The sequence below is a fragment of the Cryptomeria japonica genome, chromosome 10 (genome assembly GCF_030272615.1).
Source record: "Cryptomeria japonica chromosome 10, Sugi_1.0, whole genome shotgun sequence".
NCBI lineage: Eukaryota > Viridiplantae > Streptophyta > Pinopsida > Cupressales > Cupressaceae > Cryptomeria > Cryptomeria japonica.
The window spans coordinates 717,849,992-717,994,170 of record NC_081414.1 but is presented as its reverse complement, the minus strand read 5'-3'; the positions used below and the strand labels follow the sequence as shown (position 1 = coordinate 717,994,170).

The window sequence follows — 144,179 nt, the reverse complement described above, 5'->3', positions numbered from 1 at the left end:
TGAGGTAGATAGGATCAATCTCCATGCAAGATCCTCAAGGAAATCCTTCATGTGCACAAGGCTGATGTGGCAACACGATCTGATCTTCATTACAATGCTAACTTCATCATAAGATGTCATCGATTGAATCACACGGGCTTGGAATGCATCAACTGGAAACCCTGAAGCTGAGACTACCAACCGATAGTCATGCCAAATGAAACCCCGATATAAAACTTCCCATATACCAGTTCTCATTCCAACATATCGCTTCACTTTTTCACATATACCGATTCACAATATCATATCAGTTCTCTTGCCAGTTTGCTTACTTTAATCTATCAGTTCATACTTCAGCATATTGACATCAATGACAACATACAATATCATCATGTCATCAAGCTCTGCACATATGCCAACAACTTTGAACCTAAAAGTTGATTTTAAAAAGCTTACCCTTCAACATTGTATAGCTCGACCTAATTTTGACAGCAAAGGTTACACTCAAGTGCATCTAGCTCTTAAAGAGGGCTTCTCTCATATTTCACAACTTAAAGATTTCTGGGAAGATTGTGGAGATGAATTTGAAGTGAGGAGGAGAACATTTTCTAGGTTTGCAATGGATTAGATTATTACCTTCCAGCTCCGAATGAATGTAACAGGGGTTGTGGATAATGGTGAATATTTGATTGATCCACAGTATGCAGAAAAAGTACAGGGTTCCCTGATCCTTGAGATAGAATGGGACAAGAAGGAGGAAGATCAAATCCAAATGAGAACATTCCCTATTATCCACAGAACTGAGCAGTGGTTATGAAAGTAGAGACTGGGAAAACTAGTAATCAAAGATTCTCCTATTCAAAAAGTTTTGTCTAATAAATGTATTAAAACTTGTGTTGCAGGTGGTACCAAGGTTAAACTAGAGGCAGATACTGTCAAATATTCAAATAAGTCCCTTGTTATCTAGCTTCCAACCCGTGTCACGAGATCAAGAACCAAGAACAAGGGCAAAAAGTTGCCAAAAAACACAGTAGTGGTTGATTTGGAAGGATCTCTAGAGGCAGAGAATATAATGGTAGAACAAAATATCGAGATGTCTTCCATGGAAGTTGGTGACACTGAAAAACCTGAAGAAGAAGAAGAAGAAGAAGTGGGCATTGGAGGTTCATTGATTTTGGCAAATGTTAGTGTTGAACCATCCCATGCAAAGAAGGATGTTGATTCCAGTGCTCCCCATTGGTTAGACATGGCCCTTAGTAGCAAAAAGTGAAATGTGGTTCCTACTTCTATTCCTATTGAAGATATGGTCGGTAAATGTTTGGGAAGAACACCAAATTCCAAAAGGCTAAAGACAGTTTCAAAAATAGATTTTGATTAGGATACAAGCAATTGGATTGCTGAAATAGCTCATCTTGTTTCAAATAAATAAATAGAAAATCATTCAGCAAAGGATTTCATTATTGAAAAATTTATTTTGGGAGCTAGATCAGAGATAGCGGATGTTCACCATTTGGAGGCCTCCACCAAAATAATAATAAGAAAGACATGGAAGGGTGCAATGGATAAATAGGATCTCAAGGAAAAACTGAGGTATATGGCAGAGTGCATTGATGCTATTCATAATCCCAATGCCCAGCCGATTTCATAGTTGCCCATTTCATTTGATCCTAAGTCACCTATTAATCAAAAAATTTTAGGTCAAATTCAAAAAAGCAAGATGGTGACAGATATTTTCCTAGAATGGTTGGAGGGGATCACTCAATACGACACATAATACTTCAAGAATCTAAGCAAGGTGTACAAAAATGCCATAACCGTAATGAGAGAGCTATAGATAGAAATTGCCAATTGGAAGGAAGAAACCAAGTGGAGAGTTGTGGTAGCTCAAATGGTTGATGTACAAAAGTATGGCATCATGAAGTTTCAGTAAAAAAACCCAGTGCAGGGCTTGGATGATAATATCCTCTATGTATGCAAGAAAAACATTGAGTGGCAATATTTTGTAGTAGAACAAGGATCTGAAGAATCTATCAAATTGTGGGAGAAGTTAGCTCAACTCGTTCTATCCATGCAAAATGATTTGAAATGCATATGAATCGAGTGTTTGAAGGAGGACGAGAAAACGATAAAAAGTCTGGAAGTTATTACTTATTCTTTTGAAGGGAAAATTAATTATATTAGAAAAGCAAAAACTCTAACAACAAATGACTTCTCAACTATGGAGAAGATCGAGTCCCTCCTTTTCATGTGCGTAGAACACTTGGGAAGTCATATGGATATTGTGGCCCAGATCCAACGAGACAAGGAAATATGGCGTCAGAGGATTTCTCACATCTTACTTCCAAACATTGTTGTTATATAGAATTTTTTAGCTGCTCATTTAGATTGGAAACGTGTCACCAGCACAATGCAGAACCAGCCCGAGGATCTCATTCCATAGCTGCAATCTCGGTCGTGCAGGCCCTTGGAAATTATTTAGTGATAAATTATAGGAAAGTTTCAAAAATTAGTTTTCAAGTTATGTTTTAAAAACTAAATCTTGACTCAGGAACAGAGTTATGTAACTTTGTGTTTCCCTAAATTGCAGTTAGCCGATCTATGGCTATTTATATGTTTTAAAAAGGCTAAGTGAAGGTCCAAGAATTTTTGGCTTTTAGACTTGATACATTTTATTTTGCAGTTGCATAATGTTTCAAAAATAAATACTCATTTATCTGTGAATGAATGAAAGTGATTATTTTGGAGTTTCAAATCTGTGTGAAAATGAATTTCTGTTGAAGTTCATTTATGTCAAAATAGACTTTTGTTTCTTTAAGGAATGCTATGCATTTAAGAGGGAATTTGGTCTGAAATTTTCTTTTAATGAGAAGTGTGAAACATGAAAAAGTCTGTGAGCTTTGTCATTTAAGAAATATATTGCAAAAAGTTGCATTTACAGCATAGTGATGTGTAGATGTGAAAATGCCTTTTGTACTTTCTGGTTAAAAGTACATGCATAATTTATTTTTTTATTTCCATTCATTGAAAATCTAAGAGGGAGATGTACCTTGGAAATTTGAGAGGGAAACTTTCATAAGTTTACCCAACTGTTTGGTTAATGTTTTTTTTTCTTTTAAGGGGCAATAGAGTGCTATTATTTTAGTTTTATCAAAGGACAAATCTGTTAACCAACAGGTTGGTACTAAGACACCTACTACCCTAGCTTTTGCAAGCACATCCTTAGGGAATGATTAGTTCAAAAACGTTGATCCTTCATATATTGTTGTTTCTATAGTCAAGGACACTTTATCTCCTCTAGTTGAAGACATGTCATTTATGTTTTGCTACTTTCAAGTTGAATGATGCTTTTTGATAACTTCTAGTGGTTCGGTGTAATATGATTTTCCTCATCTTGTAGAGATAACTCATTGAGACATAATTCTATTACACATTACATCTTTGTCTACGAAGTCCTACATTGTAGACTTGGGGAATACCATTGACAACATTCGTCTCCTCTTTCATGATAGCTCTTATGGAGTTGCCTCGTATTTTGATTTTATGGGCACATCATTAAATCCTCCTATTCTTTCTTTGCTTATATTTGCTTTTGTAGACACTTAAAATTATCCTGTTTAATTAAATAAATATTTTATTTATTTAATTACTTTATCCTAAGTCTTCTATTAATTAACTAATTTAGCCTCTTCTAGCTCTTTCCTCATTTAAACAAATATTTTTATTTATTTAAATTATCTTTCTCCTGAATTAAATAAATATTTTATTTGTTTAATTGGTCCCACTTCCTCTATCAATTAAATAAATCTTTATTTATTTAATTAATTCATTAGCTTTTTCCTTTATGACACATGTCATTTATCTCTTAATTTTCCTCTACCTACCCCCTTCATTATTTTATTATTTCATCTACCTACCCTTTAATTCTAGCCGAACATTTATTTCTTTCACCTCTTAATCTTATCCCTCCATTTTCTAAACTATCTTCTATATAAGAGGATTCTCTCATTATTTCACAACCCTAATCAGTACTTTATGCAATCAAGTCTTCTTACAATCAAGCGACTTCACAACCATAATCCATTCTTTGTTGAACTCTTGTGCACATACGAAATTTGAGAGCAAATATATCAAACAAGATCAATGGAGATTGAAACCCTATGTGACATGTGAATGGTATTATTGTTCAATTTGATGATTTGCATGTTCCTAGGTATCTTCATTGCTGTATGGTGAATGTTTTATTATAGGAATAGGGTTTATTGTGGTTGGATCTATTGGAAATTTGGAGGAATTGATTATGTGTTGCAATGATGTTTTTCATTGATATCAAAACTAGCTTGTTTGGTTGTCTACCGGGTTCTGGTAGAGTGGTTGGATTGTGATGACGATCAGGAGATTATTCTCCAGTACGTTCATTTTGGTCTGGTCATTCATATGTGTGTCACGCTTAGTTTGTTCAGGATTTGGTGATCCAGAAGCTATCATATGTTCTAGTAAGCCTTTTGGTTACTGATAAGGGTTTTACCGATAGAGCTTTGTTGAAGATCTTTTGATGGATTCAATAAGTAGTGTTGGTGCGACTTCTAGAAGGTTCTCAGGATATTGATGGCTATCATGTTCGTGTTCCAGTTGATCGATGGTGTTGCATTTGGCTTATGGCGACCTATGGTCTGGTGCTATTCTGTGTTATTCTCCTAGGTTATGGACCGGTTTATGTAACATGCTAGTGGATGCTCTTGATTCGTTACTGGTTGGATTTATTGTTTGGTTAATGTTGTTTCGGTCTTAGGCCGACTTGGGTTATCATTGGTTTGTAGGTTTAAGTAATGGATTTATTGTGTTAAGATTAATGACAGTCCCAAAGACAGTAAGAGGGGGGTGAATCGGTGTTTAACCGGTTAGCAGAATATTTAAACTTATTAAGAACTTTGCATCCCAAAATAGTGTACCGGTAAATAAGAATTAATGCAGCAAATAAGAATAACAGAGACAACATAGAGAACACACCATAACATAAGATATTTAACGAGGAAACCCAGTGTGGGAAAAACCTCGATGGGATTTGTGACCCACAATATTCACTCACTAGCCAATGAATAAATATTACTTACAATGAGGGGCCTGCACATACAGGAAGGCCAACTGCCTAGAGCTCACTGCTTAATAAAGTCACACTGACTACAAAAGTGGATTATGAAATCTAATACAATGTACTGCTTCAAATCAGCATCAACTATGCCAGGTTCAGTACCAGTTTAAGCTTATCTATAACCAAAACCTTATACAAAATTTGCCTTATGCATTCGCATATATCATCCTTCATTTTTCTTATTTTCTACATTCTCTCATACCATACTACATAAAATGACCTATAAGATCTCATACATATATATGAGTCTTTTATAATATATCGTGTCGGCTTTACAAAAGATAATTACATTAAAATACAATAAACAAAAGTTTATTCCATGTCGGTTGGGGTGTCGGTATGCATTGTTGCCGTTGTCGGTGAAGTGCATGCTAGTGTATGTAGAAGTCTATTTCCAGTGCCCGTAACTGTCGGTGGCTTACTAGATGGTTGCCATCAATGACAACATCAACTATTCTCATGAGAGTGTAGAATGCCAACATATTGTACTATCTTTTAGGTGGCCGACCTAATTGTTTAGGTCCTGGGTTTGTATAAATATAATGTAAGATCTCTTTGTAGATCATGGGTTACAGGTTATGGGATTATCTGTGTGCTAATAAAGTTGTAATCATATGCAGAGGTTTTGGTCGATCATAGGTGATCGAATTGGGTTTGAGTAAGAGGTTTAAGACCTCGGGTATTGAGCTTAACTGGAACTGTACTCAGGCATAAGAGATGTTATTCTTGCAGTTCAGTATTCTTTTTGGATTGTGATCTGAAGATTTCTGTAGTCAGTGAGGCACTTTTGTAATGAGTAGTGTGCTCTAGGCAATGTGCCTTCCAACATATGCAAGCCCCTTTATTGTAATCACATACTTACTGTAGAAGTATCAACTGACTGTGGGTAGGGTTTCCCATCGTGGTTTTTCCCTTTACCAGGTTTTCCACATACAAATATTGGTGTTATATGTTGTGGATGCATGGTCTATGTTTTATTATTAATGTTTGTGCTTAATTCATATATCTGCTATTCCGATAAAAGGTTTTGTGTGCTTAAAGTTTCCTAATTTGTTGACAACTGATTCAAACCCCCCCCCTCTCAATTGTCCACCTGACATCCTAACAATTGGTATTAGAGCTTGGTCCTCTCTGTAGAAGCTTAACCTCTTAAGGAAGATCCTATGGTGAGTAATAATTCAACTTTAAATTTCTTATCGAAAGGACAGCCCTAGGCTTGAAGGAACAAATTACAAAGTATGGAAGCTTTGGATGGAGACTCATATGAGATGTCTTAGCAAAGAGATTTGGGAGATCACTGAGAAAGGCTATACTCCTTATGATCCAGCATTTGGCAATCCTCCTCCGACAGACTTGGATAAGAACGTTCAAAATGATTGCAGAGCTAGAGAAGCCCTTTTTAGCGACCTTTTAGATCAACACGTAATGGGATTAACAGACAAATCATCTGCAAAATCTATATGGGATAAGTTAGAGACTCTGAATGAAGGTGACCCTACTATTAAAATTGTTAAACTTGATTGTTACCAGGTGAGATATGAGATCCTGAGAATGGAGGAAGATGAAAGAAATGATGCTTTTATGGAAAGAGTCAATGAAATTGTCTTGGGAATTCAATGTTGTGTTGGATCTCTGAGCGAAGATGAGATTGTTTCTAAAGTATTGAGAGCTTTGCCACCGACTTACAAAATGAAGGCTACTACAATCAATGAGCTGAGAACAATGTCTAACTCTTCTGTCAATAGGGATATTTTGGTTGGAAAGTTATCTTCTTTTGAGCTTGAAGAATTTGGTCCTCAAGGAGCTGCAAAGACTGAATCTACTTTCAATGCATCTACATCATCATCCGGCAAGAAGGATTGGAAAGCACTATATGCAAAGGAACTAGAGGATATGAAGAAAGAAGATGAAGAGCTTGAGTAACTTGAAGCACTATTTGCTAGAAGGGTACCTAAAGGTCCGACAAGAAGTAAGTATGAAGGAAAATCTCCTTTCAAATGTTTCGCATGTAATAAGATAGGTCATTTTGCATCTAGATGTCTTGAGAGGAATTCAAGATTTGAAGAGAAAGCTAGAAGATCTTTTTGTTAGTTGAGATGAGAGAGGGGGGGGGTGAATCATAAAAACTTACAATTCAATATATTCAACAAATTCAACCTCGGTAGCCTTTAATGATATGCAACTAAGACTGTAAATCATTCAATACTTACAAATAGATACACTTAAACATCATAACACATATAACACCAGATTTAACGTGGAAACCCAAATAGGGAAAAATCATTGTGGGATTTCAGACCCACTAAGAAATATACACTTCTAGAGTATGCTCAGTTAAAAGCAAATCCTTGTTAAAGATTACAAACACATTGCTAGATGTGACCCGGTTAAGGGATTTCCCTTAGGCTTGTTAGAGTCTTGCACTTTGTTAGAAGTGACCTTGTCAAAGGATTTCAAACACTCATTTAGAATGTTACCTTGCTAGAGGGTTTACAAATAAGACTGTTAAGTCCACTCGGTTAAGAGATTTCCTGTCACTTACAGAATAAACAATAGTAATAAAATATATCTGCAACTTCACATCTAAAATGCTAAAGCAAATTCTATTTGCTCAAAACAATCTTGTCATACGACTTATCTTGTCCCTTGTTGGGCTTGTTGGGCTTCTCAATCTATTCTTCAATCAGATCTTCAAGCTTCTATGCTCGGTAAACATTACTATAGCATCATTGTGCATACATTTGCTTGCATACATTGTTCATCAACAATTCCTTATTTATAGACAGTTCCCAACCGCTTAATCTCCTTGATCACATTTCCCATGATCAATCTTAGCCATTAGATCTTTAAACTTGACTAGGTTCATTGTATCCTTCAATCTGAAAAACATTTTACCTTGCTTTGGAACTTGCATTCCTTCCTTGGAACTTGTGCTAGGTTATTGCGGTTCAATCTGTGTTGTAGATCTTCCTCTTTGATTTTCCATGTAGTCAATCCTCAACATACTTCATGCACGGCATACCAATCATTTATTCATCTCCAGCTCATCAGCATCCTTTATTAAATAATGATTTTATCCATCCAATGCAATCTATTATAACTCAGTTGTTACTCGGTAAATACTGAACTTCACTCAGTAGATATTCTGCCTTCTTTAACCGATATCGATAACCTTAGGGTTTACCAACTGGGTTCTTTGCTTGGTAACATAGTACAGTATTAAACAACATATGTAGGATATCAAAAACAATCAAAACAACATGATCTCATCATTGTCTAACTCAGTAATAGTTGCCCATTGAATAACTTATTATTCCCCTTCATTATCACATTCTTTTTGAGTCACTTACCGACCTCTTAATTTTCATCAAAACATACTTCTTAAGATATGGCAACATCATTCTGAGTCAAAAAATCAATTGCTTGACATCAATGACAAAATAATATTATTAAGATAGTAATCATCCTTCTTCAGTTATATCAATGATCTACAACAACCTTCTCAATATCCTTATTGAAATGCCAACAATCTCTTTTTTTGTTGTAATGCCAACAATCTCCCCCTTTGGCATTGATGGCAAAACCAACTTGATTTGATTCAATTGATTCGGATTCTGATTGTTGTGTCAACTTCTCCAGTTGTGTAGATTTCTTCTGAAGTCTTCTCCTCATGTCATTAGTCTTCACCATTTAGTCTTCTCCCCCTTTGACAACAATGCCAAAAAGAAAACTAATTCATGATTTCTGCCTTTGTGAGGTAATATCCTTGCAGTCTCATTCACGGTCAGAGCATCTTTGTCTTCAATCACTTTTTATTGTACAACTTTAGGCGACCTCCTAAAGTGTAAAGTAGCATCAACTTCATAGATAGTTATTCTTTAGATTCAGAGAATTGATGCTTTCACCGAACTCTGTCAGTGAGTACTAGATAGGGGTAGGACCCCTAACTGACTTCTGAGATACTCAAAAGTGTCCCTTGGTAGTGGCTTTGTGAAAATATCTACTATTTGTTCCTTTGAACTGATATATTCCAGCATAACTTTCTTCTCTTGACCTTCTTCTCTGAGATAATGATACTTTATAGAGATATGCTTTGTCTTAGAGTGCATTACCGGATTCTTTGAAATGTTAATGGCACTAGTATTATCACATAATATAGTTACCGGTTTGGTAACTTTCTCATTCATACCTTTCAACAGTTGTTTGATCCATGCTATATTGATACAATTCAATGCTGCAACGACATATTCAGCTTCAGCTGTTGACTGTGAAATGCATCCTTGTTTCTTGCTAAGCCAACTTACTAGTCTATCTCCCAAGAAGAAAGCTCCACCACTTGTGCTTTTACTATCATCAATGTTTCCTACCCAGTCAGCATCAGTATAGACTTTTAGGTCAAAAATATTCCCTTTTTGATATGCTAAGCCATAATCTTCAGTGCCTTTCAAGTATCTGAAAATTCTCTTGATTGTTGTCATATGTGTTTCGTTGGGATCTGCAGAAAATCTTGCAACTATACCTACTGCATGTGCTATATTAGGTCTGCTGTGAACCACATATTGCAACTTTCCAATCATAGATCAGTAAAGTGTCTCATCAACAGATGCAGATTCATCATTCTTTGATAGTTTACAGTTGGTAGTCATAGGAGTACTTATAGGTTTAGAATCCTCCATTCCAAATTTCTTCAGGATTTCCTTTATATACTTGGATTGAGTAATGAAAATCTCATATTTCATTTGTAGTATCTGTAAACCTATAAAATACTTTATTTCACTGATTAATGACATCTCAAATTCTTTGCACATTTTATTTCCAAAGTTCTTGCACAGGGAGTCATTTCCACAAAAAATAATATCATCAACAAATATGGCTGAAAGCAGTATACCATTGTTCTCATCATTCTTCATATACATGTTGTTGTTTTCACTTGTCCTTATAAATCCAATCTTGATTAAATAAGAGTGCAGTCTTTCATACCATGCTTTGGGTGCTTGCTTTAGACCATATAATGCTTTGTTCAGCTTACATACCTGATCTTTATTCTTGTCTTCAATAAATCCTTCAGGCTATTCAATGTAAACTTCTTCTTCTAGTATACCATTCAGAAATGAAGATTTGACATCCATTTGATATACCTTAAAATTTTTGTAAGCAGCATATGCCAACAATGTTCTTACTCCTTCAAGTCTTGCCACAGGTGAAAAAGTTTCACCATAATCAATTCCTTCTTCTTGAGCATAACCTTTGCAAACTAGTCTTGCTTTATTCCGAATGACCTCACCTTTTTCATTCAGCTTGTTTCTAAAAATCCACTTTGTACCGATTACATTTTTCTCCTTTAGTCTTGAGACCAATGTCCATGTTTCATTCTTCTTGATTTGATCAATCTCTTCTGTCATAGCATTTATCCAATCTTCATTAATAAATGCCTCTTTTACTATCCTCGGTTCAAATTTAGATATCAGACATGTGTTTTGTCTCAGTTTGTTCCTTGTCATTACTGGATCATCCTTATCTCCTATAATTTGACTTGATGCATGATTTGTTTTGACATATTTGGCTAATATAGGCTCGGTAGGCTCTATATGACCTTCTTCTTCACTCGGTAACTAAGTATTCTCTTCATTTTCTTCATCAACTTTCTCGGTAGAATTTCTCAGTTGAACATAAACAAATTCTTCATAATTTTCTGGTTCTTTGGAATTTCCTTCATCATTTCTTTCTGTAAATCCATCAATTTTCACATTTGCACTTTCTACTATTTTGTTAGATGATTTTATCAGACATTTAAATGCTTTGTTTCTAGAAGAATAACCAAGAAATGTTCCTTCATCGCTTTTCTGATCAAACTTTCCATTTTTGTCATCTTTGTGAACATAACATCTACTACCAAATATCTTAAAATAACTTACATTGGGTTTCTTATCATACCAGATTTCATATGGTGTCTTCAAAGTTCCTTTCTTCAGTTGTACCTGGTTCAGGGTGTAAACAGCAGTGCTGATTGCTTCTCTCCAAAATGTTTGAGGTGCCCTCTTTTCTATCATCAGGGTTCTAGCACAATCTACAATTGATCTATTTCTTCTTTCGGCTATCCCATTTTGCTGAGGTGTTCTCGGTGCAAACACTTGTCTCTTTATACCATGATCATTGCAAAATAGGTTAAATTCATTAAAAATGAATTCTCCTCCTCTATCAGATCTTAGACATTTCAACTGTCTTCCTGTTTCTTTTTCAACTCTAGCCTTATACCATTTGAACATTTGAAAGGCTTCTGATTTCTCTTTTAAAAATATAATTGACATCATTCTCAAGTAATCATCCACAAATAATATGAAGTATCTATCTCCATAATAACTTTGAACTTTCATAGGACCACAAAGATAAGTGTGCACAAGATCTAAAATTCCTTTAGAAGTGTAGGACTTACTTGTAAAACTTGACCTTGACATCTTACCCATCTGGCATCCATGACATATTGCATTCTCTGGTTTTTCCAAGCTAGGTAGACCTCTTACTCGGTGCTTCTTTCTTATTTTGATCAGGTTATCAAAATTTACATGAAAAAACCTTTTACGCCATAACCAGGTATCATCTATGTTAGCATACAGACAATTGTTCTTATTTGAGTCAAGATGAAATGTATTACCTTTTGTTTGTGTCTCGGTAGCAGCTAGCTTTCCATTTTTGTCATGAATTTTGACACATCCCTTCTGAAATTCTATTCGGTATCCTGTATTGTTTAGTTGTAATACACTCCACAAATTGTATTTCAAACCTTTAACCCAGTATACATCATCACATTTAGCATTGTCAATAAGTGTTATGGATCCTTTACCTTTCATCGAACATGGTGCATCATTTCCAAATCTTACATAACCTCCATCATAGTCTTCTAATTTAACAAACTTGTGTTTATCACCTGTCATGTGATGTGAGCATCCACTATCTATGATCCAAGAATCATTTTTATTTATGTGAGATATTAGGGCTTTTTCTTCATACCTTTCTTCATTTTATCCATCTTTGATGGCCACATAAACAACTTCCTTTGTATCAGTTCCATCAGATTTATCATCATTGGATTTCTCATCAGCTACTAGGCATGTCTTTCTATCTTTCCTTTTGAACTCTCAGTGTCCTCTGTATTGGTTGTCTTTCTGTCTGTCATCTTGGTAGTCTCTCTTTTCACTAGATTCTTTGTCAGGACAGTTAGAAGCCATATGTTCTATTTTATCACAGTTAAAACATTTTAAAGGTATCTTTCCTTTATACTTACCTTTTCCTCTCGGTAACCTTCTGGCTAATAATGCTTCAAACTCTTCTTGCTTTTTGATTTCTTCATATAGTTTGTGTACCTCTTCCATGTTTTTGCAAAATCTTTCACTTGCTCCACTATGATTTCCTTCAGTATACTTATACATTCTATCATTGTAATCATCAGATTCACCAATATGAAAAGAACTGAATGCAGATTCAACTTTATTTACCGAAGACCCACTGTTATCAAAATTACTTAACTCAAATGCATGTAGCTTACCAATAGTAGCATCCAAAGAAACTGACATTTTTGGTATAGATCTTAGTTCATTGATTGCAGAGACTCGAATTGCATAAGCAGGTAGAAGTGTTCTAAGCAACTTACTTGTTATATCCTTTTCTTCAATAGTTCCTCCTGCTCCTTTGATTTGATTGACAGTCTCCTTTAATCTTGTACTGTATTGAGTTATGTTCTCACCTTCATTCATTCTCATGGATTCAAGTTGACCTCTGAGGCTATCTACTTTTGCTCTCTAAACATGTTCATCACCACCATACACAGATATGAGCTTGTTCCACATTGCTTTGGCATCATTGCAGCCTTCTAGGTCATTAAACTCAGAGTCGGTTAATGCAGACGTTATTTCAATCATAGCTTGAACATGTTCTTGCTTTGCCTTTATCTCTTCCATTATCATCGGGTTGGTGTTGGGTGCTATGTAATCATTCTCCAGATAATATGTTGCATATTCTCCAATTCCTGATTGTTGGCATATGCACACTCCAATGAGACATTGTATGTGATTGAAGGTTTTGTCATTGATGGCAACCTTACAATCCTATGGCACTGGCAAGACATTATACCGGCAAAGCATTACACAGGCAACCTTGCAATCCTATGGCAGCAGCAAGACATTATACCGACAAAGCATTACACCGACAAGATAGTGCACCAGCATCAGCAGATCACACTCTACACCGGCACTCAGGACACCGGCACCAGCATAGAAGAAAACATGTATACCGGCACAGAGGCGGACAGGATTTTTGTTATGTAATATTTTGTTTATTATTGTAAGCCGACTTGGCAAATTGTAAAATGACTCTTATATATAAAGGAGATCATTGTAGACATTAGTAGAAGTGATGTAGAAGTAGAAAGGAAAATATTAGGCAGACCTAATGTGTGAAATATAGGTCAAGGGCATATGTAAAGAACAGAGCAGGAACCGATACTGAATCTGGCATTGAAGATGCTATTGTAAAATAGTACAAGTCATTGGATTAGTATAATCCTTATTGTAAGTCAGTTTGACTTCCTATTGAGCAGTGAGCTCTAGGCAGTTGGCCTTCCTGCATGTGCAGGCCCCTATTGTAAGTAATATTCTCTTATTGGCCAGTGAGTGCATATTGTGGGTCACAAATTCCACTGAGGTTTTTCCCACATCGAGTTTCCTCATTAAACATCTTGTGTTATGGTTTACTTTTCATGTGGATGTTCTTGATTCTATTTATTGCATTATTTCTTGCATACTGGTACACTGTTATATTATGTTCTGCATGTTTTAACTCAAGAAATTCTTATCATCAGTTAGATACTGATTCACCCCCCACCCCCCTCTCAGTATCTGTGGGACCCCTAACAATTGGTATCAGAGTTTGGTCCTCTATTTTCAAAAGCCTAACAACTTGAGGAAGATCTTGACACTGGTAAAGATGGAAAATCTGATGAAGCAACTTGAAGGAGCTCTTATAGACTATGATGCAAAGAAATTGAAAAATATCAAATTAGAAGATGATTTAAGGGTTGCTCAGGATATCATTCAAACACTTCAAGAAAAATTTACTGTTGCAAGAAATAAGAGAAGAGAACTTTGTGAAAAATTGCAAAATGAGAATGATGAAAAGGAATCACTTAATGATATGATAAGCAAGTTGAAACAAGAAATCATGACAACAAAAAATGAAATGCAGGATATGACTATGAGATTTTGCAAAGAGATTGAGGATAGGAAGAAGAATGAAGAAGAATTGACCAGAAGACTAAGTGATGCAGCAAATGAGAACACAAGACTTAGCTATGAAAATGACATGTTGAAGACAGATTTGATGCACACTCAGAATGACTCAAATGAACTGATGAGACAAAAAAAATCTTGGAAAGAGAACTGGAAACTGAAAATCAAAACAAAGAAAAATTCAAGAAAAGCTCAGAGGAACTTGGTACCCCTTGCTGAAGAATCAAAAACCTAAGGGTGACACTTCTGGAATTGGCTTTGAAGTTGGTGAAAGCTCTGGTACTGCAAATACTCAGGATCACAACAAACCGGTAAGACAACCTAATGCTTATAAATTCAATGGAAAGTGCTTTAACTGTAATAAGTATGTTCATAGAGCAAATGAATGTAGATCTAGGAATTATCAGAATATCAATACACCCACCGGTCAATGTTCAAAATGCAACAAAGTTGGTCACAACTCTGAAAACTACAAAATGAATGTGAAATGTTATGTTTGTGGAAGATTTGGACATTTATCAAATCAACGCAGAACACAAACCGGCATAGGTTATGGGAAAGCTATTCAAAAGAATAATGTAACTTGTTATGCATGTAACAAGATTAAGCATATTGCTAAATTTTGTAGAAGTAAAGGAACACCGGCAGACAACAAAAGTGCTAGCTTGAAAGGTAAAGAAAAAGTTGAAGAAGTTAAGTAAGAATTCTTAAAACAATGGATTAGAAAAGTTGATCTAAATATTGGGAATACTTCTGAACCGGTAGAACCAACCAATGCTTCACCGATAGGACAGAGTGATGCTTCACCGGCAGGATAGAGCAGTGCTCCACCAACAGGAAGTTCTTCATCTGATTAAAGAAAATTTCCTTGAGGGTTTGGCAATCTAATGACACATGTGCTAATTATTCCCTCGGTTAGAGATAAGAAGTTGAAAATTACTTATTACCAGCAGACAATGTTAAGTGAATACTTAACCGACATGCAATTAATGTGGTAGATGGCAAAAAGACATTATAAAAGTAAGGTTTTGGCTCCATTTCATTTCACCGTGATTTCAAATTTTCAGAGAGCGTGAAGATTCCAAGCTAAGACATTTCGAGCAAGAAGCAAGCATACTCCAAGCAATCATCCATCCAAGGCAGAAAAAGGTATTTAATCACGGCATCCACCTTTGCAATTGAATACATAGAAAACCCTATTGTTGTTAAAGTAATTAAAAGACCTAGGCCCGTATTTCAGTTAGTTCCTGAGATAGCAAAGAAGGATGATACCTTAGGTGCTTTTTCTCAAATCCCTAAAGGAGTTGTATATGTTGAAGACCCTAGAATGTACATCCACTGCAACATTGAAGAGTTAGGAGATGAGGAAATCAAAACCATGTATAAAACCGTGATATGTGATGATACCGGCAATGTTAAAGATGAACACAAGGTTATTGAAACCCTAGGATTTATAGAAATCCTTAACATTCCTGAATTTTCTAAGGATGTGATTAGGATAGTTTTAAGCAGAGTTCATGGAGAATTTTTCTGGTTAGATGCAATCCATAAGATCACCAAGGAAGCTATGAAAGCTGTCACAGGGTTACCGACCACCGGTAAGAGACCAGATAAAACCAAGAAGGTTCAAAATGACCTAGTTACAAAACTAACTGGTGCAACATTCAACAAGAGATCTCTAAGGGTTAATGATGTAAAAGATATCAATGTGAGATTCATAAGTATGATATTAGGTTACAAAGCCACTCATACTAATAGACATAACTCAGTTTCAAGTTTATGCATTAAGAGTGCTTATGATATGGTAACAGACAATGCAAAAATTGACATCTGTGAATGGTTAAAGGATGAACTAATTGACAACCTTGGAAAAATCAAGAAGGACAAGAAAGGAACTTTCAAATTTGGAAATTTGTTAGTATGCCTAATGCTACACATAACAAAACAGGTTCCCGATATAGGTTATAAAGAACTTGGATATGACATACCAGTAGGAAAACAATTGACTGAACTGTTTAATAACATGGGTGAGAACAAGGAGAACAATATTCATGACTTTTTCCAAGCATTGAAGACCAAAATGAAGCAAAGAATAAGGTTATCTCAGAAAATAGTAGACAAATACAAAGATGATATATGCTTTGTTATTAAGAAAGATGAAATCTGGATGGAAGCGGTCATCCCAAGAACAATTTGGGTAACTGAGATGGGCTATGAAACAGATGACCACATAGTTGAAACATATGCTAAAGTTCTTCTGGAAGCCCCCAATGAACCTAAGGAAGAAGTATTTGGTAGTGTTGAGACCATAGAAAGCCAAATACAATCAAAGAAAAGAGTAAAGAAGGTTGAGGCATTTGTAAGGAAAGGATTCAGGCAAGCAAAAGCCATTAAGGAAGATGTATTGAAGAAAACTGGCATAACAGAGGATGAGTTGGCAGCTCCACAACCTGAAACTCACCTATCACTGGTAGGTACTTCTTCGGAAGGTGACATGCCAGCAACTTTTAAAAGAGTTGTTAGAAAAAGAGATCCTTCACCGGCAACCACTCCTTCACCTAGAAGAACAAGGAAAAAGCAACAAGCAGTGAGATCTCCAGTTAGAAAGGCCACACCAAGAAGAAACTAACACCAAAGAAAAAAAAAAGTACAAACAGAGACTTGGCACCTCTTGATATACTGCTAAATGAAATCACAGAGGAAGGAAACTGAAAAACATAAGAGAAAATTTATGACACTCTAACTGCTGATGAGAAAGAGCAAGTTGAGAACAGTGTGATATTGCATATGGACATGTACAAGAAATTTTTGATGTTAGTAGAAAATGAAATTCCTGATGATTTATTCAAAAGACTTGAGGCTAGAAGGCAAGCAGTGATAGAATTAGATAAGAAAATAAAAATAGAAAAGCTACTTGTTGTATATCTGGGAAACTCTCCAAAGGAAATTGATGATTTGATTGCTCCAGCAAACCAGTCAGTATTCTCTACTGCACACCGACATATTTCACTAATGGCAGGAAGAGTTAATGAAGTAATAGAGGAAACAAAAGATGGATGGGATATATTCCTGGTTGACAAAGAAAAACAAGAAGAGTACGGGAACCCTAAACCTATAAAGGTATATCAAAAAGATAGAGACAAGGGGAAAGGCAAAGTTGGTAGACCACCAAGCATCAAAGTTAAAGATGACCTACCTCCACCAGTGAAAATAACAACTACTGAAGATCAACCGGCAGCAGAAAGTATGGATGTAGAGGATAACAATCCTAATTTTGAAGTTCTATATACTGTAAATGTTGATACTCAGAAGATCAACATAATAGTAGATAAAGATACAACTAATAAGTCAGATATGGCAAATGAACCTCCAGTAGCAGGGGAAATAGAGAAACCGACAGAAGATACAGAGAAAAAGGTAGAGACTGAGTCACAGACAAGGACAACACAACATACAGAGAAACCAACAGAGCTAAAGGCTCCGGAACAGGTACACAAGGAAGCAGTGCCACCGGTAACTAGTGAAGTAGGAAAACCAGTGCTAAAAGAAATGCAGACACAAACTGACCTACCAGAGGTCAATACAAATATGGTTACTTCCATGGATTCTCAGATTGTTGGATCATCATCAACATTCAAGTCAACAAATGTGACTGAGGTATTACTTGATTCTATCAAGAAAATAACTGACTGCAACTCACAGGCTTATAAGGCAATTGATGATTCTATACCAATTTTGAAGGTAATAGCTCCCAACTGTAATATAGATAATAAAGATTCTTTAGGACAATTGGATACATTGTGTAAATATATTTCTAAAAACATTGAGAAAATAAAGGAAGAATCAGTAAAGGATAAGGTAGAAATTGAGAAACAAAAATTCTTTGATGAAGAAATAAAGAAGTGTAACAGAGATTTTGACACACTTCTACCGAAATTATGTAGTTTGTTGAAAGAATACAAAAATTTGTATAAAGATACATGTAAAACAAATTTTTTGACTATAGATATTGACAAGAAAATAAGCAAGGCATAGAATGAGATAAATAAGCTTGCAGACAATTTTGTCAACTCACCTGATTCATTATCAGTTTTTGAAGAGAAGATAACAAATTTTGAGGAAGAACTACTCAAATTAGAAAAGGAAAAAGAAAGAATAATAAACAAGGCAAAACATTTGAGATCTAAACTAAGTCCAAGATTGGACTATTTAGCATCTTTGCGGAAGGAAATTTCTGAGGCACTAACACAGGGAAGCAAAACACCAGCAGAGCATTTGCAGCATCTCACCGGTACAGTGAAGAGAACTGAGACAGCAATTAAGGATAGTAAGAAGTTTATGGATAGTCTAAACTTAATTTTGGGTGATCTTTTTCAGATAATAACTACCCAACTACAAAGTTGAGTTTATGGATAGCTGAAACTACAAACTCTACTGACATCTTAACAACCTTTGTCATTGATGCCAAAGAGGGAGTAGTAGGATGAGAAAATATTCAAAACACAGGAATCATATGCTCAGTGGGAGCTCTCACATTTTTGGTAAACATTTTTGGTAAACATTTTTGGACTACACATTTTTGGATACTTTTTAAAATTTCTCATGGGTGTTGCCATCAATGCCAAAGGGGGAGATTGTTGGCATATGCACACTCCAATGAGACATTGTATGTGATTGAAGGTTTTGTCATTGATGGCAACCTTTCAATCCTATGGCACCGGCAAGACATTATACCGGCAAAGCATTACACCGACAAGATAGTGCACCTGCTACACCGGCACTGGCACAGAAGAAAACATGTATACCGGCACAGAGGCCGACAAGATTTTTGTTATGTAATATTTTGTTTATTATTGTAAGTTGACTTGGCAAATTGTAAAATGACTCTTATATATAAAGGAGATCATTGTAGACATTTGTAGAAGTGATGTAGAAGCAGAAAGGAAAATATTAGGCAGACCTTATGTGCGAAATATAGGTCAAGGGTATATGTAAAGAACAAAGCAGGAACTGGTACTAAATCTAGCATTGAAGATGCTATTGTAAAACAGTACAAGTCATTGGATTAGTATAATCCTTATTGTAAGTCAGTGTGACTTCCCATTGGGTAGTGAGCTCTAGGCAGTTGGCCTTCCTGCATGTGCAGGCCCCTATTGTAAGTAATATTCTCTTATTGGCTAGTGAGTGAATATTGTGGATCACAAATCCCATGAGGTTTTTCCCACACCAGGTTTCCTCGTTAAACATCTTGTGTTATGGTGTACTTTTCATGTGGATGTTCTTGATTCTGTTTATTGCATTATTTCTTGCATACCGGTACACTGTTATATTATGTTCTGCATGTTTTAACTCAATAAATTCTTATCACCGGTTAGATATTGATTCACCCCCCCCCCCCTCTTAGTATCTTTGGGACCCCTAACACTGATAAGTGCAGCTTCATACTTTTCTACCATGTGGAGAAACTAGACTTGTTCAGCTTTGGTGCATCCCTTTCGTACATCTTCGGATCTTTGCCTCAAGTACCTTTAAACTTTTCTTCCGGAGTCCAAAGCTCTGATACCAAGTGTTAGTTGAGATGAGAGAGGGGGGGTGGTGAATCATAAAAACTTACAATTCAATATATTCAACAGATTCGACCTCAGTAGCCTTTAATGATATGCAACTAAGACTGTAAATCATTCAATACTTATAAACAAATACACTTAAACATCATAACACATATAACACCAAATTTAACGTGGAAACCCAAATAGGGAAAAGCCACTGTGGGATTTCGGACCCACTGAGAAATATACACTTCTAGAGTACGCTCGGTTAAAAACAAATCTTGTTAAAGATTACAAACACATTGCTAGATGTGACCCGGTTAAGGGATTGCCCTTGGACTTGTTAGAGTCTTGCACTTTGTTAGAAGTGACCTTGTCAAAGGATTTCAAACACTCATTTAGAATGTTACCATGCTAGAGGGTTTACAAATAAGATTGTTAAGTCCACTCGGTTAAGAAATTTCCTGTCACTTACAGAATAAACAATAGTAATAAAATATATCTACAACTTCACATCTAAAATGCTAAAGCAGATTCTATTTGCTCAAAACAATCTTGTCATATGACTTATCTTGTCCCTTGTTGGGCTTGTTGGGCTTCTCAATCTGTTCTTCAATTAGATCTTCAAGCTTTTGTGCTCGGTAAACATTATTGTAGCATCATTGTGCATAAATTTGCCCACATACATTGTTCATCAACAATTCCTTATTTATAGACAGTTCCCAACCGCTTAATCTCTTTGATTACATTTCTCATGATCAATCTTAGCCATTAGATCTTTAAACTTGACTAGGTTCATTGTATCCTTCGATCTGAAAACATTTTACCTTGCCTTGAAACTTGCATTCCTTCCTGTTAGAGTAAAGGTTTTAATTTAATCATGTTGATTAAATTACCTTTATTCCTCTCTTAAGATTTCACCTTAGTTTACATTTGTGACATTTAATAATTATATTAATTATTAAATGTCTACCTATTAGGGTTTCTTTTAGGGTTGCACAATATCCTTTTATAAGGATTCATCATTGTAATTTATCTCTCTCGGATGAATACATTTTTTCAGCTTTCAGAGCACCCTTACTTGTTTGTCTCCATCTCTTCTTTCTGTGACAGGTTATTTGCATGCAGGTGATCTTTGGGGTCTGTGAAGTTGGCTTTCTCAACTTCTACATGGTATCAGGAACAAAGGAGATGATGTTGATACATGTATAATCTCAGTCTGAAGAGTAGGAACTGTGAGACAATCCTCTTGATTCATTTTTCTCTGATAATAAATCTTTCTCTTTGTTAGAGCCAAAACCCTTGTATTCGTTCTCTCTCTTTCTCTGTGACAGGTTTCTTGCATGCAGGTTTCTTTGGGTTCTGTGGATTTGTATTTCTCAAATCCTACATGGTATCAGAGCTCCAGACCTGCTGCTTCCTGTTCATCTTCTAAAGAATTTGGAGCTACGAGGGTTAGATCTGACTTTCAGGTTTTGGTTGCATCAGATCTGTGTTTGTCTTCTGTTTTTTATTTTGGAATAGGGGGGTATTTTTTTCGATGCACTTTGAGCCCAAATGGACCTCACTGTTGAGCTCATAGTGCCCAAAAACCCCTATTTCTATATAAAATTCGTCCGATTTGGACACAGTTGCTCCAGAAGGCAAATTTTTTTCTGCCCCAAGGTCGTACAACCTCAGGGCACAAAGTTCAAGGCATAAATTTCAAAAAAAAATTTAAAAATGTAGTTTTTTAATTTTTCACGGGTCCAGCCATTGGTAGAGGCACGCGCTGCCGTGCGTCACCCAGCGGCCACTGCCCGGCCGCCTCCGCCGGCGGTAACCACCGGCCACGGCCCGGCAGCCACCGCCGTGCCACCGGCGTAGACCGCAGCCCGCGTGCCACCCGAGCGCCGCCAGCGCCCCGCCCGCACACCGCCATTCCGCCGCCGCCACCCCTACTCTACCATAGCCGCCAGCGTGCCAGTTCCCTGGTTGGTCATGTGACTAGCGGCCGAAAGTCTTAGCCCCTGAGGGCTGTGAATTTTTTTTTACCTTTCAACCTACCTTCACGAAATCGGGCATAACTCAGGCATTTTAGCTCAGATTTTTGAATGGAAATAGGCATTGGAAAGCTAGTTCCGAGCCTGATCTAATTGATGCAAGTCCTTTTCTCTAATTTTTTCATTTTGCAGTGTTTTTTGCCAGTCAAAGTTAGAACAATTTTTTTGCACTCCACGAGTCATATCTTTTGTATACGGACTCCGTTTTTCGCAAACAAATAGGCGTTGGAAAGGGGTTTCTGTGCTCTTTCCAAATCTATCATTTATTTTTCTAGAATCTACACCAAGTACATTTTATTCAGTACTTTGTGTTTTCACACATCTATCAATTACTTGGACGTTTCAGACTTGGAAATGATTTGTTTGCGTGGGATGGCTTTATTTGATTTGCTTTATCAGTATTAAAGTCATTTAGTCTCAGATTTGTTAATTTGAAGAGTTATCATGGGTTTTTCTACTCACCCTTCAGTTGTATTTCTTGAACAGGGTAATTATGAGTCATGGGCAAAGGGCATACTTACACACTGTAGGTGGCTTAATATTTTGCCTTATTTGTATGATCTCATACCTGAACCAGCAACTTTAGAGGGAAAACTAGCTTGGGATATCATTAGAAATCACATAGTAGGAGTTATTTTGTCTAGTGTTGATTCTGACACTGTGTGGGCTATATCGGGCATTGATTGTCCTCACTCACTTTGGACACGTCTTTGGGAGATCTATGTAGACCCTAGTCTTTCTCCATTCCCAAAGGATCCTTCTTCAGATTGTCTTATACCCATTGGTTGGAGAGATAACACACCTTTTGATCATGATACTTTAAAGGAACTTCAATATTTAGACACCCTTACATATTCCGATGAATCAGAGGATTGTCTCACAGTTCCTACTCTTCAGACTGAGATTATACATGTATCAACATCATCTCCTTTTGTTCCTGATCAGTTTGATATTGCCTCTTCTTTGGCTCCTATTGATTCAGCTAAGTAGGACATCATACATCTTTCAGACATGGCTACTTGGGATTCTTATCTTGCAGGCATTTCGTCTTTGTTTGTAGAGTCCTATATTGCAGACTTGGAGGATTACTTTGAGGATTTTCAGCTCCTCTTTGTTGACAGCCATATTCCAGCTGTTAGCCCACCATCATCTGTGCATTCCGAGGTTGTAGTTTTTGAGTCTTCAGTTCAGTTTGGATTTGACATCTTTTGTTTCAATCCAGACAGAGGGATTCTTCAGCATCCTATTATGGCACACATCTTGAGACAGATTGATTCTTCTCTCTTCACAGGGTTTCTTCATCTTCGTCCTTTGGATCCATTTCTTCCCAAGGGGAGGAATATTATATGCCACTTCAGGATCTCTTTCTAGATTCTACCTCAGGCATCCATATGTGCGATAGGAGTTTCTTCATTGTGGGGGGGGCTTCTAGTCTCTTTCTTTTTCTCCTATGGAGACCATTGTATATGTACTTATATGATAGAAGTTGTCTATGGGGGGTATCATATTATCCACCTCCTATCCTTCTGTTATTAGTGCATTTATTTCTTTCATCTCTTTTTGGAGTAGAGTTTTTCCCATGAGGTTTTCTCTATTTCTCCACTTTACAGAGATTTGGTTGTAATTGGGTACCTGATCAGGCCTTGTTGCCGGGACCCAAGTTTACTTTCTTGCATTGTAGTTACCTTTGCTTTCTTGCACATGTTTGTAACTGCACTTTTGCTCATCTTAAGGGGGGGTGTTAGAGTAAAGGTTTTAATTTAATCATGTTGATTAAATTACCTTTATTCCTCTCTTAAGATTTCACTTTAGTTTGCATTTGTGACATTTAATAATTATATTAATTATTAAATGTCTACCTATTAGGGTTTCTTTTAGGGTTGCACAATATCCTTTTATAAGGATTCATCATTGTAATTTATCTCTCTCGGATGAATACATTTTTTCAGCTTTCAGAGCACCCTTGCTTGTTTGTCTTCATCTCTTCTTTCTGTGACAGGTTATTTGCATGCAGGTGATCTTCGGGGTCTGTGAAGTTGGCTTTCTCAACTTCTACACTTCCTTGGAACTTGTGCTAGGTTATTGCGGTTCAATCTGTGTTGTAGATCTTCCTCTTTGATTTTCCTTCTCGTCAATCCTCAACACACTTCATGCGCAGCATACCAATCATTTATTCATCTCGAGCTCATCAGCATCCTTTATTAAATAATGCTTTTATCCATCCAATGCAATCTATTATAACTCGGTTGTTACTCGATAAATACTAAACTTCACTCGGTAGATATTCTACCTTCTTTAACCGATTTTGATAACCTTAGGGTTTACCGACTGGATTCTTTGCTCGATGACATAGTACAGTATTAAACAACATATGTAGGATATCAAAAACAATCAAAACAACATGATCTCATCATTGTCTAACTCAGTAATAGTTGCCCATTGAATAACTTATTATTCCCCTTCATTATCACATTCTTTTTGAGTCACTTACCGACCTCTTAATTTTCATCAAAACATACTTCTTAAGATATGGCAACATCATTCTGAGTCAGAAAATCTGTCATGCCCAAAATTTAGGGCAAAAAACGGAATGATTTTTTTTTTTTTAAATACTAATTAATTAACAAGTTCGCTCACACGACAAGCATTAAAGAATTTGCCATAATTATATTCGAGCTAATTCTGAAACGAACCAAGCATCGATTATTGTTTAATTATATTTGCGGAAATCTAACTGATCTAATCTTATCTTCATGAGATACCTAGCCATTAAATTTTATTAATTCAATCACGTTAAAGAAATAGGAGAGGGAGTTTAATTCAATCTCCAATAAGACATATAGTCTAAACATCCATTTTAAAATTTTAATACTCTAATTAAATTAAACGGGACAAAATTAAGTATTTATTACATTAAATACATTTAAAATTATAAAGGCTAGGCTTTCTTCTTAAAATTTATAAATTTCACTTTCCTTTTTACTTCCTATGAGTAATCATACGGAGGTATTTAAATATTTAAAACTCTATTGAATACTTTTAAATATTTAAAACTCTATTAAATACTTACTCCAATTTATAACCAGAATATATATTTATATATATATATAAAAAAAAAAAAAAAAAATATATATATATATATATATATATATATATATTTATACATTATATATTAATCCATTTAAAATTATCTTCCCAAGATAATAGTCAATTTGCCTTCCAACCCTAATTAGGGATTTATATATATATATATATATATATATATATATATATATATATATATATATATATATATATATATATATATATTAATAACTCTGAACTATCATATTATTTTATTTCATTTACCCTAGCCCTACCCGGGCTAGGGTTTAATCCCCTTTTTTTTGTTTACCTCTGAATTTTTTTACAGGGCCGAAACCCCAAGGCGGCAGCCATTTTTTTTTGTTGCAGATTCAAAGAAGGGCGACGGGGAAGGGCCGAGGGCGCCACTGTGTGAACGCACAATGGCGGCGCGGCACCACTGTGTGTCCACACAGTGGGAGCCGCTGGCGGCTCTCACCACTGTGTGTCCACACAGTGGCGGCTGCGGCCGACACTGTGTGTCCACACAGTGGGAGCCGAAGCGGCCCACACTGTGTGTTCGCACAATGCAAGCCGCGCGGCCCACACTGTGTGCACACACAGTGGGTCCACGAGCAAACCCAAAATTCCCCTTTTTTTTAATATTATTTTTTTTTAAATATATTTTATATAAATATATATATATATGTGTATATATATATATATTTATAAATATAAAGTTATAAGTGTGAAAATATATAAGTTTTTTTTTTTTTAATAAGTTTTACATGCAATTTTTTTTAAACAATAACAAAGGAAAAAAAACATTATGTTAAATCAAAATTACATGTGCACAAATAAATATATATATAATTGGTGTATAAACTTAGGCTCTTCTATTTATTTATTTTAATTGCTGATAAAAGAATGAAGCAAATCTATTGTTAAGCTTTTTACCAACACTAATTAGAAATACACTTTAGAAATACAATTTAGGAAATACAATATACTTTTCTATAATAAATAGATTCATTGATTTTTCAACTAATAAAATAATTACTTAAAACACCTTTATTTTTATTTTTTATACTTAGGATCTTTCAGCAAAAATAACTCATATTTTTCAACAAGTAGAATATAGATAAAATTTATTTGAAAACTAATTTTTCCATAATACAAAAGAAGCTTTTGCATGCAACTCAAAGTGGCTTTTCTTTTTCTAAAAATCAGAAGTAGAAATAAAACAAGTTTTTTCTTTTTACAACTCTAGATATTCTGCAAATTTTACAGTATGTTTCTTTGTTTAGCTACAACAATAAACCTCAAGTCTATTTTCAAGAATTACAACTTGCCTCTCATTTCTAAGAATGAGGGCATACTTCTAAATCAAATTTAAACAAATATTTGCAAATGGATTTAAGTATCTTCCACAATAACCTTCTGTATCTTTTCATGGTTCCTATTCTCTTCTCCTGACTTTCCTGCATAATAGAAACACAAAAATGACCACGGAGTGCTCACCTCCCAGCCTAGGCTAACTGGTAGCCACCCCCGAGCTCGGAGAACCAATTCCTAGACGGGTAACAAACAGGCAAACACATAGAAGGCAATTACATACAGATTTTCAGACACACTCCCAACTTGGCTTCACAGCACCACACTTTGGTGATGAACTTTTCAAGGGTGGTAGTGGACCAATACCCCGAGGAGAACTGCAAGTATGAAATAAATAAGAAGCCACCTCATGGCACAATAATTATATCAAGAATCTCAACCCCTTATTCTTTATGCCCCCCAAAGGCATTCTAGCCTTATATCCCTCCTTATGACCCCCATTGCACAAACAAGCCATGCAGCAAGGGTCACACAAAGATCCCTTGTCATCGCTCTCAAACGAGAGTCTCTCACTCGAGGGTTGTCACTGCTACCACCCACAAGATTCTCTTCTCTCCCAAGAGTAAGAGGTCTTGAGAAAACTCCCAAAACACAACAAGCATAATGAAGGATTTTCAAATGAAATTCTAAAACAAGACATACACAAAAAGACAGATTTCTTTCACCATTCATACACTCAAACGCATGCAAAAAAATAACCATTTTAAGAAATGATCAAACCAACCTTAATCTGCCCAATGGTAGTTTTGAAATTTAAGGAAGAGCTGCCCAATCCACGAATCTCTTTCCTTCTACCCTTAGTCAATTTTTTTCTATTCCAAACTATTATTTTCTTTTCAAAATTTCTCTCGTCTCCAAAAATGGAGAGTGGGTGATTACCCTCAAAATCTCAAGATCTTGCTTAAGAAGCTCATTCTCTGAGTTCTCCCAAGTTTCTAAAAAAACAAAAAAGGAAAGAAAGCAAAATGCAAAAAGACTCTCATTCCCAAAAGGAAAAAATCTTAATTAGATTTAAACTTCTAATTTTCAATTTTCGTTCAACTCAAAAAAGCCAATTTTTAAAGCGTCAAAAAGATCATTTAAAAGCAGAATCTTGCCTAAAATTACCCCTAACCCCTAGGTATACCTTATGGGCTTTAGGAAACCCTATTAAACTACCCCTAGGTGTTCATTTAACCTATTTTAAACCCCTCTGAAGTTTATTTTCGGGTCAAACATATGTTGACCACCCCAAATATTATATTCCCAGAGTATTTATGACAACACATTATTTTATTTAAGAAAAACTATAATTAAACACTTTCCCACCAAGAGACAAAATTAAGCATTTAAATTTAAATCCACACATGTGTCAAGTGACACAAATAAAACACTTTTACAAAATAAAACATGAAATTGTCTCTTGTGGTTTTTATACAATAAATTTAAATAACACTTAACACTCATGCAGCATATACTGTTACGAATAAAATACAACACAAACGGGGTGTTGTCTCTCCAAATAGACAACCCCTGGCTTACGAACATACATAAGTCTAGGTTTGGTTCTCCGTAATTTTCTATGGTCACATGGTAAATGTCCTGCGCATCTCGATTTACACATTAGTACTTTCAAATATCCACATATAATATAATTCAAAGGAATAACAATACGCATCATCACTTGCATACAATTTTCATCTGCACAGATTAAATACAACTTTTTTTCAAGCAATTTCACATAAGCAATTTCATCCCAATTCACACAAACTAACCATACATCATAGTTCTATATTCATAGTAAAGTCCTACAAATTCAATAACGACATCTATCATTGCAATATCATCCTATCTAACAATCATATAGTGTTCTATCTCATAAAGCATGTAAGTAAATCATCAAATCATAGCAATGTTATCCAACTCCTGAAATCATATAAGTTCTAAGTCTCAAAATGCATCAAAATAAAGTATCCATAATAGTCTAAAAATAAAATCCACTGAATGTCAGACTGAGTCGAGGTGAGGTCTCACATCCTCCCCCTCTAGGCATGAACTTCCTCCTGGAGTTCATCAAAGAGGTGGGGGTACTCTGATCTCATACGTGCTGCGTCCTCCCATGAAGCCGTAACCTCGTCATAACAATCCCACTGGACCCTGACCTGGTCCAGCTCTCGACCTCGAAGGGCCAATGTCTGGCGTGGCAAAATGTGAATGGGCTCCAAAGCTAGCTGCCCGTCCGACTCCACCTGCCAGGCATCCCAATCTAAAATGTGAGACTCATCATAGATATATTTTCTCAAAACTAAAACATGAAACACATCGTGGATGCGTGACAGGCTAGGTGGCCAAGCTAAACGGTAGGCAACTGGGCCTATCCTCTCAAGAATCTCAAAAGGTCCTACAAAGCGAGGTGCGAGCTTAGAACCCTTTCCGTAACGGATTGGACTCTTATGCGCTCGCACTCTCAAGAAAACTCTGTCTCCAACCAAGTAGCTACGATCTATCTGCTTTGCATCAACATATTTCTTCTGTCTATCCTGAGCCTCTCTGAGACGCTGCCTAATCAAATCCACCTATTGTTTCATATCCCGAACTATCTCAGGACCAATAGCAACTCTATCCTCTATGCGATCCCAACTCAAGGGCGTCCTGCAAGGCCTGCCATATAATGCCTGATAGGGTGGCATCCCCAAAGAAGTGTGATGCCCATTGTTATAGGCAAACTCCACTAAGGGAAGATACTCCTCCCATCGGGTCTGATGATCCATGACGTACATGCGAAGCATATCCTCTAACACCTGATTGACCCTCTCTGTTTGACCATCTGTCTCTGGGTGATAGGCTGTACTAAAATTGAGCTTAGTGCCCATAGCTGCCTGTAATGACTTCCAAAAGGAAGAATTGAAAAGAGAATCCTTGTCAGATATAATCTTGCGGGGTACGCCATGTAGTCTAACAATGTCTCGCAAGAACACCTGTGCTACTGCTGGAGCTATGAATGTGGTACGAACTGGTGAAAAGTGAGCTACTTTGGTCAACTTGTCAACTGTCACCAAGATAGCATCATGGCGACGAGAAGACATAGGAAGACCAATGATGAAATCCATGGATATAGTATCCCACTTCCACTCTGGTATAGCATGAGACTGAAGCAACGCACCTAGATAGCGGTGTTCCGCCTTTACTCTCTGACACTCGAGGCATTGAGCTACTCTCTCAACAATGAGTTGCCCCATTCACAGCCAATGATACAACTGCCTCAAGTCAGCATGCAACTTCTTAACCCCGGGATGCGCTGCATAAGGAGCTCTATGAGCCTCCGTGACAATGAACTCTCGCAACCCTCCAAAGGAAGGTACATAAATGCACCCTCTGTGGCGTAACAGTCCATCGGACTCCAAAGAATAATCCACATATTTCCCTTCTAGAGTAACCTGAGAACGTAATACCTAACAAACCTCTACATACCATTCATCCTCTGACAAGTGCCGAAGTATACGGTCTCTCAAGTCCGTGCCTATGGATATGGTGTAAACCTCGTGACGTCTCCTACTCAAGGCATCTGCAACTACATTTTCCTTTCCTTTGATGTAGTGAACGTCAAAATCATACTCACATAAGAACTCCATCCATCTCCTCTGACGTGCATTAAGGTTCGGCTGAGTGAAGATGTACTAAAGACTCTGATGATCCGAATGCAACTCGAAGTGATGACCTAAAAGAAAGTGTCTCCACCTCACAAGTGCATGCACTACTGCTGTGAGCTCAAGGTCATGAGTGGGATAATTAAATTCATGAGTCTTAAGTTTCCTAGACTCGAAAGCTATGGCCCTACCATCCTGCATAAGAACTGCCCCTAAACCCTCTAGGGAAGCATCTGTACAAACCATGAAGTCAGCTGAAGGATCTTGTACAACAAGGATAGGAGTGCTAGTAAGTGCCTTCTTGAGTTCTTGAAAGGCCTTCTCACACTTCTCTGTCCACTCAAATTTCTTCCCTTTACGCTGAAGAGAAGTAATAGGGTGTGCGACTCTGGAAAATCCCTCGACAAAACGTCGGTAATACCCCGCTAAACCCATGAAACTCCTGACCTCTGTCACACTGGTAGGCGCTGGCCAATCCATAATAGCCCTAATCTTTGATGGGTCAACTGAGATTCCATCACCGAAAATAACGTGCCCAAGGTACTTAACCTCAGACCGAAAGAAAGCACATTTTGACAAACTGCCAAACAACTGATTATCCTGCAAACACTGCAATACCTATTTCAGGTGCTCCTCATGCTCCTTCTCATTCCGAGAATATATCAGTATATCATCGAAGAACACAATAACAAAACGGTCCAGAAAGGTACGGAAAACCCCATTCATGAGGCTCATAAAAACTGCTAGGGCATTTGTAAGTCCGAAGGGGACTACGGTAAACTCATAGTGACCATATCTAGTGCGAAATGCGGTCTTGTGGATATCACTTTCCACTATTCTCAACTGATGGTATCCTGACTTCAGATCTATTTTGGAAAAGACTTTGGCACCCTAAAGCTGGTCAAATAAATCATCAATTCTGGGCAAAGGATATCGATTCTTGATGGTTACTTTATTTAGCTATCGATAATCCATACACAATCGGAGAGATCCATCCTTCTTCTTAATGAAGATGACTGGTGCACCCCAAGGGGATACGCTAGGACGAATATGACCCTTCTCAAGAAGTTCCTCAAGCTGAATTTTAAGTTCATTTAGCTCATTTGTGGTCATCCTATAAGGTGCTCTGGAAACTGGCTCGGCTCCTGGTACTAGGTCTATATGAAAGTCAATCTCTCTACGGGGAGGCATTCCCAGTAATTCTGAAGGAAACACATCTGAATATCCCTTAAGGATAGGATGGTCATCGAACGATGTTTCTTTTTCTTCCTCTTCTCCTTTGTCACTGATAGTGATAGCAAAAAACTGACATCCCTTCCGCATGCTTCGCTTAAGCTGCATTGCGAAAATTATGCGAAGAGACATGGGCCTCTGAATCCCAGCGATAACTATGGGCGAACCATGATCATCCTCACACTCGATCTTTTTCAGGTGGCAATCCATCTTGGCTCTATGGGCATAAAGCCAATCCATGCCAAGTACGATTCCATAAGATCCAAGTGGAGTCACTCTAAGGTCTACTAAAGTGGTGGTCTTGCTAATCAGCAGCTGACATGCCTTAACCTCTGATTCCACTGACACTCTAGCTCTTGAAGCTAATTCCACTTCCCAACTGACACCCTGTCTAGTTGCCACTAGCCCGTAATGCTCCACAACCAATGGAGATATAAAGGAGTCGGTAGCTCCTAAATCAAACAAAATAGATACATTGTTACCTTTGATTATATCTGAAGATTCGATGACCGTGGCCTGATGCTCGACCTGGCGGTTGTCAACCGCTGCGAGTACTCTATGGGACCTGCCCATATCACCAACTGTCAGCTCTGAAGTGGCCATCCGCTGACTCCTTGCTACCTGTCCCTGAGGGCAATCCCTCACCATATGTCCCATGGCTCCACATGTAAAGCAAGCACCCCGTGCCTGAAACTGGGCACCCTGAGGCCTAGAGAATGCCTGACCTCTTGTCCTACTGGATCCGTTGTACCCACCCCTAGAGGACTGCTGAGTCCCCGCCGGCTGTGTGTACTGCCCCTGTGCTCTATGATCACGTTTTTGTCCCTGAGTCTACCACTGTTTGGGCTTGGAGCCCTGCTGATACTGTGGAGGCTTCTGCCTCTGGTTCTGTGGTGTCTGTTGTGGAGGAGGGGGTTTGGAGAACCCCTGAGAATTTCTGTTGTTCCCTTTCCAATGTGGTTTCTGGAATCCATAAGTCTGAGGTGCAGGATTTCGATTCTGAAACCGATCCCTATTGTCCTGTGGTCTGACCTGAATTTCTTCGATAATCAGTGTCTTCTCCACAGCAACCCAAAGGCTCTTTGGAGCGGACATCCTAACAGGCCCGGCTATATCGGCATTTAATCCCCTGATGAAGCGGTTTACAAGAAGTTTCTCATCCTTTAGATAATCTACATAAGGCAACAACTCAAAGAATTTACTCTCATACTAGGTTACTGACAAGCCTTTTTGTTGGAGATCATGAAATTCGTCTATACGACGCTGCCTGAAGTGTTCTGAGAGGTACCTCTCACGAAACCTCTTTGTGAATATCTCTCAAGTGAGAGTATCAGGAACTAATCCGCATTTGTACTCTTCCTGTCTCCACCAAGTGGAGGCTGTTCCTCTCAGAAGATGAACTGCAACACGTGCTTTCAAGTTGCTCTCATAAGAACACAACGCAAAGCACCTCTCAAGACTCAGAAGCCATGCCTCGGCCTCTACTCCATCTGTAGAACCTCTGAAGGATGGTGGTTGGAGGTGCATGACCTCCCTGATGGGATCCCCTAGATCTTGACGAGCTCTCTCAAAATAAACTGGTTCCATCGTTGGAGGTGGTCCTGGCATATGCACTGACTCTGGCTCATTACCACCCTGACTCTCTACAGGAATCAGAGCTGGGCTCCTGCTTCGCTCTCTATCAACAAATCTATGACTCCCAGAGTCATGACTCCTAACCTGAGGGTTCTCTATTGGGATCCTTTCCTGAACAATGCCAATAAGATTCTGAATGGCTGCTAAGAGGTCTCGGTTACGTTCATTTCGCTGTTCGGGAGGTGCTCCTGGGTTCTCCTCTGGAACCGATGCCTCCCTCTCTACCTCTTCGCGTGCTATGCGCACACGTCTAGGACCCCGTCCGCGCTTGCGAGCTTGTCGCATCGCCGGAGGCATCCTAAGAGGAAAATAAGGCAAAACAATTAATTTATTTCTTTTAGAATAAATTCAATTAAATTCAAAAATCACTTTAACAAAATAATTTTTTTTTTAATATTCTAAGGCGAAACGTAAGTAAGGTTCCTAGTGTGGAAACCTTGCTCTGATACCAAAATGTCATGCCCAAAATTTAGGGCAAAAACGGAACGATTTTTTTTTTTTTTTAAATACTAATTAATTAACAAGTTCGCTCACACGACAAGCGTTAAAGAATTTGTCATAATTATATTCGAGCTAATTCTGAAACGAACCAAGCATCGATTATTGTTTAATTATATTTGCGGAAATCTAACTGGTCTAATCTTATCTTCATGAGATACCTAGCCATTAAATTTTATTAATTCAATCACGTTAAAGAAATAGCAGAGGGAGTTTAATTCAATCTCCAATAAGACATATAGTCTAAACATCCATTTTAAAATTTTAATACTCTAATTAAATTAACCAGGACAAAATTAAGTATTTATTACATTAAATACATTTAAAATTATAAAGGCTAGGCTTTCTTCTTAAAATTTATAAATTTCACTTTCCTTTTTAATTCCTATGAGTAATCATACGGAGGTATTTAAATATTTAAAAGTCTATTGAATACTTTTAAATATTTAAAACTCTATTAAATACTTACTCCAATTTATAACCAGAATATATATATATATATCCATTTAAAATTACCTTCCCAAGATAATAGTCAATTTGCCTTCCAACCCTAATTAGGGATTTATATATTTTTTTTATATATATATTAATAACTCTGAACTATTATATTATTTTATTTCATTTACCCTAGCCCTACCCGGGCTAGGGTTTAATCCCCTTTTTTTTGTTTACCTCTGAATTTTTTTACAGGGCCGAAACCCCAAGGTGGCGGCCATTTTTTTTTGTTGCAGATTCGAAGAAGGGCGACGAGGAAGGGCCAAGGGCGCCACTATGTGAACGCACAGTGGCGGCGCGACACCACTATGTGTCCACACAGTGGGAGCCGCTGGCGGCTCTCACCACTGTGTGTCCACACAGTGGCGGCCACGGCCGACACTGTGCGTCCACACAGTGGGAGCCGAAGCGACCCACACTGTGTGTTCGCACAGTGCAAGCCGCGCGGCCCACACTGTGTGCACACACAGTGGGTCCGCGAGCAAACCCAAAATTTCCCTTTTTTTTTAATATTATTATTTTTTAAATATATATATATATATATATATATATATATATATATATATATATATATATATATATATATATATATATATATATATAAAGTTATAAGTGTGAAAATATATAAGTTTATTTTTTTTTAATAAGTTTTACATGCAATTTTTTTTCAACAATAACAAAGGAAAAAAAAACATTATGTTAAATCAAAATTACATGTGCACAAATAAATATATATATAATTGGTGTATAAACTTAGGCTCTTCTATTTATTTATTTTAATTGTTGATAAAAGAATGAAGCAAATCTATTGTTAAGCTTTTTACCAACACTAATTAGAAATACACTTTAGAAATACAATTTAGGAAATACAATATACTTTTCTATAATAAATAGATTCATTGATTTTTCAACTAATAAAATAATTACTTAAAACACCCTTATTTTTTTTTTATATACTTAGGATCTTTCAGCAAAAATAACTCATATTTTTCAACAAGTAGAATATAGATAAAATTTATTTGAAAACTAATTTTTCCATAATACAAAAGAAGCTTTTGCATGCAACTCAAAGTGGCTTTTCTTTTTCTAAAAATCAGAAGTAGAAATAAAACAAGCTTTTTCTTTTTACAACTCTAGATATTCTGCAAATTTTACAGGATGTTTCTTTGTTTAGCTACAACAATAAACCTCAAGTCTATTTTCAAGAATTACAACTTGCCTCTCATTTCTAAGAATGAGGGCATACTTCTAAATCAAATTTAAACAAATATTTGCAAATGGATTTAAGTATCTTCAACAATAACCTTCAGTATCTTTTCATGGTTCCTATTCTCTTCTCCTGACTTTCCTGCATAATAGAAACACAAAAATGACCACGGAGTGCTCACCTCCCAGCCTAGGCTAACTGGTAGCCACCCCCGAGCTCGGAGAACCAATTCCTAGACGGGTAACAAACAGGCAAACACATAGAAGACAATTACATACAAATTTTCAGACACACTCCCAACTTGGCTTCACAACACCACACTTTGGTGATGAACTTTTCAAGGGTGGTAGTGGACCAATACCCTGAGGAGAACTGCAAGTATGAAATAAATAAGAAGCTACCTCATGGCACAATAATTATATCAAGAATCTCAACCCCTTATTCCTTATGCCCCCCAAAGGCATTCTAGCCTTATATCCCTCCTTATGACCCCCATTGCACAAACAGGCCATGCAACAAGGGTCACACAAAGATCCCTTGTGATCGCTCTCAAACGAGAGTCTCTCACTCGAAGGTTGTCACTACTACCACCCACAAGATCCTCTTCTCTCCCAAGAGTAAGAGGTCTTGAGAAAACTCCCAAAACACAACAAGCATAATGAAGGATTTTCAAATGAAATTCTAAAACAAGACATACACAAAAAGACAGATTTCTTTCACCATTCATACACTCAAACGCATGCAAGAAAATAACTATTTTAAGAAATGATCAAACCAACCTTAATCTGTCCAATGGTAGTTTTGAAATTTGAGGAAGAGCTGCCCAATCCACGAATCTCTTTCCTTCTAGCCTTAGTCAATTTTTTGCTATTCCAAACTATTATTTTCTTTTCAAAATTTCTCTTGTCTCCAAAAATCGAGAGTGGGTGATTACCCTCAAAATCTCAAGATCTTGCTTAAGAAGCTCATTCTCTGAGTTCTCCCAAGTTTCTAAAAAAACCAAAAAGGAAAGAAAGCAAAATGCAAAAAGACTCTCATTCCCAAAAGGAAAAAATCTTAATTAGATTTAAACTTCTAATTTTCAATTTTCGTTCAACTCAAAAAAGCCAATTTTTAAAGCGTCAAAAAGATCATTTAAAAGCAGAATCTTGCCTAAAATTACCCCTAACCCCTAGGAATACCTTATGGGCTTTAGGAAACCCTATTAAACTACCCCTAGGTGTTCATTTAACCCATTTTAAACCCCTCTGAAGTTTATTTTCGGGTCAAACATATGTTGACCACCCCAAATATTATATTCCCAAAGTATTTATGACAACACATTATTTTATTTAAGAAAAACTATAATTAAACACTTTCCCACCAAGAAACAAAATTAAGCATTTAAATTTAAATCCACACATGTGTCAAGTGACACAAATAAAACACTTTTACAAAATAAAACATGAAATTGTCTCTTGTGGTTTTTACACAATAAATTTAAATAACACTTAACACTCATGTAGCATATACTGTTACGAATAAAATACAACACAAACGGGGTGTTGTCTCTCCAAATAGACAACCCCTGGCTTACGAACATACATAAGTCTAGGTTTGGTTCTCCGTAATTTTCCATGGTCACATGGTAAATGTCCTGCGCATCTCAATTTACACATTAGTACTTTCAAATATCCACATATAATATAATTCAAAGGAATAACAATACATATCATCACTTGCATACAATTTTCATCTGCACAGATTAAATACAACTTTTTTTCAAGCAATTTCACATAAGCAATTTCATCCCAATTCACACAAACTAACCATACATCATAGTTCTATATTCATAGTAAAGTCTTGCAAATTCAATAACGACATCTATCATTGCAATATCATCCTATCTAACAATCATGTAGTGTTCTATCTCATAAAGCATGTAAGTAAATCATCAAATCATAGCAATGTTATCCAACTCCTGAAATCATATAAGTTCTAAGTCTCAAAATGCATCAAAATAAAGTATCCATAATAGTCTAAAAATAAAATCCACTGAATGTTAGACTGAGTCGAGGTGAGGTCTCACAAAATCAATTGCTTGACATCAATGACAAAATAATATTATTAAGATAGTAATCATCCTTCTTCGGTTATATCAATGATCTACAACAACCTTCTCAATATCCTTATTGAAATGCCAACAATCTATTTTTCTGTTGTAATGCCAACACTTTTAAGCCTAACCATGAATATCAGAACAAGCATAATTACAGGAGGAACAAAGACAAATCATGCTACTATGTTGATGAATCATGCTATCAAGGAAGATGCTCTAGTACCTATTATTCAAAATGAAGAGAAGGCCCTTGCTGCTAAAGTTGAAGACAAGGATGAATGGGTAATAGACAGTGGTTGTTAACATCATATGACTAGAGATAGAAGGAGGTTTCTATCTTTGTAAGAATTTGATGGTGGTCTGGTCAGATTTGGAGATGACAAAGCATGCATGATTAGAGGAAGAGGAACTATATCATTGGATGGTAAGCATAAAACTGATAATATTTATTATGTAGAACGCTTAAGGCATAATATTTTGAGTGTAGGACAGTTGGTGGATAAGGGATTTCAATTACAGTTCAAGGATGGAAAATGCAAAATTGTCAACAAATCTGGATTGGAGATTGCAACCGGTACTCAAACTAGATGTAACATATTTTATTTGAACTCCAGTGAGAAGACATGTTTGATTCACATATTGATGTGAGTTAGCTGTGGCATAAGAGGTTGTGTCACGTGAATTTTGATTGCATTGTAAATATCAGTTCAACTAAGGCAGTTAGAGCTATGCGTAAGATTGTGAAGCCTCACAATCTGGTATGTAAGGAATGTGAAATGGGTAAGAAAGTCAGAACTTCTTTTAAGAGTATACAAGACAAATCTAATGATATTCTTGATCTTATTCATACTGATTTATGTGGTCCTGCTAGAATAAGAAGTTTTTAGGGTGATAGATATTTCATGTTAATCATTGATGACTATTCTAAAATAATGTGGATTCCTTATCTAAGGGAGACATCTGAAGCCCTTGAAAAGTTCAAGATCTTCAAAGCTATGGTTGAGACAAAGACAAAGTTAAAGATAAAATGCTTAAGATCCGATTAGGGTGGTGAATTCACATCCAGTGAATTTAACAGTTATTGTGAGAAACATGACATAAGGAGACAGTTGTTTGCACCCAGGTTACCTCAGCAGAATGGTGTTATGGAAAGAAATAATAGAACAATCTTGGATGCAGCTAGATCTATGATGATGGAAGCTAATTTGTCTCATATCTATTGGAGAGAAGTTGTGAGGACGACAATATACACATTCAACAGAGTTCATATCAAAGGAGACATCGATAAGACGCCTTATGAGTTATGGTTTGGTTATACACCTACTATTAAGTACTTCAAAATCTTTGGTAGTAAATGCTATATCAAAAGAGATGATTCCATTGGAAAGTTTGATCCTAGATGTGATGAAGGAATATTTCTTGGTTATTCAAATGAAAGGAAAGCAAATAGATGTTATAACAAAAGATTGCAGAGGAAACACAACAAAACAAGACCTTCTTCCTCTAAGGGTAAAAAGCCTGAAGGTAGAATCTCCCAAATTAGCCTTTCCTCAGAGGAGGAGGAGGTCTCGGAAGACTCGGAGGAGGAGAACCCTCAAGGGTTGCTGAAAAATAATACAAAAGTCCATACCCAGACTAGAAATAAGCACAAACAAAAGGAGGAGAATGTTAAAGAGCTGGAGGTCTATAAACAGGAAAGGACCTTGGAAGCCGAACAGAATCCAGAGAAGGTGACCATTGATGAGGTTCTTAGGGTTGCAACTACTTTTTGGGACACCCCAAAAAAGGAATAGGATATCCCTGATAAGGCTGACCCCCCCCCTCCCCCGCCCAAACCCTCCTCCAGAGGGTACAAGATTTCATGGATACTATGGAGTGGCTTATAACTAGTTACAAGAAAGTTGTGGATGACAACAAAAAACTCTACAACAGAATTCTGATTTTGGAAACCATCAACACTGGGGAAGGGAAGACCATGGCTAATTACATAGAGGACCTGAAAAATACCATTGCTAAATCCAAAAACATAAGAGATGCCTTCAACCCTAGGTTTGAGAAAATAGAGAAAGATTTGCTGGAAAGGAAAAATCTTGTTGATGCTAATGACCAAACTATCTCGGATACTATCAGTAAAGTCAGCAAAATTGAGGAGTGTCTGAAGAGCATTGATGAACAGAGTTTAAGCATCCTGAAGGTTTCTGCTAATAACACTAACACTCTCATCAGCAAACTGGATGAAGAAAAGGAAATTCTGGATATTGACCCAGACACTGAAGGAACATGGGAAGCTCAAGGTCCCAGAACCCGTACCAGAGGCAAAAAGAAAGAAAAGAAACCTAACAAGGACATGAAAGATCTCAAAGCTATTGGGGCCACCTATGACCAACTGGTGAAAAAGGCGGAGGACTTGTTGAAGACTATAGTTGTGTAGCGCCTTCCTTGTTTCTTTGTTGTCTTTTTGGTTTGTTGGCTTTTTTGCTAGTTGTTTTGTATGCGGTTCTTAAGCACTGGAATTTTTGGTGTCTTATTTTAATCTCCTTTGTTAAAGGTTTTGGGTCCTGAAAACCTGCTTTTCTAATTAATCAGAACAAAAGATTGCAGAGAATTGTGAAGACGCTAATGTCACCGTGGATGAGCAGTACATAGGTCAAATAAGAACTTATGAAAGAGAACCAAAAGTGGAAATGATCATAACTGATCCGGTAGTACCTACACTGGAATAAAATGTTGAACCAGTTACCCCCGTAGTATCAAAACATTCAATAGTAACTAAAGATCAGAGTAGAGAAACAGAAAGTCAGAAGACTCCTAGGTATGTAAGGTTGAATCATTTAAAAGATCAGATCATTAGAGACAAGAGCAAAGGAGTGATGACAAGAAGAAGATTGGCAACTGAAGAGGTGTGCTTAATTTCTCAAATTGAACCGACATTAGTAGTCGAGGCATGTAAGGATGAATGTTGGATGAAAGCTATGGAAGAGGAAATGGATCAGATAGAAAAGAACAACACATGGACTTTAGTTCCCCAACCTAAAAATAAGAATGTTATTAGAACTAAATGGGTTTTTTAGGAATAAATTGAATGAAGATGGACAAGTTGTGAGGAACAAGGCTAGATTGGTTTTCAAAGGATATTCTCAGAAGGAAGGAATTGATTATGATGATGACTTTACGCTATGTGCATATACAGATGCAAATTGGGCTAGAGATATAAATGACCGAAAAAGTACATCCGGTGGAGCTTTCTTTCTTGGAAAGAAACTCGTTTCATGGATCAACAAGAAATAATCATGTACTTATTATCTACTATTGAAGTTGAGTATGTTGTTGCTACTACCATTTGTACACAAGTTCCATGGATGAAGCAAATTTTGAAAGATATAAGGGTAGATTGTGATAAACCAATAGTTATTCAGTGTGATAAATCTGTTGCTATTGACATATCAAAGAATCCGGTATTTCATTCTAAGACAAAGCTCATATCAATCAAGTATAACTTTTTAAAGGAAAAGGTAGAAGCAAATGAAGTCAAATTGGTTTATGTGAACACTAAAGAGAAAATTGCAGATATCTTCACTAAACCTTTGTCCAAGGAATCCTTTGAGTAGTTTAGAGACAGATTGGGGATCTTTGCCCCTCCGGTAGAGACTTAATTGATGTTGATTGGAATCAGTTCGGTATGCATTATCATAACTATCATTCGTTCTGGAATTGATGAGTTGGTGCTACTACTCATGGGGAGTAGCCAATTGTGTGGTTCAGAGGATCTATGGTTTTTCTTTGATCTTTATGTCAGATTTCTGGCATTGATGTCAAAGGGGGAGAGATATACATGTGAAAAACAAAGGTTAACAGAGATATCAGTCATAGGGGGAGCTTGGTCTATGCATGGTTAATTGGTCCAGAACTTCATTGATATATCATTTGTTAGATGTCTTCCATTGGAGGAGACTTGTTTGGAATTTCTTGGCACTTGGATGTTTTTCACATCTAGTGTTGCCAGCAATGCCAAAGGGGGAGATTGTTGGCAATTTGGAGGAATTGATTATGTGTTGCATTAATGTTTGTCATTGATGTCAAGACTACCTTGTTTGGTTGTCTATCAGGTTCCGGTAGAGTGGTTGGATTGTGATGATGATTAGGAGATTATTCTTTGGTGCATTCAATTTGGTAGAATTGGTTTGGTTTAGTCATTCGTGTGCATGTCACATTTAGTTGGTTCGGGATTTGGTGATCCGGAAGCTATCATATGTTATAGTAAGTCTTTTGGTTACTGGTAAGGGTTTTCCCGACAGAGCTTTGTTGAATATCTTTTGATGGATTCGATAAGTGGTGTTGGTGCAACTTTTAGAAGGTTTTCAGGATGCCGATGGTTATCATGTTTGTGTTCCAGTTGATCGGTGGTGTTGCATTTGGCTTATGGAGACCTATTTTAGGTCTGGTGCTATTATGTGTTATTCTCCTAAGTTATGGACCGCTTTATGTAACGTGTTGGTGGATGCTCCCGATGTGTTACCGGTTGGATTTATTATTTGGTTATTGTTGTTTCAATATTAGGTTGATTTGGGTTATCATTGGTTTGTGAGTTTATGTAATGGATTTATTGTACTATCTTGTAGGTGGTCGACCTAGTTGTTTAGGTCCTAGGTTTGTATAAATATAATGTAAGATCCCTTTGTAGATCATGGGTTACGAGTTATGGGATTATCTGTGTGCGAATAAAGTAATCATATGCAGAGGTTTTGTTCCATCATTGGTGATTGAATTAGGTTTGAGTAAGAGGTTTAAGTCCTCTGATATTGAGCTTAATTGGAACTGTACTCAGGCATAGGAGATGTTATTCTTGCAATTCACTCTTCTTTCTGGATTTTAGTCCGAAGATTTATGTAGTCAGTGAGGCTCTTTTGTAATGAGCGGTGTGCTCTAGGCAGTGTGCCTTGCTGCATGTGCAGACCCCTTTATTATAATCACATACTTACTATAGAAGTATCATCTGACTGTGGGTGGGGTTTCCCATCATGGTTTTTCCCTTTACCAAGTTTTCCATGTACAAATCTTGGTGTTATGTGTTGTGGATGCATGGTAAATGTTTTATTATTTATGTTTATGCTTAATTGATATATTTGTTATTCCGGTAAAAGGTTTTGTGTGCTTAAAGTTTCATAATCTATTGAAAACTGATTCACCCCCCCTCGCTCTCAGTTGTCCATCGGTCATCCTAATAGGATCTTTGTAGTTTTGCAATAGTTTATCATCATCATTTTTCACTGTATATATTTTGGCACACCCGGTGGGACTCTTGTCCCTTTGTTTCTAATTTTTGTTGGTTGTTTTTTAGTTTTTTTGTTGAGTTGTAGGTCAGATCAGCGATGATTTCAAATTATTCCGCATTTGTGTCAGATATTTCAGCGTGTGTTCTTTGTTAGTTTTGCAAGTTCAGGGTTTTGTTTTCGTGTCTAGGTCAACTATATTTCCATTTTTATGTTCAGAAATCTCATTTGTGTTTGGTGTTTTCACGTTTTTTTGTTTTGTTTAGTGTATTGCAGGTCTGATCTCCTCTTTTCGCATCTGCATTTGGTCTTTCCACGTTTACGACAGGAAATCATGTCTGGGTTTCATCTTTGCGTGTTTTTGTTTTTGTTCTATGATTTGTAGATTCATGTTCACTTTCTTTCCGCCTTTGCATTCAAGATTTTTGCATCTACGTTCTATTTTCGCATTTACATTTGGTATAACCGCATTTTTTATTTTTTGGGTTTTGATTTTACAGTTTTTAGATCTGGTTTTTGACCTAACCCCTTGCTTGGACTAACAAGCGGTGCAGTTGTCTTGAAAAGAAGAAAAAGGTATTGTCAAAGGCTCCCTTTTCACATTTGGATTTGGATTTCTAAAATTTACCTAACTAGTGTGCTTGTAGGTGGGGGTAATTTATCAAAACTACTAATCATTTGTTGCAGGGGTAATCTAGGTGTGTGTCTTTGGATTTCTCATCTATTAGGGTCACATATTTTTCATTTGGGGTTAAAGAACTTGTTTGAAGTGTTTGGTGCACTTTGCACATTTTATGCTTATAACCCTAAAGGTGATAGAAAAAGTACCCTCTCCCCTCACCTTCCCTTGGACCTTAGGTGTAAGAGAAATTGTTATCATCTTCTTTTTAGGTAGGAGGGCATGTCTCATGGGTAGCCCATAAGGCCAAGTGAAAGAACATGACTCAAGTGGTACTTCTTCTGCTAGCTATATAAATTAATACGTTAGGCAAAAGTCGCGATGACTTGGTGACGTGTATCTACATCAACAATTCTCCCTAGTATCCACACTTGTGTTGGATGTGTTAAAAATCCTCTTTAGGGATTAGGAGTGGGTTCTTAAATGATCTGTTGTCACATGGGTAGACACCAGGAATTGTAGAAGTTCCCCCACTAAACACGTTTTGTTGTAGAGGCCAAAATCCTTACATTTGATGGTTCAGGGAGTGTGGATTGTACCCCGTAGATACCCCTCGTGTACCATTTCATGTTGAGCTAGAAATACCTCATTTAATCTTTGGTCTTTTGAGGTAAGAGATTCTGGTATTCTCGAGAAGTGAGTGTGGTGGTGGGGGAGCCAGTGCTACCAGAATCTCTAGTTGTTCGCTTGTTCGAGGTATTTCTATGTCGTGGGGGCCCCATTGAATGGTTTCTCTTTCTAGCCTAGGTTGTGCATGTTTTCAAGTGTCTTCAATTTGTGCTATACCAGTGGAAATATTTTGAACATACACAAAACATTTTGGGACAAAAACACCCTCAGACATTGTGTCTTCATTGTTTGTTGAGTTTTCTTGTCACAGGACATTCAACATCAAGATTTGGTCACATTCAACAATTATACATTTGGACAAATTCATAAAATTGCCTCAGAGTGACAGTTAAAATCGTGTCTTACAGTGTCGTAAATTGTACGCCCTTAATTGGGTGGTACAATTTCATGCTTAGGTTAGCACCCACCTTAGTGTGTTTGCATCTTGCATTTCAATTCCACCTTAAACATTTAATTAATTAATTTAATTTAATTTAAATCTTCTTTTATCCCTCTACACATCATAAAATTGGGCCCTTTACCCTAAGTGTGCCCCTTTTATTTTAATCTCCCAATAAATCGTTTCATCAAATACCCTAATTATGTCCTATTTCGACCTTCAAGGCCCGATTTTGCATATCTAAACATATCAAATTCCCATATACTCTTTGAATTTTCTCTAAAATCACAATATCTTGCTTCCTCAAAAATTTGGCAAAAAGTTGGTCGAACCGTGTTCGGACCAAGTAGGTACCTACTTGGTCCCGACTTTTTCTCCCTGAATTTTGGGGGTGGCAGTATTTTAATATTCAAATCCAAGAGATTGGTGGAAAATATTATTTCTAGGTTGGCCTATGACTCAAAACAAAGTTAGGGTCTTCTACATAAAGCCTTCCTTTCCTCATTTGAAGGATCTAAGATCTAGTGATTGAAGGAGCCTCTTGTGATGTGAAAGTGTAGGTTATATGAAGTTTACAACAACAAATCAAGCAATCATAAAGCATTTATCAAGCCTTCATCAATCATCTTCAACATCAATTAGGAGCTTTGAAGATATTGAAGAATAATAGGAGATCACCGACTGCTAATTGGCTTGTACCTCTCCCTTAGGGTTTGGTATGGTTTCATGTTATTTTCATGTCTTTGTATGAGCTTCATAACATTCATTATAGATTTGCATTCATGCTTTATATCCATTATTACACTTGTGATTTGAAGCATTTACATTTACATTTACACTCATTTAGGGTTCACTCTCCAAAGCGTAGGGTAGAAATCTAGACCTACTTTCTTGTTCATTTAGGATCTTGCATACACACAAGATTCTTGCACACAAATTTTCAGTACATTATTGGCTATTTATGGAGGTGGAAACCAACAAAACAAGGGGTTTGACTAAGGAAAAACCCTATATAGCCACCTAGACACCATTTTTCAAGTTGCAAGTGCAGGTACAAGAATTCAATGAATGCACAAATTTTGGGACCGGTGGAACATATAGGTGCAGACTCAGCTTTAGAAGCAAATCCTAGTTTCTAGGCACTAGGGCGTGGCGCCCTGGTCCTCCCTATTTTACATCATTTTTTGGCAGTTATGCATTTTTGTGTCTCAAAACCTCAAATCCAGAAGTACAACACAAGATTCTTGCACACAAATTTTCAGTACATTATCGGCTATTTGTGGAGGTGGAAACCAAAAAAACAAGGGGTTCGACTAAGGAAAAACCCTATATAGCCACCTAGACACCATTTTTCAAGTTGCAAGTGCAGGTATAGGAATTCAATGAATGCACAAATTTAGGATCTTGCATAAATCTTGCACAAATCTTGTTCATTTAGGATCTTGCATACACACAAGATTCTTGCACACAAATTTTCAGTACATTATCGACTATTTGTGGAGGTGGAAACCAACAAAACAAGGGGTTTGACTAAGGAAAAACCCTATATAGCCACCTAGACACCATTTTTCAAGTTGCAAGTGTAGGTACAAGAATTCAATGAATGCACAAATTTTGGGACCGGTGGAACATATAGGTGTAGACTCAACTTTAGAAGCAGATCCTAGTTTCTAGGCACTAGGGCGTGGCACCCTAGTCCTCCCTATTTTACATAATTTTTTGGCAGTTATGCATTTCTGTGTCTCAAAACCTCAAATCCAAAAGTACAACTTTCTGCAGTATCGGGGACTAGGGCGTGGCGCCCTAGTCTTGCTTAGTCAACCCCCAATTTTAGTGCCAGGTGTACACACCATAATTCCCCTCCCTACTCTATGCTCAATTTCTCTATTTCAATTCAGTCAGTTTCTACATTTTTAGCTTATGTTTGCTTCATTGTTCATCTCCTAGCATAGTTGGTTATCACATCATATTTTGCACATCTCCTTTTCATTACAGCAAAGAAATAGAAACCTTAGGAGATATTCCTTAACCCTCTCTCTCTCTCTTACAAGAATTGGTCAAAGAGAAATATCTCCCTAGGCTCTTTCGTATTCCAATATATACAATGAGAGTGGAATTAGGTCTTAGCTTCTTGGTTCCATTCTTATGCATCACATTTTGGTGAATCCAACATGAATCCAACCTTCTTAGATCTGCATTTTCTAATTAGATATTTTTATTTCATGTTTCATTTCTATCAAAAACATAAAAACCCCAAAATATTGTTGTATGCATTGTGTGTTCATTTCTTAACCATATAATTCACACACTTTTATGCTTGCATTTAGTGTATTACATAATTGCTTCATTGCTTAGATATTTAGTTTACTTTCTTTGCTTGCATTTTTTCTCTCATTACATTTTTAAAAATATGACATTTTCAAATATTTTCATGCCAAAAATAAATTTCAAGGCGTTGCCCCGAACCCCACTTTACCTACGTCGTCCTTCAACTCACTTGTCCTTGCATCATGATAGTTTCTTAGACCTTTTTCTAACACTTCACCCCTTCCTAATGAGCCTATTGAGGACATTTTGAGGCAAGATAATGATTTCAATAACACCTTTATTAATGTTCTCCCTCTTAAAGATGAAGCATTAATAAATAGTGTTATTCTCTCTCCAAAATTGACCCTGTACCCATGAGCACATCATTATGCAAGAAGATATTTTTAACACTCCTCCTAATGATCTCACTATTTGGGATGAGCTATTGGATGATGATGTTTATTATTCTCTTAATTTATTTATCTTCGAAGAGAGTACCTCGGTCAAATAGGATAAAATTTGATAAAAGAGTGTGATATGATTGACAATTCCCTTAATAACACCTCATCTTCTATAAAATTCAATCATTTTTCCTCTAAAGATGAAGCATCTCTCTCTCCCCAACTTGGATCTAATCATGAGGATACCCTAGTTCAAGGAGAGAGTGTAAATATTTCTTTCAAAGATATCCCTCTCAAGGATGAACTTTTGAAAAGTAATCATTCTCCTAGAGTGTGCCAACCCCATGTGGATCCTTTGGAAGAGGAGGAAATTATAGCTACCTTTCTTAGTCACATTACATGTTATTTTGATGAAGCATTAATATCTAATGGTATTCCCTCTCCCAAAATTGATCCTACCCATGATAACATTTTGGTGCAAGAAGAGACTATCAACACTTCTTTCAATAAATCCCACCATATAAATGATGTTCATCCTTCTCCTAAAATTTACACCCCTTGTAAGGATACTTTGGAACAAGAGAATGATATTAGGTCACAAAGGCTTGATATCTTTAATACCCCCTCTTATGAGGATCTCTCTTTCATCCAATCCAAAGAAAAAACTATTCATGAAGAAACGTTTAAGGATGATAAGTCTATTTATGAACCACCTCATGATTTTATCTCTACTAGACCCTCTTTACATATTCCCAAACCTTCTTAAATAAATATGGTGCATGTGAATGGTTATGAAACACCTAATAAATCTCTCTTCGCAGTTCAAGGTGTTATCCCTTCTCCAAATCTAAACAAGCCTCTCTTTGTGGTTCAAGGTGGTTATAATAATGATCCCTTTTGCACTCCTAACAAACCCATTATTACTGTGCAAGGAGGATATTCCACTAAGAGCCCTTATGAGTATGCTAAACAAATAACCTAAGAGAGTTAAAATTCAGTTTCCCATACATATAATACGTGAAACAATAGGCAACCTAGTCCTCTTCTGGTTACTTCTTCTTCACTTTCTCCCTCCCAACCTATTCTTCCACAAGCACCTCGTATGTCACAAACTCTTGGTAAAGAGTATGATCTTATTAAACAACATAAAGCTACTCCTGCCAAGATATCTCTTTGGGATTTGACTCAAACTTCATCCACATATCATGGAATGCTACAAGATGCTTTAAAGAACTTAGATGTCCCACCCACAGTGACACCTAATAATATGGCTTCTTTGATTGATCCTATAAACACTCCTAAAGCCCAAATTGTTTTCACCCAAGATGAGTTTCCCTCCCATGAGATTCAACATCAATATAATCCCCTTATGATTGTTGTCCTTATCAATGGTAATGCTATAAGATGAACCCGTATTAACAATGGCTTTGGCCTTAATGTTTGTAGCATTAATCTATTACATAAGATTAAGGTGGACACATACCTTATTAAACCAGACTCCCTTACTATTTGTGGCTTTGATAATGTTGATAGGTCTTCGTTAGGTATTATAACATTACTTGTCAAGGTATGACCTGTTATTTTACCCACACCTATTAATATCATGCCCAATAATTTGACCTACAATCTACTATTAGGATGACCTTCGCTTCATTGTATGCAAGTTGTCCCTTCTACTTTGCATAGGCAACTTAAGTTCATCTACAACAATAAGATGTATACCTTGTTTGTTCATACCAATTTAAAAGCTCCATTGCAAACCTCATCTTCTTGTTCAACTACTTCCAATCCTTCTGCAAATATTCCTACATATCCAACCATGCCTATTTCTTTGAATACCCTTATTCCCTCTAGTGATTCCAAGATTCTTGAAAAGGATTCTACTCAATCTGAATCCTCTCCTGAAGGGGTACTCTCAGATAACGATTGGAGATCTCTATACTTTAACCCTACTTTTATGGGAGAATACAGGGTCTCTTGGAAAGGATCTAAGATTGAGAAGGAGAAAGATAAGGATGAACCTAAAAAGCAATCCACTTTGTCTAAACAATTAAGTAACAATTTTGTGGTTGCTTCTAATTCAAGCAATTATTCACAATCTTCTTCTTATTAATCTAACTATGGCATCGAGACCTATGAGGCCCCACCATCTCTTTCTGATTTGGCATCCCTTTATGGTCCTCATTTTCACATTTTAGCTAAGAGTGGATATAATGGTAATGGTTGTAGCACAAATGAACAAGGGATTAAAGTTCCTTTAGAAAATAACATACGTGAAGCTTCATTTGGACTTGGATATAATCCTTCAAATCACACCAAAGCATCTAAAAGACCATCTCTCAAAGTGAATGCTATATTTAGTAGTGATGATAAATTCACTTCAATTATACCATCCTCTACATATCCCAACACTCATCTCCCTCATAAGAAAATTATGGTGATTGACAAGCCTCTTTATGAATCTCCCTAGGATATTTCCTATCCCACTTATGAGGCCTTATTTTCTATTCATTCTAATATCCTCTCTTCTAAAAATAAGGCCCCAATGAATTATACTTATCCATCTCCTAAGGTTTCTTTTGTGCAAGAGGAACATGACTTAGTGGCCTATTCTTCTCCTACAAACTACTCTCTTGATCAAGATTTTTTTATCATCTTATACATGTTTTTAATCTCACAAATGGTAGAGAATTTAACATGTCATATTCAAATTATTCATCCAATCTATCATATCTTCAAATTCTTCATCCAATCTATCACATCTTCAAATAACATTAGTGGCTATTATGTTGCTCATCATTATGTGACATTGGTAGCTCACTTACTGTGGCCTCATTGTCATTCATGATAGTACAATTTCATGTGCAATCATAATTTGGAAAAAACATAATAGCCCATTTTTTGTCCCATCTCCTATCTCTATGTGTGTGGGTCGGGAGTGATTTCAAACATCTCTCCTTCTTAAGGTTAAAACTTTCCCCTTTGTGAAGTAGTGTCTTCTATAAGGATTTCTTATCGATTGTAGAGGTGTATATTCCTATTGGGAACCCCCTATCTCATATTGGAACAAGTATCCCTAATGAGGATCTTTACTACATATCCTTAATTGGACCTCCTCCTTAGTATGGGAAGTCTTTAATCATGCATTGAATTCTTTTCTTCACTAAGTGGTATCTTTTATAAGGAACCCTTCTATGTTGTGAACGTGCATATCCTGATGAGGATCTCTTTCCTTCTTTTAGAGGAATGTTTCTTTTATAAATGATCTCTCTTTGATGTCCTTGCCTCTATGCTTGGGCAGAAAGGGTGATATTTCTATATTCTCTCTATTCTCCAAATATTCACCTTTCCTTTATTGAGTGGTATTTTTCATTTGATGTCATTTCCTGCATAGAATATGTGTCTTCCTTATCTAGGACATATTCTCTATTCAAAATGATACATTTTTCATGAACAATCTCTCCTTAGTGAAAGTGTGCAATCCTTTGCTAAGAATCCTCTTTTCCTAAATTTTGGAGAAGGTGTGTATTCTTCTCTTCCTTTTAAAAGATGTTATCTTTATCAAAGATCCCCTCTATTCTCAAAGGCAGATGTCTTTGAATAATGATCTATTCCACCTTTTTCAAAATTTAAAAGGTAATTCTTTTCTAAACCCTAGTTTTGCATTTCTTTTCCACTCAATCTTTCATCTCATGTTAGAGAGATCCAATCCTCATACTCTTGGTTATGTTGGAATTAGGTTCAGTTCTCTTTCTTACCAAATGTTCTATGATACACTTTGATCTTGTATCAAGCTTTGTTGTGAGCATTTGTCATCACCACTTTTCACAATTCATTGTGGTAAACATGATACCCTATTTCACCTTACTAATTGGCAAGCCAAAATAGGGGGGGCATATAGCTACCCGCAAATTTCATCACTTCCCTAGTAATCATTAGGTGATTTTATGATTTTATCTAGCAAGTGGTTTTGTAGGGTGCGATTTTTAATAGTGTATTGTATATACCGTTGGGGGATTTGTCCGACACCTTATGAATATATCCTTTTTCATGAATGTTTACTTTTCTATACTTTAGCTTTCATATGCACATAGTGTCATAGGACCGCTAAAGTGGGGGCTAAATGTAGTGTCATAAATTGTACACCCTTAATTGGGTGGTATAATTCCACGCTTAGGTTAGCACTTGCCTTAATGTGTTTGCATCTTGCATTTTAATTCCCACTTACACATTTAATTAATTGATTTAAATTAATCTAAAGTCTTCTTCTATCCCTCTACACATCATAAAATTGGGCCCTTTACCCTAAGTGTGCCACTTTTATTTTATTCTCCCAATAAATCATTTCATCAAATACCCTAATTGTGTCTTATTTCGACCTTCAAGGCTCGATTTCACATATCTAGACATCTCAAATTCCCATATACTCTTGGAATTTTCTCTAAAATCGCAATATCTTGCTTCCTCAAAATTTTGGCAAAAAGTTGGTCAGACCTTGTGTTTGGACCAAGCAGGTACCTACTTCGTCTCGACTTTTTCTCCCCGAATTCTGCAGGCATGTTTTGGAAATATTTTAATATTCATATCCAAGAGATTGGTGGAAAATATTATTTCTAGTTCGGCCTATGACACAAAACAAGTTAGGGTCTCCTACATAAAGCCTTCCTTTCCTCATTTGAAGGATTTAAGATCTAGCGATTGAAGGAGCCTCTTGTGAAGTGAAAGTGAAGGTTATACAAAGTCTATAATATCAAATCAAGCATTCATCAAGAATTTATCAAGCCTTCATCAATCATCTTCAACATCAATTAAGAGCTTTGAAGACATTGAAGAATAATAGGAGATCGCCGACTGTTGATTGGCTTGTACCTCTCCCTTAGGGTTTGGTATGGTTTCGTGTTATTTTCATGTCTTTGTATGAGCTTCATAACATCCATTTTAAGATTTAGATTCATGCTTTAGATTCATTATTACACTCAAGTGCTTTGAAGTGTTTACATTTGCATTTACACTCATTTTGGGTTTACTTTCCAAAGCATAGGGTTGAACTCTAGACCTACTTTCTTGTTCATTTAGGATCTTGCATACACACAAGATTCTTGCACATACATTTTTCAGTACATTATCAACTATTTATGGAGGTGGAAACCACCAAAACAAGGGGTTGACTATTGCAAAACCCTATATAGCCACCTAGACACCATTTTTCAAGTTGCAAGTGCAGGTGCATGTACACGAATCCGATGAATTCACAAATTTCAAGACCAACAAAACATATAGGTGTAGACTTGGCTTTAGAAGCATATCCCAATTTCTAGGGACCAAGGCTTGGCACCTTGGCCCTCCCTGCTTTACATCATTTTTTGGCAGTTCTACATTTCTGTGTCTGAGAACCTCAAATCCAGAAGTTCAGCTTTCTGTAGTATCATGGACTAGGGCATGGTATCCTAGTCTTGCTCAGTCAACCCCTAATTTTAGTGATAGGTATACATCATAATTCCCCTCCTTGCTTTATGCTTAGTTTCTTAGTTTCTCAGTTTCCATTCAATCAGTTTCTGCACTTTTAGTTTATGTTTGCTTCATTGTTCATCTCCTAGCATATTTAGTTATCACATCATATTCTACACATCTCCTCTTCATTACAACAAAGGAATAGAAACCCCAAGAGATATTCCTCAACAAAGGAATAGAAACCCCAAGAGATATTCCTTAACCTTCTCTCTCTCTCTCTCTCTCTCTCTCTCTCTCTCTCTCTCTCTCTCTCTCTCTCTCTCTCTCTCTCTCTCTTACAAGAAGTGGTCAAAGTGAAAGATCTCCCTAGGCTCTTTCATATTATAATGTGTACATGAGAGTGGAATTAGGTCTTGGCTACTTAGTTCCATTTTTATGCATCACACGTATGTGTCATGAAACTGCATCTGTGCAGGGCAGAAACACGTCTATGTATCAGAGAATCAACATTGTCTGAACAATAGTTAAAACCACGTCTATGCTATATAGAACCATGTCTGTGATCTAAAATTGCATCTAGGTTTTTTTAAGTCACGTCCGTGCAAAAAACTATCATCGGTAATTGGGAAACCGCATCTGCGCAGGGCAAAAATGCATCTGTGTTTCAAAGAATAAAATTTTGCAAAATTTATCAAGGAAAACATGCTTGGTTTTTTAGATTCAAAGAGATTCCAAGGCTGCTTCCTTTTTAGGGCTTCATCTTTAGTCAATCAGTCCTTAACCTTGTCATACATTTTCCAACCATTTTTACCTCATTTGCAAAACTCATCTTTCAAGCTAGAGTCAAAAGGTTGATTTGTGGTCCTTATCATATCTTGCAAACATACCACAACATATCAATAGGTGGTTCCCACATCAGATCTATCATCTCTTTGGAAGCCACACCTTACTTTAGATCACACATATCTTAGACTTACATTTTTGGACATTGCAAGACAACACTAGATTCATTCCATTTCGTATCCCTTCTCGATCTTCCATAGTCTTCACATTTTATTCCATCTCTCATTTTAGCCAAGGTTTAGTTCATGGTTGAAACCCATTCACAAAGGTCTATAAAAGAAGCTCTAAGATCTCTCAACATGAGTACTTATGAATTTGATGGAGATAAATTTTACAACCCATTTGAGAGTCGCGGTAATATGCAAGACAATGACAATGAGAACAATAATGATAATGATAATACATCTATCACTTCCACAAACATTGAAGATACTCTCATGGAACCAAGAGTCAATAGATTGATTGAGGAAATTATGAGAAGAGATAGACAATACTTCTTTCAAGTCATGGCACAAAATGGGATAAAGGTACCTCATGATTTTGATGTGTCTCAAATTTTAGAGGAGGATTCTAATCAAATGGTTCGCACAAATGAAAATCCTAGAGGACACAATGGTGGTAATAGGAGAGAACGTTTCATGTCTGATTCACCTTCATCCTTATTTCAAAAAATTGAAGTTCCCAATACCCATGCTCACACCAACTTTGCTAGGAACTCTCATGAACAACCCCGCAGTCATCCTTTCTCATGGAGAAGAAATGCTAATACACATACTCGCGATAATACCCAAGATCATACCAATGCATATAATTACACTCAAGGGAACATTCAAAATCATGACACAAGGAGACCCCGTGTCAGATTTGGGGGAAATATCCAAGATCATTCTTATGAAACCTCCTATCCTCGTGGTCATGACATGTATTGACCTAGACCTAGTTCTCCTCATTACAATACCATACCAAGTGGTCTATATGCTAGCTACAACTATGTCCCTCCTCCATATGAACACATTTATGACCAATACCATCCCTACATGCATTATATCCCTCCTCTTACGCCCGATGGCTTAGGCATGGGACTAACTTAAATAGAAAAGACAACACCCAAGAATGACTTGCAACAACAAATCAAGGATTTGCAAAAACAAATGGCAGACATGAATACACCAAAGCAAGAGTATACAATGAAAGATGTATGTCCTTATCCATTTGATAGTAGTGTTCCAATTCCTCCATTTCCTCCACATTTTGTGACACCAAAATTTGACAAGTATAGAGGCAAAGGAAATCCTAAGGCACACATAAGATAATTGTTCATAGCATGTATTGAGGTAGCCAACGAGGAAACATACTTGATGAGATTGTTCCCACAAAGTTTAGGTGGACAAGCTATGTAATGGTTCTCCCAACTCCCGCCTAGAATCAAGATATGGAGTGATCTAGTAGAATCTTTCATACAACACTTCTCATACAACATTGAAACAAATGTGTCAGCGACTACTTTGTACAACACCAAACAGAAAAATGGGGAGTCCTTTGCTTCATTTTTATAGTTATGGAGAGGTCTTGCTAGTTGATGCTCTTGTGATATCCCACAAAAACAAATGGTATAAATGTTTACTCAAATTGTTAACAAGGATATTGGATATGAACTAAGAAAAGCTTGTTTGTCTACCTTCAAGGGAGTCATAGTAAAGGGATTGGCAATTGAGAAAGTCCTTATTGAAAAAGGCACCATTAAGCTATTTAAGGATGACAAAGAGGAATCAAATGAGAAAGACGAACCCTGCTTTTGGAACAAGAATAAGAACACGGTCAATGATGGGGTAGTAGATGCAAATGTTGTAAAACCAAAAATGAATTTCCCTGATGCAAGTTCATCTAACACAAATAATAAAGTGAACAATCAAAGGCCATCAAATCCTCGAAGGAAATACACTACATTGGGAGAACCAATTGAGACAACATTTAAGAAATTGGTTGCAAACAAACCTATAGAAATACCAGACAATCCACCTTATGAACCAAAAGTGAAACCTGCATGGTGGAATGATGATGAGTATTGTGAGTATCACAAGAGCAAAGGACATACAACTAACAATTGTCACAAATTAAAGAATATTATGCAAGACCTTATTGACAAAGGTGACATAAAATTTGATGGTCATACCTCCAATGAGGAACATGTGATGTTTAAGGAACTATTTGTTAAACATGATAAAGGAAAATTGAAAGCAGATAATCAAGCTAATTATACTAAGATGTCCTATGATTATGATTCCACCATTAACCACATTTCAATGGACAATTATGTTTCTACCATTATCGTAAAGGAAAAAACTCCCAAAGGTTCTACCCAAAGGAGTAAATGTGGTTTGAAAGGCATTGGACCATCCTCTTCACCATCTAAAGACGAAACCTCTTAATGTAATTTTACAACTCGTCGAGGTAAAGTCACCTTGAAAGGTGTTCCACCCAAGACCACATCCTCATCCTTTACCAAAAATGAGTATGATCTTGTAGACCAGTTAGGGAAGACACTTGCCCTCATTTCCATCCCTGAGCTTTTGCGTATATCCCCTTCACATAAGGCTATTCTTGATAAAGCATTGAGAGAAACCTCCATACCAACTGATCTTAACGTGGACTAGTTTCAATCCATGGTGGGATACCTTTCCACTCCATATTGCCTTACATTCACAGAAGCCAATGATGTCTCTGTATGCCAACCACATAATGCACCTCTCCACATTGAAGCCTTTATCCATAAAATCCATATCAAACGAGTCCTGATAGATGCAGGAACAAGTTTTAACATTTGTACATTGAATATTGTCAAATAGTTGGGATACTTTGAATAAATTATGAATTCAAAGAATAAGATCACTATTAAATCATATGATGACGAAGAGCGCTCATCTAAGGGAACAGTCACCTTACCTCTAAGAATTAGGCTGGTTGCAAAGGATGTGGTTTGTCAAGTCCTTGATTTAGATCTTACATATAACATACTCTTGGGACGTCCATGGATACATGAAATGAGAGAGATACCATCAACATATCGTCAATGTATCAAATTTCCTTACAATGGAGTTGAAGTAAAAATAAAAGGTGATCCAAATCCATTCATATATTGCAATAACTTGTGACCAAGATCAAAGGTAATAATTTTGATAAATAGAGAAGCAACTCCATCGTCAAAATATGTGGACCCAGAATCATTAAAACCTTCTACATCAAAACAAGGTGAGCTCAAAGAAATACATGGACAAAGGCATGGGAGAGTATACTTTGAATCGAACCATGTATTTAAGACAAATAATGGATTCTCCTAAAGATTATGGATGACCACATCCTTCTTAAAAAGTATCCGCTATTACTATAAAATGGGATCCCACCATATTCCAAAAATGGGGTGAGATGGAAGAAGAAGATATTCACAAAATGCTTTACAAAGAACCTAAAGAGGAATTTATACAAGATCACATCAAAATACCATGTGAAAAGTATGGCAAGGCCTTTAAGTTCTTACAAAAATTCGGATATGATGGTAAAGGCCCTCTTGGGTTACAAAAGAAAGGAATTGTTGAACCATTGCAAGCAGAGTTGACATTCAAGAAACAATATTCCAAAGGACTTGGCTTCATACCCTTTAGATTAGGTACTCACATTTCTACAGAAGCATTGCAAATCATAGATTCTATCTCCACTAATGACCAACCACGAGAAAAATGCTATTCTACAGACTCTAACAAATGGGGATGGGGTTAAGATAAGTCATCTAGTGATTATGAGCTCACCGGAACATTTAGAGAACCAGGTGAACCCATGGAAGAAGAAGAGTTTAACAGAAAATTTAGAGTTGTTCAAGTAACTCTATCAGAGCCTACATCTCAAAAGAAAGATGGTGGAGAACCATAACTAAAAAATATTGGGATCTCGAACCCTCAACATCTCTTGAGATTCTAGGTCAAAACCACGAAGAGTGAAGACCTTCATTGCTGAGTGTCTCTCTAGTGATGTCTATTTGGATTTGTTTACAATCGAGGCTAATGAGGAGAGTTCTAGTGATGACCTTGATGATTGTATTGAAATACCCGAAGATACTTTTGTCTTTATCCTCACTCTCGTTGACTTTGAAAACATTGATGGCCTTCCCCTCATTCATCCACAACTCATTGATAGGGACCAACAAGGGCCTCCGCAACTAGACACATTCCAAAACGACGAGGCCTTCATAGAATACCTTGGCATAAGGAATGATCTTCCTCTTAGGGACCACAAACTAAGATACATCATAGAACTCGATAGTGCGAAATATCTTGGAGAGAGTGCCAAACCTTCTAGTCACAAAAGTATAAAAATAAAAACAAATCATGGGTCTTATGGTGAAAACCACATGGTGGTGCTATCTGACCCTAAAAAAGTAAAAATAAAGGACGTTTCCGAAGGTGAAAACCTCTTTGAGGTGCCTGAGGATGGAAGGTTTGACACTCTCCCTACAACAACATATAAAGAGAAATCATCAATGTTGGTGGAGGAAACTATCAATATAAATATTGGCACAGAGGAAGTTCCACACAACATCTTCTTAGCACAGTCTTTGACAGAAAAGGAAAGATCGAAGTTCATAAGCTTCTTCATAGAATGACAAATCAACTTTGCATGGTCATATGTGGATATGTCTCGATTAGACCTTGATTTAGTAATACATCATTTGATAGTTACTCTAGGAGCTAAACCTGTAAAATAAAAATTGAGAAAGATGCATCGGTAGGTGAAACTATTAGTCAATGTAGAACTGGAGAAATTATTGGATGTTGGATTCATTAGACCGATTGATTACCCTGAGTGGATCTCTAACTTGGTACCTATCAGTAAACTAGATCGCAATATCAGAATATGTATAAATTTCAAAGACATCAATAAGGCTTGTCATAAAGATGATTTCCCACTACTGAACATTGATTTGATAGTGGATATTATAGTTGGTCATGCAATGGTATCATTGATGGATGGATTCTCTAGATATAACCAAATCAAAATAGTGGCTGAAGACCAACATAAAACAACTTTTATTTGTCCTTGGGGTAACTTTTGTTGGAATGTTATGCCCTTTGGATTAAAGAATGTGGGTGTTACATATCAAAGAGCAATGACAACCATCTTTCATGATCTCATGCATGTCATTGTAGAAGATTATTTTGATGATCTCCTGGGAAAGTCAATAAAAGAGAAACACACCTTGATATCTTATCTGTGGTTTTTCAACATTTGGGAAAGTACAAAGTTAGATTAAATCCCAAGAAATGTGTCTTTGGGGTGACCTTCGAGAAATTCCTTGGATACATTGTCTCACAAAGAGGAATTGAAGCATATCCAACAAAATTTAGAGCTATATTAGAGATGCTAACACCAAAGATTAATATTAGTCAACTTTGGTCTCTACAAGGAAGACTCCAATCGATACATAGATTCATCACGCAACTTGCAGATAAATGTCATCCTTTTCAGCATCTACTTCACAAGAATATCAAGTTCAAATGGGATGATAAGTGTCAACAGGCTTTCCAAATCCTCAAAGATTATCTTTTGAATCCACTAGTGTTGATGCCACCTATTCTAAGAAAACCCCTACCACTTTACATATCAACTATGCAAACAACACTGGGGGCACTCTTGGCGCAACAAGATAATGAAGGCAAGGAAAGAGTAGTATACTATATTAGTCGTACATTGGCTATTTATGAGCTTAACTACACTCCGATTGAGCATGCACATCTTGTTGTAGTTTTTGCCTCGCAAAAATTACGTCAATACATGCTAACTCGTAAAACAAAGCTAGTTGCAAGGATAGATCCACTCAAAAACCTTCTCAATAAGGAAACACTCACTGGCAGATTAGCTAAATAGGTTATGATCCTGAGCGAGTTTGACATTGAATATGTGGATATAAAAGAAATTAAAGGACAAGCTATTGCAGATCAGCTAGCAGATGCACCTATGATTGATGACACTCCCATTGTCTTGGAATTCTTAGATGAATCCATTTTTATGGTGATGAATGTAAAGCCTTGGCAATTATATTTTGATGGTTCATACACGTAGCATGGCACAAGAGCTGGTATCCTCTTCATCACACCTCGAGGGGAATCCATTCCTAAGTCATATCGATTGTCATTCCCTTGCACAAATAACATAGCATAATATGAAGCATTAACAACAAGACTATGGATCACAGATTAGTGGAAGATCCAAGAACTTCATGTTTTGGGGGACTCTCAACTTGTGATTCATCAAGTAAATTATGATTATCAGACTAAAGATGAAAATTTAACGCCTTACAAGAAAATGGTGGATGATTTTAAACAATATTTCATACAGATAATCTTTGAACAGATTCCAAGGGATAATAATCAAGTTGTAGATGCCATGGCTACCATTGCTTCTTTGATTGATATGCCTCAGAATGAGACCTGCTATGAGTTCTTGGTGGATAATCTTTTGGTTCCCTCATATGAGATCACTCCTGCAAAAATGATATTTGTTGTTGGTCCCGATTTCCCTTGGTATGACACCATTTTCACTTACCTCTGTGATAATATTCTCCCACCTGACCTTTCCAACAATCAATGTCATATCTTCATTCGTCAATCCTCCTGCTATGTCATTTTAGTCGATACCCTTTATCATCGAGGTTTAGATGGTACTCTCCTTAGATGTTTAGAAAGTGACAAATCTCAAATTTCATTATGTGAGGTTCATGAAGGTATATGTGGTGCTCACTCTTATGGTCCAACCTTAGCCAAGAAATTGATGAGGACTAGATACTACTGGCCTATTATGGAAAAAGACTCATATCAGTTTGTCAAAAAATGTAAGCAGTGTTAGATTCATGGAGACCTTATTCATGCACCAACACAAGAACTTTAACTGATTGCCACTGCATGGCCCTTTTGTCAATGGGGACTCAACCTCATAGGTAAGATTCACCCTCCTTCTTCCAATGGCCATACATTTATTATTATAGCCACATAATATTTTGCAAAATGGATTGAAGTCGTTCCTCTCCCCCAAATCACCAAAAAGCAGATCACAACTTTTATCCTTAATTATATCATTTGTTGATACAATGTTCCCCTTTCCATTGTCACATACAACGGGCGTCCATTCAAGAATCAAGATGTTCATGAGCTTTGTGCTTGTTTCCATATCCATCATCATTTTTCCACCCCATATTACCCCAAGGTAATGGTCAAGCTGAGGTGTTTAACAAAACTATCCTCAAAATTCTTAAAAAGACATTCGATAACGCTGGCTGCAACTGGCATATTCAACTCAACCCTACACTTTGGGCCTACCGCACAAGTGTTTGTACACTTACTAGAGCTACACCTTACTCACTTGTCTACGGTGCGGAAGCTATCTTGCCTATTGAGGCCGAGCTACCTTCCCTACGAGTCTCTTTGCACAATCTAATCAATGATGAAGATTACAGGGTCTCGCGCTTACAAAATTTGGAATTATTGGATGAGCATAGACAAATAACTTTTAGTCATCTCAAAGCATATCAATAAAGAATGAGTCGAAGCTATAAGCATAAGGTAAAACCTCGCACATTTGAGGTGGGTGACTTAGTTCTCAAAGAAAATCCTAAAAATCAGCAAGATAGAGAAAAGAAGGACAAGTTTGAACCAAATTGACTTGGCCCTTATGTCATCACATAAGTCTATGGATTAGGTTTTACACAGTTTTTCAGAGTATATCAATATCAAAAATACAAAAATATAAAAAAAATATCAAAAATATTTTTTTTTTTTTGAAAAAATTGAAAAAAAAGTAAAGAGAAATAAATTCGTCCAACAGTGAAAACCACTTCAGTGACGCCCTAGGCAAGTACCATGGTGAAAAATGGGTTACCAGCTCCACATGTAGAAACTTTTCTCCTTCCTCCTTCAGGATTTAATATTATCCTTTCACTTTGCACATACTCATAGTTGACCGCTTCATAATAAATTTACCCATTCCCATCATGGCTTGTTATTGATCTACCAAAGATTGGTTAGCCATTCATAATAAACCCTCCCTTTTTCACCCTTTCCTTCCATAATAAATCAAGTCTAATTTGTAACTGGGGCAAAATCCTAAATCTAGTGATGGAAGTGGCACCCTGAGCATTGCATGTTTTGAGGAGCGTCGTCTTTTCATACCTCCTTCTTTTCGTGCACAATCCGCAATAAAAATTCATTTGCATCACCGATTTGCAATAAGGTTTCATTTTAATCTATAATAAAATTATCAGTTTCATGGATTCAGTTAGCTTCAGATGAGACACAATTAGCAGTGGGCTTTCAACAAATCAAATCTTTCAGTAGACTTTGGCAACGTCATGATTTTACAACATTAACTGTCCTTTATCAGGAAAATAACATTGTGACCAAATCAAACATGTTAACACATGTGGCAAGAAACACTAATAACTTGAGGATTTCATTGAATGTTAGTGTCAATTATTGGCTTTCTTTTGATGTTATCTTTCAGTGACATGTCTTTTAGCTTTTCCGGGATGTCTCTGACTAGATATTTTATCTCCAAGATGTCTTTGACTAGAAAGGCGAGGATGGGATATGTTCACCTATTTTGTTGTATGTGGATTGTCTCTTGGTAATACTATGGCTCATCCAAGGATATGAGGACACTGTGAATCTAGTGTGAACTGGGGCATTCTTTATTGTCCCTACGTGGGCATTCTTTATTTGACTATCCGATCTCCATGCAAATGGGTACGATGACTTTCTAGGTCGAACCTATACTTGGATGGTCATAACCTATTTGCCATAATAAAGCTCAATGATGATAATAGCATGAGAAGTTCTTTCACCTCCATATCTTCTACCTTCCATCCCCCTTTCTTTCATTTGTCCTCTGTTGTCCCTTCTCGAGTCCATGTAGCTTGTTATCACATGACTGAGTATAATGACACACCCAAAATATTTCTGCATCTCATGTAATGTTCATCTGCATCATCATATGTTAATATGTTTCACCATATTCATATACAAATCATAATAGTATCACATACTGCACACACCACTTATTAGTATCTCATTTAAACATTTGCATCCTCATATAAATCATAAAAATAACATAAAAATAATGTGTCCCATCATGTATATAAGTAATCAAAGAACATCATTTTCCTTTGCATCATACATACATACAAACATAAATGACATCACATCATATCTCATTACACCATCATAGGCATCATAGAATTATAATAACACATGCATCATCACATAAATTGCATAATCATATAGAATCATCACATCTCATAATCATAAAGCATATAGAACCATCACATAAGAACACATGCATATAATCACCGCAAGGATAGGTCATCTCATATATATATATATATATATCAATGTCATGATACAATGATGTCAAAATCTCATATAGCTACAAAATCACCCAAAGGTATCTACATCATCATACAAAACTGATACAAAATGGATCCAAGAGCGCTATGATGAAGACCCTCCCTCAAAGCCGACAAGCCTCAAAGGAATCTAAGCTCTCAAAGTCCCAACCCCAGGATCATCTCGTTTGTCTCCCCCTGCTGATGGACGTGGTGCACCCATAATACCCCCACTAGATGTTGCTTATCTGTCTCATCCTATAGTGGTCACACGGGAAGCTCTCTTGTAGCTACCTGCCTGGTGTGGAGGAATTATTGTATAGTATAAGTTCCTCCGGTATGCTATCTCCTCTCCTTCCTAGAGACAAAAAGAAAATCCCGCTCCAGAGTCACCTGATGCTATAGCCCGTCCTGCCCTCAATGCCTCCTCTGCGACTGTGTACCACTATATGGCTTGGTCCCTCTCACTTTGCATCTCTCCTAGCTATTGCCTCAATCGATCCACCTCTCTCTAGAGCTTGTCGATCTCATCGGATTGTCCCTACGTGAGCTCTCACAGCATGAGAAGCTCATCCTCCTCCTCATCTCCTCCTTGGGGTCTCTTTGTCTATCCACCCTGCTCTGGTACACCCTATCCCTGTCCCTATCTTAGTCCAACCTGTCCCTATACCTGAGTTGGAACCTATAATGGTTGTCCTCCTCTCCCTCTAAGTGGCCTCAGTGGTCTACCTCCCTCCCCACATCCATGTGCTCCCTCTACTCTCCCTCCATCCCTCTGTCCTCCTCTACCCCAGACAATCCTCCTTGCCCCTCCTCTCCTCTGCCTCCTCCATCAACCACCTCCATCCTTATTATCATCATTCTCCTCTGCAAGTATGAGCTCTCTAGGATCTGTTAGTCATGGAAATGGATGTACCTCAAAATATGCTCTGTACTCATCATCCATCCCTACATCAATTATATCCAACAAAATATCCCATGACATAGGTACCATCTCTTGGAACTGGGTGACTGTTGCACCATATGACAAAAATGCCCTACAGTGAGCCTACTCTTTGATAGTCCATTCAAACTCTCCCGACCCCCATGGCATCTGCTATCTCCTGCCAAACTATCTCGTGACCTTGTTTATCAGATGCCTGTCCAAAATATACAGAGTCCTCCCAATCAGATACCTTGTATGAAAACAAAATGGTAGCTTTGTGGCCTCCTCCTCCCAAGCCTCACACTCAATATACGACCACCATGTAACACTGTCTATATCATCAATAATGCATCGCCAATACTCTACCTTCCCAATTCGTGGCTGGGAAGTAATCATGTTGTACAAATAGACATATGCCTTCCCATGCCCTTTGAATCTGAAATGAATTGGCCTCATCATTGCTATATTCTCATAGGCCCATACCTGCAGTAATGTCACCCCACACCCTAACCCGCAACCACCGAGGTAAACAAATTGATGAAGCTCATGGTATGGGTGCGCTAGAACGTAGGCCCCCCATGCAAATATCCTCCTCTTAGTGAGTAGAATCTACAGTTTCCTCCCCCATCCGATGGCCAATCCTTGTGTCGCTTTGTAGGGACATAGATACCCACTGATCATCCCTCTTAACACTACTGCCAATGTCTATTCGCTGGAATACATGACATCCCATCTCAAATGTCCTGGTCTGAGCTCTAGATCTGGGTCTCCAAAGTTTCGTCAGAGCACATCTTTGTCTCCCTCTTGGTAATATACTACTAGATCTCCATGGATTGGTATTCGTAGTATCCTGTATACATCCTCTAATGTGACTAACATCTCGCTAGTCGGCAAATGAAATGTGCATGTCTTAGAGTTTCATCTCTCTCCAAGAGCAGTCAACAATATAATGTTCATCTGAATCTTTGGCATAAACATCGTATGCCTCAGTCCCATAGCATCAATGGTGGCATGATCATTGTCGATCAACTCTGGTCCTAATCGTTGAGTCAATGGGAATCTCTCTTGTGACTCTAGTTGGGGAAAGTCCTCCTGCATTCAGTCAAACCAATCGTGTCAATCCTAGTGGTACTAATGTTCATCACATAGTGCTACATAGCTTATCTTGTCTATCTTAGCACTTATGTTTATTACGTGGCATTGCAACCTATTTTGCTAGAGCACTCACTAGATTTTATCAATTCGACAACTTATCCTCTACTCAGCCTAGCAAACCTATCTGTTTTAGGACACCTGTTGAGTGAATCCTCTCAGTGGCTTATCCAATTGACAACACATGTTTATCACATAATTGTCAATTTTAGGCTTGTTTCCAGTTTTTCTACTCTAGGGCACCTGTTTGAGTAAATCCTCTTGGTAAATTATCCAATTGATAGCATATGTTGATCACATAACTGCCACTTTTGGCCCTTTTCTAAACATACATGAGTTTTTTGCAACAAAAACATGATTTTACCTCACCTATGCGTGGTTTGGCATCACATACGTGCTTTATCAACACAGACACGATACTACTAGACCTAGACGTGCTTTGGCATCACAAACATGCTTGTTAATCACATATGTGATCTTGTTTTACATAAACGTGCTTTTTTGACATAGACACGCTTGTTTATCACATACGTGAACATACTTGACATAGACATGATGACATACACAAACGCGTGCAGACTTGACCTAGACGCGGTTAAACCTAACCTAGACGCATTTCTAGCATAATTACTGCTTCTGCATTTTTGCTAAAACTACTCCCGGAATGTATTAAATATGCCATAAATGAAAAATGTACAAAGTAAGGTTAGGGTACATACCGACTCACCCATGTCATATGGCCGCTGGAACTATCAGACACGATCGAATCTGTGAAGCCTCTCTACCATCTCTCCTATACTATTGACTGCTCTCCAGGTGCTCTACTATGCTCTAATCTCCTAAGTGCTATGGATGCTAATGAGGATGTTTTTTCCTTTGAGCCTACATATATAGGTTGCCTAACCCTAGTCTGCCATTTCAATTCTTCCTCCCCGAGTCAGTCTTTTTCTTGCGTAACCTTGTTACCTTATCCTATTAGTCCTTTCTACCCCATCTTTTTGTCGAGAGATTGTCTACAATCTTTTTAAAAAAAAAATCATCAAATCTCTTGAGGGGGCATATCATTCCCATTTTGGGGCAACTTTGTATCAATTTATTTTATTTTCTTTGAGCCAACGCAACAAGCTGCATTGTCTCAAAGAGGGGCAAAATGTAGACACCTAAAATTGTCCTGTTTAGTTATTTAATTAATTACTTTATCCTAAGTCTTCTATTAATTAATTCATTTAGCCTCTTTTAGCTCTTTCATCATTTAAATAAATGTTTTTATTCATTTAAATTATCTTTCTCCTAGATTGAATAAATATTTTATTTATTTAATTGGTCCCGCTATTAATTAAATAAATCTTTATTTATTTAATTAATTCATTAGCTTTTTCCTCTATGACACATGTCATTTATCTCTTAATTTTCCTCTACCTACCCCCTTCATTTTTTTATTATTTCTTCTACCTACCCTTTAATCCTAGTCAACCATTTATTTCTTTCACCTCTTAATCTTATCCCTCCATTTTCTAAACCATCTTCTATATAAGAGGATTCCCTCATTCTTTCACGACCCTAATTAGCACTTCATGCAATCAAGTCTTCTTACAATCAAGCGACTTCACAACCACAATTCGTTCTTTGTTGAGCTCTTGTGCACATACAAAATCTAAGAGCAAATATATCAAACAAGATCAATGGAGATAGGAGACAACGGAGATTGAAACCCTACTTGACATGTGAATGGTATTATTGTTCAATTTGTTGATTTGCATGTTCTTAAGTATCTTCATTGATGTATGGTGAATGTTTTATTGTAGGATTAGGGTTTATCATGGTTGGATCTTTGTGGTTTTGCAATAGTTTATCATCATCATTTTTCACTGTATATAGCTTCTATTGTGACAATAATAGATTCTCATTCCTCCAACTATCACCATACATCCATGATCACTATACCTATAATTATATGGTACTTCATTTATTTTATCATCATTTGCCACACTTCAACATTGACTTAGAGATTCTTGAGCAACATTTGGAGCGGTCATCTTTATCTTTCTACTATGATCTACACTAGTCATGTCATTAGATTCTAGATTTTCGTCTTCATCATTGTGGCCTGGAACACTTGATTTCACTATTGTACCTTTCAAAATTGACATGTAGACACTTTGACAAATTTAAGAGGCATCATCCATTTAAGTTTTCTTTCCTCATATTCATTTAAGGAGTGGGAAGATAACTTGCGTACTTTTGTGGTTTTCTTTCTTCCCAAGGGAAGGAATTTTGTTTGTCGAACTTGGATCATCTTCAACATTTAGTGTTAGGTATCCACCATTTCTATGAGAGATTACACATTGAGGGGGGTTGCATGGTCTCACTCCTCTCATATGGGAAGATTTTTTTTCCTCACATTGGATTTTGTAATCCTCATCTTTTGCCCTCATTCATCAGGGAGATTTTTTCCATGGGGTTTTCTTCTCTTCTTTACGAGTGCATTGTACTTGGGTACCTTATTAGGCTTTGATGTTGGGACGCACTCTTTTCTCCTCACCTAAGATAGGCTTAAGGTGTGGTGTTGGTGTGTTAATCCTACTCAGGTGGCTTGCTTATGTGGCATGGTAGGTAGGATGGCAAGTATGATACTTTTCCTATATATGTACCTCCTTCCTACATATTTTCCATCCCTCAACGCACCAATCTAACTCTATTTAACATGGCACCTTAGGGGAGTTCCCTCAAATTACCAGAGACAAAAGTGAAGGAGGTCCTACCCACCCTGATAATTGGTTCTCACTCTTCTACACTTGATCATACACACGTGGTCTTCTTTAAAAAATTGACACCTTTGACATTTGAAAACAAATTAAACTTTAAGAATTTATGACCTATAACTCTAGTTGTGCCAACATGTGGTTTGTGAAAGAAATGTAAGTTGAAAAAACTTACCAAGTATTGTTTTAAGTTTTTTTTTTTTTTTTTTGATAGTTTGTCAAGAAAAATAAGTTTAGAGTTTTCAACTTAGTCAACAATTGTTTAGGATTATCAGGTTAGAAAACAAATAAAATAAAATTGTTGATATTTTTTCTACATTGATTAAGTGAGAGTTCATATAAAAAATGTTGGTTGCAAAACAAAATTCAACTTGTAGAAGAACTATTGTTTATGTTTTTTTGTTTAGTTGATATTTTATCAACAAAATTTAGGTTGATTTTTTCGACTTAGTGAATGATCATTTAGGATTCCAAAGGTAAATAAGAAAATAAAATTGAATACTTTAGTGTTTGTTTTTATGTATTTGATTAGTTGATTGTTCATTAAAAAAAAAAACTATGTATTTGATTAGTTGGTTGTTCATTAAAAGAAAAGTCTATGTTTCAACTTGTGAAAGAAGTATTATTTAATTTTTTTTTAGGTAATAATTTATTATGAAAAAATAGGTTAAGACTTTTCAACTTAGAAAATAATTATTTGAGATTCTTGAGATAGAAATTCAAAAAAATTGAAATACTTGAATGCTATATTTTGTTTATTGATTAGTTGTTTTATCACGAAATAAATGTAGATTGAAAAATATAATGCATTTTGAACTTACATAAGTATTGTTTGGGTTTTTCATTTAGTTGATTTTTTATCAACAAATCAAGTTGAGTTTCTAAATCTAATCAACAATTGTTTTTTAAGATTTCTTAGTTGGAAAGTTGGAGAATTTTAATCTTTTGATTTTTTTGGTTATTGATTAGTTGATTGTTTATGGATGAAATATAGGTTAAAAAAAAATAATATGTTTTGTAATCTACAAGACTATTGTTTATGATTCCTAAAGAGTAATTTTTGTTGTTGTTGTTTTACTAAACATTTGTATATTTAGTTGATTCGAAATGTAGGTTGAAAAACATTGTTCAGATGTCCAAAATCATATAAAGACAATTGTTGTGTTAGTTCATGTTTTCTTGTTTATTTAATCATTTATTTAAAAATAAGTCTAAAAAACACATTCTATGTTTCAACTCAATAAACATTTGTTTAGAATTTGTGAGATGTAAAAAATGTTAATATGATGCTTAGTTGATCTTTTTTTCAAAAAATAAGGTTGGCAAGCACACAATTTTTATTTTACTAAAACTCTATTTAATAGTTTTTTCAACTTGCAAAAATGTAGGTTAACAAATATAGTGTTTTTGACATTGAAATCAACATAACAAGGGTGTTGTCCCTATAACATCCACAACTTGAAGGCGTCCAAAGACAACAACAAAACTACAACAAACCAGTAGTAGAAAAATTCACAGTAGTTCGACAACAATAAACATAACCATTTGGATTATAAACAAAGCCCAGAGCTTCATCTAAATAATATAATTACCTAGTAAGTTTATTAGAGGAGCCAAGCTCCTATGAATAAAAACAAAAAAAAGAAAGTCCCCTATAACACTAGGCATTACTAGATTTTTTGACACCCTAGCCTGCTTACTGTAGGGTATTGTTCCAGTCCTCAATTAGGAACTTAAATAGTTCCTTGTGGATGCCTTCCTCATTCGCAGGATCACCAAGCACCTTTTCCTGCATTAAACAAAGTGAAGTTGCCAAACTATGCATAACCTTTGAGGCCAAATTTGCATATGCTGCCCTTCTTCTATTCCAGCTCAATGATCCTATCCTTCACCCTACACAGTTCCTCCCACATATTCTTCAACTCTTTCTCAGCCTTCTGACATCCCACACAAATCTCACTCGCAAAATTCATCTTCACATCTTCCTCCATGACAACTTCCTCCAATTTTCATCCCTAGTCGGGTTCCCTTGTTCAACCCAGCTATTATTAACCAACTTCTCTGGGTTCTCATCCAAATTCTCCCCACCACCATTAACATTCCCTTCATCCTCTTTTTCTTCATAATCACTACCCCGTTCCCCTTCTTCATCTTCCGAGCCATAATCAACCAACTTTAATCTCTTACCCTTCCCAAACTCACGGGAGGCAAGTCCATTCAACTGCCTCCTACCTTCATTCCTACTAATCTCCCTTTCCTCCTCTTCCTCCTTACTTGACTCATCTAAAATCATTATCTTCTTGCGGCTTGAGTTCTTCCCTTTTTTCTTACTAGTCAAGGCCTTTTGGGTTTTGGGCATATCTATTTCTTTGATTACCACTGAAGTGGAAGGGGTTCCTGGGGAAGCCATGAAAGAAATCTCCGAATGGGAAATGCAATGTTTTGTCCAAGCACTAGGTGGACCAATTAGCAAGGGGGAAGCACTCATGGCAGGGGCTTTCATAACCACAATGTTCCTAGGCGGACATAGGGCAAGATGAAAAATATAGCTTTTAAATCAAACCCTGGTACAAAGGCACCGATATTTTATCTTGTTTTTCGGATCTAGGGCCTCTTTGACAGAGTGTTGCAAGGAGTGAAATAGATAGAAGGGGAAAGAGATGGTGTCATCGTTCCTAAATGGATTCAGAAGTGACATATGGTAGAAGTAATAGACTTTATGATGAACTTCAAAAGTAAAGTACTTCATTATCATTAAACATACAATGTTTTAGTGGCCGGTCAACTCTTCTCTTGCATATCCACCTTGAAACTTCATAGGGGCTTCCCACGAAATAACTGATTAAGACTTTTACTATTCGTAACATGGCTTATTCTCTTCCACTTCTTGCTTTCAACGGAGAAGCCAATCACCTACGTGATCACTTCCTCACTGACCTCAAATGAAATTCCTCCCACAGTGACCCTCTTGTTCACCTAGGCTGTAGCAAATTGAATCGACAATTCTTCATCAAACCTTGCATCGGTTCAAGGTAACCATTAACATCTCCTTCCTTACAAATGAGCCACACAATTTCAATATTTTAAAACTCATTCAACTTATTCGACTTAGTATGCACAAGGTCTCCTCCCATTGTATTAAACTGGTTTAGTACACACAAATATAGTGTTCTATTAAACCAACACTAGTTATTGTTTCATCAAAGTTTCTTTATAACTTTCAAATTGCATTTTGTTGTTGTTGTTATTGTTGTTTTCTATCAATAATTTTACAGTCACAAATTCGTCACTTCATTATTGAAAAATATTACAAGTTGAATTATACACAACGTTGTTCACCTTGTAAAGTTCTTGTTTAGGATCTATAAATAGTAAAACATATAATTTGTTTACCCTATAGAGCTCTTGTTCAAGATCCATAATTTTTTTTTCTTTTTTTTCCAAGCTTATGATTTCTATATTTCACATATGAGTGGCTATTTAATTGAAGAATGTTTATAATGTGTAGCTAAATGTTTCCTCATTTACTTGGTATAAAATCTCCGATTCCATAAATCATGAAAATATAGGTTGTTTAGTTCATTAGGTGAATGTTTTACCTATTTACCATTCCTAAAGAAGTTATATATATATATATATATATATATATATATATATATATATATATATTGCTTAAAATTTAAAATATTATTATTTTTATTTATTTGATTAAAATTTCCATGTCTTTGTTCATTGCTAATAAAAAAAACCACAAGTTGGCAACGATCATATGTTTAAAAACATCAAGGTTTTAAAATACCATATAGACTAAAAATAACAAAGAGACATAATCAACCCTCTAATCTATGTTTAAAATATAAAGAATATAGAGAAAAAAACAACACACCCTAACAAATTATTTTCAAAGCTCATTCCATTCCAAAACACTTGAGATGCCATCTCAACTTGCACTTGCAATTCTTTTCAAAAACACCTATGATTCTTTTCACAAACACATGCAAAACTTCAAAACACATGAAATTTTTTGTTTCACTCTTTTGTTAGTCTCTAAAATTTTGTTTCATCCAAATACAAGGATAAACAATCACAAAAATATATTTTAATTTGCTAACAATAGACAAAAAGTCATGCTATCATTCATTAATGTAAAAATGAAAAAAGATGGTGGGTGTATCAAATAGAAGCTTACAACAAATGACGGTAAGTATATTCAATATCAAGCAATAGCATTCATGACTTGCTATTTAATATATTTGCTATTTTTTATAATATTTATTTAAAAAACTATAAGCTGGTGGCAATAGGGGTTGGCCAACTTTTGGTGGTGATAGTGGATGGTTTGGTTTGTCCAAAAGTTTCCCGCGTCTAGCTCTGACAATCTCGCTCTCTCACACTTGTTAAAGACAATAATAAATAAGAGACTGTTATTGAAGAAGGGTGGTCCCTTCCGAATGACAACGCCAACCCCACTGATGTATGGAGTCCTAAGGATGGTAGAGATCTGCCTCTTTCAACCACTGCATTAGCTGCTTAGCAGTTGTTCTTTGTTTTTTCTAATCTCTGAAATTGACCCATGTTTAATGTGTTTTTTTGACTATCTGAATTCTGCCCATTTGACTCTTGAATGATGCTCCCATATCCCCTACTGTTTTTTGTGAATAGTATACTCTATCTTTATGAACAAATGACTACTATTCATCAAAAACATATAAAATAATTTATCTTAACAATGCCCATAAATAGATCCACGTCCAAGTCTAGCATAGAAGTGAGCCTTGATCCCTATGCCTCTAACGGGGAAAAAGCTACTTAGGCTTAGTTCTATGCCTCTAACGGGGAAAAAGCTACTCAGGCTTCGTTCCTAACCTACTTCTAACGGTTTAAAAACAAAAAAGCTTCTAGCTTTCATCAATAGACATAACATATTTTAGAAACAAAAAAACAAACATATGGGTACTTCTAAATGAAATGCTCAAAATATTGTTTCAGTCTCTCTTATTCAATCTTCTTACTATTTTTCCAATCCGTTCTATTTCGTTAGCTTGCATTTGCTAACTCCAATTCCATTCAGAGCACGGAATTGCAGAAAGGAGAAATTGCCTTCTAATGTATTTAGGAGGAGCCAAGTAGGAGTTTCTACTGGAACTCCATCCTAGGGTTACGCGGTTGAGAAACACTTTAAGCAGAAGAAAATAATGGGTTCTGGGAGAGCTGGAAAAGCTTCACGCACTGGATCTGTAATATCAGCAACTAATCCCTTAGCTATGGAGATCGATAGAGAAAATACACCTTCTACGGATCAATCAAATAAAAAATACTCCGTCAATGGTACAGTTGAATAACTCTGTAAATTGTACATTTTAATCCTAAATGTTTTTTTTGGTTTATATTTCATAATTTAGATGTTTTGATTGTGCCCTCTTTTTTTGAATAGTCTTGCAGCTTCTGAAGATTGCACAAGCTCAACATGGGTTGCGCCACGGGGATTACACTCGCTACAGGTATGTTCTAATGCATTTCTATAAGGTCCAGCTCATATTTTAGCAACTCGTTTTTATAAAATCTTGTTATAGTTTGCCACATTTTCAAAAGATGTTTTCGGGATTGAATTCCCAGGGAATGCCGGTGCTTATTTATTTTAATTCGGTATATTTTCCGTCATTTGGGTAATCTTTATCTCAGTTTTCTCGCCCGAGGGCGTATGAACTGTTCAACTTAACATCACTGCAAACACCCGTGATAATTGAGATCAGGCGTTCGGGACTTGCATTTGGTCTCGTCCTTTTGGTATGCCACATCCAAGTTTGTCAGAGTTTGATATGGTATTTTGTGCAATTTTAATGCATTACCATATCTCCTGGGATTTGAACCTGCGGTTTCATTATGAAGTCTTGATGCTTATATTATTTGAACTCATCTCATTCGATCTAACTGAACATTGAGCATGATATTTTGTACCCTGCATTAAAAACTCCAAATTTCATACTGTTTAGCCCAATTTTTTGATTTTAACTAATTAATTTCATCTGATATCCTGCTAGACATTTTATCAGTTGTGGAATTCTGTGTAGATGCTTATACTCTTCCAATATAGGAAAGGTTGAATTTAGGTAATGGTCAATCTGCATGCCGATTTGGACCAAACGTTTTTTATGCATAGAAGCACATAAGAGGATTTGAGATTTCTTTCTAGGTATCATATATGTTTTCAAATTTTGTAACTCTAGGTTCTAACCTCATGATCAAGTTCGGGAGTAAACCAGACATAGCTTAAAAATTTGGTGAGTTTCTTGCCAGTGTGCAAGCCAAATGCTTCACGTGAGTTAGTCGAACGATAACTCACTGCTGAGTTATTGGCACGTATTCGCTGATTTCTGTTAATTGCCATCCATAAACTCTTCATCTAGAATAACACCTTTCTTTTCTTCAAATTCTGTTTTCATTTTTCTTCCACTACTGTGGATTTGAACAATATGCCAAGTTTTTTGGCTATGCAAGAATTATATTCATTTCTTATGTTTTTTAATGCTATTTTGCATGTAATTGAAGCTTATTTTATGCAATTGTACATTTTCTTAACATGTTTGACTTTTTTGTCAAGTCCCAAGTCCAAGACAAATTTTTTGGCCTGCTGAATTTTTATCTATGAAACCAGATCTTGCCAATCCACTTACAACTGGAGTAGAAAATTTGTCACCAATAAGTAGAAGTTGGATAATCCATCACTGAAATGTCAAAAGTTAGGGGAACATAATAAGTTAATGAATTGTTAAGAAAACTAGTAGCAACATGGCAATCAAAACCTTTTGTTTCATGATCAAATGTTCTTAGTTCTGTGTAGCCATAGTCTAGCCTTTAGGTTTCATTGTATGATCAAGTCAAGTTTGGTAATTTAGGTTTTTACTTTTCTTTTTAATGTTTAAGTATGGTACAATGTGGAAATCATTCAGTGTTCTTGGCATTGGCTTGGTGCAGGAGGTACTGTTCTGCACGGTTGCGGAGGCTGTACAAGTCACTGAAAATAACTCATGGTCGTGGCAAGTACTCTCGAAAAGCTATAACTGAGTCCTCTGTGACAGATGTGAGGTTTGTTAAAAAATGTTCTATTTTCTAGCTTTCAGGCATGTCCCATCTAAGAATATAGTTTTTTCATTGTCCTTATGTTGTCACCATCTAAGATTATATAATTATATATTGTTTTAAATATAATTATTTCTTTTGTGACTAGTTGAAAGTATAACAAGATGCACTTGATAAATTGTTTGCGGTCAGATAAGTTTGTCTTTAAAAGTTCTTTTCAATCTCCCTCTTCATCTTTATCTCTGTGTTATGTTTGGGGGCATACAAGGATAACTGTATCATCTCAAACTAGGTACTCCTGTGATAATTTTTACTTCTAACGTGTCCATAAATGTTCTCTTCTCTACAGTATTATGGAAGTGTAAAACAAAAGCGTAAAACATAACTTCATATATTCCTTTTTAAATAGATTTAATTGTTGAATTTTAGACTTTCAGATTTAACCTATACTCAGAAAACTGAAGTTAATTACTAAATCAATATATTTGCTGTTTAGTTTAATTACTTTCAGACTTAGACATAAACATAAATTGAACAAAATGAACACAACACACAAATACCCTGGGAAAACCTCTTAGGACGAAAAACCCAGCCAACAGATCTTCAGATCTGACTATGAATTATATCCAATTGTAACAGTACATTACTTAGCTGGTAGCTTTGATGTGGCACACCAATTTGTCTAAGCCTTTCACACAGCAATACACCTCTTGAATCTGTTTTGCATATAACAGCAAGATGACCTTCAGATGAGCAGATCTGGAAATTGTCTTTGGCTTCACAATGTCTTGCAATTCGCATCTTCTATTGAAGTTCACCCTTGTATTAACAATTGCCTCAATGCACACTTCCTTCACTTCGCATTTAGAATTCTTTCTTTCTGATTTTCGCACTTGCAGAATGATTATCGCATGTGATATCATTGTTTTAATGAGGTCAAGTAGTTGTTTATTTATATGAGGCAAGAGGACCTATTTGAGGTCGGCTTGGTGCTGATACCTTTTATTTGTTTTATTACTTTATAGGGTCGGCCCTATTTAGAGGGAACGCGTTTCCCTTTTGAGTGGCGTGTGTCTTTTAGTTATAGGGTCGGCCCTATTAGAGGGAACACGTTTCCCTTTAGTGTGGCGTGTGAGAAGGGAGAGAAGGGCCCAGCCCTTGGCGGATTCCAATGTTGCCTTAAGACAATTGGAATCCGCATTCTACCTAGTTACAATCAACAGTAATGTACCCTTTTGGGATACCTGAATTTTGCCCAAAAATAACAATACCAATAATATAATCTATTTACAGGAGTATTCTTTCACTAAATTACACTATAGCAATTGAATTTAGGAAGATAATCAATTAAAATGAAGTAAAATAATAATGAAACTCTTACTGTAAATATGCACATTATAACTTATTCCTAAGGATCAACCATATCAGAAACTTGAGGGAAAAGCATGATTGGGTGCTTGGACAACTACCCTCCTCAACTAAATCCTAGGGTGCTAACATCCAACCAAAACAATTCAACCCCTTGGGCCACAAGTACCAACTCAATGGGTGGACTATTTAATTGAGGGGTCCTGTAGTCCTGCACCTCCCTATTATGTACCCTTGCAATTTCTTAATATGATTGCCTTACATAATAAAATGCATAATTACTTAAATAAATAATTAGTCATTAAGTTCACAAACTAACAAACATAGGATCCAACATCTAGCATACCAATTGCTTCAGGAATATAATAATTTTCTGCTATATCTTACTGTTGTATAGTTTCAGATTATTACTGCTTAATAATCCAATTACTTGCTGTCTTTTAAATTCAGATCAGATCTCGCTTGATTGATCTTAATTCATTATTCTATTTCTGCAGATCAGTACTGTCTTGTATGTCAGATCAGAACTGCCTTTCTTTTATCCCAATGAGATCTCTATTCGTTCATCAATGCCTTCTACAAATGCGATTTTCTTCCTTTCATACCCTCCATAATGGAAAGGGTCATACCTTATTGTCTTGAAAAGATACACCTATTAGCAACTGCTGCCCTTTCAAAGAGTCACGACCCTTCCTCTTAACCGCTGACTTTATCCTTAGTTACATTTTTAGCCGATAGGCTATTTTATGTGAAGAACCCTTCACCTGAAAGTCTTATTTCTCACGCCGGAATACTTTGGCGTTGCCTGAGAGTTTTTTCCGATTTGCGTACAGTTCCTTATTCCGTAAAGTTGTGCATCCCTGAAAATGCATTTAATATTTTCGTTTAAGTCTGCAAAAATCTTATCACTTCTAATATTTTCAAATCCAATCTTCGTCTATTTTTCATAAATTGAAGCACTGACTACCTGCAGGAGATTTGTTTCCATTTTCCTCATTTTAAATGTTTTCCTTCGCGTGGCAGTGTTTTGTTATTTTTCCTGCAAACTCTGCCCATTTTTTAAAGTTGGTGTAAGGAGTAAAAAATGAACCAAAGTACGCTATTTCTTATGGCTACAATACTTTTTGGGGGGTCTTTAGTCTCCCACATCACTTACCCAAAACATCACATCTCCTCCAAGCAATGACAGAGCATGTTTCTATTATAGAATATTGGAAGATGAATGGTAGGAAATATTTCTATTTTTTTATTTGAATATTTATTTTGTCCAATGGATTAAATTGTCCTATGTAACTGAACAAAGTTATGATTAGTGGATATTAGATAATGTGAATGAAAGGTCTTTAATTAATTTCTATTGTCTTGAGTGATATATAGTTTTAACTTTTAATATTTTGTTTTAATTTTTAATATTTTATTTTCTGAGGGAACAAAATAAATCTTTAATTTAATTTAGCTTAATTGAGCTGTTTGTTGGTATAATCCATCCTCCATTTTTATATAATTATTTGGAAAAATAAGATTGAATTCTTCATGACTTTGGCCAATGCTATTGGTATTTGTTTATCATACTGGAGGATTATACCATGTCGTAACATTTTGATTCATGAATTGCTTTACAATATGTTGTAAAGGTAATCGAAGATCTAAGATTTGAGTCTTTGTGCAATAATTATCATAAAAGTCAGTAATTTATTTTTATAAAAATGGTAAGCTATACTTTCTAGATTTTGACAGTCTTGAAGAAATTTCTGCACCAAAAGATTGTGGGTAGCTTTTAATGGCGGTTTCATGGTAAATGTCTGTCTTTGTTGTATGTCTTCTTGAATACGATTATATATTTTGTGTAGGCTTTGGAAATTTGTCTCATTGTTTCTAAATCTTTGGCTTAATCTCTGTCACACATAAAGATTAATTAGATTGATTTCTGTTAAAATCTTTTATTGGAGGAGAGTTCTCCATCTCTTTAAACAATTATACTGTATGAGGAAAACTTAGTCTTAGATGGATTTTCAAGGTGAATTTTATATCTAGCAATTTTTTAAGTACTTCACAAAAATATCTTGGATTGAACTGATTATTGTTTACCTTTAATTTAATTCTCTAAACAATGGAAACTACCTTTTTTATGTTTATTTTTTAAAATTGCAGTTATTTATAACTGTATAAAGACTTTAGATAATTTCAATCAAGCTTAATACTCTGTTCATGATAAATCATTCAATTTTGTATTAAGAATTTGTAAAAGGTAGCATAGTTTTTTTTTTGAATATAGTTTTTAAAAGATTGCAAAAATTTCTAAAATGTATGTTTGAGCTTAGTAAAAATATAGTTTGAGATCAGAAGACGTGTTTTTTTCCTCCAAAGATTTGTTTAATATTTTTAGGTTTTTATAGTTTATGAGAATCAATATGATTTTTCTTTTACACATTCTGCTATTGTGTACCCTTTAATATATTATTCAAAATATATTCTACTATTGGTGTAACCATTTCACCTGCTTTTGGTGCAAGTGCTAGTAATTAAATATCTTTTATTGTAGGAGATCATTGGGAACTGATTATTGGGTGGGCCCATTTCATGTGGAATTGCTAAATCTTGGTTGGCCTTATTATGTGTCAATATTATTAGTCGGCCTTATAATGGAGCAATATTCTTAGTCGGCCTTATTATGTGGCAACCTAGTCGGCCCTTTGCTAGAAATTAATTCATTTAATCCTGGTTGGCCCTTTTTTAACTACCTTGTCTGGGCTTAACTATAAGGTCTGTGATTTCTATTTGTAGGGGCAGTGATAACTTACAAATCTGCATCTTCTTATAGATTGGCAGGGGCATGACAGTCCGCCCTTCCCAAAATTGCTTGTCCTCAAGCAATGTCGGTTTTCATTTCTCAAACTGAATCATGGAGATCCCAAACCAACCCTTGGAGATTTGTAATTCTTATTTGCAAAGGAAAGATTTGGTTGACTCAACGTATGTACAGTATCATTGATATCTCTTTGAGTCAACATAAGGGCGAGCTTAGCACATTTTTAACTACCTTGTCTGGGCTTAATTATAAGGTCTGTGATTTCTATTTGTAGGGGCAGTGATAACTTACAAATCTGCATCTTCTTATAGATTGGCAGGGGCATGACAGTCCGCCCTTCCCAAAGTTGCTTGTCCTCTAGCAATGTCGGTTTTCATTTCTCAAACTGAATCATGAAGATCCCAAACCAACCCTTGGAGATTTGTAATTCTTATTTGCAAAGGAAAGATTTGGTTGACTCAACGTATGTACAGTATCATTGATATCTCTTTGAGTCAACATAAGGGCGAGCTTAGCACATATTAAGATGAGGTTTAGAAGCATGATACACATCTATGACCTTAAATGCAATGCTCTTTTCTAAAATGAATTTATATCTTCTTGGTTCATTTTCATTATTCTCGCATTCTGTAACTAGTCAGATCAGTGTTGGTTTTTGAAGTTCTGGTTACAGTCTATTACAGGTGTAAGAAAGTATATTTGTGGAAGATTCAAATGATGATGACAGTTTGCTGAGGAAATAGACCTGACGAACAGAAATGTCACAATTGACAGATTCAGCCTGATTTTGTATTGACAATTTTGCATCTTGAACTTCAATTATTAACTGAAATGTCACAATTTTAATAGTTTATAAATTATTAAATATCAACAGAAACTACTACTTTTTTTTTTCATTTTATTTTAAATTTCTTATGTGTTCTTTGAGAGCATAACTCTTGTATTTCTTATGTGCTACGTTTCTCTCTTTTTGACTTCATATTTAGTGCTAATGTACATGTCTAAAAGAGTATATTGTTTTGGTTTTATCTAAATAAGTAATCCCTTACATTATTAAGCTCTTGGCAGGTTTCTTCATGCAGTCCTTTACCTCGCAGAAAGGGCATGGAGCTATGCTATGGAGAAAAAGCAAGTACCCGATGGACCAAATTCACGTCAACGACAACATTTGATTGGTAGGTTGAAAAAAGCAGTGAAGTGGGCTGATCATTTTAGCCAATTATGCATAGCTAAAGGAGACTCCAGAACCTCATTGGAGGCAACGGTATGGTGCTATTCTAGTTGTTCATTATGTTGCATTATATTTTCTATTATTTACTTATTATGCAGTGAATTTGTTCAATTGTGATATTAATTGTATGTTTGTGGTACTCATTTACAAGTTAGGTTGAAGCTAAATAATATAGATTGACATCAATCTAAATAATAATAATAGGTTACAGATTGTTCACGTTCGAGAGAGATTAAAATCTCATTTTACATTTACTAGCCTCTTTTGGATAGGCATATTTTATCACAATTTAGAACAACTTTAAGTATCATGCTATCTTTCAATGGAAATCCATCTTATATATATGGTCCTTTTTGCTCCTATTTGCAGTCAGACACAATTTGTGGAAATCAATCTTTTGAAATAATTTTGAACTGCTAAAGTTTTTTGTTTGAAAACATGAATTTTAGACAATAATGCGTGTTACGTAGTAATAGGCAGAATAATTCCAGACTATTTGGGTGGAGGTCCCAAATGTGTCCGTGAAGTTTCATACAAAGGGTGGTACAATGTGACAGAACAAAAATGGATGTTGGGCATCTAGAACTTGAACAAAACCAACCAAGGTGTCCATTTTGATAGACTCTTAACTTCAACTTTGAGGCTGTTATTGTGGTGCTTGTTGAATCTCAACTTCAAGGCCTTTTAATTTGCTCTGTATGTATTTATATTCTTCTTGTCGGAGATATAAGTATGAATTTTTCTGATAGACAATAATGTGTGTTACATAGTAATAGGCAGAATAATTCCAGACTATTTGGGTAGAGGTCCCAAATGTGTCCATGAAGTTTCATACAAAGGGTGGTGCAATTTGACAGAACAAAAATGGATATTGGGCATCTAGAACTTGAACAAAACCAATCAAGGTGTCCATTTTGATAGAGTCTTAACTTCAACTTTGAGGCTGTTATGGTGGTGCTTCTTGAATCTCAACTTCAAGGCCTTTTAATTTGCTCTGTATGCATTTTTATTCTTCTTGCTGGAGATATAAGTATGAATTTTTCTGATAGCTGAAAGACCCTTTATCAGCCTTGGCACAAAGTCTTGAGGCTTGGGATTTCAAAATTGGATGCATATCCATCTGTTGTCTTGCAAAATTGTTGATGCGAATGAATTCTGTTTAAAAAGCAGGCCTCAATGAGGATTTAGTTAAGTTTTTCTTTGGCAAGGCATTTAGTGGGCCCTTTCAAGTGTGTCAATTGACATTGACCAACATTCCAAGTGGGAATTTGTATGACTTGTGCCATATTCAGCGTTCCTTGTATGTATAATAGTTGACTTGTCTCCTGAGAATGTCTTGAATGAGTTTAGGGGCACCCTTGCTGCTATTGAAGATTTAGTATAGTGTAACTAGTTTATACTTCCTAAGTTTCTGGGCTTGGCACAGCAGGGGAAGGGGATGGCTGGGGATGTGTTTCTAGGATGGGTTTTTTAGGCGACCATTTTTTTGGGGACAAATGTGTATGGCTATTAAATAAAAAGGGAAAATTTTAAAATACAAAGAAATCTCAACTATCATATGTTAACATTGATAAGGAATTCATCAGAGACATTATAAAACCTTAATACACAACATTAGACATGAATTAACAAAAAATAACAGCTTTCATTGTCAATGTGCATATATATTATATAAAAATTACAACAAAATGCCCAAATGCTTCAAGTTGCAACTGCAAAATGACAAAATATAAAACAGAGAAAATATGCAGCTGTCTGTTATCAGCATCTGGTAACATTGCAATTTTGAAAGTATACAGCTGGGATGAACCATCAACCTTCAGCATGAAAGAGGATTTCCTTGCTGTAGTTGTTCTGTGCATGGATGTGATATTGGCTGCATAGACTGATGATATCATGTCATCTAGTGCTTAATTCTCTCCTACATGAAGACTTTATCAGGAAAAGAGCCTCATATGGCTGCAACAGTCCTAACAGTAAACTTGATCAAAGTAAGGTTTTATCTCTTCAAGCTGTATTGTACAGACCTGTGATACCAGGTGTACAGACCAATGACATGAGCGTCCTAAAGTTATCTTTTGTTGTGTATTTTTTCCTCTTGATTGGCCCTAAAAATCTATTAATGTAAAAATGACAGCATGTGTGCAGAGTGATGACATGAACATTTTGAAGTTTATTTTTGAATTTTCCCTGTTAAACTGGCCGGAGAATCTGTTAATATTAAATAAAAAGGTATGCATTTTAATGTTGAAATCACTCATCTATGTTATGCATTTATGATCATTTATTGCTGATATACTTTCTACTGTCGAAAATTATCAATAGCTGGATTGAATCTACAATTAACTCGCTAACACTGGAAGTGAGATTGTCCATTAAATAGATGCACCACACAGCAATGCAATATTACCTGTATGACTGAGATGTCAATAACATGAAAAGTGTTGTCTAGGGCTTGACTCTATCTAACATCGGTACTATGCTAGGAAAAGGCCTTCATACAGAGCTATAACAGTCCTGCTATTTAATATGATTAAAAGGATTCCATATCCTAGCAGAATTATACAGACCTGTGATAGGACCAAAATTGGCATTCTAAAATTATCTTTTGACATGTGTTCCATCCTCTTACAACAGACTTCAAACCTGTCATATGAAATAACATATGTATTTACGTTTAATGCTGAAGGTTTATGGTTCAAAAAAGTGACTGAATTTTTTTAGCAAATTTGGAGATGTAATGTCCCCTTTTGGGAGGACACTAAATTTTGCCCAATATACTTGTAGAATTATTGCAGGTTGTCTATTTTCAGTCTATTGTGCTAATTTGGACAGATTTAGTTTGATGTTGTTTCCCTCTTTAAATGCACAGGCCTGTTGTTTATATCAATCTGATCTGCTGCCTATACTCAGATATATGTGTGTGTGTGTGTGTGAAAATCCTTTCTATTCCATCAAGTCCGATTCTCTGCTTATTTATTTAATATTTCCTCTTCTTTTCCTTCAATGCCTGCTTTATTACTATTCACAGATTTGTATTTGTGTTCTGATCTCTTTGATAAATGTTCATATCATTCTTCCAGATTTTCTTATATTTCTGACTTAGGTCTGCTTCTAAATCTGCTTCTGATGCTTCATATATTTTTTTCTATTCCATGGATCCCTACTTCTCAAATGAAAACTTCTCCACTTTATATCCTCCAATGTGAGGGAGAGTCAAACCTCTTCATCATGTATGCCCTTTGGCAAGAGACACACCCTTCACCCTTAGCACCCTTTAAAAGAGTGTGACTCTTTATTATTTCTGTCCTTTGAAAGGGACACAACCTTTCACAATCAGTTCTGCACTTCTTATTTAAACCATATCTGCACTTTTGATTCCCAAATTATCCCCCTCAAATGAGGTTATCTTCTCCCTTTTATATCTCATGTTTGAGGGAGTCACAACTTTTCATTTCATGCCTTTTGACCATTCATTAGCTTAATTAAATTTTAATTATATTTAACTATATTATTTTATATTTTAATTTAAATTATATTTTTATTCTTTTGTATTTTAATATTATTATCATTATTTATTATTAAATTATATTTCAAAGTGGGGGCATTACAGGAGATGGGATGGGGACATTTCCTACGCATTGGGATGTCCTTGAAACGTTCCCTATAGGGGATGGGGTCATGAGATGCATCCTCAGGGAGCATGTTTACTAACAAAATCTGAAATTGCATTGGTCATCGACATATCTTTAGGCAGGTCAGTTGTTGAAACTAGCTGAGGGTCGGGGTATTGCAATGCGGAACACATTAGGGCACAAAAGGTAGTCTTGGAAAAACTTAGCATTGACTTTCAAAGAAAAATTAGCTGGAGAACATGTGGAAGTAACATTCATCAACCTTTTGTTGTTGTAATGATTGCATAATAGAGTAAGATTGCTATATTTTTGCAAGAAAATTAGCAACATTCATCAACCTTTTGTTGTTGTAATGATGGCATAATGGAGTAAGATTGCTATATTTTTGCTCTAGTTGAAATATTAGCCTTAGTATGTATGTCATGCTGCAGATTAAACCATACTAGCAAAAAACCTCCAAATTAAAATAAAAACTGACATTTTTTTCCATTTCTTGGCTGTGCATATTAAAATCTTAGTTATTTTGGAGAGATGGGGCCAGTGTTGACACACTTTCTCTCTTAGGACAATTGTCTGAAAAGAAATCCATTTGGCAATTTTTTCTCAAATTTTCTGTTTTTAGCTTGAATGTATTTTCATCGTTTTTTTTGAAGCTCTTGTATTTCAATTTTAGGGACATGGCTACAATGGGTTAAAAAAGAAGCTATTCTTTATATTGAGAGCAAAAGGTTTAATCTGCATTGGTTGCAGAGAACACACCATAGCTGCTAGAGGAAATTTTGTGATTAATGGAAGAAGCATGATTTGAAGGGACGGAGTGGTCCTGCAAAGGTGAAATGTCATTGGGCATTGGGGATTGATCATCCATATTGGTGTCAAAGATTGGGTGCATAATTATCTTCCACAAAGGAGTATGGTTGTGAATGTTTCAATGGCACTGTGAATTATTTATTCAAATCCATGAAAGTTGGGAAAATGAAGCAGGGATTGGAAGTGACACAGATGGAGTGGTCCTGCAAAGGTGAATTGTCATTGGGTATTGGGGATTGATCAGCCATGTTGGTGTCAAAGATTGGGTGCATAATTATCTTCCACAATGGAGTATGGTTGTGAATGTTTCAATGGCACTGTGAATTATTTATTCAAATCCATGAAAGTTGGGAAAATGAAGCAGGGATTGGAAGTGACACAGCTGCAGAGTAGCAACTCAGACAACTTCCTCTACATCCATAACAAATTTCATTGCACGAGCAATTGCAGGTGGACCCTGAATGTTCAAATTTGATATAGGGCCTCGGCTGTTGTGATTGCAAGTGAAATGGTTGGTCTGGATAACTAGCTGGTGAATTGCTATTGCCAAACAATTTTTGAGATTTTGCTGGTGGATGGTGATTGGAAATGTACTGGCAACTATTTGTAGAAATGACTGAGGCTGAAGAATAAAATGAGCGATTGGGCATAGGCACCGGAGGGGTAGATTACCAGTTAATGCAGAATCGCAGAAAAAACAAGTAGTGGGGGAAAATGTATATCTTGTGTTGAACCTACAGGTTGAAAAGGCATCTTATGTTGAGCAGAATAATGTTTGTATTTGTAAGATAAGAAAATCAAAAAATTGATTTTGGCATGATTAAAACATGCATATGGAATAGGCAGGTGAGGTACGCTACAATGTGCAATTAGCCTTGGAGGCTTGTCAAAGCAATGACCTGGACATGCTTGTGTGCCCCAAAGTTGTGGACAAGCATACAAAGATCTGATTCCTGTGCTTGTCTGACAGGTAAGCTGTGCAACTAGGTGTTTGATGGTTGCCTCTGACAAAAGAATGTTCAAGCAGGATTGTTTAATTGACACATGGCATTATGGGGATGAAAAGAAGGATGAGTAAAAGTTAATCCTTTCTCAGGATGGAGAAAGCACTTTGAACTGTGTATGATGGACACAATTTTCGATTGTGTTCTGCCAAATAATTATGGAGTTTGATGTGATGGGTGTTAAATATACATGGTATCAATTCTCCATTTTGCTTCTGCAATTCACATAAGTTGTTCTCATATTTGTTGTAAGTGATAGCACCAAGCATACAAAATCTTTGTTCAATTGCTTTTGTTTGAGCTGAGAATCAAATAGCGGGAGCCAATTCCTTTCTTGCTGTGGCTGTTTTTTGCGGTTGCAATCATATGTGACTTTAATGCAGATATACTGGATTTGCTAACTCTATTCTACAAATTGACAGGTTTCATCTGATTGGTTGAGTTTGCAAGGCACAGTTTTAAAGAGTGCTTATCACCTTACCAGTTGGTTGTGACAATTAGTAATGATGAATTATGAAACTTCTGTTTCATAGCCATTTTGCAACTTTTACATGCCACTGACGTGCCAAAGTACATTCGAGATGTTAGTAAATTGGGTTGTTGAAGGTAGTTGTTCCAATTCTTATAATCCTTACCACATGACTTATAATATTATTTGAGCAACAATATTAACAGAGGCTTTGGCCTTACCATTCGTGTGCAGGGGGTACAAAAGTATTTTTTCTGCAATGATTTATCAGTTTATGAGTTATGCCAACAATGACTGTATCAACATTTTATGTATCACAAACAATCTGAATCTCGAAGAGTGTACTGAAAGTGAATGGCTGTTATTAAGGAAATTTCGTGTAGTGTCTGCTTCATGTGCTTTTCTTGCAATGACTTTAGGCGACTTACCGAAGGTATCAAGTGTAACAAGAATACTTATATTGAGGTCAAGAGTATTTCATCAATGACAACATATGATGAAGTTTAATCATTACAATCATCATCAAGCCAACACATCCAAGCACATCATCATCATGAAGGTGAGAATGGAATATTGTCTTTCTGCCAGGAGACACATAATGATATTTTCGTAGTCCAGACTTATTGAAGGTTCTGCCAGTGTCTAGTTTGGTTTGAAGGAGACCTTGTGCATGGGGCAGTCACCGTCTCTTTCTTCTTTCTATATTCTTTCAAAAAGTACATCATCATCATGAAGGTGAGAAAGGAATATTGTCTTTCTGCCAGGAGACACATAATAATATTTTCGTAGTCCAGACTTCATCCTCATTTTGCCTCACATTGTGAGGTCTTCACTAAAGCCCTTTTTATTATACTAACTATTAATTTCCTCATAAATGAAAATTTTTATAGTGAAATTTTTGGATGTAAAGTGTGAGAGTTTTTGTGCAGGGCTACCTTAGCATACATTAACATTTTTTGAGCACAAGTGGCATCGCCTAATCTCTTGCATGAACAGTGACATGTTCTTCTCATAGGGTTTTATCTTCTTAAAAATGCCCACCGCGTGCTTTATATTTTTGAATTTTCTGCCTTGAATTAGTTGAGTATGCGATATTAACTTGTTTCACCAAATGAGTTCCTTAGTTGCTAGAAAAGAGACCATTGAGGCACTAGAGTGGGATTGTTGGTAAAATCGGCAGCTATATGTAATTTTTAGCTTCTATTATTGCTAATGTTTAGGGAGTGCATGGTATTTTTCATTGCTTGAATTATTGAAGCTACAAATATGAAATTTCTGTTCATTTTTGTTGTATGATCTGGCAACATTTATGATTGGTTGATGCTCATTGTACTGGCCTGAACAGTTAAAAATAGAGGATCTGAAATTCCTGTATTGGCATCCTTTCCAGTTGGTCTCTATTATAGTGATCTTTTATTAGTATTTACATCGATAAATTATTAATATATGGCTGGTGTTTAGTCCAATTTAATGGTGACTTGATGTCTCACTTATATTTTGTATTATTTGGATTTGGATTGGGAAGCAAGAAATTTCGAGATGTATTTTTTGTGTGACAATAATATCCCCTTTTAAAAATCTTGGTTGTATATGGATAGTTGAAGTTTAATTCTTCATCCTGTTGTGAGCAGGCATATGCATGTTATATGAGGGGAAGCTTGCTATTGGAGCGAGAACAGAATTGGGAAACAGCTTTGATGGATTTTAAACGTGCTAGGTTTGACCTAACCTTTTATGCCCATTATGCTGGTGAAGGTTTTGTCCATGACAACTATAAACATTGAAATTTTGAATAGAGTCATATTCTGCATTAAAATAGTTATTAAATTGTGGTATGGCTGTTGAATCAGAGGCCATATGTGTAGATGCTTTTTTGTTTATTTTTTATTAGTACGCATCAATCTGGTTGCTTGGTGTCAGGATGAACGCCTTTTTTCTGCAGTTTAAAAGGTTCCATTTTGTCTGGTTGGTTGGTGTTGAAAATTGATGTGTCTTATTCTGCTACTTATCACATTTCTATTTAGCTTTAATTGCATTCTTTTTCCAGCATTTACTCATTATGTCTATCATTGTCCAGACCTGTCTCTTTCCAATTGCTAGAAATTTTTATGTTGGCTTCACTTGTAAATTACATGGATTTTGTAAACTTCTCTTTCATCTTTCCTGTGCTGCTTTACCTGATCATTTTCTGGCCTGCCACTTCTCCCAAAATAATTCAAAATTATTTGATTTGTTCAGTTGTTACTGTAGAGAACGACAGGCTTTGGCTTTAGTGTTTTTGTTTGGTTTTCTATCTATTTGTAAAGTATATTTGAATTTTTAGATAAAAGGACTCATGGTAGATTTCATCTTTGTCATACAGGGCTGTTTATGATGAGCTGGGAAAGTTTGGGGATATTGAAAATCAGGTCTTGTGCCGGCAGCGTGTTGAAGAGCTGGAACCAAATATTCGATATTGTTTATACAAAATGGGACAATCAAACATAGAGAGTTCTGAGCTTCTGGACCTTAGCACTCAAGAAGGCCCAGCGCTTGACCTTTTGCAGGCAAAATTGGAAGTAGGATTCATATTCTTATCAATTTTTTTCAATTTTTGAATAGCCTTTGGAATAATGAGTTGACAGAGAATAGTGTTCTTAAGAATCTTTTATCTATGTAAGATTTATTTTTCATTCTCTATGTTGGATAGTGTTTTTTTTGGCATCATGCAATTGTATGTTATGTTGGATGATATATATGTAATCTAGTGTATGTAGCTTTTTTATGTGTCATTCATTATTTTTTAGTTGTTGCTTGGGAGTCAAGAATGACTCTTTATATGCTGAGATTCTGCACTTAGAAACTTGGCATTATTCACTTGTATAAATACACAAGTTTTGTAAAGTAAATTGATCTCTATGAAGTTGTCTCCTAGATCTCTACTGACTTTGTTCATTATTTATTTGTGTTTTTTATCAAAGCAGGTTAGTCTTGCTGTCTTCCTTTATGTCAATTTAATTTTGTGAAGAAAATGGATTCCCTCTTGAAGATTGCATTTGCCTCTTCCATTGTGAATTTTTCACTGCAAATATATATTATTTTCAAATAACATAAACTAGATTGCTAAGTTTCACTGGATGGTATCTTGCATTTAGTTTTAGGTTTGATGATTCATCTAGAAATTCAATTAATTTATTTTTTACCCTTACGTTTTCTTCTAGTTCTAGTAGTTGAAACTGGTTCCAAATGATACAAAATTTTCTCCTCTACTGTTCCTAAATGTTATCTGCTTTATAGTTGGATGGGCTTGGGCCAGATACATTTCTTTTCCTTCTGCTAGTTGAACTTTGAGCTCAAATGACATAAATTAAATCCTTATATTTTGACTTTCAATTGCACTTGTTTGAGTCGCAACTGGTTTCCTGTCTTTTGATGTTAATTAATTTCAAGCATCATGTTGAAATTTGAATAGAATATTTACAATCTATTTTCAATAGACTACCTTTTATAAATTTTAATCCTATTTTCTGTTCTGATTTTCATATCTGTTTTTTCATGCTAGGCTGTGATGGCAGAGGCAAGGACTCAGCAGGCAGCATCCATGAAAGAGTTTCACTGGCTTGGTAGAAAGTTTCCCATCAAGAATGCAAAGACTCGTGTATCTATTTTAAAAGGTTACTGGTTTATCCTTTTCCGTGTTCAAATTATTTATTATTTGAGAAAATTAAAATCTGGTTTTATTATAGCTTTGCCATGCTCTAAGGTTTCAATGTCAATCTTGATTGAGACATCATTGTTTGTTACATGGAACGATTAGCGGGGACTGAAATTAGTTTGCGTTTAGGTTTGCTATATTTTCAAATGGATCATGAATCTTTATATTGTTTGAAGCTCGCGCCTTTGGTCCCATTCCCATCTCTGTACTTTTTATTAATATGATAATAGGACTGCCTTTTGCTTTTAGTAATTTTTTAATCTTTTTGATGCTGTTATTGGTGATACATTAGCATCATATAGGGAAAAAATTGAAACTAAAATCACTTTCTTCAACATGTTGATTGCTTCCTGTGTCACATCTCTAGGAAATACATTTGTGTGAGTCCTTTTCATTTTCATTAGGGCAAGGTTCAATCTTCTTTTCCTTAATTTCAAAAAATAGAATCTTCAATCTTGTGTAATTGCCCTCAAATTTCTTTCCACAAAGTTCATGGACGATAGTGGCAACGTTATTTCCATTCATTATGCCGAAGGCATCTCTTATATGAAATAATTAAGTTAAATTTACCTTCAACAATTCCAACCTTGAAAAAGTCCTAAAAATGCCTTGTGACATATGGTGGTTTGTCACAAACATTTGGATCTCTTACACACTCTATTTGAGTGCCAATTGCTTGCATCACCAAGTTAAGGGAGTGTACGATGCATGGTGTCCAAAAAATGTGGTCTTATCTTTTCTCAATCAAAGCATCTGCAGCCCTACAAATTTTCACATTGCCAGTAATGATTTGGACAACAATTTTAGGGCCCACCATCTCTATGGACTCAATGAGGATTTTGGAAATGAATTCTGCATCTTTGATTCACCACTGCCTTAAAAAACATTGCCACTTTTGGGGGACATTGCAATAATATTTATTAAAGGATGATTTTTTCGATCTTTCCACCCATCAGAAACATTAGAAACTCCTATTTCAATCCAAGAATCCCTAATTGGTTAATTGCCTTTAAAAATGTTGCCACTTTGGGGGACACTGCAATAATATTTATTAAAGGTTGGTTTTTCCAATCTTTCCATCCATCAGAAACAATAGAAACTCCCATTTCAATCCAAGAATCCCTAATTGGTTTGGGTGATGTCTCTGCAAATTTGTTTTCTCTTGCCAATAAGGTGGTGCACACCTTTTCATACCCAGGATCTATGAATCTAGAAGGTGCACCATTGATTGCTGCCATCATTTCCCACCAATATGGTGATCCCACCAAGTTGAAGACCATTGACATTAATGCAACGTACAACTGCAATGCCTCTTGCTTCATTTTGAAATGCCTTATCCAATGGGCCTCTTTCACAGGAAGGAGTGGAATCTTATATTTCGATAGAGGGTGTCTCCAAAGGATGTTGGGAGGCCATTACTGATTGAGAATTTGTAGGTAAGCCATTGATTTTTTCTTTGCTAAATGATGAGATCTTAGTTTTGCCCTTTCAACTGCAACATCAGCTTCTTCTTGTTCTCTAATGTATGCCATAATTTTTTCATTTGACAATGCCTTCTTATTTATCCCTTCACATACTCTAATCCCTTTCCCACCTATGCCACAAAAGTGAAGTTTCACTTGATAATATGAGCTTTGAAAGTTGGTTTTACATTCTTTACAATTCCAAAGGAATCCCCCCACCTCCTGGAAGTTGTTCAAGCATTGTGGTATATTTCCATAAAGGAGATTTTCTATCAATTTTAAATTTTTTATTTGCATCCATATCCGCATCCACTGAACTTGAACTATGGCCATTCTTGCAATCTGATTTTGTTGTTATAAGAAATTATACAATTTTAAATTAAAAAATAAATAAAATAAATGCAAGCCTACGTTATGTACAAACTAATGTAAGTTCAAAATGAAGATCAAAAAACACTATAACAAATAGTGAAACTTGTTTATTTTTTTGTTTCTAGAAATTTAAAAAAAAAAAAAAATTCATCAAGAACTTCAAAAACTTGAAAAAACCAGCTGCCCTTCAAAATGCCAAAATGAGAAAGGAGAGATGAAGAGAGCAAAATGTTCTTTGTATTTGGTGAAATGATGCTTTTAGGGGTGTTTTAGGGTTTTAACTTTTGGATGCAAAAAATGTTAAAAAAGTTTGTTGTAATTAATTTTTTGTGCTCAGCTCCTTTGGGTACCTGCTGGTACACCTGGGTACGCCTAGGGTGCGCCCCAGACACACTAGATTCCCTATGGGCATGTGCTTGCTTACCCCACAGGGAACTTGAGGCGTTTGGGTTGCACAAGTGGCGTACTTGGGTGTACCTCCAGCGAACCCGAAACAAAAAGAACTGGGTGCTGTTGCAGGATGCCTAAAGGACATACCGGGTAACTTAGGTTAATTTTATTAGAACAACACCTTTGACCTTCCTCCATCTTTGTGGGATGAAGATCTTGTTTCTTTTTCCTGGATACATTGCTTGCATGAACATTCAGTTGGACATAAAAAATACAATTTTAGAAAACCTGGACTAGGTTTTGCCCATCCCTCCCTGTTTTAGGGAAGTGAACACAACTCCATTCGTATTTATAGTCTCCTATGTTTTCCTATTCATGGAACTGTTTAAAATGAACCTCCATTGCAGATTAATCAGTTTGATGAACTTTTATCAGATTTGTTAAATCATAATTTTTTGTCCTGGAACCGTTCCAATCTTGCTGCCTGTCTTGCTGAGTCTGTCAATCCTTATCTGTTGCAAGGAAATTAATCCTCTCTGCCAAAAAAAATTGGTTTGCAGATCTCTGCTCTTAATAAAACGGAAAAATGGACTTGATACGATGTATCATATTTGACACCTGAACTTCATTTACTATTGGAACTGAGTTCAACTCATTTTCAGAGTGACTTATTGTAAAAAATCCTCTGATAGACCCAAAAATCCAAATTGTGGTTAAATATTTTTAAAGAAAAAATTTAGCCCTTTTCTGTAAACTAATTCAGTGAACGAGGTGATTATAATACACATAGCACAAAATGGAGCTTTGGGTTATGTGTGTTCTCAAGTTGTTAATCTAGCTTGTTCTTTGCAAGATTTGTTTTTAAGAACATTCATAAGAAATTGGCCGTGTTTTACAAGTAATATACCTAAAAGAAACTCTGATCTTTCAGGAATAACATTCTGTGGTAAGGTAGTGATATTGCTCATATTTATTTGCAAGTTGTTTATCTAGCTGCATGTTTGCAGGATTTGTCATGTATTGGGTTTATAGGATAACTTGTAGCTTTTTTAAGAACATTTATAAGAAATTGGCTCTATTGTACATGTAATATAAGTAAGAGAAACACTGACCTTAAAGAAATAACATTCTGTGGTAAAGTGCTCATATTGCTCATATTGCTCATATTTATTTCATGGCATCTGCAGTAGTCCTGGAAACCTTTCAATTCATGTTGCTATCAATTATGAATATTTGTTTGCATCAATTTCTTTTTAACAATGCAAAAACCTTTATATTGAAAATCATTCATCAAAAACATCTACGAGGGATTGGAAATCTTTTCCAGTATAAATATAATATTATTTTATACATATTCAATACATGTATTCATTGTGTTTATTTGTTTTTTGTTTAAAATTTGTCTTTAAGCAGCTCAAGAATTAGAAAAGGAACTTTATGATTCTTCATCGAATTCTCTAACAGCAGAAAAAAGGCTTGCTGTTTTTGATAAAATATTTTCAGCATATCATGATGCTAGGCGAAACATTCGGGATGATCTTGTAAGTTTCAGCATGCTAGCCTCTCTTTTCTAGTTCCAAATTATTTTATTTTTAGGCAAATCAAGCTATAACCATGGTTTTAATCTAAGTGTTTGTTTGCCATTTTTTTTACAAGTTAAGATGCTGGTCAAATGCATGTGACAAACCCTCATTCACTCGTTCTCCATTCTTAAATTTCATGGTTTGTAGGTCACTGCAGGTAATACTGAAGATGTGAAGGTGGATCTCACTGGCCTTGATAAGGCTGTTGGATGTGTCATAATTCAACGGACTATGGAGCGCAATCAGCTACTTGTAAGTCTTGCAAAAAGTAAGCTTAGTCGTCAACAACAGGGCTTGCGTGAAGACAAGGGTGAAAAGATGACAAAGCCAGAGGAGCTTGTCCGCTTATTTGACATTCTAATTCAGGTTAACTATAGTGTCACTTCATGATCATTTTTAATTTATTAAATTGCAAAAAATAGTGGCATATCATGTGTCCTGTATTTGCAAATGCTGTTCTTTATGCTTCCATGTATTTGGTTTGCAGAACACAACTGATTTATCTGATTTAGTAACTTCTGGGAGGGATAGGAAAGCAGAAGAAGAAGCATTTGCTGAGGAGCTAGAAGTCAAGAGTCTGGGCTTCCAGGCAGAAAGGTAAAATGTACTTTTTTGTTTCTTGTGGCCTGTTCTTAAATTGCAAACTAGCCAGCCTTGCAGCAAATTTGTACACACAGATGGTGTTTCATAGAATAAATTTCGAAACATCTCAAAATATTTGGATTACAATATTCCTATTGTGATAAGAAATATTTTTAATCATTCATCTCCTGGGCAACTATATCTCAACCTACTATTAGGTAGTCAGAGGGCCTTCAGCTGGGTCCAGATTTATTTGTAAAAGGTTTTGTAACCATTGACAAATTGGCACATGATAATATTGAAAGAACTGGAATGGATGGTGTTACTGGTACTGCAAGTGCAATTTTTGGTTCAATCGAAGATGTTGGTGGCAATGTTATCATCATTTCCCAGGCCAGAAAACAGAGGTAAATGCCATTACAGAGGCATTACAAAAGAGTTCCAAACAAACTCTGGAGGCTGGGTGTATTTCTTAGGGTAGAGATAACATGCTATTCCAGCATTTTAACAGCTGTTGGGGAATGCATGGTAAGTGCATTTGGAGTTAGTGAACATTTTGTATATTTTTCTATTGCCCAAAGGTGCTTTTAGTACAATATCATTGTGGTTGTGAAGAGAGAAAACTCAATTAAGGCCTCGAGAGCTGTCTACTCATGGTTCTGTCTTTTAGATACAGCATTGGCCATGGCGATAATTGGGCCAGGATTAGTTGGAGGAAGTCTTCTGGATCAGCTTAGAGGATAATTGGTGGTTGTGAAGAGAGAAGACTCAATTAAGGCCTTGAGAGCTGTCTACTCATGGTTCTGTCTTTTATATACAGCATTGGCCATAGGGATAATTGGGCCAGGGTTAGTTGGAGGAACTCTTCTGGATCAGCTTAGAGTTCAGGCAGCTGTTTTCAAGTAGTTCAACATTGATCTGCGAGTCGTGGTGATCATTCACTTTACAAAAATGGTTCTCAGTGATTGGAGCGCGTATTTGCAAACAGGGAGGGAGCTTTATAAGAAGAATACAATTCTCAACATCTGTATGGCAGCAACTTTATACTGAATATTGTCATTGTAGATTGTATGACAGATTCAGAGGTCATTAAGAATTACTACCAATGGTTGTGAGAAGAAATGAACATAATCACTCCAAACAAAAAGGCAAATTTAGGATCATTGGATCAATAGCTAAGATTGAGGGATCTTCAAAGGTGGTCCTATATATATACACTACTTTTATGAGTCAATTGTTGGTACTGGTCTACCACTAATCGTCGCTTTGTTGTTGATTTTAGTCTTTTAGATTAATTCAATACTCAGAAAATAGGAATTTAACTTAATTTCCAGATTATATGAATTGCTGTTAGTATTTAGGAATTTCCAGAATTAAGTAAAAGTTAAGAAATGAACAAAATGAACACACAACACCGAGTACCCTGGGAAAACCTCCTAGGAGGAAAAACCCAGCAAGAAAGGTCCTCAGATCTGATTATGCCTTAAATACAATATTCTGATTACAACACTTATCTCTGATTGCTGTCCAAACAGCAAGTTGCCAAGGTAATGTAGAGTGATGCCCTAGTTGTAGATGATCAAGACATCCACCAGCAGAAGATAACTTCGATAGGTTGAAGCAGCATGTAGCTAAATGTTCTTTCAGTTCACCAAGAAGCAGATTCGCCAAGTGTAGGAGGGCAGATCACATTTAGGAGCAGAGCAGATCGCATTGTATGTGTGATATATAGAATGTGTTTACTTCATTTGATGAATTCATAGGTATATCTTCCTCTAGGTATAAACCTCTAAAGTCGGCTTAGCATAAAATAACCTTTTATTTTATTTATTATTATTCCTTAGCATGTTTTTATAAAGCCACATCAAGTGGCGTGAGGATAGGGTCTGCCCTATTTTATGTTGGCGTGAGAAAGAGGGCCCAGCCCTAAGAGTGGCGTGTGGGAGGAGAAGGGCCCAGCCCTAAGAGTGGCGTGTGGGAAGGGAGAGAAGGGCCCGATACGGATTCCAATGTTGCCTTAAGGCAATTGGAATCTGCATTCTACCTAGTTACAATCAACACTCCCTCTTAACTAGGGAGAAAGATAATCTTACAACCAGGTTACAAGATTAGGGCTCAGCCCTAAGTAATACATACAATGTTTAAATTGTAATCCGAACTTAGCTGTCAACTTCAAATACTCCTGAGAGAGGACCACAAGAAGTAGCCACAAATAGTAGCCCATAGTATCCATCTTGTACTGCCTGTGGAGGGTGAATTCAAAACTTTAACATGCACACTTGCAAGTCATGAATACATACACAATTATCCATGCACATCATGGAGTCTTTCCATGCCATCGATCATGCATATCCATCATTCATTGTCTTTACCTCAGTCTTCTCCCAAAGAAGAATGTAACATCATAATCTTCCATCTTGCACCCAAGCATAGAGTGGAGTTACATAATCATTGTCCTCCATAAGCATAAAATGAAAATATAGTCCTCCATCTTGCACACAAGCATAGAATGGAATCTAATAAACATAATCCTCCATCTTGCACACAAGCAAGGAATGGAATAAACATAATCAGAATATTGTAGTCTTCCATCTTGCACAAAAGCATAGAATGGAACTACATAACATAGTCTTCTAGCTTGCACACAAGCATAGACTGGATCCACCTTACATTGCCCGCAGAGGGTGGAGAGAATCTTTTCTACCATCTTACATTGCCCGCAGAGGATGGTAACAATTACTCTTCTCCCTGAGAAGATTACACTACCACCTTACATTGCCCGCAGAGGGTGGTTGATACAACACAATGTATCACTGAGGTTGAGACTCCCTCTCAACCAAGGCGGTGTTCTCCACAGCTTCCAAGTCTATCTTTTGAAGTACTCAAGCTTCAAGAGACTTGGTGAGAACATCTGCAACACAAGATTGTCTTGCCATAAAACACTGAATTGTCAGGTATCTCTATACAACCCTGATAATAAATCAAAACAACATAACAAGAATTTTGAGAAACCACACCGCTTCTCTTGATGCAACACTTGCAACAATGTATTTAGCTTCAACAATACTGAATGCAACTGAGGACTGTTCCTGTAGGTCCAAGAGATCGCAGCGGGTGAATGCTTGAAGTGTTTTCTTTGTTCGTAACACTTCTTGACCAATCTGAACCTAAGCAGCTTCAACCCATAATCAATTGTGTCTTGCAAATATATCAAAATATGCTTGGCTGCAACAATATGCTTAGCTTTGATTAGCTGAAGCACTCACCAATCAAACCTGTCTCTATTCAGATGAATCTGCAAGATCATAGTTGGCTGCAGACATACTCAACTTCTTGAAGTTAGTTTCCATATAAGTTTACAATCCATAATTCTAACATAACAATAGAAAACCTGACTTAGAATAATTTCACTAGATCCTTGTCACATTTCTAACCTAGAAGTAATGCATTTTAGGTTTAGATCTTCCATCTCAATTCCGAGCTAATTCTTTCTTATATTAAATCATGAGACTATCTTTATCAGTCAAAGTTAGATCATCCACATAAGGAACATAATTAGCATTTCAAATACTTTAAGGAACAGGTTAGAATCTTTACAAAACCCTAGGCTTATCAAGTACTCTTTCATACCAAGAGTTTTATTGAAGATAATAGGGCTCCCTCTTAATCCTCAATATCAGACTGATAGCCAAGCATCATAGTATCATAAGTATTCATAAACAAGGATGAGAAATGCTAACTTCACCTTTTATGAATTGGACCCATGGCACAATTATGATCATGACATATCTTCAAACTTCTTCTAATTGAGTGTGAAGATCCTTATGCCTTATTTTAAAGCTCCCTCTGAAGCCACATCAATCCAAGCTTATGGATTTCTGATGTCAGTATGGCCTTGGCCTCGACATACATCACCTACTATATGAGGTTATATAAAAATGACCTTGGGTGAGGATCACAACATTCATGATAAGTTAGGTGCATCCCTTTAACAATATAACCAATGATACATAGAATATTGAGACAATACTTATGAGACACAAATTACAAGAAAAAACTAGCCTGTAACATACAACCTGAAACTTGTACATCACCATACAGGTTATAACAAAAATCTATTTTTTCATGAAGGATGTACAAAGAAACTCATAAGGGTTAAGTCACGTTCATTTTCTGCCTCACTAGGGTTTCCACAGATTTGAGAGTACATGCATTCAACCATTAGTATGACCTAATTAGCTCACAAAAGTACAATAGTTATTAACTAGAACAATTCTAAGTCAGCAATTGAGGATATAGTGTATATCATTAATTTCCATAATACTTCACACTTCATGATAACAAATATTCAACTGAAAAAGTCAGTTTTATGTAACTAATATAGGATTATTCAATTGATGATCAAAACTCAATCAGATCATAGATGAGGAAGTACTAATACCTTTTAATAATGAAGTACCACATGATGGTGACATAGAATGTTTACAAGGAGAGTGAAGTATACTTACCAATGAAGATACTAACCAAACAATGATAGTGAGAGCCTGATAGAGAACTATACTTCCATGAATCAATAGCAATTAGAAAGCTGCAGTATATAATCAAAATAATTCTGATAAAGGATATAAAGGTATTTCAGATCAAACCTCTAGTCATCCAACAACAAATACATCAAAGGAATTAACCTTCGGATCAAGCAGAAAACAATAGTCTAATATAATTTTTCAGATTTGCCCTTTTCAACACTCCATACTCCAACAACTGCTGGTGGTATATATATATATGTGTGTGAGAGTAATGTCCCCTAATGGGACCCTCTTATATTAAGATCTGTGCATAGTGATTACAATATGGGAACACTATTGTCAACTAAGCTTGGTCTGGACCCTGCACAACAGATTAGTCAACATTTCCATTATGCCTTGATAGACTATATACATATCATAGTTATATGAAGGATTAGAAAAACCATTTTTTTTCCCCTACACCAGTTCCCATTATGGAGCTCAAGGAGAATCACCTAAGGTGCCTCGAGACTATCCCTCTCCAACAAGCCCAAGAGCACCAAGGACCCATCAACTTGGCCTCTTGGCCCACACTTGGGGTTGGCGTACCTCCTAGAGCCTAGTACTCTTGCTTCCTTGTATTCTGCCTCCATAATTGGATAGTGAGATTGAAAGGTATTACAGACTCCATCACATAATTTACTTAATCGTCATATGAACAGTTAGAAAAGCATCATTAAACTGTCATACATATTATAGTCTATATTAATATTACTATTGAATTCTGCATAAGAACATTATCAGGCTTCATATTAAGCATACATATTCAACTCATCCCCATGCATACCATAAAGAACAAAGATGTTACTGCCTGTAACTTAATAACGGTTGTGATCTGATCCGATCCATGGTGATGTCACTGGATGCTTTTGATTCCTTTCCTTTATCTCTCAATGTGATGGAGAGGTCACACCTCTTCATCATGTATGCCCTTTCCACAATTAGCACCCTTTGGGAGAGTGCAACTCTTCATTATATCTGCCCTTTGAAAAGAACACAACCTTTCATAATCAGATCTGATTTCTATTTGGACCTGTCACCAAAGAAGGAAGGAACAAGAGACTGAAATTACATGATTAAATTTGATCATTGGTTAGTGCGAACTTGGCTCTGATACCATGTTGATTTTAGTCTTTTAGATTAATTCAATACTCAGAAAATAGGAATTTAACTTAATTTCCAGATTATATGAATTGCTGTTAGTACTTAGGAATTTCCAGAATTAAGTAAAAGTTAAGAAATGAACAAAATGAACACACAACACACAAGTACCCTGGGAAAACCTCCTAGGAGGAAAAACCCAGCAAGAAAGATCCTCAGATCTGATTATGCCTTAAATACAATATTCTGATTACAACACTTATCTCTGATTGCTGTCCAAACAGCAAGTTGCCAAGGTAATGTAGAGTGATGCCCTAGTTGTAGATGATCAAGACATCCACCAGCAGAAGATAACTTCGATAGGCTGAAGCAGCATGTAGCTAAATGTTCTTTCAGTTCACCAAGAGCAGATTCGCCAAGTGTAGGAGGGCAGATCACATTTAGGAGCAGAGCAGATCGCATTGTACGTGTGATATATAGAATGTGTTTACTTCATTTGATGAACTCATATATATATCTTCCTCTAGGTATAAACCTCTAAAGTCGGCTTAGCATAAAATAACCTTTTATTTTATTTATTATTATTCCTTAGCATGTTTTTATAAAGCCACATCAAGTGGCGTGAGGATAGGGTCTGCCCTATTTTATGTTGGCGTGAGAGAGAGGGCCCAGCCCTAAGAGTGGCGTGTAGGAGAAGAAGGGCCTTGCCCTAAGAGTGGCATGTGGGAGGAGAAGGGCCCAGCCCTAAGAGTGGCGTGTGGGAGGAGAAGAGCCCAGCCCTAAGAGTGGTGTGTGAGAAGGGAGTGAAGGGCCCAGCCCTTGGCGGATTCCAATGTTGCCTTAAGGCAATTGGAATCTGCATACTACCTAATTACAATCAACATTTGTGTGGCCTTGTTGGTGTGTTTTTTGTCCACGCACAACTTAGAATAAAATACCCAAAGACATCCTATTCAATCTTGATCAAAATCTTCAATGTGCTAAACAAATAGATTGTGTGATCACAAAGACGACTCCAAGGTTCCAGATTCATGCGGATAGTCTCATTTGGTTCGTTGTGATATGCTGGTAATCTCAAGGGGGACTTACACAATTGTTTGAGGAGTGAATCAATCAAAGGATTCTGCTAATTGTTGATGCTTGCAACTTTCTTCTTTTTTGGAATGATTTTTCAATGAGCTCCTTTTCAATCCTACTTCTATTAAGACTTGGAAAAAAAAGGCAAAAGGGTGAGGGTTTAGGAAGATAATTCTAACCCTAATCTAATCCTATGAATTTTGGAGACGGAAATGGCAAAAGCGGAATCCAAAACCAATTCTTGTTCGCCAAATTCAACAACTACACAAGAACGGTGCTATCTTCTAAGAGATTAAAAAGATTTTCATATCACCCATATTCACCGACATTTTGAACAATGAATATAGTGTGATAGAAGTTAAGTTTCATTTGCTGGTTCAAATTAACTTTGCACAATAATTGAAAATCATCCAATTATCAAAAGTATGAACACATCCATTCCACATTAAGCAATTCTATCAAATCCTTCATTCAATCTATCAACTTGAAAATGAAATCTATTCTATTGAGAGCCAAAAAACTGTGCTAACTTGCAAAAGTAGACAAAATTCACCAACAATTGAACAATGAATTATGTCTTAGCCCTTAAGAAGTATCACTACAACAATTTCTCAGAAATCTCTCCCTTACAAATGAGAGGAGGAGGGTATTAGTGTTTTTGCTAATTACCAATTATTAATGTCTTTGCTAATTACTTTTTGTATAAATCATTAATACTACTACTGCTTTTAAAACATTAATTATTAATACATTCAGTGGCTGGTAAAGGCAGACAGATCTGTCACATGTCAGATCTGGTCTGCCACCATTATGAAATTATGTGTTATTGTAGTTTAGTATTATTATTATATTCTGCATAAAAACATTATTGGGTTTAATATATTAGCATTCATATTAGACACATCCCCATGCATACCACCAAGAACAAGGATGTTTCTGCCTGCCACGTAATAACAGTTCTGATCTGCGTTCTACCGTTCTTTTTTCCCCTTATCTATTCCCCTATGCATACCACTCAGAAAAAAAAATGTTACTGCCTGTAACTTAATAACAGTTCTGATTTGACCTGATCGATTTGTGGTGCTCTTTCTAATATTGAAATTGAAGTACATGCAGCCGGTTCCTGTCACCAGGCCAAACAGTCAACTTGGGCAATTCGAATGGGATATAATAAAGATATCAAAAGATATTCCCCCCTTCTGAAGGAGTTCGATCTCCATCTTATATCTTGGATGTTGAGAAAGGTTGCAATTGATGAGATATGTCTTTTCTTAATTATGTCTTCACATAATTAGATCGCCCCTTTTTATAACATAGAAGTTTGATTCTCTTAATGCCATCGCATCACTTGAGAATTTGATAACAACCACTTGTTCATTATTTACGGTTTCTCACTTCTATCGTAATCTCATTATACCCGATGTCTAACAAACTAATCTTCTTTTCTGATCGCTGCATCTGTTAGTTGTTTAATATAAACAAATTCTAGTTATATTACCTTTGCTGTTAAGATGTCTAATCGGTACATTTGTTTTGTTGGTAAATACTAATCATTGACTATGAAGAATTTATTTAGACGAATTGCACTTGCTTACTAATTAAACCACCACCTTCTAATTGCAAGTCACTAGATTCACGTATGAAGTTTGCCAAGCATCAAGGTTGTAATATTTGTTTATAATTAATGTAATATAATATTAATTTAATTAAAAGAAATAAATAAATATTTAATAAGTTCAAATAATCATTCTTTGCTAGATATTATATTATACTAATTAATAAATAATAATTGCTTTATTAGGTTATATATAGCAATCAAGGAGGGGACATGACATTTCCCCTTGCCTAGGCGGACTTCAGCTTTGAACAAGGAAAAAACCTCATGGAGAGGACAGACTTTGCTAGCTGTTTGGAAATGTTGCCACACTTAACCATAATTTCTGACGTTTTCCCTTCAAAGTGCCAACACTTAATCATCTTCTCACCCACTCCTTTGGGCAGACTTTGCTATAGTACAAGGAACTTTTTCACTCCCCTAGGCGGACTTTGCTGGACACCAAGGAACTTTTACCTAGCATAGGGCGGACTTTGTAGGCGGAAGATTTCATGCCTTGGAGTGAACTTTGCTTGTGGTTGGGGAAGATTTCACCTTGATTGGGTGGACTTTGCTTGCTCCCAAGGAAGATTTCTGTGTCAAGGCAAACTTGAGCATGAGACAATGAAGATTTCTACTTCCCAAGGCGAACTTCACCATGAAACAAGAAATTTCTCCATGGATAGGCATTCTTCATGATCTGAACAAGGATTTTTTGATCCAAGCTCTAGACTTAGGCATATTTTACTTGTGAGCTTTAATTAGCTTTTTAGAAATCTTCCTCTGGATTCGAAAGCTATTTCATACTTGGTTTGTTCTTGGATGGATTCTCTTTGACTTGAACCTTTTCCTAACATTCCTAACATGATGAACACCTGTGACCCCGAAAAAGCAACTTTCTAAATTTAGAAAAAAAGTAGACCGAAAAAACAGGTTCCTGGATTGGCCTCAAAATGCCAAAAACAAAACTTTCTAAATTTAGAAAAAAGCAAAAAAGCAAATTTCCTAAAAAATAGGAAGTTGTCAAAGTAGACCCTGGGAAATTGCGATTTTTACTCCTCGACTTGTCTGAGCACAACCGTAGCATCAAAACACTCTTTCGACCATTCCTTCACTTTACTGACTTTTGTGACTTTCAAATTTTGAAACCCCGACTCATTACGAGAAATTGGAGACAAAATGCTAAGATGCCAAAACCCTAACCTTAAAAGCAAAAAAAAAAGGCATATTCTAAACGTCACAACAGGCCTTTTGGAAACTGGTGTTAAAAATTTTAATCATTGAAGGCATATTCTTTGGAACTTTGATACATCTTTATTAGTTTCACTGGGCAGAGTTGGCTTGCTCATCATGTCCAATCAATAGATATTTTTGCATGAATTTATCGGTTTCCTAATTCAAATGTTTCAACATATCCCAATTATTGTGCAGCAGCAAAGAAGGACCAACTACAATAGTTAAAAAAGATACCATTTATGAAGCGGAAGGGAGGTAGGTTGACCTCCCTTGAAGGACCAACTACAATAGCTCAAATAGATACCATTTATGACTAGGGAAGTAGCTTGAAATCCTATTGTGGACCTTTTATAGATGAAATGTGCTTTAGTTGGGTTCTTCATGAGGAAAGAACATGTTGATGATGGGAATGGCAAACTTACATTGGTTCCATATGCAATCATTGATGTACAAGAACAAGAGGATAAACTAAGGGACAAGACTCTCACAGAGTACTTGGTCTATTAGAGAGATCTAATTGCGTTGATGCTACTTGGGAGAGGCTAGAGATATTTCAACACCTAGCATTGACATTGCTTGTGGGAAAGCAATTTGGGAAGGATAGATTTGCAATGTCCCCTTTCTTTTAATCTATAACATTTAGTGAGTGTTTTATTAGCAGTTAGATAGAACATTAATGTCCTGTCAGCAGAAATCAAGGGCTAAATAATAGAATAAGGTGACTCTAGTTTTTTATCTCTTTCAGCTGGAACTAGATAGTTGTGTTTGTCAGTTAAATAAACAATTGAGTTTTCAGTTACAAATATGTAATTAGAAGTAGGTTGACAATCTTCATTTTTGGCTAGTTACCTATCCATGATTGAAGCAGTAGATTGGCTAGTTACCCCCCTATAGTTGAGGGATAGACTAATCAGTTAGCTGTCACCGTATAAGGGATCACTGACTATAATTGTGGAATGTAGGAAATAAGGACTATAAGGAAACGCTAAGGGGTAAAGAGTCACTTTTTGGTAAATTAAAAACAAAAGTCAATTTCTAGAAGGTAGTGTTGCTATAGTAGCATTGGCACTTGGGATGGAATTCTTAGGGTATCATCTTATTCTCTTGGGGATGAAAATCCTCCAGAAATATTCAGTGGTGCAAGGCAATAGTAGGGTTGTATAGTGTTAGGGATTAATAGGCATTTAGTTTAGCATGTTATAGAGGTTATAGGAGCATCAAGGGAGTTGAATGTGCATATTAGAATATTTAATTCTATTTTATTCACCTATTTTTAGTTCCTTGTTTAATGGTCATTTACCTTTTTTTATGTAATTAGCTTTTAAGCTTAATTTAGCGTTTAGCTTTTTAGTAGTTCACTTTAATGATTAGTTCTTTTTATAGAACGCCGTCTTGTAATCTCTATATATACGCTTGTATATTGTTGAATAGATTATCCGATTATTGAATCATTCATTCAATTATTTTTCATGGTATCAGAGCATGGAAATTAAAAATCTTGGAAGTTTTTTTAATTAAAAATTTTCAAAGTTTTTTTAGAAGAGTTTTTTGCAGGTTGAAAAAAAAAATTCTCAAATTTTTGCAGGTTCAAGGGTTCATATATTTCTGTAGGTCATCTTTAGCACGGATTTCCCCAAAGGAAAATCACATTTACCGAAAATTGTGTTTTTTCGCGATCTGAGGTATTCACGTTGGCAGTTAGTTTTTTTTTTGCGACCTCCTTCACGATTTTCGCGGGAATAAAGTTTTTTTCTGCGATTTTTTTGCTAGCCACAGGATTCTGAGGGTTTTTCCTCCGACTGCGATTTTGGGCAACATGTTTTTTTTTGGTCGCGATTTTCGCGCATGTTACCACATGTGATTTCTGCCCTTTCCACGTCGTTTTTTTCTGCGATGCTCCTGCAATTTTTATTTTGTCACGCTTTCAGTGGATTTCGGTGTGATTTTCTACGGATTTAAGGTTTTACGACTAGGCTTGCTCTGCTTCAACCTTCTGGGTTTTCTGCCGGTTACGACCTAAGGTTTTGTTTTCGACCTGTTCGCACATACAAAGAAAATCGTCTATTTTTTTTTAAAAGAAAAATCAGAGTTTTTTTTATCTACAGGAAATTTATTTTGGGATTTCTAGAATTCTGAGAGCCATTTTTCGTCTTTTTTTTTGGTTTTTTTTCAATCAAAAAATTAGAGGTATTTTTTTATGCAATTTTTTTTTTCTGATTACTTTCAGGAAAAAATTCAGGGTTCAAATTTGCAGAAAATTTCAATTTATGGGTTTTTCAGCAAACCTCGAAATTTGTGCATTGGGATTCGTTCCTTGAATTCTGCACCAGGGTCTCGATTTTTCTTTTTTGCAGTTGCTTCTATTCTGATTTTTTAATCAGATTCTTTTGTCTCTTGCTTTCTCTTAGTTGACATCGTTCAAACTCGATTTCCATGATGGCATCTTTGACCAACATCATGTTGGGACACAATGAGAAGTTCAACGGCCACAACTACAACACCTGGAAACAATGCATGTTGACCATTTTTGAGTATCGTTGCCTTGATTAGATTGTTTTGGGCAAGGAATCTCGTCCTACAACATCAGGTGATGATCAAGACAAGCATGATGTGAAGAATCGAGAGGCTCTCATGCTTATCAAACTCTCAGTCACAGATGATCAACTCCCTCAGGTGCCTTCAGGTAAAATAGCTAAAGAGATCTGGGATCTCTTGAAGGATCTTCATGAAACGTTTGACAAGAGCCGAGCTTTCTTTCTGAAGAATATGCTGTTTTCTATCATGATGGATGAGAAGTCATCTATCTAGGCACATCTTACGAAGATCAAGGACATCCGTGACCAGTTGGAAGCTATAGGCTGAACCATGGTGGAAGAGGATATGGTAGTGATCACGTTGAAAAGCTTTCTCAAATCCTACAAGCACTTCATTGATACGCTCAATATCTCCTCTACTAGTGTTGATCTGAAGTTTCCTGATCTCTGCAACAAGCTTCTACAACAGGATCAATGGAAGCAACAGTTTGGAAGAAGCACTAGTTCGTCCATTGAACATGCTTTCATAGCTTCAACTTCGCATAAGAACAAGGGTAAAGCTCCGTCCTTCCAGCAAAAAGGACAAGGTCAAGGTCAAGCTCAACAGTCTTCGAAGAAGAAGAGCTTATAGTGTGCCTACTGTCATATGAATGGCCATTTGGTGAAAGATTGCAGGAAATTGATAGCATCCCAATCCCAACAATCCAAACAGGGAGGGTCCAAGCAGAAAGCCAATTTTGCCATGCATCCTGATCCGAAGGAATCTGCCTTCTATGCGTTCATGGCCCAAACCTCATATGATGATGTTCAATCATCAATCTGGTACATTGACTTTGGAGAGTTCAATCATCAGCCTGGTACATTGACTCTGGAGCCTCTCGGCATTTCACGCACTGTCGGGATTGGTTTACAGAGTACATGCCTTTCACTGATTCAGTGATCTTTGGTGGAGGCGAAGAGTATACTGTCGTCGGCAAGGGCACCGTTCAGATTTCCTTTGGTGGGAGGGATTTGATATTCCTCAATGTATACTTTTTACCTAGTCTGAAGCTCAATCTACTGTCAGTTAGTTAGATTATGCAACATTCACCACAACTAGATGTCGTCTTTGGGTTGCACAAATGCAGCATTGTTGACAGGGAGACTTGCACTACAGTTGCAGTTGGCATTGAGGATCAAGGTCTTTATAGACTTGTTGATTCTACTAGTTCTCAAGAGCTTGCCATGGCAGCTAGGAGTACTTCCATCAGTACTCTTTGGCATCAGCGATATGGACACTTGAATGTCCACTATCTCTCTCAGTTGGTTTGAGAGGATCTAGTTGTAGGATTACCTAAGATTCAAACTCAGAATCATGGAGTTTGCTGAGCGTTTCAAGATGGAAAGCAGCATAGGACTCCGTTTTCAGATGGAGACGCTTGGAGAGCATCCAAGGTCTTGCAGCTCGTTCATGCGGATATTTGTGGTCCCATGAACACTCCATCAGTCATTGGATGTAGGTATTTTCTATTATTTGTTGATGATTTCAGCAGACGCATGTGGGTTTATTTTCTTAAGCAGAAATCAGCTCGGAGTCATACCACCACCGGTAGTGACTTAGACAGTTGATGATTGTCATCAACCGACATAATTAAATAGACAAATCTTTTATTCCGGTATTTGATGAGGAAGCTACTTCTCAGGGGGAGTAGTTGGTATATTGAATTGGTTGGTATTTTGTATGAACTTGACCTTTTGTGACTTTGGCATTTGATGTCAAAGGGGGAGAGATATCTATGGAAAAACACATTATCCTTTTGGAAAGAAAAAGAGATTTTAAGGGAAAGTTTTTTAAAAGATTGGTATTGTTACTCCCAGGGGGAGAAATGAAGATTGTTGGTTTTTGTATTTGGCATTTCTGTTATTTGGCATTTCTGTTTTGGAACTTTGATGGTTTTTCCATCTTGTGTTGCCATCAATGCCAAAGGGGGAGATTGTTGGTATTTTGGTATGGTTTTGTCATTGATGTCAACACCTACTAAATACACCTACTTTGGAGATCCAGCAACATTCACCGGCAAGCAATAGTCTGTGCAACAGTTACTGGTATATGATCAACCGGCAGGATATAATGTTCACCGGTACCTGGAATGACATGGAAGACACTTGATAATGTCGAAGACATCATGTGGACACTTTATTTTGAAGTACTAATCATTGATATATTCTTATTTGCATATTTGCCTTTACTGGCAAATAGGTCCAGGTTATCTAGGGTTACATCGGCAAGTTTATCTTTTCCAGATCAGCATGGCATGCTATGGAGATGATTTATTATTGTTATAAATGCACTAAGCCGACATGTTTTATCAGTTATTGCATCGGATATTATATTATTTGTAAAATGTTTTATTGTAATATCTTGTAGAGCTGACCTACTAAAATTGGTCTTAGGGTATGGTATAAATGTAAGATCTTATTTGTAAGATCAAGTGTGGAATGCGAAAAAGATTTGAGTGAAGGTATATGCGAGATCAAGCAGAGGTATACACGAAGACATCATCTGAAGGTGAAGTTAGGTTTTTGTAGAATCATATCAGCATTACACCGGTACTGAATTCAGCATATGAAGATGCGATTTTGTACAGTACATTCTTATTGGATTTAACCATCCAACTGTAGTCAGTGTGACTCCCGTTTGTGATTGAGCAGTGAGCTCTAGGTTGTTGGCCTTTCTGCATGTGCAGACCCCTCTTTGTACACTTACTATCTGCAGTAGTATCATCTGATTGTGGGTAAGGTTTCCCACCGTGGTTTTTCCCCTTACAGGGTTTCCACGTACAAATATTGGTGTCATGTGTTGTGGATGACTTTGTGTTTATGTTTCATGCATTAATTCTTACCGGTATGGCAATTTACTGTTAACACTGTCTATCGGCATACTTAATTGGTTTACCGGTATTAAGCATTAAGTTGGTTAATAAGTTTTTGGTTTGAATTTATTTGACAACTGATTCACCCCCCCCTCTCAGTTGTCTCCGGGACCTAACAGCTATCACATAGTCACTCTTCGGTCCGATAATGGAGGGGAATTTTGTTCTACAGACTACAGAGTTCACCAAATTTTATTATTTAATAAAGGCGTTAGGTGTTAATTTTAGAATCAGACTGTTAAATTTAGATAGCAATGACATAAAATCAACACAAAGAACACACAGCTGACAAGGGTACCCTGGGAAAACCTCCCTCTTGGAGGTGAAAAACCCAGCAATCAAAATCTCATATTGTGTTACACCAAATAAGTATGATTCTTACAAGTTCTGCTTCAACACTTGAAGCAATATATCAGCACAGTATAATCCAAACTAGGGCATACAGCAGTATGACAGGGCTAGGGCAAACTTATCTGAATATCCTTGCTGTAGATGGTTAGCTAATCAAGTAAAGCAATCTGCTGGTGTGAATCATCCACTTGACAACGCGCTGACTGAGAAGATGATTTGCTGCCCCAAAAACACCTTCGCTGTCCTTGAAAGTGAGTTTGCTGCCCCTTAGATCAGGTCACTTGCTGAAGGTATAAATTCATTGCTTTGCTGAAGGAATTCGCTTGAATATGTGCAGAGATAATTTGCTGAATAGTGGAGTCAATTCGCTGGATCAGTGTGTGCATTTGATGTAAGACTGATCTGTATATATAGGTGACTTGTCCGCCTAGATTGACTTAGGTTCATCTTGCATACATTCATAATTTTGGCGCCCAAAATTACAAGGTACAACTATAGGGTCGGACCAATATAAATTATGAGTTACATGTGATAGGGTCTACCCTATTTCCATTTACAAGTTACAATGCCCATTATAGGGTTAGACTCATTTACAAGTTACATTAGTCATTATAGGGTTAGCCCTATTCACAAGTTACATCGCCCATTATAGGGCTAGACCAAATTACAAGTTACATTAGTCATTATAGGGTTAGCCCTATTCACAAGTTACATCGCCCATTATAGGGCCAGACCAAATTACAAGTTACATAATGCGTTTGGGTCCAGCCCAATACAACTAATACTTATATTTGATCCAAAGTAGCTATTATTTCAACACTCCCTCTTAGCTAGGGAGAATTCTAGCCAAATAACAAATCATCATGGACCTTTCCATGATATCCATCTTGCATTGCCCACAAGGGATGGATCCAAAAACTTTATTATGCACACCTACAAGAAATGAATACACACAAATATATAAATACACATCATGAACTTTCATGATATCCATCTTGCATTGCCCGCAGAGGATGGATCCACCTTGCATTGCCTGCAGAGGGTGAGAAGAGGTATTACACCTCAAAACTTCTCTACTGAGAAGAATAACCTACCACCTTGCTTTCCGCAGAGGGTGGTTCCACCTTGCATTGCCCGCAGAGGGTGGAGGAGGTCTTTCACCTCAACCTTCTCCCAGAGAAGGATCTAATGTCACCTTGCATTGCCCGTAGAGGGTGACTCCACCTTGCATTGCCCACAGAGGGTGGAAGATGCAACTTAATGTATCACTAAGACTGAGACTCCCTCTTAGCCAAGGCTGTGTTCTCTACAATTTCCAAGTCTCTTTTTGAAGCACACAAACTTCACTCGAACACAAGGCTTGGCAAGAACAACTACAATCTGCTCATCGGTGTTGACATATTCAGCTGAATGGCACCTTTCTGTACGATATCATGAACATAGTGATAACACATGATTAACAAACATCTCAATACAATTCTGATTGTTACAATTAATGAATGAGGGTTCCCAAGGTTTCCCAAACAACCTACATTGCTTCACAATGTACTCAGCTTCAGCAGTGCTCAATGCAACTCTTCGGTCCGATAATGGAGGAGACATTTGCTCCCACAGCCAAGATGAGTCCCATTCGGCTTGTCCTCGCTCTTTCAACTCAGTTTTGATGGAAAGTCCATCAAATGGACGTCAAGAGTGCCTTTCTCAATGGTGATTTGTAGGAAGAAGCCTACATGACGCAACCTCCAGGTTTCAAGGTTGCCGGTAAGGAACACCAGGTATGTAGACTAGTCAAAGCACTCTATGGCCTCAAATAGGCTCCTCATGCATGGTATATAAAAATTGATAAGTACTTGATTGATCAAGGCTTTCAAAGGAGTCCTTCAGATCCCAATTTGTATGTCAAACATACTAGTGATGATATTCTATTTCTAGTAGTCTATGTTGATGATCATTTGTGTAAGCATTTTGATATGACAAATTTGGGACTTCTCTATTATTGTCTTGGTGTAGAGGTTTGGTAGATTGATAGCCACATATTCATTTCTCAGTCAAAGTATGCCAAGGGCTTGTTGGATAAGTTTCGAATGCAAGATTGCAAACTTGCATCTACACCTATGGAGATAGGGCTGAAATTATTAGCCCAATCAGATTCACCTTTAATGGATGAGTCTTCGTTCAGGCAACTAGCGGGCAGCCTCATCTATCTCACTGCCACTAGACCTGACATCAGTTATGTTGTGAGCTATATTTCTCGCTTCATGTCAGCCCCAAAAGTTGAACATTGGGTTGCAGCAAAGCATGTGCTTAGATATGTGAAGGGCACTCTTGATTTGGCATTCTGTACTGCAGAAGCAAAGATCCTAGGCTGGTTGGTTTCATAGACTCAGTTTGGGCAGGTTGTGTAGATGACAGAAAGTCAACCTCTGGGTATGTTTTCAACATGGGTACAGGGGCAGTCACATGGACCAGCAAGAAGCACCATGCAATAGCTCTTTCCTCGACTGTAGCAGAGTATCGGGGAATTGTTAAGGCAACATGTGAGGCGATTTGGCTATGTAGGATGCTTGTAGACATGCAAATGTCTCAACAAGGACCTACTCCCTTGTTTTGTGATAATCAAGGGGTTCTGAAATTAGCCAAAAATCCAGTCTTCCATGAGCAGACAAAGCATGTGGAGCTTCATTGTCATTTCATCCGCCAGCATGTTGAAGATGGATTAGTGATACTGCAATACATTCCTACAGAAGATCAGATTGCAGATATCCTCACCAAGTCTTTGAGCCCGACAAAGTTTCTCAAATTTAGAGGGCAGCTTGGTGTGATAGATAGAATGATCATTAAGGGAGGGTATTAGAATATTTAATTCTATTTTAGTCACCTATTTTTAGTTCCTTGTTTAATGGTCATTTACCTTTTTTTATGTAATCAGCTTTTAAGCTTAATTTAGCGTTTAGCTTTTTAGTAGTTCACTTTAACGATTAGTTCTTTTTATAGAACGCCATCTTGTAATCTCTATATATACACTTGTATATCGTTGAATAGATTATCCGATTATTGAATCATTCATTCAATTATTTTTCATGGTATCAGAGCATGGAAATTAAAAATCTTGGAAGTTTTTTTTATTAAAAATTTTCTAAGTTTTTTTTAGAAGAGTTTTTTGCAGGTTGAAAAAAAAAATTCTCTTTTTCAGCGAAAGTTTTTGCAGGTTCAAGGGTTCATATATTTCTGCAGGTCATCTTTAGCACGGATTTCCCCAAAGGAAAATCGCATTTACCGAAAATCGTGTTTTTTCGCGATCTGAGGTATTCACGCTGGCTGTTAGTTTTTTTTTTTGCGACCTCCTTCACGATTTTCGCAGGAATAAAGTTTTTTTTCTGCGATTTTTTTTGCTAGCCACGGGATTCTGAGGGTTTTTCCTCCGACCGCGATTTTCGGCAACACGTTTTTTTTTTGGTCACGATTTTCGCGCATGTTACCATGTGATTTCTGCCCTATCCACGTCGTTTTTTTTCTGCCCTATCCACGTTTTTTTTCTGCCCTTTCCATAATCTAATCCAAAATATTAAGAAAAAACAAAATACATCTGAACAAGATTTAATCTAGGCAGCAGTTATACTCAGCAGATTTCATGCTCCATTTTATGGCAATGTGTGGCCAGGCCAACTAAAGTAGCTCGTGTGTCCTTCGCTTCTTTAACAATTTACAGACTTGAGAAGCATGTCCCACCTTGCCAAACAGTGAAGACAAAGATTTCAGTGACTGCCATTAGCATTCCGCAATATATTTTCCAGCTCTTTGTGAACTTCGATCATTTGTACCAAAGTGTAGCTGACTTGGTTCTAAGTGCCGGTCAACAACACTGTCCTGACTGTGGCATTGATTCTCATGTCATGGCTGGTAGATGTACAACTTTGTCTTCTTATTGTTTATTTGTCTCAACTTTTATGGTATGTATGTAATTAGTATTACTTCTGAAACAAGGGTTGTGGGATGCTTTTTGGAGATAGATATGCACATATTTTTACATTCCTCCCTCAGATTTTTGTGATCCTCCCTATTTCTGTATGAATCTATGTTATTTTTGTACTCTGGTTGTTATTTAAATTTGATGGCATGAATTTATTACTTTCATAACATATTCAATTCTATAGCTTTGTGTTACCGCTCTGATTGCTCCTGCAATCTGGATCAATGATAGACTGAGCATGCAGGTGCAAAGAAGTTGACAAGATCAGCAGTTGGTTTTCCATTGTTTTAAGTTTTAAACTACCACGATCCCTTTCCACACAATCATCAACCATCAGCTGCTGAAAATAACTAATTGGTCTCAAGCTTTATATGGTTAAGCATCTTTGGGGTTGACAAAAACCCTTAATTAGATTCAAAGCTATTGGATATATTTTGATCCTATGTTTCGTCTAAAATGCCATTTCAACTGAGTCTTGTTTACTGTGGGTTACATTTAGGTTAAAGTTGAAGGTGCTTTCTATTTAAGACACAATTAAATAATTCAGTTGTATAACTGAAGAAGGCTTCATTTATAATGTTTTTTAAATGTAATTGCAAAATATAAACTCATTTGAATTGTTTGGAGTTGCAGGTTTTAGAAGTTTTGATTAAGTTCAGGATCACTGTATGTAGAAAAACAAGTAATCTTTTATTCTTTGGGTAAGGGAAGGATTCTAATCCAAAACTAGATTTAAAATGAATGGAACAAAGAAAGTAATTAGATATATGTCCAAAGATGACCATAATAGCTAATGGGACTCAAATATACAGTTACAATCAAGAAATGTAAAAACTAAAAACTACAGTAAAAGACCCCAGATTGTGGAAAGAAACTTAAGAATAATCTGTAAATATAACAACAGGATAAAATCTAAAGAAGAAATGCCCCAAACATTGAGGACAAGAACAACATGAAGGGCAGAACCTTTCACAAATTGTGGAGCTAATGAAGATGAAAACAAGAGCTTAGAGCTGGAGACTGGCAATGCCAGGTGCCCATAGAAAGGTTGCACATAGGCCCAGGAGTGAGGAGAACAAACTGAACAAACCCTGGAGGTAGTCAAGACTCAAGTACTCCCAATAGAACTTCTGCTTACATTCTCAGTTGATAAAGCTCTGGTTGCTGAGGAAAAACTTAGTAATGTGTTGTGCCTCCATGACCCATGCCACAGACAAGGGCGAGTCTCTCAATGGCAGAATAGGGCAGATCCCCCCCATTGTAATGACCACTCCCTTTTTTTGCTTTTTTTCTGTGTTTGCAAGATGTGAACCATTGAAGTAGCTTGCTGATTGTTTACTTCAGATTTCATTCATAATCAGATTAGCATTCAACTACAAACTGAAATCAGACTTCTGTAACAATATATCGGACCTGAGAATGTGTTCAAAACATGAAAGGTCTGCTCACAAATGTTACCCATGTCCAACCATCAACCGCCAAGACAAGGGCGCTTAGCTAGAGCAATCTTCAACTCACCAAACTCAATAAATCTGCCCCTGCACTATCAAAGAACTTCACCAGCAATCTCTAATGTCCAAACTGATGCTTAGGGATCACCAAAGATGTAGATTTTAGACCTGCTATGAAAACCGCAAGTCAAGGCAAGATGTATGGCCTCCTGGAGAAGGGCGATTTTGTTTAGAAAATTCATATCTTCTTCAAATGATGCAAATAATCGCTCAAAATGCAGCACAAGGAGAACTCAGAAACAATGCCCAAAATGATTGCTCTAAACCTTAAGGAGGTATGAGTAAATCTTTGATTCCAGCTACTCAGTAAAAGCACTTTCAGAGCTCTCAGTAAAATCACACCAGCACTCAGAAATTGAATCTAATCTCCTCTAAACTCACACCACACTACCAAAATCCAAACACCACACCAAAACCAACAAACCTGCATCAAAATACTGAATATAACTTTATTTTATTCAACTCCACAATCACTTGACAAGCACAAAATCATTGAAAGGTCCGATAACTTGAACACCAACAAGCTAGGTTGGGTCTTTCACCACGGAAACCAGCTATCTAGCAGAGGGTGTTCATCCTCCAACCAACAAAGATGAACCTTGGAAGCATTTTGGCAGCATAATCTTATAAAGACTTAGTGATAACATCAAATATCTCTCTGAAAACATTAGAACTCACCAAGGCAAAAACTGGAAACCGCTGCACTGAATTGTGAGAGGAATAGAAACCAAGACCAAGTGCTAAAAACAGCACTTACTAAAAATAGTAACATGCCAAAAAATAAAGTTTACCGGAAAACTCTGAGAATCACTGCCAGAGCTCACCTCAGGGGTATGATTTCCCTAACCACATCCACTTAGTCTACGGGAACCCGGGAATAGGCTAAAGGAAAACTCGTACTGAGCTATGTGCAAGAAGGGGACATGACACCCATCTAGAATGAGGCAAGTGGTTGTGATATGCAAAGAGGAATGCCATCGCAGTGGGTTTGTGCCAATCTATGTAAATAGACTAAATCCAATAGAAGAGTGAAATCGTATCTGAATTAACATTTTCATCTGCTTGATTTATACTTTATTTTTTTGAGATGTCTGAGGCCATTTCTTCTCTGCTTGGTGTGTGTCCTTTTCTAAATCTTTAATTACCAGATAAAAGAGCTGGCTTAGTAGTCTTTGTGACAGTTGTTGTAAAGAAAATAAGTAGATGTGTGTTTTGTGCAGGTGCTTTTTTGTGGCCAAATCCTACAGCTTGGCAGGAAAACGCACAGAAGCTTATGCACTTTTTTCTCGTGCACGTGAGCATGCAGACTCCGCTATACAGCGTTATGAACGTCTGAAGGGTTCTTATGTAGTAAGTATTTTTGGTGAAATAGTTGTTTCATAATGTTTTAGGCAGAAATGATGCTTTATAAATTAAGCATTAATCTTTTTGATTAATATGCTGGAAGGCTAATTTTTATTCTGAAGAATAAAATGAAAGTAGATCATGATTGTATCTAATGACTTGGAAATTTTTAATGTTGATTGTGAACAAAAGTAGGCAATAGTTTGGATGGTTTAAACTTTTTTATTTTGAAAGGGGTATGTATATATTTTATCTGATTTGTAAATGTTTTGCAAACTAAAGAATGTTATGAACATAAAGCATAGGAAAAAAATGTAAATATCAGATGTTTACAAGTGAAAATTTTATATTCATGGCACAACAAAAAATTGCCTTTACGTATAAGGCACACTTATGGGATACATATCAATGATTGATTATGCAATCAAAATTTACCTTAAATCAATATGATTGAATATGCAGATGCAAATTTGTTTGATTGGGTGACCTGGCAAACTAAAAAAATTCTCAAATTCATTATCTCAACAGAACTTTAGTGTAGGCAATTTTCAGGCAGGACTTACCAAGTTTTTGCCATGAGTTCTGGTCTGTAACTCCCTGAAACTCATCTGTGAGTAAGTGAGTGAGTTACTTGGCATTCTCTGCATCTCATGAGTTTTTGGCAAATTTTGCATGTATGATTCAATGGTCTTGCTCATTGGCCTCAAAACTATCTTTCACTACTGTAGGATCTGGGTTAGTGTAATGCCCCTTTTCTGAAATAGGATTTAATAATAAATAATAATAATTAAATTAAAATATAAAAAATAATAAAATATAATATACTATAATAATAAGTTAATTAAGTTTAATGAAAAGTCAAGAGGCATGCTATGAAGAGTTGTGACTCCCTCAAACACGAGATATAAAAGGGATAAAAGTTCATTTGAAATAGGACAGGGAGTAAGGGGAAAAAAAAGAATGGAGCATAGGAAGTAAGGAAAGGTTAGTGGACGAAGGAATGGGAAGGAAATAAGGAAGTGATTCTCTCAAAAGGGCAGAAATAATGAAGGGTTGTGACTCTTTCAAAAGGTGATAATTATGAAGGTTGTGACCATTGCAAAGGGCAGACATGATGAAGAGGTGTCACTCCTCACTTGAAGATATAAGTGGGAGGACAAATTCAATTAGAGAGGGGGAGATAAGAGGAAGAGAATAAAACAAAGCAACATTTAATCTATAATCACAAGTGCAGATCTGATTTGAATGAAGGCAAGCAATGAGGAGATATGACCCTTAAAATGTGCGTCTCTTTTCAAACGGACATGTCTCCTCAATATAGTATGAAAGTGTAAAAGGAATTAGGCAATTGAAGAAGAGCAGACGTACTCATACATCAAACACATCAAGGAAGAAACAGTCAGTCTCAGAATTAATAAGAATAATCAGCAAGCTTATATATTTTCAAGTGATGGGATCTAAATCAAGATTTAAAGATTGGAAATTTGCATTTCCTAAATATACTTCATAACTTTTGGGAATTCTAGGGTAAAATATATGAAATCCCTAAAGGGGACATTACAGTTAGCAGAAAAACGTGGTGTGGTTACAGATGAAGCTTCACCAAAATAAGTTAAGCAACAGAAGATGTCAAATCTTGATCCTCATGATTCAGGTTCCATTCCTTCCTAAGCATATGTCACTCTTTCTCTGTTCTTGGGAATATAATGGAAATTGATTGTATATATATGGCAAGATCTTCTGTTTTGTTTGAAAAGCAATTTCTCTGCAGTTGAAGAACTAGCCATCTGTGAAATAAAACGAGTGGTTTGGGTTTGTGCTACCATGGACTTATACATGTCTTGAGGGATGCCTTATCAATGTATCATCAATGGCCATTTAAACAACTTCAACAATGAAGCAAATTCTGAAAAGTGGTTATGCGCCTCTAGAACTTGTTTAGGATTGGTAGCTTGCTTGAAATGATACTTGTAATGTTTTCAAGGCTTCCAAGTTACTGTGTTTCTCCTGTTTCTTCTTGGTATCTTTAATTTGGCCTTCTTCATGAAAATATTTCTAATAAAATACATATGCCAGGAGGAGATGCCATTGAGTCTTCAACTGATTTCACCTGTAAATTATTATTTCCATCATTTTTTTTATGAAGCTTTCAGTTTCACCTACAAGTCTCTTTCTTTCTGTTGAACTTGTGCTAATGTCTACACTGTTGTCAATCCTACAGTCTCTAGCCATGTTAAATCTGTGTTGGTTTTTAATCAAGGAAGCTAAAGGTGCTGTGAAGGCAATGACAACAAGATTTTGCTCCACAGCTGCCAACTCACATATCTCTGAATTTTTATGATTCCATGCAACCGACTTTTTGTATATGGACAACATTGCTTGCTTTACCTTAAAAAGCATCAAATTGTTAAATTGGTAGCATAGTTTGTGTTGGCTAATCTAATAGCTTTATCCAGAGAATGCTGGGTATATAACACGAGAGTGCTTGCCTTTTAAAGTTTCACCCTTTCCTTACTTTCATCTACAACCCTTGGCTCTACTTTGCTTGGTAGTATTGTAATCCACTTCCCTTCTCTAGGGTTCAATCTGCTCTTTGTTGTCCTCTTTTGTGTTTAGTTTTGTCAATTGCATTATTAATTTCCTTGCAAATGGTAATAGCTTGCCCTCCATGTAATAAGTGAGCCTTTTCTTGGTGTATGGGTGTGGATAGGATGCATTTGTACAAATTATATGGAAACTGTTTGGGTATTCCTTCTCCCAACGTTCACCTCTTTATGTCATACTTTTAAAAAGTTATATTCCTTATGATCTATTTCCTTGATTATGTTTTTTATTTTTGTTGCTTCATATGGTTTTGATGCAGCAATATTGTTGGAAAGACATATTGATTTCTACATGTTGAAGATATCTGGCTCTGAAGCTGTAATGTTCCCCTTTTATGATTCTTGTTATTTTCTGGGTTTTTTTTGTATTTTTCTGATTTATCTAAAACATACACCACTGAAACAGCAACTGAAACTTGTAATGCAATTGCTGATTGCAACTACAGAGTTGGAAACTTCACAAAAACCTTAAATAGCTTTAAATCACACTCAGATCTGATTAGAAATCAACAATATTGATATACAAGCTGGAAAATGAATTTTTAGAATTACTCCTTTCCGAAATCAACTTGTAAGTGAACAATAATGGATGTTGTGCAATATGACTACCGATAAAGCACTCCAAATGATTTACTAATGCTCTCAAAGCCTGGAACAGCACTATTAATGTCTGATACAATCTTTTGTTAACTGGGGCAGCACCTTATGTGATTGATGTGACCTTCTAGAATGCTGGAACGGCAACTTATACAAATGATATAATGGTGAGGATGATTGTTGGTTGCTGGAAATTATGTCAACCAGTAGCTGTATAACTACTTTTAGGGCTAGTATTGACCAATTTTACTCTTCCAATGTTAGTGCTCAGCTAGGGTTGACTGGAAATGTCATAAACCATTCAGATCCAGCACTTTTTGATGCACAAAACTTTCCAAAGTCCTGGAAACCAATGTAGAAACCCTCAAATATGATGGGAATTTGGGAAACACTAAAGCAGCAACTTATAACCCCCCAAATGATGAAATCTCCAACAAATCGCTGTAGTGACACTGTAGCAGCAACCGTTAACCCTCAAATATGATCGGAAACACTAAAGCAGCAACATATAACCCTTCAAATGATGAAATCTATAGTAGCAACCGTTAACCCTCCCAGGTGATGAAATCTTTAGCCAATCACTGTAGCGACACTATAGCAGCAATATGCAAACTTGAAAAATCTTTTGAAGTCCTTAATCAATGAGCACATTTCTGATCCCTGAATGGAATCATCTAAAATGGGAAATGAGGGTTCTCACCTTGATACAATATGATGAATTCCAAAGGGTTTTAGTCATTGGATGCCCTAGATTGAACAAACTGCCCAAATCTGAAAATTGCATGCAAAAAGATAACTTGAATGATCACCAAATGAAGATATGCACCTCCATGATATACCTTTTCAAATTGGGCCCTTGGTCATAAATTTCCCTTTTAGTATTTAAAAATACTTATAATTTCTATTTATTTGTTTATTTTTAATTTTAAGTATTTAAAAATACTTTAATTTTAATATTAGTGTTTAAAAACATATTTTATTTTAAATTTTAATTATAATAAGCTCATTAAGTTGGCCCATAAAATTAGAGTTTATTGGGCCTAACTTAAATAATATTACTAATTTAATTTAACCCATAAAAAAGGTGACATGGCGGAAACTTCAGGCCCCATGAATTCACAGCACATTCTACAAAAGATAGTATGATAAATCCTTTGAAATAGCTGCTTGAGGAGCCGTTTGGTTAGAAAATATTTAATGACCTCAGATCAAATGATTTAGCATTTGATCCTTTATGTCATCGAGGAGTCGCAAGAACTATAGGATCCAATCTAGATCAACTGCTGAATGAAGCTTGTTGGGCATAATAATAATGCATTGATCCAAGGGCAGAGGAAACAATAACTTTATCAATGACCTTTAATGCACTTGTGGGATATAAAGAATATAGGGACTCTTTAATCTCAAAAGGACTTCTAGATTGTTGAGTTAGATCCCGATCCAATGTTAGAGGAAACGATTTTATGCCTTTAGAGAATGAATAAAGCCTTGGAGCCCTTTTGCCATGTAAGGGCATTTTGGGGTCAGGGCAGCATAAGGTCTCATAATAGAGATATCTTACAAAGCCTTTTGAGGTTCTTAGATAGGATATAGTATACAGGCCCCTTATGGGCTGGCATGAACATTTGGGCTGTTTGGTCTGATTTGAATCAATGGCAAAAGATCATTTATGTAGATATAGATGGGATATAGTGTACAGGCCCCTTATGGGCTGGCAGGAACATTTGGGCTGTTGGTTTGATCTGGGTCAATGGCAAAAGAGCATTTATGTAGAAATAGAGCTATTGTCTATGTTGCAGAAAAGAAGTGATGGTGAAAGCCTTTATAAGTTTTCTTGTAGGCTTGAATACATGGGCTGTAAGGCTCAAGCAGTCTAGTGAAATTGCATTGACAGTGCTTAAAGAAAGTATGCGGATTAAATGTCCAAAAGGCATTTAAAATGTTTTTGGAAACAACATTAGGTGCTGAACATGTCTTGGTCAACAGTTCCGAATGCATTTTGAAGGATGAAATCTTAAGACAGGATTTTAGTACTAAGAACTGCCGAAGCATCTTGATCTGAGAACATTCTTCAAGTTTCCCAAGTCAGGCAAAGAATTCTAACTTTGAAGCTATGCAATTGTTGTTGGCTGTAGGATGGTGGCTAAGGGGGACAACGAAGAAGAAAAGTAGGTGATTGGAACAAAAAAATAAAAAATTGACAAGTATCTGGGCTTTGCAGCAGTTTGTAGATGACTCTGAAATCAATCGAGAGTAGATAATACAGTAATGTTCAAAAGATGAAACCCACAATTTTCTTCTAATGGCTGACGGTAAGTATTTAATCTTTATCATCAGTCTTCTTCTGTGTTTTAAGGGACAAGAATGAACATTGATAAATATTAAAGTAGTGGTGGGTGAGCAGGGATGGTCTTGGGGAGGAGGAAGAGAATTTATAACATTTTGCAGCTGAGATGGAAGATAAAAAATCCAATGCATTAGGGGATGTCATTAATTGGTCTCCTGATAAATAAAGTTTAATTGGAATGAAAGGAGATGTGTTGTCGGGGAGAAATGGCTATATGTTGGGAAAGGATGGGGGGATTGGGGGGCCTCTTGCGATTATCTCTGTGTTTGAAAATCCAGTATATCTGCTGCATAGTTCCTCAATAGTCAAAACATGAGTAGGCTGCCACCTAGGACCAATGGGATGGAGGGGAGGTTTGGTCTGAGCTTGAGTAGGATTAAGATGGGACTGCTCTCCTCCCATGTTATTAATTGGCCTGCTGATTAAAAAAGTGGGATTGGAATGAAAAAAGATGTGTTGTTGGGGAGAAATGGCTATATGCCGGGAAGGGATGGGGGATTGGGATTGGGGGGCCTCTCGGGATTATCTTTGTGTCTGAAAACATGAGTAGGCTGTCACCTAGGACCAATGGGATGGAGGGGAAGTTTGGGATCAGGGTTGTTTTGGTAGGGGAATTGCGTTGGCCAGGAGAATCCTCATCGTCTATTTTGATAGGGCCATGGCATGGTGAAACATTAGCAGAATCCTGATTGTTTAAGTATTTGCCTCATGCTGGAGATGTTGCTGAAATGAACTTTGTAAATGGTTTTCTCTTCTAGGATGGTAATGGTCTTTAAGATTTTCAACTTCAATAACCTGGTAAATAGCATTAGGATACTCAACCGAAAAGTCATCCCATCAGTAGACGACTTAAGGAATGTATTGATTTTTGGGTGTTGTCATGTAATCCGCCTAAAGACCCATTGGCCGATTTGGGCAGTCTTTGCAATTAGGCAGGCTGACATGAGATCTCTTGAGATAAGCGTGGGAATAAGAGTTGGTAGATGCTTAGTTGGATCTAATGAGGAGGGGATTTAAACAGATCTGGGGGCATGAAAAACTGTTCATCACACTGCAGCTAATACATAAAGCTAATCCTTCTCATCACTCTAGGAGTTATAGTCCTCTAAGTTGGATTCCTCATGGGGTGAGACATTCATGAATATATTGATGTCATACTGAGGAATATTAAAGATGTGAATGTTGATAGGGTTAAACTTAAACACTCTTGTTGAGGTGTTGGACGATCAATGCATGAGGAAGGCAGATTCGCGATAGTGTAACCTAGAAACCATTTCACAATACCATATCTACCATTGACGGTTAGGGATTTCAGGCTATGCCTTAGGTAGCTAGTGGTCGGCTGAGTTCCATTGCTGGTAGGATTCACTCATTGTACTATCGTTGTCATGCAAGTGGCCAATCTTGTGAATGTAACCCGCAATGATATTACGGATAATATTACTATTGACATGACAATAGTGATCCTTGGCAATAGAATCATTCATACTTTAGTTAGATGCGTGATTATTACTATTAGAACTTAAAATAAATATGTATTTTCTTGACTTGCTGGGCATTGAAATGGTCATGACTGATGGATAAATGTAAGGAATCACTGGATAGAAAACATATTTTATATTCCATCATTTAATTGGTTGAAGACCTGCATGTTGATGGGTAGAATTGTGCAGCCATTAAAATGCCAGATTTGTTTTGTCTTTTTGTTGGCCCAGAGGCAGAGTATGGGTGATAGTGATAACTGATGACATTGGATGCAATGTGGTTGCATATGGTAGGTTGTGGAAGTGGCGATGTTGTAGCATGTCAGGGAAGATAATTGATGGGTGGGCTGAAAAAGTGAAGATTAGATAAATCATAGGGGCATAGATATGGGAGAAGTGATTCTAAGTGACCATGGTAAAAATACGAAAAAGAACACCGATATGAAAACGGGTATGGTACCAGATACAGATATGACCATTTTTCAAGACCTCTCATTTGGATAAGACAGGATATGTCATTCATAAAAAACACATACACATTTAAATTTTCTAAGTTATTAAAGAAGATTTTCATTACTGTAAGAGCAATATAGACACATAATTGTTACATATTCCAAAATTCATTAATAGTTTGGCAGAATCACATGCTAATAAAAAAAATCACTGTTCTCCTATGATGACGCCATGATTGGTATCTGCAAAAATATAGTTTAATAAAATTATAAAATATAAATAATTATAAATTGAGTTTATAAAACAAAAATTATAAATTATAAATTGATTTAAGAATGTAATTTAAATAATTTATAATATATGTTTAATATTAACTTCGAAATTTAAATGTAAATTATTTATTAATTCAAAATAAATGAAATATATTAATGAAAAAAATTATATTGTATATAACTATTATTTAATTTCATCAAAATTATAAAATTTTATAATATAAATATATTATAATTTATTATAATATATACTATTGAATATTTTAAAGGACAAAGTGTATAATATTTTAATTTTTTTAAACACTACGTAAAGATTAAGGTAGGCATATATTTTAGTTTTATAAATTTTAATTCATTTTAAATTTAAAAATTCTTACGTTACAAACATTATAAAATAAACACTATAACATTGTAAATTTATAAACCTAAAACTAATGCAGATAGAAAATCGTATGTGAGCAATCAAATCGCAGATGATGAAGATCTTGTAGATGAAATTGCAAATGCGAATGTTTCCAGAAATCGTAATGACCAAAATGGTATGAAATCACTGAACAAATGAAATTGTACATGAAAAAATCATAGAGATTTTTGAATGCTGTATGGAGGCATTGGTTTAGGGTTATGTATAAGGTTTTAACCATGATATTTTTGGCATTTTTTTAGAAATTTTACTGCAACTGTTTTTAGAAACGAATGTTTTTTTAATTTTTAGCTGAATTCTAAAATCGGGTGTGACAAATATTTCCGATTTTTCTAAAAGCGCGTCGGTACAGTTTTTTGTCTGTATTTATGTTGCTCCGTATCCTTACCCGTTTTTAGTACGAAGTACACGTACTAGTAAACAAAGGGTGCCGTTTCCGTACTAGACCTTCATAATATTGAGCCACCTTCATCCTCTTTCAGATTGTAGTTGCAGTAATTTAGTATTCAGAAGGACTCTCAATTGATTCTCTCCATCCTTGCCAGCTTGGTCTTGATTATTCAGTTTTTATTTCTATCTTTTATGCCACCAAAGATACTTTTAGTTCTAGGTACAACATGCCTTCACTTGATGAGTTTGCTTCTCAATACACTCGAGAGCAAACCAAGTTAGTTCAGATGGGCTGATTGAAGTCTACCGAATCACAGGCTCTTCTTGCATCCTAGGGTACCACAGATCAGAAGGCTTCACATGGAAAAGACACAAGGCTTCCAAGTCACATGAGCAGCCTAGGGACGCACAATCACATGATTCTTTGGATTCTTCTTCCTCTTCTAAAAGGTCTTCATTGAAGAAGGATAAACCGAAGTGTGCATATTGCACTAAGACAGGACATGATGAGCACCAATGTTATGCAAAGAAGATTGATGAGCTTTACAATCTTCTCCTAAAGCATAATATTGAGCAACCTTCATCTAGTTCATCCTCTTTTACCACTTTACGACCTGCACATTCTGGGTCCGCTTCTATGGCATGTGGCCAAAACATGAGGAAGGGCCATGCTCTCTTTGCATCCACACATCTTCAGTCCAGCAGGTGGCTTCTTGATTCAGGAGCCTCTCATCATATGGCTTCATCTATGGGTATATGATGTACTATGTGTTCCTTTTTTATCATCCAATCTCCTTTCCATATATCAGATTACTCATAGTGGGTAGGGTAAGATAGTAGAGTTCACACTTGATTTAGTGCTTATCATAGACCTGCATAGTAGAGAGATCGTTGCAATTGCTAGTGTTGATCATGCATCTCGATTGTATGAGTTCTCTCATTTTGCTCTCACCGAGCATGCAGTTCTATTGACTGGTCCTACCTCATGCATCAAGAGTGGCTTTGAAATCTGAGGAGAGGTTTGGTCACTTGAACCTATGTGTGCTTCAATCATCCACCATGGTTCCCGAGACTCATGTTGTACCTCCTCCACCTCTTACTTCTTCACAGACCAGTTCATAGTGGGCAGGGTACGACAATAGAATTCACACTTGGTTTAGTGCTTATTGTAGACATGCATAGTAAAGAGATCATTGCAATTGCTAATGTTGATCATGCATCTCGATTGTATGAGTTCTCTCATTTTTCTCTCACCGAGCATGCAGTTCTATTGACTGGTCCTACCTCATGCATATAGAGTGGATCAGAAATATGAGGAGAGGTTTGGTCACTTGAACCTATGTGTGCTTCAGTATCCACCATGGTTCCCGAGACTTATGTTGTACCTCCTCTACCTCCAGATTCTTCACAAATCAGTTCATTTCAGCAATTTGATTGTTCCCTTCTAGTTTCTGCTTTGTGGGATGAGTACTTGCTAGATTTTGCAGGGTTATTTGATACATCACACACTCTAGACATTGGGGACATTCTTGAGGATCTTCACTTCCTCTTTGATGGTAGATTGTGTAGTCTTGTCATCCCATCTTCAGTGCCTTTAGAGGTCGTTCACTAGGTATCTTCATAATTATTTGGATTTGCTTTTGTTGATTTGGGATATCACGATTCAAACATGTGGACAATTGAGCAGCCTTCCATGGCACACATCATGAGACTATTCCTTCCATCTCCTTCAATGGATTTTCTTTTGCCTTGGCCATTTGATTTGTTTCTTCCCAAGGGGAGGAATGTGGTTTGCTACTCTTGGATCTTCATCAACCTTCGTTTGTGAGCCTTCATCTTCGACATTGGAGCTTCTCTATTATTGGGGGGATACATCATCTCTTCATTTCTCTCCTATGGGGGGGGATATTGATTGTACTTATGTGACCAATTCAGTACTTGTAGGGACATGTGGAGTCCTTCATGCTAAGTCACATGTACTATTTTTCATTTCTTATTCTCTCTTTTGGAGAGGAGTTTTCTTCCACTGGGTTTTTCCTTTTTCTCTGTTTGTGAGAGTTTCATTGGTTTGTACAAGGGTATCTAATCAGGCCTTTGTTGTTGGGACCTATTGACGTGTTTTTTATGACAACGCCTATCACAAAATAAAGTTGCCCAACGGTCACTTTACTCTCTCTTGATCAAAGCTCAATCGTATGCTAAGATTGCAATAAGTTCAAACGATTGACTCCAAGGTTCCGGTTATGCAGTGGACGTGACTCAATTGCTCTGATGTGATATGCTAGTAATCCAAGGGGACTTATGTTTGAATCATTTTCACTTCTTTGGATGTGGCTGGAACTTCTTCATTGGATATGGCAATCTTGCGATGCTTTTGCTTCAAATAAACTGAATTGGAATGAACTGAAATTAAAGGGGAAAGGGTTAGAAGGATCTAAATCTACTCCTAAGGGTAGTGATATCAATAGATAGTGCTCTAGTGGATGAACTCCAAATAAACGAAGTTCTACTTCACCACGATTAACTACAACTCCACAAGAACTGGTGCAATCTTCTAAGGATGTTGAAGGATTTTCACATTGAGAAAGTCTTGCCTTGGACTTGGGCACTAAAATGCTTATGTGGAGGATATTCCTCTTGGTTCATTTTTTCCATGGCTTCATCTTTCGAATGCCCCCAACTGACCTTGGGCTCTGAACATGCATGATGGAGGAATTTGAATGCTCGTTGATTTTCCTTAGCATCTCCAATTTGGTGACTATATCCAAACCTGGGCGCTGATTCCATATAGTGAAGGAATTTTTGAATTTTGAGTTTTTTCCTTGACCCCTTCATTCTAGCACCCCAACTCCAACTTGGTCGCTGTTTTGGCAAGGTCATGGAATTTTGGGGCTGGAGGAGAATTCATTCCCCACCCCAGTTTAGCGCCCAACCTAGCACTTGGGAAAGATTGGCATGGAGGAAAATTCCTCCACCTCAATTTGGCGCTCATACCATTTGGATGCATTCCTCTGCCTTAGGGAATCCTTATTTGATTTCTCATCCAGACTTAGCCAGTCTTTTGCTCATTCTCAGATCAAGATGCCATTTGGAGTTGAAGTGGATTTCTCTACCGGACTTAGTCAATTTTTCAATGCTTTCCACTTCTGGAATGATTCCCATACTTAGCCAATCTTTTGATTAGTAGCCTGCATTTCAAATTTTCCGGAATGCTTAGCCTTTAGTGCCGGGATCCCTGCCAATTGAGAACTTGCCACAAATAGACTTACTATAGATAGTAAATATTTCAAAACGTCAAAATTAGAGCAAACCAGGGCATGAGGGCGCTTACTAAAAATAGAAACTACTAAAAATAGCAAGTTTGATTTTTGGCAAAATTAGACCGATCCGGGAGGTAATGAAATCTCTAAACAATAGGAACTTTCTAAAAATAGAAAGTTGCTCAGAATTCACTCAAATTTCATGTGTAGGTTCCTTAAAGAGTCCTGATTCCAATGCAACATTCAGTTTTTCCAAAACCCTAAAGGAAAGGCCTCAAATCCAAGTCCAAAAGATGAAACCCTAAAATGGACAAAACTGGCTCCAGACTTAGCCAAATTTGCTCAAACGAGCTGCTGATTTGATCAAATTGACCCCCAAACATTTGCAAACTGAGAGAACCGATGAGACTGTTGCGAAAAGACCCAAAAACCAAATCCAGAGGACCAAAAGGGCCTAAAAAGTAGGGGGGTCCCCATTTGCAATGCAGCGATATGTGAAAACGTCACAACAGGACCCACTCCCCATTCATGTTTCCATCTTTGTATTCATTATTATCTCTTTAGCTAATCCTTAAGTTAATCCTAATGGGTGGTGTTGGAGTAATTAGGACAATTATCTAATCATTTAATTAATTAGGTCCTTTAATTACTTTATTCACTTAAGCTGAACTTAGGTACTTTTTCCTTTTATTAAATTAGTTTAATAATAGCTTAACTTGTCTCATTCATTATGATCGTGACACTTGGCACTAGCTAATTTAATCTAGCTTGAGGGCTTTGCATCTAGGGTTTCATTCATCCTTTTACTAGGATTCATTTATTCATTGTAACATATTCTTTTTGTGCAATCAATATGGAATTCTCAGGTTGTTGAGCATATTATTATTGCTTGATCTCCTTTTTGTGACAAGTGGTATGCTTGCAGATGGTTCTTGGCTTGTGAGGTTAAATCATCTTCTATAGAAAATGTATATAGTTTATTACCGGGTTTGACTTATGGTTAGCTATGGAGTTAGGCACCACTCCTCATACTGAGGATTGGGGTTAGCTTGAGAATGAGATCGAGGAGTGGCATGTTGGGTTGCATTTTGTCTCAACTGGAAATAAGTTTGGATGTAATGATAAGCAGGTGAATTCTTTTTTAAAGGCCTTGGCTATGTACGTCCAGATTTGGGCTGCATGATCACTGGGGTTCTCCCTCTTTCGAAAATTTTCCACTATAAGCATCTTGTTATGAAAGAACCTGTGGAAAGTTTTAAGTTTAGGCAAGACTTTTTGATTCCAGACCTTGCTCCTTGGTTCCTCAAGCCAGTGATATGCTACTGAAGCACTAACCTCTCATTAGGATTTGACAGGCAAGTTAACTTGTCATTTATAATAGGAAAGATGACGCTGCAGTAGTTTACGTGATAAATGAATTTGGAGGTTTGCTCTTGCAGACTTTGACCAATATCCTTTGATGGGATCCATTTTCCAACAGATTCCATAATATAATTAACTTGCTATATAACCCTCTATGAGGCTTACGCTTTAAAAGATTGGCCTGTTTGTAGTTCAGGGTTATTGAGGAGAGGAGATGATACCCATTCTAGCTTTCCTCTCCAAAGTTTATTTTTCCCCTTTTCCTATTTTCTTGGAGAGGAGCCTCATAAGTGGTGAGACATCTTTAGACATAAGCCTTGATATTTTCAAGAGTGGGACATTCACATTTTGCTGCTGCTCCTGCAGAATGAATCTGTATTTTGACTCTCTGAGCTTCTGAGCTATTGTTCTAGGGCCCTATAGTATTCTCCAGGCATGTATAATTTCTATGGCATATGATTGAACTGAACAATCTTTCTGATATTGAGACCCTCATTCCTTTAAGGGGAAGATACTGTTTCCCATTTGCAGTAGAAAATTTGAATTGGGCATCTGTGCCCTTTTGGAGGAAGTCTTTTGTTCTGTAGTGATTGTTCCACTTACCTTAGCTGGTATAGGTAATAAAGATAGAATGTGTATCAGGATTGCCTGCAGAACAGCTTGCACTGAATTCCATAACTCTTTTGAGACCTTCCAATGAAGCATGAAACTCAAGTAGGTATTAGGTAGGTTTTGTTCGATATCTGCAGGATTTGCTGTTTTGTTTTAGCTGGCATATTTGCAAAGACTACCCCTGATTTTGTTGATTGATGAGTGGTCCCGAAATGTCTTGGTGGATTTCAACATTTGTACAAATTTTCCCCTTTTATTATTATTGAAGAAGATAAAAGAGGGTCATCTGTGAAGTGGAAGTTAGTGTACCTGAATTCTCTATTTGTAGCTGGTATATTTAAGATTTTGTCTTTGTTCGTTCCCTCATATAAGAGATGGCAAAGGCTATTGTTCATAATAATGAATCGGTATGGATTCAATGGGTCTCCTTTTCTTAGTCCCCTCATGGAGTGGAAGAAGGGCTCTAGTTTGTTTTTAACCTTGGTAGCTAAAGAGGCTGTGGTAAAGCAGCATTTGATCCATCTTATGGATTTACTATTATCATTAAATCGCAGCTTGTGCTTAGCTTTCCAAATCATCTCCCAATCACCCATGTCAGAAGCTTTAGAGATGTGCTGTTTAATCATGGCCCTCGAAAAACATTGAGATTAAAGAGAGTAAAGAATCTGTTGAACCCGACTTTATCTGTTAATTGCTTGCTTGGTACAAATGCATTCTGGGAAGGGGTAACAAGTTCCGACAGAAAAGTTTTCATCCTGTGACTGGTGGTTTTGGATATAATTTTATATAGTATGTTGCATATAAAGATGATTCTGGATATGATTTTATACAGAATGTTGCATATAAAGATGAGCTGATTCTGGACCAAGTTCCAACTTCTCTGACTTTGCTTCACTTCAGGATCAAGACCAGGGTTGTATTATTCAAGGTTTAACATTTGGCTAATTGGTTGAGTTTCTTTTATCAACTGCCACTATTTCATGTTCATTGTGAACATAACCCATATGATATGTTGAGGATCAGTTTATCTTTGTTTATCCTGATGGCTCAAGAATTTCTTTCATAGGAAAAGAGTGTGGGCTCTTTTAGTTTAGCATAAATAATTTAGTTCATGCTTTGTGGATTTCTGTCTTGCGTTGAACCTTCATTTAAACAAAGCTAAAAATGAGATGGTGATGGTGTGGAAATTAAACGTTTTTTAGGTATAGATCTGTTGTTTATTGAAATTTTTAAGTACTATATCAAGGTCACACCATTAGAGTAGTCAATGCATTTGACGAGTCAACTGAATTAACATTTCTTTTACCCTCTTTGCCGTGTTGACAAAGCCGATTTCTTTATCTTGTTGAGATACCAGAGTTGGAGTTTAACTGAATCACGTGTTTTGTTTGACCAGTCTGCTGTGCAAGAACTGAAGGAACTATCAAACCACTGCAGGACGCAAAGATGTTTAGAGCATGCAATGGAAGTAGCAGAGGCAGGAAAGATTCAAGATAAACTTTCCAAAGGAGTTTCAGCAATCACTTTAAAAGATGCTGAAAAAAAGGTCAAATCGTATATCTTTCTTAATCATACTATATTTTCTTGTTATTTTTCTTTACTACTAAGCTTATTGGCTTCAAGGTTGCAGATTTTGTTGTTTTTTTTCCTTTTGTAGTACTCGATATTAGTGATTTGTCCTGACAAATGCTTTCATAGAAAAACTTGTATTTAGTTATGTTGTTTTTTAAGATTTCCACAAGTCAAAATTGCTGACTGTTACTTGTCTGCTTGTAAAATATTTTTTCCTGCACTCTTATTACGAGCTTTATGATTGCAGGTATCTGCCAAATATCTACTGGATATGCTTGATTCATATGAGTCAGCTGTGGGTGCAGCAGAAGCAAAAGAAACTCCTCATATTGTGAAATTTCCTCCATCATTCCAAGCAGTTCCTTGCAAACCTATTGTCCTAGACACTGCTATAAATGCAATCAAGTTTCCATCACTTGAAGATCGTGTGAAGAAGGAAGAAAAGAGGAGTCTCTTTGGCCGGTGGTGGCGATAGGCTGATTTTAGAAATATTTCAAATCGAAAATTTTGATGGTATATAGACCAGAACATGTATCTGGTCTGTTAAAAGTTATTTAAGAAGTTGTAGGAAACAGTTTGCGGTTAATGTGCTGATCAACTGGGATGTTGTAAAGGTATAAGACGGAATTATTCTTAAGTTTTGCCGAATATCTTATTTCAGCGTTGCACTGGAAAGCCAATTTGTGGAATCCTACTATCAACTTGGTTATATTGTTTTAACATGTGCTTGGATTTTGGAGTCAGAAAGAAATGAAGAATAACATCAAAAGCATGCATACTCTCTTGCACTCCTTGGTTACGCTGGACTGAAGTTGGTTTTTCTTGAAAATGCTTTAATATTTAATAATACAATCCCAGTTTCTCAAACTCCGAACTTATCAAGGCTCAAGCAAAATGCAACTTTTGTGCTTATATCATGTTATTGTTTCTTTGACATTTAGTGCTCTTATGGTGTATCTTAAGTTTGCAAGCCTTGCAAATTAATGAAACACATGAAAGTTGGGATCTGAAATTCATTCTATAATTACTCGTATAATTCTGTGGTTAATGAAGAAAAAATGGATACCATGCAGGATAAACTTCTATATTTGAACATGTAATCCAACTAACTTACTGGACATGTATAGGAACATTGGAATGAGAAGAAATGTACAAGGAATATGGAACATTTTTTGTTCTTTACAAGACCTTTGTAACTATGCCCCCCAAGTTTTGGGGACGAGGATGGCAAGAGACAGTGGGAATGCGTTTCCATTATAGGGGCACTTTTGGGCCATTTCTAGGTGATGGCCGTTAAAAAATATGGGAAATTTTAAATATATAGAGAAATTTCAAATATCCATATTATAAAATTGATAAAGCATTTATCATAGACATCATAGAAGCTTAATATATAAACATTAGACTTAAATTCAAATTTCACATAAGGATTTACAAACAAATTAAGATAATTCAAATGCTTTCATTGTTAATTTGCATACATTTTCAAAATGCCCAAAGGCTTCAAGTTTCACCATGAAATGACAAACAGAGAAAATATGTATGCTCCTAATCAAAATTATAGCTTGAGTCAAAGTAACTGGCAATATAAGGCAATGGATTCCCAACCATTCCCTCCCGTGTCTCCTCATTGATTTGTATAACATCTTCGAGATCAGCATCCCAACGTAAGGTTATAGTGTAATGATGCTCAGGAGTGTCAATCCTATAGCCACAAAACATTGTGTACAACCACCAACTTCGAAGGTAAAGTTGTTCCTCTTGATTGATTGGATGGAGCTGTGTGGACCAATTCCTCTCTACAACAAAGGAATTGACAACTTGTGAAAGAAGATGAATGACAAGTAACATAACTTTCAAGGCCTCCTTGCCATGACATGTCAATCATCTAATAGGGCTGGTTTGAACTAATATAGCTCTATATGACGTTGCCCTTGGTTTGCTAAAGGCTGGACCATGAAGATTGATAAATGCAAGACATTGTGTATGAAGTAAAGTAGATTCCTCTTCAATATACATTTTCTCAAGGGCCTTTATGAACCATTCTTTCACCTCTCAATCATGTGATGGAGTCACTCTCCTAGGTCTTGTTCTTGTTACATATCATTTGGGATTGAGAGCATAAGCTTGTTGGCATTGTTGGCAGTTGTTGTCATTGATGTCAACTTGTAGCTTGTGTGTTGTTATTGATGATATATTTGGTATGATAAGTGTCAAAGTATGGGAAGATTGTTGTCAGAGGAATGTTGGTTTTATATACTTTGTGTTGTGGATGTCCACCTAGGTGTCTAATGTGTACATTCAACATGATGTGTTGATGTTGATAATGTGCTTGTTGACAAAGATGGTATAATGTTGATCATATAATATTAAGATGGGGATTAGATGCATTGAGATGAGGATTAAAAGTATTAAGTTGAGGATTAGAAGCATGATGATGATATCATATTAAGATGAAGATTATAAGTATTAAGACGAGGACTAGAAACATTGCATTTAAGTGGATATGATTGTGATGATCTTGTGTATGTGCTATGGGATGATGGTTTATGATGTTTCCAAGACATTCTGGGCCTTTGGAGATAGATAGAGTAAGTAGTTGCAGGAATGTATGCTAAAGATAATTTGGAAGAATGCTTTGCATTCCTCCACGTTTGATGATTTGATCTTGTGGATTCAAACATAATAAGTATGCTTTGTGTCATAACCTTCTTTTTAGACCTAGATAAGACTTGTTTATTATTATTATTATTATTACCATCATCATCATCATTATTATTAAATTACTACTACTAACACTATTACTATTATTATTAATTTTGTGAGCAATGCTTGTTAGAAATTATAAATTGAATGAGGATGAAATATTTTAAAATGAAAAGAATTAATAAGTGGTGACACTCACGTGAGGTCATAAATTTATTTGGAAATTATTTATTTACTCAATATTCTAATTGAGCACATGGTGTAGGAGAAATAAGAAGATTCTAGAAACAAAATTCAAATTCAGATTTTTTTTTATGCATGGTCAAATGTAACCGCCACTGTGACAATAATGTCCTCCATGAAGAATTTCAAATTCGAATTTAATATGCATGTAACTCCCACTTTTGCATAGAATTATTTTGGCAAAAAGGAATATGTGAATCATTTAATTCTTTTGTAGTGGGAAATAATCCTCTTTTTCTATATAATGAATACAAGATTTTCAAAAAGGGGGAGCTCGTGGTTTTGTGAGAAAATAATCTTTGAAATATTATGGAGTTAGTTTTCAATATCATGTTAGTTGTAGGAGAATTTTTGTAGACATAATGCAGGATTTTGGAGGGTTTTGGAGAAGATATTTACCAGGCTACACGGCAAGGATCGAAAGAGGATAGCTCTTGTTTTCTTTCAAATGAGAAAGAGGGGAAGGGGGTTTTTATTTTTTTGTATTTTGTATGGTGGAAATTTGTAGGAAAACAAAAGATTCTTTTTTGTTTGCCTGTATATATTTTCTATAGTAAAATTTATGTAGTTGAAGGGCTTCTATTCGCATGCATGTATTTTCTATGGTAAAATTTAGGTAAATTTAATCTATGGGTTAAATTGTCTTTCTTTTCAAAAGAAATCTCCTTCTTGTTTTCTAATTTAATAGAGAAAATTTAAATGCATGTAGAAGATAAATTTGTATATCTTGCTTACATTATATATATATATATACTCAATGATTTTATTCAATTTGATTGAACCAGTTATTAATATTGGGTTTTCAAAAATATATATATTTCTGCTGGAAATATATAAATAAGAATTAAAATTTATTTTCCTATTTTGTTAAGCTAAATTTATGTTCTTAAGTTGATTGTAGGTTTAATTTATTATTAAGTTTAAGTTTATTTACTTAATATTAAATTTAATTTATGTTTTAAGAATATTCAAAATGATCAAAATTATATAAATTTATTGATACTAATATTTAATGAATTAATATGTTTAAACAAAAATTAAATTTCAATTCAAATTTATTATAAATTTTAGGCGGTCAAATCTTTATAAAATTTTAAATTTATAATGGGCGGGAGTTGAACGGTGAGGGGAGTTTGGCTGTTGAAATAGCCACCCCCACCCCCCAATATAGCGTTTTTAATTTTTTAAATAGAAATAAGCCCTTTACATGTAATGAATAGTTTGCGTGGCTTGATGGTGGAGAAGTAACTAGATGCTAAGTGCTTAGGTTCAACTATCCTTCTAACTTATTTTTGCATGCAGCCCGCACACCCCTACTTTTGTTTACTAAATAAATAAAATTTGTTTTAGTAGATAAGAATAATTTTCTTTCAAAATGTAATTTAATTTATTTAAAATTTAAAGAGTTTTATAAATAATTAAAATTTATTTATTTTGGGGTTAGAATAATTAAAATTTGTTAGAGGTTGTAATCAGAATTTTATTTAGATTATTAATTTTGAATTTGTTATATTTTAGATTGCTAATTAAGAATCTAATTGTATTAATTTGTACATTGGAAAATTAAAGAAAAATATTTGTATTAATTAATTTATAGTTGAGTATTACAAATAATTTTAATAGAAATGATTTGTTCTTTAGTGTATAAGAAATTATTAAAGAAAAATTGAAGTGGTAATTAAATTATGTAGGGGGAAGTCTAACGAATGTAATGGAGTTTAATTATGGAAAATAGACTTTCCCTTTAACAATTACCTTAAATCCGTTACCTTGAATTACCTTGAATTAATCTTTTGATTTAAGAAACCAAGAAATGAGAAATGATATTGCAGTCATGATGCACCTTGGAAAGATTTTTGCACAAGTTAAGATAAATAAAATTATTTCAAATTATGGGTTCTTTCACCAAGTATTACTATGTTAACCTCAAATAGTTTTAGTAGTAAATAGATCCCCCCAAAGATATTCAATACATTTCAAATATTCAAGTCTTTTATTCGTTCAAAAATACCCCCTTATTAGTGTAAAGTATTAAAGGATAAAGGATTTACCTCCCAAGTAAATGTGTTTAGATACATAATTACCTTTTTATGTTCTTCAAGTAATATGAACTAATTCAAAAGTTGAATATTATATTTTAAGATATAGAGTTTACAAGGCATTTGAGAATAGTCAAATCTATTAATAGTTAAAAACATTTACCTTCTAACTACAAAGAAACATAAGACTAGAAAAAGGAGATTTACCTTGCAAGTAATTAGTAAAGATAATTTTAATTAAAGTTTAAACTTAGAGTTAAATTTCATAGTTAATGGTGTTATCTATATTGGAAGAATATTAGTATTAATTAGAATGTGAAGAAATTTTGTTGAAATCAAAATAGTTTTTAGCAAATGGAAATAGAATAAAAATTGTAATATTTTTACAAGATATGAATATCAAAATTTAGTGAATGTCTAATGAAACTTAGCTTGAAGATGAAATAAGTTATAATTTGTTATTGGGTTCTTACCTTAAAATGAGTTTCAAGAAACCTATCCTATGATCACTTAGAGAATTATATTGAAGTAAATTATAGGAGCAAGCTTTAACTCACTTCTAAGATTTTGAAATTGATGAGATAAAGTTAACGTTACTTCAGGTGGAAGGAATAGATGGTTGTCTCCTTATAGTCTTGCAAATGATTTAGCATTAGTTCAAAAGCAACTAGAAGTAGATTGACTATAATTATTTAGGAGCTTTATTTATATTGGATAATTGGCAAGCAATTAGACTCTCTTCTAACCTTTTTCAAATTTTGGTAGTTAAAAGTAATGTGGTTATTTTGAAATTCACTTCCAAAGTCTTGCTATTTAATCATTTAATTTTCTTTCAAGAAATTTAGCACCTTTCAAGTATTAAGACTCTTATTTAAAGTAAGGTTATCATTTGTAGAGAATAATTAAAGATAAAATTTATGTTACCTCAAGAGAAATAATTAGTTGGTTTATCGATAACGTGGTTATTTCCAAGCTTATTATTAAATAGTTTTTCCCTTCAACACAAATAAGTGTTAAATCCATTTCCAAAGTCTTTCTACTTAATTATTTAATTTTCTTTAAGGAATTTAGTACCCTTTCAAGCATTAGGATTCTGTTTTTCAAGAGTAATGGTTTGATTCAAAACAAATATATCTTATGAGTAATTCAAATCTTTTCATAAGTTATATTTTACAAGTATCATAATTCCCAAACAATTAGTACTTAATGTATTTAGTTTTCAGAGTTTTAATTAATATCATAGTTTTCTTTCAAGAAAAAAAATACTATTCCCAGGTAGTTGATTTGTTTATGTTCCTTTCAATTATGTAAAATTTACATCTTAGTTTTTAATTTCAAGCGATGATTCCTTGTATATGATAGTTCCTTTTTCTAGTTGTATTATTATATTTCTTTGCTTAAGTTTCATGAATTCAAAGTTAAATTTTTTAGTTAGACAACTAAACAAGAGGAGTTGGAAACAAAAAAACCTTAGTAGCGTTCGGTATCTATGATGCCTTGGGGTCACGCTTATGGGTAATATCGTCGTGTTGAACTACTGCACTTAACGCCTAATAAAGCTACAATAATGATGTCTGTGGCATCATCCCTATAAATTGCTGGGGAGAAATAAAGTTAAAATCCAAAGGGTGGGTAGTCCCCCTTGGATCGATAATCTAAAAAGATTAATTTTAAAATGAATTTACATCCGATCAGTTAAACTTTAGAAAAACCCATTAGGGTTTGGATGTGTGATGATCTTAGAAATTTATTTTATCTTGATGATTTCAACGGATGATAACGGATTAAGGGTGACGTATTTAATAGGAAATAGGACATAGTTATCTTAGGCCACAAGCGGAAGGCCACCTTGAGGCCTTTTGCTATAGAGCTACCATCGTGGGTAGCAACCATAAAGAAACTGTCTCAAACATTGACCCTAGAAAGGGTTGCGTACCCACCAAATAGTTTACATTAAACCATAGTTAGAAACTAGAACTACATACTTTACGCCTTGATCTCGTGCCAAAACAGGTATGTAGGCAGTCTAGGGATGGAGTTGTCCCTTGTACTCAGGTGTTCAGGGATGGGGATTAGGATTTGGTTATGGGTGAGTAGTTGGTTCTCGAAGCTCCTTGGTCTTTTAATCAAATGGTGCAAATACTAATTGAAAGGTTAAAATTAATTCAATGCATGCTCAGAAGGAATCCCGTATGGATTTGCTTGACTTCCCATGGCTTTAGGCCAAATTCCAAGGCGGAACTCAAGCTTGTTTACATAATTATTTTTATACTCCTAAGGATGGCAACCTCGACGCACTTCTAGTAGGGGAGTGTAGTCTTTAGAGAGTGGATGAGCACCCGGATGGTCCCGATGAGTCTAAAGTCTCTGGCCAGAGCATATCACATTCTTATGGATAGATGCCTACCCCGTCTGGTTAGATGCCTATCCCAGATTGGATAGATGAAACCTCCTGTCCCATATGGACAGATGCCAAACCCACATGGTTAGATGCCTAACCAGTATGGTTAGATTCCTAACCAGTATGGTTAGATGCCCATCTTGGTTGGATGGATGCCTATCCCGTTTGGATAGATGTACTTGAGTATGTGATTGAATCAAACACAATTAAGAATAAGTAAATAAATAAATTAAAAAAAAAAAAAATAGTTGAGATTTTTGGATTAAGTAGAGTGGGTTATTACACTTTGTGGACATTACACTCCTATCTTTTTAGGTATTTGGTGATACCATTGATGGGGTTGGTAATTGTAGTTTGTTGGTAGTCTAGTTGTTTGTCAGGATTGGTCCGAAAAATGCTTTACATTCTTCGCATTAATTTTTCTATTGTTGCGGCTTCGAGGGAATGCTTGTAATGTTTGTGTCATGTATCAGTTCAATTTTTCAGGTGGTGAAGTGTTCTCTAATAGTTGATAATGATGTTTTATTCATGACTGAGGTTTTTGGCCTTTTAGAATGAAGTGTTTTGTATGTGTTTGTGTTGCGTTAGCATGTTTTGATGTGAATACAAGAAAAATGTATTTGGGAATATTGTGGGATGTTCAAGGAGTGTCCTTATGTGCTTCACATAATATTGGATGATCTTTTTGATGTTGTATTGTGTTTGATGTTAGCTTTTTAAGGTAATTGTTGTGGTTTGGCTGACATAGGTTGTTATCCTATTTGTGCTATGTCATTAGGGGTCTGCGCCACCTCTGGAGATTGTGACAAGTTCCAATTTGGCTTGTGGGGATCCACATTGAGTTAATCATTTGGAACATATGTTCTTGGGCTGATTGGTTATGTGCTACATGGTTTATCTACATGTTACCTTGTTGTCAACTTTGGAGGATGTGTGCTAAAGTGTGTTATATTTGTGGCCACTTAGAACGATGTGATATGATGTTTTAGGTCATCTTTATCTCCTGGATTGGATCGCTTTCACCACAATTGTGTTTGGTGGCTGACTTGATAGGACTTATGTTTGTCCCCTGTTCTAGCCACCCTAGTTGATGTTGTGGCATGAGTGTGTGGATCAGAGTTCTTACAAGATCATATCAATTGTAGAGTATGTGATGTGAAGTTGAGGTAGAAAAAGCATGTGATGAATGTTTTTGAAGTTGGTTGATTGAGACATTCAAGGACAAATTCATGCTTGGAGATTGTTCAAGGTAGTTTGTCGAAGGTTTATTCATCTTGATTCATAACTTCATGTACATTTATCAAGATAGTGAGTCTTCATAGCAAGTTCTTTGTAGCTTACCTTGAGGCAATGAGTCTCAGCCTACAAGTCACTTGTATCTTGCCTTAGAGTAGTGAACCTCAGCCTACGAGTCCTTCTGAGAGAAGTGAGCTTCCTTGGTAGTGTGTCAAACAAATATTGTAATCTTTTTCATATATTGTGAGTTAACTCTCATTGTGGTTTTTCCTTGTTTGGCCGATCGACGCAAATTTGGTGTTCTTGTATGCATGGTCTTCATTGTTTTATCTTTCATTGCTACTGATAAGATTAAGGATAAGTTGACATTGATTTGTGGTATAAAGTTTAAGTGATCCACTGAGACTGATTTACTTTCCCCCCCTCCCCCCCTCCCTTCTTAGTCTTAGGGTGTGCCTAACAATAAGGATAAGAGCCGAGTTTCTCTAGAAGAAGCTTAATTGCTTGAGGAAGGTTTGAGATGGCACAAGATGGATCTTGCAAAATACCTAAGTTTGATGGTATGAACTACACCTTATGGAAGTTGAGGATGGAATCATATTTGAATTCTATTGGGTTTGGAATTCAAAACTCTGTTGTAGATGGTTATACTGCTTCTATTCCTCCAACTACTCTAGATGAGATCAAGTTACATGAGAACAATGACAAAGCAAGAAATGTGATCATAATTGGTTTGTCAGATTTATAACTTATGAAGGTGATGCATTGGAAGTCTACTAAAGATGTTTGGGAGAAGCTCAACAATATCTATGAAGGAGATGACAAAGTAAGATCAAATATGGAATTTCAAATGCAAATTTGAGAATCTAATAATGTTAGAAGAGGACAAAATTGACAACTATATGCACTAGGACAATGAGAGTTGTAAATAGAATCAGAGATATTGGTGGAAAGTTGGATGAAGTTGAAGTAGTGAAAAAGGTACTTAGTTCTCTTCCCAAATCTTATAGTTCAAAAGTATCTTCTATTGAAGAATGCAAGGATTTTGATTATTACACTATAGATCAACTATATGATGCTCTCACTGCCTTTGAGGAGAGAATTTGAATTAGATAACCTTAAGAAGGAAGCTACATTCAAAGTCAGTAAGAAAGTTGAAGATGATATTGATCAGGGTGTTGAACTTTATGTTGAAGAAGAAAACCTTGTGAGAAGGTTGAAGAAAGGCACCAACAAATAAAATGGTAAGTTACCCTTCAAATGTTTCAATTGTGTAAGAATTGTTTATTATGTATCTAAATGTACTTTCAAAGAAGATAACAATAGAATGTGATATGATAGAAAGAAAAGAGGGGAAAATAAAAGAGATAAGCCTAAATGAAGTTTTTATTACAAAGAAAGTAGTCATTCATCTGAAGATGAGGATTGTGACGATTCAAATGATGAAACATTGTTTATGGTTGTGAAAGTTGATAATGTTGAAAAATGTATGGGTTTGGGTTCTCTACCTTCTGATGAAAACAATGAAAGTTCTTTGATTGTGTGGATTGATCTTCATGTAGAAGAAGAACCAAATGCTTGGGTGATTGACAATGTGTGTTCCAATCACATGACTAGTGATAGAAGAAGTTCATCAATCTTAAAAAAATGGAATGGTGGATTAGTTAAGTTTGGCGGTGAAGAGATTTCTTAGATTTGTGGCAAAGGAACTATTACCATTGATGGAAAGAACAAGATAGAGGATGTTCTCTACATTAAGGGATTGAAACATAATACTCTCAGTGTTAGTTAGATGTGCAATAAATAGGAACTTACATTTCATGAAAAAGGTCATGAGTTAAAAAAAAGAGAGGGTATCTTAGGAAGATTGATTGCAGAAGGAACAAGGACAAATGGAAATGTTTATCATTTAAAAGAAGCTAAAGGGAGTAGTTGTTTGATGGCTAGGAGCAGTGAATATTGGCTATGACACAAGAGGATGAGACACATCAATTTTCACAACACGGTGAAGATAATTAGGCCTACAAACACATTGTGCAAGGAGTGTTCGATGGGAAAGTGAACAAAGACAAGATTCAAGAACAAGGAGTATTCTACTACAAAACCTTTGGAGTTGATACCCATTGGTCTTTGTAGAGCTACTAGGTCAAGAGGACTAAATGGTGAATGATACTTTACGTTGATTGTTGATAATTATTCTAGGATGACATGGTTAGTTTTTAAGAGTAAAATCAGAAACCCTAGATAAGTTCAAAGCTTTTAAGTTTATGGTTGAAAATGAAATAGATGTTAAAATCAAACACTTAAGGTTTGATAGAGGAGGTGAACTTACATAAAATGAACTTGAAAAGTTCAGTTATCATCGTATTAGGAGACATTTGTTTGCTCCTAGGACCCTTAGCAAAATGGGGTTGTTGAAAGGAAAAATAGAACATTTCAAGAGACGACTAGGATAATGTTGAAAAATGCTAATTTTCCTAATGTGTATTGGAAAGAAGTTGTGCATACTTGTGTCTATATTCTTAACATATAGTTGACAATCATTCAAAAATTAAAACACAAAAAAATGTAAAAAAAGTAAAGAGAAATAATTCGTCCAATATTGAAAACCAATCTTATGGAATTTTAGACAATTACCATGATAAATCCCATTAATGAGCATCATTTGTAAAATAATTATCTATGTGTACCATTCTAGTAGGGACCACATTGTCTCATCTCTCCTAACAATTATCTTGACATAATTATCTATATCATTTCGATCCATCTTCCCTATCCACCTTCATGTTGACACTGACTAAGGACACAAAGTTTAAAATATTCTTTTTGTTGGCATTAGATTGTCATTAATGTTAACAAGAGAACAATTGCATACAGGTGAAGCACATAACATGCAGGTTATGCAGTCATACATAACACGTCGCATTATGCTACAGAAACGTTGCAAGTTGCAGAGGTGAAAATGGTGTGATGTCATAGTTTTGTGGCAACCTCTCAATGTGCTTAATCCATCAGGTTTGATATATCTTGGCTGCAGATTGAAAAATTGTGAAAATCTATTGTTTGGCAGTTTTTCGACATGATTGTGTTTCTGTCTTAGTGACATCTTTGTATTTCGGTGTAACCCGGTCTATCACTGTGACTTATCTCGGGCTATGCAGACTCTTCATGTTATGCCAACCTCCCCGATTTTAGTGTGATACACCCTCTGACCTATCGACATGCTTTTCGACATGACTTGCCTTTTCAACAAGACTACTTTCACCTCTTATCGACCTTTGGTTGTTACGCTGACAACTCTCCCTTTTCGGTGTGACAAGGTTTCTATCTTGGCAAAGTTGTCTTTTTGATGTGAGATGGCAGTTCAGAAAGACCATCTTCTTGCCCTATCGGGATTCATTGTTATACCGACAAAGTTCATTTTTCAATGTAAGTGGTAGCCGTGTCTTGGGGACAAGTGGTTTGTATCAAGTGGGCCCCCTTTCTCATGCACATTGATGTCTAGTTGGTGACTATGCATTAGTTGGCACATGTGATGATGTATTCTTGTGGGGTCCTTAATGATGTGGCAGTATCTGTCTCCTCAACATGAGTTCTGTAGGGCCCACTTCATCCAAGTGTTCGAGAGTATCCAATTGGCAATCATTTTGTGGGGGCCACATTTATTTTCGACAAGAGTTTTCCTTTCAGCAAGCCCTTTTGCCTTTTACCAGATGACATGAGCTATACCAAAATGGGGCCCATGGTGGTTGACTATAGGCTCTGATGTGACACATTTACTGTCACCTCAGCAAACAAATGTTCACGTGGCTGATGATGTTGGTGCTGAGTTGAATCCTTCATGTGACATCGCAACCAAGTGCCATCTGGCCATTCGTCCAAGTTGGCAGTGTGGGTCCGGTGTCCTAGAAGTGGTGGCATCCCGTTATCCCGTAGCGTGATGGATGAGATAAATGAGACTCTGCAGGGTAAGGAATATGAAGGAGCTCAAGGCTCCCCCACTATCTTGTGGCCACAGAG

General features: G+C 36.2%; 1 protein-coding gene and 1 long non-coding RNA gene across 3 annotated transcripts; both read left to right on the top strand.

Moving 5' to 3' along the window:
- Positions 1–72,401: 72,401 nt before the first annotated feature.
- Positions 72,402–132,310, top strand: LOC131046263 (uncharacterized). Its single transcript, XM_057979949.2, has 13 exons — positions 72,402–72,801; positions 72,908–72,974; positions 74,449–74,559; positions 79,799–79,994; positions 87,511–87,596; positions 88,242–88,437; positions 89,421–89,532; positions 93,212–93,339; positions 93,529–93,747; positions 93,869–93,978; positions 116,035–116,164; positions 131,359–131,508; positions 131,782–132,310. The coding sequence occupies exons 1-13, from the start codon at positions 72,669–72,671 to the stop codon at positions 132,007–132,009; spliced, it is 1,866 nt and encodes a 621-aa protein (XP_057835932.2). The 5' UTR covers positions 72,402–72,668; the 3' UTR covers positions 132,010–132,310.
- On the top strand, positions 84,275–87,502 carry LOC131858715 (uncharacterized). Of its 2 annotated transcripts, none has more exons than XR_009359054.1 (3): positions 84,275–85,603; positions 85,833–86,016; positions 86,114–87,502. It is a non-coding gene; the product is annotated as an uncharacterized LOC131858715 (long non-coding RNA). The 2 variants fall into 2 exon arrangements; XR_009359053.1 differs by having other exon boundaries at positions 84,275–85,658.
- Positions 132,311–144,179: the final 11,869 nt, after the last annotated feature.

Excerpts from the sequence above, each read along its gene's own strand:
- LOC131046263 (XM_057979949.2), top strand. The coding sequence starts at position 72,669 with ATGGGTTCTGGGAGAGCTGGAAAAGCTTCACGCACTGGATCTGTAATA. Across the intron at positions 72,975-74,448 it reads GGGGATTACACTCGCTACAG|GAGGTACTGTTCTGCACGGT; the intron begins GTATGTTCTAAT and ends GGCTTGGTGCAG. Across the intron at positions 93,340-93,528 it reads GAAACATTCGGGATGATCTT|GTCACTGCAGGTAATACTGA; the intron begins GTAAGTTTCAGC and ends CATGGTTTGTAG.